At 45.2% G+C, this 120,462-nt stretch overlaps 4 protein-coding genes and 2 long non-coding RNA genes across 9 annotated transcripts; 4 read left to right on the forward strand and 2 right to left on the reverse strand.

Moving 5' to 3' along the window:
* The first annotated feature begins 12,159 nt into the window (after window positions 1-12,159).
* On the forward strand, window positions 12,160-66,251 carry DDR2 (discoidin domain receptor tyrosine kinase 2). The gene is made up of 17 exons (XM_083507104.1): window positions 12,160-12,807; window positions 30,847-30,942; window positions 36,982-37,084; window positions 38,724-38,955; window positions 40,021-40,168; window positions 43,081-43,177; window positions 45,234-45,417; window positions 47,152-47,395; window positions 49,637-49,699; window positions 51,036-51,166; window positions 51,734-51,944; window positions 53,627-53,850; window positions 57,809-57,939; window positions 59,028-59,219; window positions 61,639-61,873; window positions 62,874-63,023; window positions 64,389-66,251. Exons 2-17 carry the CDS (start codon window positions 30,861-30,863, stop codon window positions 64,524-64,526), a joined length of 2,565 nt encoding a protein of 854 aa, XP_083363230.1. The 5' UTR covers window positions 12,160-12,807; window positions 30,847-30,860; the 3' UTR covers window positions 64,527-66,251.
* A 354-nt stretch (window positions 66,252-66,605) lies between these two features.
* Window positions 66,606-73,651, reverse strand: LOC310708651. The gene is made up of 3 exons (XR_014527119.1): window positions 72,893-73,651; window positions 67,733-72,758; window positions 66,606-67,233 (listed from the first exon to the last, which is right to left on the reverse strand). It is a non-coding gene; the product is annotated as an uncharacterized lncRNA (long non-coding RNA).
* Window positions 73,652-76,559: 2,908 nt separating this feature from the next.
* HSD17B7 (hydroxysteroid 17-beta dehydrogenase 7) lies at window positions 76,560-94,871 on the forward strand. Of its 2 annotated transcripts, XM_083507189.1 has the most exons (10): window positions 76,560-76,695; window positions 79,597-79,800; window positions 80,454-80,546; window positions 83,226-83,357; window positions 85,318-85,432; window positions 87,513-87,707; window positions 91,061-91,165; window positions 92,085-92,141; window positions 93,436-93,534; window positions 94,410-94,871. In XM_083507189.1, exons 1-10 carry the CDS (start codon window positions 76,661-76,663, stop codon window positions 94,509-94,511), a joined length of 1,137 nt encoding a protein of 378 aa, XP_083363315.1. In that variant the 5' UTR covers window positions 76,560-76,660; the 3' UTR covers window positions 94,512-94,871. The 2 variants fall into 2 exon arrangements, with proteins under 2 accessions (XP_083363315.1, XP_083363316.1); XM_083507190.1 differs by lacking the exon at window positions 83,226-83,357.
* LOC310708678 lies at window positions 80,553-81,812 on the forward strand. The gene is made up of 2 exons (XR_014527151.1): window positions 80,553-81,305; window positions 81,336-81,812. It is a non-coding gene; the product is annotated as an uncharacterized lncRNA (long non-coding RNA).
* Window positions 94,872-96,553: 1,682 nt separating the features above from the next.
* Window positions 96,554-103,765, reverse strand: CCDC190 (coiled-coil domain containing 190). Of its 3 annotated transcripts, XM_083507221.1 has the most exons (6): window positions 103,384-103,765; window positions 102,461-102,527; window positions 101,747-102,025; window positions 100,658-100,883; window positions 99,246-99,363; window positions 96,554-98,120 (listed from the first exon to the last, which is right to left on the reverse strand). In XM_083507221.1, the coding sequence occupies exons 4-6, from the start codon at window positions 100,830-100,832 to the stop codon at window positions 97,541-97,543; spliced, it is 873 nt and encodes a 290-aa protein (XP_083363347.1). In that variant the 5' UTR covers window positions 100,833-100,883; window positions 101,747-102,025; window positions 102,461-102,527; window positions 103,384-103,765; the 3' UTR covers window positions 96,554-97,540. The 3 variants fall into 3 exon arrangements, with proteins under 3 accessions (XP_083363347.1, XP_083363346.1, XP_083363345.1); XM_083507220.1 differs by lacking the exon at window positions 101,747-102,025 and having other exon boundaries at window positions 102,242-102,527; XM_083507219.1 differs by lacking the exon at window positions 101,747-102,025 and having other exon boundaries at window positions 103,384-103,762.
* A 5,197-nt stretch (window positions 103,766-108,962) lies between these two features.
* On the forward strand, window positions 108,963-109,746 carry LOC310708639 (uncharacterized protein). Its single transcript, XM_083507275.1, has 3 exons — window positions 108,963-109,147; window positions 109,265-109,476; window positions 109,622-109,746. Exons 1-3 carry the CDS (start codon window positions 109,107-109,109, stop codon window positions 109,714-109,716), a joined length of 348 nt encoding a protein of 115 aa, XP_083363401.1. The 5' UTR covers window positions 108,963-109,106; the 3' UTR covers window positions 109,717-109,746.
* The last annotated feature ends 10,716 nt before the right edge of the window (window positions 109,747-120,462 follow it).

The following is a 120,462-nucleotide window of genomic DNA, read 5'->3' on the forward strand; positions in this document are numbered from 1 at the left end:
TCTCGGATTCTGCCAGTCATTTCAGCCAGTTCCATGTAGTCCATCAATTGCGTCTGCCACTCTTCCAGTGTGGGCAAATCTGGTGTCTTCCAATGTTTTGAAATGAGTATTCTTGCTGCTGTAGTTGCATACATAAAAAATGTTCTATCCTTCTTTAACACTTTCTGGCCAACAATGCCCAAGAGGAAGGCCTCTGGTTTCTTGGGAAAGGTATACTTAAATACCTTTTTTAACTCATTATAGATCATTTCCCAGAAGGCCTTCACTCTTGGACAAGTCCACCAGAGGTGAAAGAATGTCCCTTCAGCTTCCTTACATTTCCAACATTTATTATCAGACAGGTGATATATTTTTGCAAGCTTGACTGGGGTAATGTACCACCTATATATCATTTTCATAATATTTTCCTTCAGGGCATTACATGCCGTAAATTTCATTCCAGTGGTCCATAACCTTTCCCAGTCTTCAAACATAATGTTATACCCAATATCCTGAGCCCATTTTATCATGGCTGATTTGACTGTCTCGTCCTGGGTGTTCCATTTAAGCAGCAAGTTATACATTCTCGAAAGTACCTTAGTCTTTGGTTCAAGCAGTTCTGTCTCTAGTTTCGATTTTTCCACCTGGAATCCTATTTTTTTATCCAATTTAAAAACCTCTTGAATTTGAGCGTAATGTAACCAATCTCGCACCTTATTCTTTAATTTTTCGAAACTCTGCAGCCTCCAATTGTCTCCAATTTTTTCTATTATTTCCCAATATTTCGGCCATCCAGCTTCCATATTGAGTCTTTTTCTGGCCTTAGCCTCCATTGGTGATAACCATCTCGGGGTCTTGTTTTCTAGTAAATCTTTGTATTTTGTCCAGACAATAAATATTGCTTTTTGACAATATGGTTTTTGAACATTTTGTGAATCTTTACCTTGTCGTACCACAAATATGCATGCCATCCAAAAGCATTATTAAACCCTTCCAGATCTAGGACATCAGTGTTCTCTAAGAGTAACCAATCCTTCATCCAACAGAAAGCTGCAGCTTCATAATATAGCCTTAAGTCCGGCAGGGCAAATCCCCCTCTGTCCTTAGCATCAGTTAGAATTTTAAATTTTATCCTGGGCTTTTTGCCCTGCCAGACAAACTTAGAAATATCTTTCTGCCACTTTCCAAAACATTCCACTCTGTCCACAATCTGTAGGGTTTGAAACAAAAACAACATCTTTGGCAATACATTCATTTTTATAGCTGCAATTTGACCCAACAAGGAAAGTTTCAATCTTGACCAAGTTTCTAAATCCTTTTTGATTTCTGACCAGCATTTTTCATAATTGTCTTTAAATAAATTCAATTTTTTAGCAGACAAATTAACCCCTAGGTATTTCACTTTTTTAACCACATTTAACTCTGTCTCTTTCTGAAACCCCTCTGCTTCTAAAGGTGTCAATTTTTTTTCCAAAACCTTAGTTTTTTGCTTATTCAGCTTAAATCCCGCCACCCGACCAAACTCATGAATCAATTCTAAAACTCTTTTCGTACTAGATTCTGGCTCCTGTAATGTTAAAACCAGGTCATCTGCAAAAGCTTTCAGTTTATATTGTTTCTCTCCGACCTGTATTCCTTGCACCAACCGGTCCTCCTTACTGTCAGAAAGTTTTTATGAATGTTTAGTTGGAATCTCCTTTCTTATAACTTGAATCCATGGGTTTGAGTCCTACCGTCTAGAGCAGGAGAAAACAAGCTTGTTCCCTCTTCCATGTGACAGCCCTTAAGATATTTGAAGATGGCTGTCAGATCTCCTCTCAGTTTCCTCTTTTCCAGGCCAAACCTCCCCAGCTCCTTCAAGTGTTTCTCTTCAATCTTAGTTTCCAGACCCTTGGTTGTCTTGGTTGCCCTCCTCTGCACACATTCCAGCTTGTCAACACCCTTCTTAAATGATGGTGCCCAGAACTGGACACAGGACTCCAGGTGTGGCCTGACCAAGGTAGGAGAGAGTAGGACTTGGACTTCGTTTCATCAGGACCCTGGACTTCCATAGATGCAACCTAGAACAGCGTGACCATTTTCTGCTGCTTCACATTCCTTGTGGCTGAGGCTCAGGGTAACGCCCCCGGGACCTTTCAGTTCATGGTGTCCATGGAGGCGCAGGTCAATTCTGTGTCCAGGGCAGCTGTTGACCAGCTTCATCTAGTACGCAGCCTGAGACCCTACCTGCCCACAGACTGTCTCACCGGAGTGGTGCATGCTCTAGTTATCTCTTGCTTGGACTACTGCAATGCGCTCTAGGTGGGGCTACCTTTGAAGGTGACCCAGAAACTACAGCTAATCCAGAATGCAGCAGCTAGACTGGTACCTGGGAGTGGCCCCCGAGATCTACATGGGCTCCCAGTATGTTTCCGGGCACAATTCAAAGTGTGGGTGCTGACCTTTAAAGCCCCAAACGGTCTCGGCCCAGTATACCTGAAGGAGCGCCTCCACCCCCATTGTTCTGCCTGGACGCTGAGGTCCAGCGCTGAGGGCCTTCTGGCGGTTACCTCATTGCGAGAAGCAAAGCTACAGGGAACCAGGCAGAGGGCCTTCTTGGTAGTGGCACCCGCCCTGTGGAACCCCCTCCCACCAGATGTCAAAGAGATAAACAGCTACCTGACATTTAGAAGACATCTGAAGCAGTGGCGTAGCGTGGGTTGTCAGCACCCGGGGCAAGGCAAGTAATTTGTGCCCCCTAACCCGTGGATTTGCGCCCCCTAACCCGTGGATTTGCGCCCCCTAACCCCCAGATGTTGCGCCTGGTGCGGCCGGCCCCCCCTGCACCCCCCACGCTACGCCACTGATCTGAAGGCAGCCCTGTTCTGGGAGCTTTTAATGTTTGACAGACTATTTTATTTTAATATTTTGTTGGAAGCCGCCCAGAGTGGCTGGGTATAAATCATAAATTATTATTATTATATTATGATGATGACTGTGAGGTGTTACAAGTCATTAACTTCAAGCCACACTGCCATGCCTTTGAAGACACAAACCATCCCAGCTTTTCAGAGCCGGCTATCATGACTTCTTTAATCTTTGTTTATTGCTCCACCATGTGGCTGAATCATATAAAGCACTGACTTTTACATATCTCTTGACCTCTAATTGCAAGAGGATCTCGTTAACTTGGATTATAATCTTTATAAATTGGAGTTGTGGAGCAGGTCCTTGAGAGTGGGGGGGGGGGCTCCCACCATTCCTCATTTTGATGAAAGGGAAACTTCTGCCTTTGGAACAAAATTGGTTGTATTTGCCTATATGGCAGACACAACTCTCCCCATGTTTTGCAGTCTTTGCTGTCTGATTATCATTACCTATAGGCTTAGCCAGCTACCTGTGGTGTGGCTTCATCCTGTCTTAGAGAAAGCAAGAATTTGCTCTTAAGCAGGTGGAGCCATAGTAAAATCATGGCTGGCCTGTTTGACACCTCTGTCATGGAACTGGAAGAGAAGCTCATTCTTTGAGACAAGAGCAGATGAATCTGAATGATTCTTGAGTTCAGGATGTGACTCTCTGGGGATCTATCAGAGTTAGCATTTTTTCCAAGCTTGCTCCTCCTACTTTAACAAATCTTTTAATTTTCTGAAGCTCTTCAGTGTTGTTGATGTTTTTTTAAAATGCAATAATCAGACATAGCTCCCTCTGGTCCTCATGATAAATAGCAAGCCTGCATTAAAAACAAGCCATTTTCAATTATCCAAATAAACATTATAAAAACACAGTGTTAGAAACCAAATGGCACCTAAAACCTAGGTTATAGGCACCACAACTGAATGTTTGGTGCCTTTTTTAAAAAAGGAATTTATTATTATTATTTATTTCATTTCTATACTGCTTTATATTTTAAAGGGGAAAAATATCAAAGTGGTTTACAAATACATTAAAACATCAACTAAAACAATTTAGAATAAAACAATTTCAAGCTTCAAGGAAAATATTTCAGAAAAATATGAAATATAAATGCAGTAAATAAGCTCGTCTGCTTACCTGTTTAAAAAAGCTGGAGGGCCCAGCCAGGTAAAGACCTGGCAGCCACAGATCTCCACATGGTTGCAATTGGACCCACATCAGTTGCACAATGCGCCTGGCGAATTTCGAACACTGATGGCTGATATCTGAAGGACCACCAGGCCTCAGATGAACCAACTCTGACACTGCATGAACCACCTGAGGCCGTTCTCCGTGTGCCTCCTCCAAGGGGGGTGACAAGAGAACTGGCCTTTTCACTGCTGGCTCCCCACTTAGCAATACTTTCCCTGGGGCAGAACGCCTGGTGCCATCATTGTCTATTTAGGCATCAGGCAAAAACATTTTTTATTTACCCTTGGCAAATAAAAAAACCCCTTAAGGGTTGTGTTTGTGGCTTCTCTTTGTGCTGTTTGTGACCTCTTTTGTGCTCATTCTTAGGTTTCATCTTGCTGTTTTTGACTTGGGTTTAATGTTCCTTGTTTCTTTTATCTATTTTGTAAGTTGCTCTGAGACACTTTGGTGTAAAAAATGACAACAACAACAACAGCTGTTCCAACTTCATTGGGAGTAAATTGTCAGTGTAGTGGGAAAGCTGGCTCCTGATAGCCCTTTGGCTCTCCAGATGTTGTATGACAGCTCCTTTCATCCCTGACCACAGGCGACACTGGCTGGAGCTGATGGGAGCACCGGCGGAGCAAGCCAGTTGGGCACCTGGGGTGGTGCACGTGCCCTGTGCCCAGGGGTGGGGTGAGTCAGAGCAGGACGCTCCGCAGGGCCTCCGGAGTCTGGCTGCCTCCTCCCACTCAGCCGCCCTACAGCTGGGGGGGAGGCAACGGGAGGACTGTCTGGGCAGCGCGGAGCCTGCGGGCGCCCAAGCCACCCTGTCGCTCCCAGGAGAGATGTGTGGCTCAGGCGCGCTACAGGCCCTGCGGTGAGTGCCGTCCAGCATTTTGTCACCCCCCTCAGTGGTGACACCCAGCTCAGACCACCTCCACCGCACCCCCCTTCCTCTGCCCCTGGATGCGAGTAGGAGTTGGGCCTGATGTACTCACTTCCTACACTCTTGAATGGGTGCAGGCATCCCTTGTTTGAGAAAAAGCCCACTGTAGAATCTGACACATATGAACATGGGGGAAACTGTTGCTCTTTTGGTTTGAGCTGAGTTGGGGGTATGCATAATAAGTGGGAACTAACAAATTACCATTTGGCAGTAGAAAAAGGAACCAGCAAAGATTTCCTGGGGGAGCAAGGAGAGAACACTGCTACTTTTTAGCAATATGCTCCTTTGCTTGACATAATCGAAAACAACCTATATTCAAGGCACACAACATTAAAAAATATATAAAGTCCCATTCCTGCAAGTTGGAGTGATGGGATCTAGCCTGGGTGACTTTCTAAAAGGGTTAGACTGACATCAGTCACAAATTTATTTATAAAAATGATAGCTACATGGGAAAAAATTCAGAGAGGTAGCCATCTGTTGCAGGGGTTTGTGGCACCCTATATATGTTTGCAAAGAAGAGTCTTTTTTCGATGCCTCGAGTTACCCTCAGTTGACAGGTATAAGCACATGGCAGGGGAGAGGGGACTTGAAAGTGAAATGCAAAAAGATACAAAATGCAGCACTTGCAGTTAAGCATATGCAGTGGTACCTCGGGTTAAGTACTTAATTCGTTCCAGAGGTCTGTTCTTAACCTGAAACTGTTCTTAACCTAAGCACCACTTTAGCTAATGGGGCCTCCTGCTGCCGCCGCGCCACCAGAGCACGATTTCTGTTCTCATCCTGAAGCAAAGTTCTTAACCTGAAGCACTATTTCTGGGTTAGCGGAGTCTGTAACCGGAAGAGTATGTAACCCGAGGTATCACTGTATATGCAAAATAAGCACAGTGACTACACAACAACATTTAACTATATTGCTAGGTTAATCAACACCTTTAAGTGGGATAAAAAAGCATTTCCACAATTCAGGCTTAAGGTGGCAGAACACGTCTAAGTTCTTGGTACTTTGATGTGGTAAAATAGTTTATTCTTCCTGCACTGGACTGTGCTGTGTGAGTTGATCAGCAAAGCTTAAGGATGCTGCTTCTATAGCTAGGAATTTTATTCAGTAACTTTTGCTACTTCCCTCCCCCCTCTATAGATATCTATTCTGCTTCCCAAATTTAAGTGTATTGTTACCCCTTAAACCAGCGGAGAATAGCAAGGGTGGAAAAATGTTTGGTTTTTTAAATTAGTTTCTATTGAAGATTTTATTGTGTTACAAAATAAAGAAACAAGGGAAAGTGCATACAGCGTCTTCACTTTCAATTCAGAGTCTTTTTCACAGTTTGCTAATGTTCAGTACGAGACACTGTATGTGGCGAAATGTAAAAGAAAATCCCATACGGTAAGATATTAAAGAAGCTTTGTGCATAGGATCCCCAGCTAGAGACTGAGCTTGGAATGGCTCACTGGCTTCCATAAGGTAGTGAATATAGAAATCAGTTATGTGAAACCTGGCTGCCTCTTGTAAATTTGTCTTATTCTTAATAAAGACATCAGGAAAGTGCACCTAATTTGATGTTAAGATTTGACAGTATCCAATATATGGGAGTCCCTGCAACTAAAAATCTTTCAGAGTTATGCTACCACAATTTTTGCCACTTTCTAAAAAACATATTCATTTTTTTGGAAAATATACATCAGTCTGAAAAATACCAGGCTTTCATCACTGGGCAGAAATATATTATTTATTCATTCATAATATGTACATGTTTGGGGGAAATCAATAAAATAAAATAATTATTTTCAATGCTCATTTTTGTATGATTCCCTTCAGTGGTGTGTCCCCTGTATCCCCAATCTTTCTGTAATCTGAATTGAAATATAATCCTGTACTGAAATAAAGACACTTAGATCCTAAAACCTTTGTTTGTATACAGTGGTACCTCAGGTTACATACGCTTCAGGTTACAGACTCCGCTAACCCAGAAATAGTGCTTCAGGTTAAGAACTTTGCTTCAGGATGAGAACAGAAATTGTGCTCCGGTGGCAGCAGGAGGCCCCATTAGCTAAAGTGGTGCTTCAGGTTAAGAACAGTTTCAGGTTAAGAACGGAACTCCAGAACAAATTAAGTACCGTATTTTTTGCACCATAACACTCACTTTTTCCCTCCTAAAAAGTAAGGGAAAATGTCTGTGCGTGTTATGGAGGGAATGCCTACGGGTGGCATGCCTACGGATTTTCCTCCTCTAAAAACTATGTGCGTGTTATGGTCGGGTGCGTGTTATAGAGCGAAAAATACGGTACTTAACCCGAGGTACCACTGTAGTTGATTTATTATGCTGAATTTTTCAATAGAGAATGTTTATTAAAATACTATTTTTAAATAATATGAGTTATACTGGACAAAATATAAGAGAAAAGCTTGATGCCCCGGCTCTTTGGGGAAGAAGGGCAGAATATAAATTTAATTAATAATAATAATATTAATAACAACAATAACAAAGCTTCTGGTAATTACCAGACTTTCCTCCTTTTTATAGATAGGTGGGGGGCAGGCCGAAGGTTCTCTGACTGGAACTGGCTGGGCTGCTTTGCTCAACAAGAGCGGCAGCGATAGAGGTTTTCACTATCCATGTAATAAATAAGTAAAAATTATAACAACACAGAAGCACTCTGAGCGCATGTGGAGAGCATTTCCCTCATGATAGAGTAGCAAAAGCCTGCAACCTACATATCCTGACTCAAAGCGTGATGGCAATGCAGACCTCTGGGAGAAAGCCCCATTTAACGCAAGGAGATTTACCGTATTTTTCGCTCTATAACACGCACCCGACCATAACACGCACGTCGTTTTTAGAGGAGGAAAATCTGTAGGCATGCCATCCGTAGGCATTTCCTCCATAACACGCACAGACATTTCCCCTTACTTTCTAGGAGGAAAAAAGTGAGTGTTATGGTGCAAAAAATACGGTACTTCTGTATACTGTGTTAGTTTTAGGATGTCAGCTGCAGTGAGGTTGGCTCTGGCCGCGGAGGGCAGGGTACAAATAAAATTTGATGATGATGATGATGAAGAGTCATGTATAGTATTGCACTGTGTCAGAAAGCATGCTCTTTACTATCCTATTACTAAAACATATTGTTAATTTATTTTCATAGATACTGCTAACCAAATAAAACAATATAAGAGCACCAGAAAAGAAAAGAAAATCTCCAATCAACAACAGCTTAAAATAATTAGACACTTTGGACATTAGCAATGTTTAAAACCTTGGGAAAAGAAAAAGGTCTTTGTATGGTTGAGTAAATGCAGTATTTGACCACAGATCTGCATGTGGCTGAGAGGCCAGAGGGCTCCCGGTCTGCAGGGCTTCCCAGACACCCCTTTGCCTCCTTCCTTCTCGGAGGACTAAAAAGATTCCCAGGGCAACAGCTGCTTCACCTGGGTCCTTGCTTGGCAGCTGTCCAAAGCCCAGCCCTGACACTTGGGAACTGCACATGAGAAAATGTCAGATTTGACCGTTCGCATCTTCGGTATCTGACAATGGATGGTGGATGAAATTTGTTACTTAATGCCTGCAGATTCCACACAATCAAGAGATGCCAGCAAGTCTAAAAACACTGAGGTTATGAATCCTTAGGCAACATAATTTTAAGTTCAGAATTCTGCAAAGCTTCACATCTTGGAGCATTTTGAACATTTGCAAATATCTAGCTGAGCTCTCTGAGCAGCATGAGGTGTTCCCAGGATCCAGCTGATATTTCAGCATGAGAACGTTCTCCCTAGGTCAGTGGTTCTCAGCCTGTGGGGCTGTGGACCCCTAAGTTATCTCACAGGGTCTGTGAGCCAGCGCTGGATGGATTTCGCCTGCCTTCCCTCTCCTTCTTCACAGCAGAACCCCCAGGAGCGCCATACGATCTCTGAAGCTTGTGACTACTGGAAAGCGCAGGAAGACAGTCCGGTAGCTTTCACGTGTGCTTTCCCCACTAACCTCCATTGGTGTTTGGTGTGAGGTGTACTTAGAAGAGCTGGACATCAAGGCATGGGAGTGCAGTGGGTTTTGGCGTTGCAGCTTTGCATGAGGAGGCCTGCGGTCCTTTACACTGCACCTATTTTTATTTCCATGGGCTCTGCCCTGTGGGTCGTTGGTGGGTTTTCTGCCTCCTAATTAATGGTTACCTTCAGGATCCTTAGTTTTTGGCATTATTGGGGTTTACTTCTGGTGCTTTGTTGGGATAAATGATGTGAATGGAGGTTGCCTGATTCCTTGGGGGTTCTGGCTTTGGGGGCAGACCATTTGGGGCTGTCTGTTGTTCTGAGTAGCATTTGCTTCTCATGCCCATTGGCTTATTAAAGAAAAACCACAAAGACAAATAATAAATAGATTAATTATATACATAAATAGTTTTGCTTACAGGGATGAGGGATTTCATTCATTTTATTTTTATGCTGCTTTTTTTTACAAAAAACATCACACTCAAAGTGACTTACAATAAAGAAACGGGTGCATTTCATACAAACACTACAAAAATGATTCCATAATAACATAGCAAAACAAAAATATTGTTATGAGCTGGAGGGGTGTGTTGAACCAAATACGAAGTGTTCCAGAAGCTTCGCCATTTTGAAAGTCAATCTAACCTCACAATTAATTGGTGGTGGTTGTAGCAATCAGCTCATATATGTTTGTAGTCACTTGCTTTGATATACACTGATTGGCTGGCTATCCTTGTCTGTGGGTTTGGGGTGCTGGGCTCTGAGCCCAGAAAGGGGAGCTATCTGTAAGACTTGGGTATTTGCCGCTACGCCCTCACCTGGTCAGGTGGATAGTGAGGGGAAGTCCTGGCCAAAGGGATGTCTGCTGCTTTTGCTTGGGTGCGGAGAAGCCATCTCCTGGCTGCAGTGCCCGTCCCGCCCGTGTCTGCAAAGCCTGGAAGACCTGGCAGGCTGATCTACACCTTTAGTTAATAAAGCACTAGAACTGGTGTCTTTGGCAACCTTCTTTGGTATCCCTGCACCCAGCCACTCTCACAAGCCCTTCTTTGGGCCTGTGGTTCAGAAGAAGGGGCTACACTGTATGCAGAGACCCTTCAAATTCCTGCATCTAGCAAAGGATTTGTCTAAGCAAGGATTCAAATTCCTGGAGTAGCCAGGATAGCTTCCTGATGAGGTAATGGCCCTCTAAGCGTGGGTCATTACGGGAACAAAGGAAGTGACTCTGTGCCAGACAGAAAAGGAGTGGTAACTAGAAAGACAAAGGCAGAGTTGAGAGTTGTTTGGGGAGCTGGAAGCTGGACGCTGGCAGGCTGAGAGACAGAGCCATGCCTAATTTCTTCTGGAATCCAAGGCTGTGGCTATGGGAAAAGCAAGACCCTCTTAGGGTGTTAATGTTGTGAACCCCTCCATCATAGGCCCAGGTTGTATATATGTGTAAATACACCAGATATCCTGAAGACACCACAGTCTCTACTGCCCCTCATTCCAAAGGAAACACAAAAATTGTGTAAATGTCTGGAGCCCCTGGGATTTTGCACCTCTAGGAGACTGGGATGGTGTGCAACAACACTATAACATACAAAAAAATAATAAAAAAATAACTCCCAAAATTTAATACTATTAATATAACAAGATTACTTAAACAACATGCAGCATTCAAAAGCAGAAATAACAAGGGGACCTCACAGTTTCCCCTTAGACTCAGAAACAGCCCCTCTCCTGCAACAACTTCTTAAAAGGCTTCCAAGAGCCAAGGAGGGGGGGCAGCTAGAAAAACCCCTCCCATGATTTCACTGAAGTATACGATTGATATTCCTGAGTCTACACAAAGGAAATATGAGTGGCAATTAAAGTTTTAATTTTAATTCTTTTGGGGATTACTTCAGCTGAGTTCACTGGGAATAAATAAATACATTTTGTTTACATACAGGGAATTAAATGAATTCATAATTATAGGTAAATTTATCTTTCATATCTTTTTGAATTGATTAATTGAGTTGATCAGTGGGTATATTGGGGAAATAAATAAATGTATTTATATTTTTGAATAAATGTATTCTTTCAGGATTAATAGCTTGGGTTGTTAATTAGTGGGCTCAATGGGGTGGGCAGTGGATTTTGCTGCTTCTTTGATTTCAGTACATTTGAGACTTCATTTAACAGCATTACTGAGTTCACTACAGTTTTTTGTCGTCATTATTTTCTCGAGTTAATGTAGTCTGTTTATTCCTAAAGGTTGGGAACCATTGTCCTAGATATTGTTATGAATTTGGGGGGGGGGGTCAGTCTGTATGATGCCCAAGTCCCTTCTAATCCCTGGGGTTCTGGGTCCAGCAAGGGTTGAAATCTGATGGAGGACTCAACTGTTGAACTAGTTGGGTGTGTTTCTTTGTGAGTGAATGGTTCTAAGGACAGCCATTGGTATAACAAAAGACGTTGCCCTGTGCCAGAGGGCAAGTGGGTGGGACCCTCCCTCCCTCCCTCCCTCCCTCACCTGACTGGTGGTCCGACACCAGTAGGCTAGGAGAGAAGCAGGCAGAAGTCCGAGTGAGAGCCATGCTTGATTTCTGCGGGAATTCAAGACTGTGACTATGAGGGAAGCAAGACTGCTTGGGGTGTTAATACTGGGAGCCTTCTCCATGTTAGGTATCAGGTTGTATGTATTTTTTGCACCATAACACTCACTTTTTTCCTCCTAGAAAGTAAGGGGAAATGTCTGTGCGTGTTATGGAGCGAATGCCTGCGGGTGGCGGGGGGGGGGGATCTGCTGCAGTCGTGAGCAGAGAATCCATAGTTCCCTTTCCTTCCCTCCTCCGTGGTTACAAAGCATGGATCCACATGGATCCTCAGGATTTTTGCATTGGGCTACTCCAAACTCACTGTCAGATCACATGTCTGTGGCCACAGCATGAACCACAAAAATCATATATCCACTATTTCGTTTAGAATTTTTTTTCCTTGTTTTCCTCCTCTAAAAACTACGTGTGTGTTATGGTCTGGTGCGTGTTATAGAGCGAAAAATACGGTATATATATGTAAATAAGCCATATATCATAAGCACACCACATTCTCTGCTGACTCTCGTTCCAAGAAAACTGAACCCTGGGTAAAACCCTCGAACCCCTGGAATCTCTCACCGCTCAGAGACTGGGGTGGCCTGCAACAATATGTTCCTGACGGATGCCTAGTCTCTTGCTACTTGAACCATTATTATCACTCCACCATCTGCAATCCCACCGTGTAAAAATGGTGGGGGGGAAGTCATGTTGCTAATATTTATGTTAAAAACACCTTACAGCTCATCAGTCACCCATATTGATATTTTTCTCTCAGCTTATTCATTGACGCTTTGCAAGCCAGTAAAACATGCCAAATCCTGTCATTTGGGTCAAATAAAAAATAAAACACGAAGCATACTTTTAATATAAAAAAGCGGACTGCGTAGATCCCTGGAGCCTGTTTGCTACAGCGTCCCTCTGCTTGCAATGAATGAGTTTTGCCATAAATTATAGTTTAGCTCAAGTTTCCTTGAGTGAAAGAAAAAAGCCTGCAAAGAGCCAGCTCCAATTGGTGACTTTCTTCCCCCTTCTCGTTCCCTAATTGAAACCAAATGTGAAATATGTTGGATTGTGGGATTTCTGGCCAGGGCCCAGGAATCCTCAGAATGCTAAATCGCTTGCAAAGGCATCTTGCATCAGCCTGAAGAAGTTTCTTTCCAGCCCGGCCTCTCCATCTAGGGCGAGAAAGAGGAATCTGCCCGCTCCCCTTAACCCAGTGGATTAAACTTCTGAAAACCTCCCGTCTTCTTCCCCTAAAAGTTCATCTTAGCATCCAGGTATGGACTTTATGATGTTTTTGAAAAACAGAAGGGTCTCCCCCTTCTCGTCCATCTGAGCCAAGAAGTAGCAAGGCAGATCGCCTCCTTCCCTCAAACAAAGACTAGTCCAGTTTGGAATGGCGTAAAGCGGGGAAATAAGAGTACGAAGCGAGGGGATAGAAGGGTACGTTTTCCAGGCAGACCTTTCATACGTAGAATTAAGTATATATATATATTTAAAGATTGTTTGCATGCCAGGCCAAAGTGCTTGATTACAGATTCCCGTGACGGTTATGAAAAATGGGAGGCATTTTCAAAGAGGAGGCTTTGGAGCTAGAGGAAAATGGAGATGGCAGGCCCTTTTAGCTTCCGCGGCTTATAAATTAGAAGTTATTCAAGAGTTGAGGGTTGCAACTTGTGTAAAAGTGCTTCCGTTGGGAGGCTATAACATACACAGCCCTTTTTTTTTAATCGGACGCGTGTGTGTGTGCCTCGTGACAACCCTGTTTTTCATTACTGCTCCTCCTTTTGTTGGTGGCGCCGACAGCTCATCCGAGCAAAGGCAGCTGGTCCAACCTCTGAAAAGCCCCAAGGCCCAGAGGTCTTGCAACAGAACCGTGCTATTTCCCTTCTTCTGGAGCCGTGATTCAGGAAGGCCTGGCTGGGAGAGCGAAGGGAGACCTTTAATTCTGCTAGTTACAGAATCTGAATGTGATTTTTCGTTTTACATTTGCACGGGCACATGCATCTCCAAATGACAAAGGCCACTACACACGTGACTTGTTTTAGGTGTAGCTCTCAAATGATTTAAGAACGTGCCTCAAATTACACACATAAATATAAGCCATCTTTGTTTGCATTCTCATCAGGGATTGACTCCAATTCCTTGTTAAGTGTATATTCACATTTGCTGTTGTGTAGTGAGTGAAAAAGTCCCGGGGTACATAAAAAGTAACATAAAGTAGCATACATTACAATAATATCTTATACTTGGTGTAGAGAAAGTGGATAGAGAATGCTTTCTTCCTCTTGAGACTTGACCCTAAAACTTGTCCCCCCAGTAGAACTGATGGTCAGTAGTTTCAGGACAGACCAAAGAAGAACACAGGATAAAGCCATAAGAAATGGCCGTAGTTATCATGGCCATTGGTGTAGACAGGGGTGGAGGAAGGGGATGCGGGAGGTGTAGTCTGCCCCGGGTGTCACCACTGAGGGGGGTGACAAAATGCCGGGCGGCACTCATTGCGGGGCCTGCAGCACGCCTGAGCCACCCGTCTCTCCTGGGAGCGACACGGTGGCTTGGGTGCCCGCAGGCTCCGCGCTGCCCAGATGGTCCACCCTTAAGAAATGCTTTAGAAAACATTAATATTATGAGAAAATGCAGTTTTGGTAATAAGGCAGATTGTCGTGTTTTGATATACCATGAATAATAATAATAATTTATTATTTATACCCCACCCGTCTAGCTGGGTCCCCCCAGCCACTCTGGGCAGCTTCCAACAAAACACTAAAATACAATAACCTATTAAACATTAAAAGCTTCCCAGAACAGGGCTGCCTTCAGATGTCTTCTAAAAGTCTGGTAGTTATTTTTCTGTTCTGGTGGGAGGGCATTCCACAGGGCGGGCGCCACTACCAAGAAGGCCCTCTGCCTGGTTCCCTGTAGCTTTGCTTCTTGCAGTGAGGGAACCGCCAGAAGGCCCTCGGCGCTGGACCTCAGTTTCCGGGCAGAATGATGGAGGTGGATAAAAATACCATGAATAAAAATAATAATGATAATAGCAATAATAATAATCTCACCTTTGCAAATCAACAAATGCAGCCTCGCCCTTCCACTCGAGGAGAAGCACTAACAATGCTGCCAAAGGATGTTTTCCTTAGCATAGGTATTCTAAAATAGTTTTCATGATACTGCAGTCAATTTTCTGCAGTTTTGACTTGGAGAGACCCCTGGTTTTGTCAAGCTGCAAACTGAGCTCAGAGCAACTCAAATCCTTCCTGTTAGATTTGTTTAGAATGGAGCAGATTGCTGCCAAGTGCCTAATCCTTAGTATGGAAGTGCAACCAAGGGAGACTACAATTCCCAGCATTCTTTCCCCACCAAGCCTCTAAGGGGCATTCTGTCCAGGAGCAAAGAGCCCCTCGTGGCTTTTCAGCCAAATCCCCATTTTCAGTTACCGTATTTTTTGCTCTATAAGACTCACTTTTTCCCTCTTAAAAAGTAAGGGGAAATGTGTGTGCGTCTTATGGAGCGAATGCAGGCTGCACACCTATCCCAGAAGCCAGAACAGCAAGAGGGATTGCTGCTTTCACTGTGCAGTGATCCCTCTTGCTGTTCTGGTTTCTGAGATTCAGAATATTTTTTTTCTTGTTTTCCTTCTCCCAAAACTAGGTGCGTCTTGTGGTCTGGTGCGTCTTATAGAGCAAAAAATACGGTAACTGCTAATGTATGCAATGTAGGTGCGCTCTGGCTTCCGCCACGGGGTCCAGAGCGGTTGAGTCCTGCTGGCCACATGAACCGGAAAGCTGTCTGCAGACAAATGCCGGCTCCCTTGGCCTGAAAGGGAGATGAGCGCCGCAACCCCATCGCTAAATTCAACGGGACTTAACCTTCCAGGGTCCTTTACCTTACTTTTACTTAATGTATGTGCCTCTAAAAGGACGATGCCCCAGCTGATGTGGGCCCTAAAATAGGGGATAAGTAATTTGTGTGTGTGTGCTACAAAGGATTGAATCTTTTTAAAAAAACGGGGGGGTTCTGTTTTCTGAGTTTACATATTGCTGCCAAACACTCAACACTCAATAGCCAGATGATTTCTTCTGGAAATTTCTTACGTTCTGTACTTTTAGTATGTAATAGGGAAAGGGAGAAATTGTTCAGGAATTACAGAGTGACTGAATGTATAGCAATGCAGTCTTTAGTAAAATGTTATTCTATTCTCAGTGATGTTTTAGAATATGTGGAATACTTTTTAATGGAGTTTGACTGCTGCTTTAGACCTCAGCAGGGCTCTGTCCCTTCTAAACATTTCATTTAGGGTATTATTTTTTAATTGAGTATTTATTCTGATTTGCTTGCACAAAGTTTATGCAGAGGCTAGATCATATGCAGTCATTTACTGAGCATTTGTTCTTATTTGTTTGTGGGGTATTTAAATGTCTTCTCATTAATCATTTGTTCATCCAATACAGTCGTACCTTGCTTATCGAACTTAATCTGTTCTGGGAGTCCGTTCGACTCCTGAAACTGTTCAAAAACCAAGACACAGCTTCCAATTGGCTGCAGGAGCTTCCTGAACTCAAGTGGAAGCCATGTCAGAAGTTCAGCTTCCAAAAAATGGAACACTTACTTCTGGGTTTGTGGCGTTCAGCATCCAATTTGTTAGGCAACTAAGCTGCTCAATAAACAAGGTACAACTGTACTTTTCAGTGCATTTCCCTGTCGCTTTCTAAACTGAAAAAGGCCCAGTTCTTAAAAAATAAAAGTGGATTTCTTGTGTCAGGGCAACAGAGCACTTTAATCCCACTTAATTTTGCAAACTGGGACAGGGGGGAAACCAATTGTTTTGAAAATGTTTATGTTTATGCTTTTTCCCCCCTTGAAATTTAATAAAATATTTAATTGTATAAACCCAAAGTACCTCTAGAGTCTAGACTGTCAGTATATTTGGGGGGCTAGGGGATTTTCAAGCACATACCAAAACTTTGTTTGCACATTTAAAGTGTATTAAAGGTTCCTGCATAACCTTTGTGAAAACAAATCAGGATGAATTATGAATAAACAGGTTGTCCTTCCTACAAATAATGAGGGCTTGTCTACATTTGCACTTGTGCCATGCTTAGAAAGAACTGGTCTGAGCTGTTTACCTTTAGCCTGCTCCTTTCCAAGGGAAATCCTGCTCTTTAGTGATAGATCAGAACAAATGGCAATCCAGGGAAAACCCAAATTGCTGTTTGCTCCGATTGAGCATTAAAGAGCTATTTCCCCCAAGGGAAGGCGGCTTGACAAGAGGAAGTGTGGCATCCTTACCAAATGTAGCCTAGATGGCTCTAGGACTGCCAGAGCTAGATCCAAGATCCAGAGCAGTTTCTTCTTCTTTTTTATAGCACCTGGAAAGAAAGGTGTTGTTTACCCCACTTGAGTTCGCAATGTAGCCCTGTTCAGGTGGTCAAAGAAGGCACAGGAGAGCACAGACTGGTCTCTCACCCTTAACACTCCTGCTCCTATAATCCCCACTGTTGCGCATTCCAACCCCATGCAAGGTCCGAAAGGCAGCTTGTATGCACATTTAGCAGAACATCTTTAGGATGTCCCTTCGGACCTTCACACGAAACGCTTGAAGAACTGAAGAGGAGGGTGCAGCCTGCACAGAGATGTTGGGAGTGGGGCCAGCATGGGTGCCCTCCAGCTGCCCCCCCCCCCCAGTTTGTGCTCTCACACAGTCTCCTGGATGCCTGAATAGGGCTTAACTAAGACATAAGACAACCCAAACCAAATGAAGCCCTGGTCATGTTTAATGACCACTAGGAGCTCACTATGCCCACAGGTTGAATGAAGATTTTCTTGATTTACAAAAGTGTGCGCAATGTCTCTCTCGTATTCCCCCCCCCCCCCATGTAACATTTTTACATATCAGTTTCATTTGTTGAGACATTAGGAAGAAAAGGGGGAAAGAGGTGGAGGGGGGAGAGACGGGTGGGGGTGAGGTCGGGTGGCGATGTTTCTGTTTTACTTACTATATGTGGGGTTTTGTGTCAGCGTTGCTTGTGCAGGTTCTTTGCTGTTCACTTGTGTTCCTTTGGTGGTGAGAGAGGTTGGGGTTGGCCCAGGGTGTGGTTATTCATGTGTGGTTGGCTGTGGTGGTCTTTGTTTTCATGTGTGAGGGGGGTGGGTGGGTGTTTTGGATCAGGTTAGCCATATTGATTTGTATGCTGTTGGTGGATTTTTGTCATTGTCTTGTTGGGCTGTGTATGTGATAAAGGGGAGCCATACAGGGGTGAAGGTGTCTTCTTCTATTTGTCCCCCTGTCAGTTTCACTATAACCGTAGGTGATGGTTGGGGGGCTGCATTCAGCTTGATACATTAGGGAGGTTTACAAACCTGCCCTAATTACAGATAGGTAGCCGTGTTGGTCTGCCATAGTCAAAATAAAAAAATTCCTTCCAGTAGCACCTTAAAGACCAACTAAGTTAGTTCTTGGTATGAGCTTTCGTGTGCATGCACGGTATCTGAAGAAGTGTGCATGCACACGAAAGCTCATACCAAGAACTAACTTAGTTGGTCTTTAAGGTGCTACTGGAAGGAATTTTTTTATTTAAACCTGCCCTAAGTCTTTGCAAAGGATTGCTTTTAGTGTGTGTGCCCCCCCCCCTGCAGGACTTACTTCGTTATTACAGGGGATCCAGATGGAATTCTGTTCAGGCCAACTGCATTTTCCCAGTGCTTAAAAACACAACTCTTTGTTGTTGTCAGCATGTGATTGACTTCTTAGTTTGATCCAAAGAGCCATGTTAGTCTGTTGTATCAAAAACCAAAAAGTGCCACAATACTCTCTTGGTTAGTATTTCTGTTGCAACTGAGGGTATATCCACACTTCCATTTGCCCTGCCACTTTCTCTTGGGGAAAGCCACAGTTTACCGCTGAATCGGATCCAAATCAGCAGTAAAGAGGGTGTTTTCCCAGGGAAAGTGGTGGGACAAGCAGAAAACCTCTCGGATTTCTAGGTATAGAACAAGCAGGCATATGGGTGAGCTCTGAAAAGCCAGCAAGATTGGACTGCTTCTTCCTCCTCCCCTGCCATCTGGTTAGCAGCCATTCCGTCAGGCTCCCACAGTGGGAGAAATGAGAAGCAGGCCTCCTTCCATCAGGTGCCTCTACCCGTGATCTGTTTCCATTCCATCTTCTCATTTTAAGAACTGCTGTTCAACATTCAGGTCCTCTCTTTAAAGCTCCATGTCTGAGCACCCTCCCCTCCCACCTCATTTGCTCCAGAGCTTTCCTGTTCTTTAAAGCTTAATGAAAGCAAACAGCTATCCATGGAAAACTCAAATTGATGTTTGTTCTGATTGAGTTCTAAGGAGCAAGTTTTCGCAGGGAAAGCTTTGGGGCAAAAACACAAACACTCGGACAGGGAGCTTTAAAGGGTGGAGCAGTGCCTGGAAAAAGCAGGGCAAAAGGCAAGTGTGGATAAGCCCTACGTTTTGGCACCAAAGTGAGCTTTTCCTCGCTTCCCTCCCTGCCCCTTTCCTCATGAGCCATGCCTTTTAGATGGTAAGCCTACAGCCAGGCCTTGTCATTTAAAAACTGATGATACGTGAACCCCTCTGCAGAGGCATAGCATGGGGGGAGGCTGTGGGGGCCTTGGCCCCGGCACAATTTTGTGAGGGGCGCAAACAGGTTCCTTCATCGGAGCCTGGCTTTGCACAAGGAGGAGCTGCCCCTTGGCTGTGGCGTTCATGCCTGGCACAGCTCCGCCAGCAGGTCAGGCTGAGAACAGGAAGTGGGCGGCAGCGCTGCCACACCCTCCTCAGCCACAGCACACCTTGCACCCAGCCGCAGCAGCTCTGCCACCAGGTCACATCTGACCCAGCGGTGGAGAGCAGCCCACCTCAGTCGCAGCAAGGCACGCCTGGCCGCAGAGAGAAGGGGGAATGTGGGCAGCAAAGCTGCCTCCCACTCTCTTTGGCTTTGGCCTGGCTGTAGCAGCTCCACCACTGAGTCTGCCCTGACCCAGTGGTGGAGAGCAGGAGGAGAGTGGGCGGCAGCTTCCCTGCCCCTCTCCTACCCTGAACTGTGGTGCACGGAGGTCACCTTCTGCGCCCCACCCCCCTCGGGGGTGCGCCTCAGGCCAAGTGGGCATGCACTCCGCTGCTGCCACTCTGGGAGCTTTTCTGGCATAAGAGTAGGGCACAAATGCTCCAAATGAATAAACTGTGCTCTGTGGAGAGGAATGCACATCAAGTCAGTGTCATGGGTTCCAGGATTGCCAGACAACCAAGGGTGGGTGTGTAAACGGCCGGCCATTGTTTAGATTGGAGGTTTGTGTGTGTGTATTCCTTGCAAGGTCATTCCCATTTGTTTTTTTACTTCTGTATGTTAGACCAGCCTTCGCCAACCTGGTGCCCTCCAGATGTTGGGGTTTGAAGGTGTGGGGGCAGCAGCAATGATGGCAGGGGGATCTGTAAAGGATCCTGAAGCTGCTGAACACAAAGAGGTCTGACTAGCCAGCCTCCACCAGATTTTGGAGGGTTCAGCAGACCATGTCCATAAGTTTCCTTATGGAAGACTCACAACCATGAATGATAGAAACTTGAAAGAAGGTATCTAGGTGGAATGAGATCTGCACTGGTGTAGCAAGCTTCTGAACAAGTAGAATGAATATCCTCAGTTCTGGTGATGGCAAATTGTAAGTGGAAAGAAAGCTAAAGGGAGGTGAGTCAACTGTGCAGAAAATCTAAGTTGGCTAGTGATGCCCCTCCAGCAGAGGCGCAGCTGAGGAGGGAGTGTTGGGCCCAAGAAGAAGAGCTTGCAGCAGGAGTCATTTTGTGCATCTGCTGAACATAGAACCAGAGAGTTGGAAGGGACTCTGAGGACCATCGAGTGCAGTGGTAGCGAACCTATGGCACAGTGCCAGAGAGGGCACTTGGAGTCCTCTCTGGTCACCGTGCCATCGCCCCAGCAGGGCCCTAGCTTCCACTCCTCTTGCAGGCAAGTAGGCCTGGGGTCAGGCTGAGGACCGCCTGGCTGCCTTCAGGTGGTGCAGGGGCTCTCAGGTGCAGCTTCCGGGCTGCCTCCACCTCCCCCAACCCCAGCAACTATTCAGCCTGGCTGCCTTCACGGGGCTGCAGGGGCTCTGATGAGGAGGTGGGGGCTCCTTTAAACTTCTCCCTTGAGGGGAGTGCAGCCGCAAACCCCTCAATGGAAAGTGTGACGGAGCCTGCACCTCCCACTCCTACTTGCCTGCAACATCTCTTGCCTGCTCGCTTGCCAGTGGCCCAGCCTTGCCTCACTCAGCGCTGGGCCTGTCAGAGCTGGAGGAGGGGGTGTCAGCTGTTGTGGCAGCGGCAGAGGGACCCAGCGCTGGAGGGCGGCAGGTGCCCGCTTGCTTGCTGCCCAGCCTGCCTTCCCTCACTAGGAAAACAGAAGTGTGGCACTCAAAATGGAAGTTCTACTCAGAACAGAGCATGCTCAGCTGCCGAAAAAAAGTTCCAAAACCGGAACACACATTTCCGGGTTTGAAGTGTTCAGTTTCCAAGTAGTTCGAGAACTGAGGTACCACTATTTATTTTTCCCAGTTTGAACAGTATTTATTTTTCCCAATTTGAACTGTATTTATCCCCCCCCCCCCAGTGGTGATTTTCTTGAGTCAAAATGAGAGCACCCCTAAACATTTTTTTTAGAAAAAAAGCACTGAGTTATACCATAAAATTATATATCAATAGAAATATAATTTAATGAAGATCGTAATGCAATACCTTTTCTGAAGGATTATTTATTACAACAGCAGTCATAAAGAAGAAATGTGAAACACAGAGAAAAAAATGAGATATACAGTTAAATTGCTGTGTTGGCACTTTGTGATAAATAAGTGGGTTTTGGGTTGCAGTTTGGGCACTCGGCCTCTAAAGGTTCGCCATCACTGACCTAGTGCAATGCAGAAATATGCACTGTCTCATATTGGGATCCAACCTGCGAACTTGGCATTATCAGCACCACCCCGAGACTATAAGCCTACAAGGCGATGGGAGCCACCCTTTGAGAGCCACCTGCACCACGTGGCAGAGACTTCACTGGGATCCCAGCAAATGGAGCAGCAAAGAGGCGGCAGCAGGGCCCGGGCGCTTTTCACAGGCATCCCTGGGAGTAGCAGGACTGCTACACTGCTAGGTTTGCCAATCCTGCACAAGCCACACAACTTGGTAACACTGCAAAAAGCTGCAGCGCTGCCCAGGGGTTGTGGGGTGGAAAGCCATGGGGGCAATTTCCCGCAGGCCCACACAAAGCAAGGGCTCCCGTGCCTCAGTTCCTGGGTGGACCATTGGCTGCCAGTGGTGAGTGAATACCTCCTGAGATTTCCAGACAAGGTGCCACCGGAGGGTAATTTCCTGTGGCAAATTCCAGAGGAAGAGTCATAGGAATGCAATATGAGGCCAGGCTTTAAGGGAGGAATCCTTCCCTTCTGAGTGAGTGGGGAAGGCCACAACCAGAAGACCCGTGAGACTGAGCTCCGGGAAGCAGATAGAAGTTCCACTGAGAGGGGTTGATATCTGGAATAGGTCCTCAAGAGAAGGACAGCCCAATCCCTGTTCCTGTTTCCCCACGTAAAAAAGAATGTAGCGCTTCTATTGTTTTGCTTAATCCCAAGGCTAGGAGGAGTGGTAGGCACTAATGTGCGGTCTGTGTATGTGGTAGTTCTCACATGTGGTTCTTTTGATGCAGCTTAATTCATGGTTCTTCCTGAATCCTCCTTTTAGTATTGTCCCTGGGTACTTACCACGTTCTGTATTACTCAGTGCAACTACAGCGCTATGGTTTGTTGCATTTTCTTTTTCATACTTTGCTGGCTTTAATCTTTTTATGCCAAAAATTCCAATAAAGTTTTGATTAAAAATATATGTAATTGCCTGTGGCCCTCAGCTTTGTACACACACGAATGGGTCCTTGCGGGGAACAGCATGAGGGCCCATAACAGCCCACCTGTATCCAGAGGTGATTCGTTCTTGGTGCATTCCGGCACCTCTTTTTCTAGAAAAATAGCACAGGGGGGTGGGGCAAAGTTGTTGAACTAAAAAATATATATGAAGTTTTTGAGCTATTTTTAGGAAATTTGCCAAAAAATCAACACCCTAAGCTGAGTCATATGATTTAAGTGTGTGTCTTTGGATAAACACATGGAATGTTCCATTGTTCTAGGTTGAGGAGCTGATTTTATTTCATTCTCTCTATTCTTGCCTTTCAGTATTCACATTGTAAACTTTCTAATGAATTTTAAAATAATTCTTGGGGCTCTATCAAATATGCCAGAAATAGGTTTCAGCCATATGAGCAAATGAGGCTGCCAGCTTCTTTTTTAGGCATTACTCCTGTGCTTTTAACAGTAACTGGAAGCAGAAGCAAAAAACAATGGAGTAGGCAGAAAAATATTTATCGATCCCATGTGCTTCCAGCCCAACTAGTCCTTCAGGGTATTTTGGAGATGAGCGGTTCAAAACCGAGTTGTGCTTCCACTTCTATTTCTTACGCTATCAAAAGAAGTAGAAGAGGTGGCACCTCTGAATTTTGCGTATTGTACAACAGGCTAGTTGAGCAAGATACATCGTATTGTGTAAATGGGAGATCAGTATTTGAACATGTCTCATGTGCAAAGGAAGAGAGTAGGGCTGGGCAATAGTTTTCAACACTGTGATGTATAACCACCTAAATAGCACAATATTTTGAGATATCACGATGTCTCATAACATGCTTCAGCTCACATGCCAACTCTCCCTGTGGTGGTGGGGGGCCTCCCAGGGCCTTGCAGCCTCCTGACACGTGTGAAATCATGCGCACGCGACGATCTCCCCCCATGTCTCAGTACCCCTGCTTCAGCTAAACCATGGGTAGGCAAACTAAGGCCCAGGGGCCAGATCTGGCCCAATTGCCTTCTCAATCCAGCCTGCGGACGGTCCGGGAATCAGCGTGTTTTTACATGAGTAGAATGTGTGCTTTTATTTAAAATGCATCTCTGGGTTATTTGTGGGGCATAGGAATCCGTTCATCCCCTCCAAAAAAATAGTCCGGCCCCCCACAAGGTCTGAGGGACAGTGGACCGGCCCCCTGCTGAAAAAGTTTGCTGACCCCTGATACTAAATCATTAAAGATTTCTGGGGAATATATTACTGTTCTATGCAGTTTTGTGGGCATATTTAAAATTTAAGGAAGTAGTAGATTTAGTAAAAACATTAAATAAACTTCCATATGATATACTGAATATATTTTCACTTAATTTAAGAGTAGTTTAAGTGATTTCCTAGTCAAGTTGCATCTGCTTCCCCACTCAGAGGTCTGAGTGGAATTCTATGCATGCATAAGCCCCACTGAGTTCAACTAAATTTACTTCTACTTTCTTGGGAGTAAGCCCCATTGAACTGGGTGGGGCTTGTTTGTGAGTAGACACACATTTGTTTGCACTGCTTATGGACAAACACACTCCCCATCAATCTCACAGTACACAACCTCCAATTCAGCATGAGGCAGTCAGTTAAATTTCCCCTCCATTTCCCCCATCTCCTCAGTCTCTCCCTTTTTATCAAAGGGATAAAAGGGATAGCAAGCAAGGAGACAGACTCCTTAATTATTATTTTTTTAAAAACCTTCCTTTTTAATATGGAGGGATGCTGTTTAGGGGAAACCAACAATGTAAACACCACCAGAAAATAAAAATGAACCCCCCCTTTTTTTGAGGCGGCGGCGGGGGGACGTGAGGGAAGAAAAATGAAGAAGGCAAAGGCAGAAAAAGAATCTGTTGAGGAAATCGGCTGCCATGGGCTCTGCTTTCCAGATTTTTCCCTTTCTGCATCTCTTTCTTTGTTTATGTTCTTTGTTTACATTGCTTCTGGATTTTTAATTGTCGGGGGGGGGGGTTGCTCCTGGATTGGTAGCAAGTTTTGCATAATTAGCTGAGCTATGCTTAAAGGGGTGGTTTGTGTGCTTGCGAGGGGTTAGAGGGGTTATTGGGAAATTGGCCGCAGCCGAGGGCTTATTGCTTATTTCTCAGCTAGGGAAAGATGGTGCCTGCCTTCTTGCCAAGAAAAGTATCAAGAAAAGTTACTGGTTCAGTGAGAGCAAGAAGTTAAGCCAGGGGTCAGCAAACTTTTTCAGCAGGGGGCCGGTCCACTGTCCCTCAGACCTTGTGGGGGGCCGGACTAGATTTTGAGGGGGGGGGTGGATAAATTCCTATGCTCCACAAATAACCCAGAGGTGCATTCTAAATAAAAGCACACATTCTACTGGTGTAAAAACGTGCCGATTCCCAGGCCGTCCGCGGGCCGGATTTAGAAGGCGATTGGTCCGGATCCAGCCCCCGGGCCTTAGTTTGCCTACCCATGAGTTAAGCTTAAAGCATTTGCTGGTTTTTGTGAGCTTGCAGGGAGGACTTATTGTCAGAGTGAGGGGAGGGAGGAGTGAAAGCAAACAAAGCAGAGAGAGATGGTGAAGAGTATCAAGGGAGTTATTGGTTCAGCTGAGCTGAGACGACAGCCTGGGAAGCTGTCCCCTTTTGTTCACATTTCCCTCACTGGTATATTGCCTGGTTGAAACACTTTTTGCGATGTCATTTCAATACTCGTAACAGATGGTATAGCGATTTATTGCACAGCCCTAGAAGAGAGAGGGAAATGCTGGACATAAACTGCTAGGTTTGGCTTCTTGGACCATGGTCTCTGCTTCCATGAGGAAGGACTTCTGGCAAGAGATGGGTTGCACACCACAGTGGTTGGCAAGAATGAGAGCTTTAAACTAAATCTTGAGGGAGTTGGAGATAATATTACCAGGTATACCAGGTACTGGGGTGAATAGTTTCATTGATGCAAAGGAAACTGAGGTGGTGCTCCAGAAACCTGCTAAAGGGCAGGAAAGTATAAGAAGGAAGCGGCTAGAGTAGTTTCAGTTGTTTCTATACTAATGCCCAGAGAATTGGAAACAAGCAATACAAATTTGAGCTGAAATTTGGGATGAGACTCACATCTGGAACATAGAAATTGAGGGGTATAACCTTTTCAAGAGGAATAGACCAAATGGGAAAGGAGAAAGAGTAGTATTATATGTAAAGCATTTCTTTACAAAGGAAGAGACCCATGACCTGGAGCATGGAAGGCATATTCAGTAAAAATTGTAGGAGAGGGAAACAACAGTGACCTTACTGTGGGTGTCTGCTATAGCCAGACTGAAGACTTGGATGATGCCTTCCTACAGCAAATTACCAAACATTCAAAAATGAAAGCTATAGTAGTCATGGGAGACTTCAACTTCCCCAATATCTGTTGGAACTAAAACTCTACTAAGGTCCAACAAATTCCTCAATTGTTTTGCTGACAATTTCATTTCTGAGAAGTGGCAAGAAAAAGACCATCTCTCTTGGATCTGGTCCTCACCAACAGGGAGGAATTGATTGATTGAGAAAGTGGAAGTACTGGCCACCGTGGGAGAAAGTGATAATGTCCTCTTGGCTTGCATGATACAGAGGCAAGGGAAAGCTGAGTGTAGTCAGAAAGACACTCTGGATTTCAAAAAGCTTAAGGAACTACTGGGTGAGATGCCATGGTCAGAAATACTCAAAGAGAAGGGAGTCCAAGATGGATGGGAATTTCTTAAAAGTGAAAAAAGCACAAATGCAGACAATTCTAACAAGAAATAACAGTAGGAGGCATCTAAGGAAACTGATGTGGCTGCTAAAGCTCTTACAGATGAGCTGAGATTTAAGAAGGGCATGTATAAGGAATGGGCCCAAATTAACAAAATGAATCTCAATACGTACAAATGTCAGGTTCTGCATTTAGGCAGAAAGAACCAGATGCACAAATTTAAGATGTGGGATACCTGGATTGCCAGTAGTACATGTGAAAAGGATGAAGGGGTATTAGTAGACCGCAAGCTTAAGATGAGTCAACAGCGTGATTCAGAAGTAAAAACTGTGAATGATATTCTAGGCTGCATCAAAGTCTAGTGTCCAGATTGATAGAAATCATAGTACCACTCTATTATTATTTGGTTGGACCACACCTGGAGTACCGTGTCCAGTTCTGGGCACCACAATTTAAGAAAGATACTGACAAGTTGGAACGTGTGCAGAGGAGTGTGACCAAGATGATCAAGGGTGTGGAAACCAAGCCTTTTGAGGAAAGGTTGAGGGAGTTGAGTATGTTAGGCTGGATAAGAGGAGACTGAGAGGATATGACAGCCATCTTCAAATATATAAACGGTTGTCAAATGGAAGATGGAGCAAGTATGTTTTCTCCTGTTCTGTAGGGTAGGACCCAAACCAATGGCTTCAAGTTACAAGAAAGGAGATTATGGCTAAACATCAGGAAGAACTTTTTGATGGTAAGAGCAGTTCAACTGTGGAACGGACTCCCTGGGGAGCTTGTGGACTCTCCTTCCTTGGGGGTTTTTATAAGCAGAGGTTGGATGGCCATCTGTCATGGATGCTTTAGTTGAGACTTCTGCATTGCAGGGGGTTGGGCTAGATGACCCTCGGGGTCCCTTCCAACTCTACAATTCAATGATTCTGTGATACTATACAGCTCTAGTTCAGCTTTGATTGGGGGTGCATTTATTAGTTACTTCACTATAAGCATTGTTTACTGCCCTTCAACCAATGATTGCCGTTAAAAATAAAATAATACAATAAAATCTAAACACATTCAGACAAAAGAATCAAGAGCCCATGTGATTAAAAACAGCACGTGTTTATGCATGTCTACTCAAGCAGTTCTAGAAGACTTGCAGCATAAGAAAACAACGGCCCAAGTTTTTCTGGATGATCAAGCTGTGATGGTTGGGGCTGCTAGGAATTGTAGTCCAAAATGTCTGGAGGGCACCAAGTTGGTTAAGGTTGAGCGTGAGCAATTTCCATCCATCTTCAGGCCCTGAAAAATGACCTATGCCAAGAATGTAACAGGGAGAGGCATCCCTGCTGGTTTTGCCTGGACCCCTCAGTTACTGTCCCAAATACAATATGCTTCTAAATCATTTCATCTGGTCAGGGAAATTGCAGACAGGTTGAAATCTCAAGTCAAATTCTTAGTAGGATTTTTATCTCTTGCTTTCCTAATTCCCTCAAGAGCAAAAGTGGGAAGAAGGCATGTCTGATCCAAAACCCTTGTACATTCAGCCCTCCCTTTAAGGGGTCCATGGATTTCTAGACAATTTTCAAATGTGATTATGGGCCAGAAATTCCCACTTTGGGGAAGGCTCATAGCTCAGTGACAGAGCACCAGTTTTGCATGTGAAAGATCCAAGGTTCCATGTAGGGCTGGGGATGCTGTGTGCCAGAAACCCTTGACTGCCACTGCCAGCCAGTGTAGGCAGTACTGAGTTTGATGGATCCATGGTCTGACTTGGTATAAGGCAGCTTCCTGCATTCTTCCTGGGCCTGAACTAATTTCAACATAGAAATGGCTTATCTTTCATCTCAGTTCACATTAAAGCAGTGTAATAAGTAGGTGCTATATTCTAACAGATATATGGGATGCAGGTGGTGCTGTGGTCTAAACCACTAAGCCTCTTGGGCTTGCTTATTGGAAGGTCAACAGTTTGAATCCCCACGACGGGATGAGCTCCCGTTGCTCTGTCCCAGCCCCTGCCAACCGAGCAGTTTGAAAGCATACCAGCACGAGTAGATAAATAGGTACCTCTGAGGTGGCAAGGTAAGCAGCATTTCCATGCGCTCTGGCACTCGTCACAGTGTTCTGTGCACCAGAAAGTGGTTTAGTCATGCTGGCCACATGACCCAGTAAAGCTGTCTGCTTTCAAGCTCCCTCAGCTTGAAGATGCCGCACTCCTTAGTCAAATTTGACTGGACGTACCATAACAGAGATCAATAAAAAGCCAATCATGCAAACTTAATTCTTTCTTTAAAATAATACAAGTTTACTAAATTTGAGTTTTTGTGGCAAACACTCTGGGGCATGGAGCAGTAAAGCACGGACCTGTGCCTTGAAAAAGTGGGGCCCAGTGGCGTAGCGTGGGTTGTCAGCACCCGGGGCAAGGCAAGTAATTTGCCCCCCCTAACCCATGGATTTGCGCCCCCTAACCCTAACCCCCAGATGTTGCGCCCGGTGCGGCCGGCCCCCCCTGCACCCCCCACGCTACGCCACTGGTGGGGCCAAAGGGCAGCTAAGCCCTAAATCAAACAGAAATAAACTAATCCAAATTCCCCCAAGCTAGGGTTGCCATATTTTGAAGAGCAAAAGCCACACCATACCCCCCAACGTTTCTCTGATGAAAGTAGGGACATCCTATAATAATAATAAAACCCCACCCATCTGCCCCACTCCAACATATATCAAAGCATAATAAAACATTAAACATTTTAAAACGTCCTTATACAGGGCTGCCTTATACAGGCGTGGGGGAGAAGGGGAGACAGAGACCCCCCCCGGGAGTCTTTCCCACCTGCTCACGGGCAGCTTACTGGGCACTGGCATGGCCAACAGCTCAGAGAGGTCCAGGTAGCAGCCGTTTGATCTGCCATTGGACCGTGAGCCCAATCCCAACATCCATGCAGGTGCATCATAGAAATAGAAAAATGTTAAGAGTGATCCTCGCATGCACACTTCCTGGCTCTGTTTGCAAAAACCCGGACATTTTGGCAAATTCAAGAAATCTGCCCAGACTGAAATGTCACCCCTGAAAAAGAGGACCTGTCTGGGAGAAACCAGACATATGGCAACCCTACCTAAGCTATACTTGATGGATGGCTCAAGAAGTAGGCCTTTCACCGGAAAGTTGCAGTTAGTTCCTTTCTTTCTTTAGGGATGTCTTAGAGTGGAGACTGAAAAGGTCTGGCCAAACATCTTCATGGTCTACAAAGGTGTAAAGTGCAAAACAGAATTTCTAGGGTTGCCATATTTTGAAGAGCAAAAAAGGACACATTTGATGACTTCTGCTTTTAACTATGGATTGCTATGATGACTCTACTCATGAAAAAGAGGATGTGTCCTGTAAAAAGAGGACATATGGCAAGCCTAGGACACCTCACAGCCTATATATCATTTCTGCTGATTCCACTTTCTGTGTCTGAAAAATACCTTTATACCTGGAGTTTCAGAAAGTCCGCCCTTTCTTTAGTGTCCTCTGTCAGATAACCCTTGGAAAAAGCAATGCTCTGGCAAATTAAATTATTTGGGTATATGGAATTAGCAAAGATGACACAGAAAATCAGGCATCAAAAAAGCAGAAAGTTTATTAATGACTGGAACAAATTTGTAACATACATTGAAGCAAATCTAGGAAATATTAAAATCGCAGTAGGTGAAACATAAAACTTGCGACGTACAGATTTGGCCAAATAAAACTGCAGAGAGGTATGGTGTGTGTATAGCTCAAGCCGAGATGGAGGGAAGTCAATTAGTGTTTTAGAGTTGATCTGTTTGTTTATTTGCTACATGTGTTGTCTTCAGTTCTTTTTCTTTCTTTCTTTTTTGTTTGTATTCTTCTTTGTTTTGTTTCTTAATGCTTTTATGTTTTTTGCTGTAAAGAACTCAATAAAAAGAAATTTTTAAAAAAAGGAAAAAGCAATGCTCAAGACATTTGCATTTGAAAAGGCATTCTGGCTCTGCTCTGGCTACAGATAGGAAAATAGCATCTTGTTAAACATTTGAGCTGTGAACACACTCCGTTTACTCTGCATGCTGTGTGCTCCCACTGCTGGTTTGAGAAGTGGTATACACACATTAGCCACAACCCATATCTATGGGGTTGCATCTTACAACATACTGCATTTGAATGTGTTCCCCCCAAAACCAGCTTCAATCCGAACTGGTGGAGGGGGGAAGGAAAGAACCCAGGTGAGTTTGAATCTGGTAATGTATACACAGCATGTATAATTTAATGTGTTATTCTGCTGTGCAGCATACAGTAAGATACATGTGTGGCTGGACTTTTAACTCTTCGACCTCAGCTAGCCTTGAACGCAATCAAAGTCTTAAGGGGCAACTCTCTACATGTTTACTTTGAACTAAAACTCAGGGCTTATCTACACTTCTGCTTCTCACGTGCTTTCTAGGCATGAATTCGAGTGGTTTTCTGTTTATTTGGCCGCTTTCCCCAGGAAAACCTGTTCTTTAGCACTGAATCGGAGCAAACATAAATCCATGGAAAATGCAATTGTTGTTTGCTCCAATTCAGTGGCAGAGAGCGGATTCCCCTGGGGAAAAGCGGTGGGAGAAGTGAAAGTGTGGATGAGCCCCCACTGTGCACTGTTCAATGGGCTTTATTCCCAGGGAAGTCAGCATACGACTGCAGTCTTAATTATGCCTTCTGTGTGTCTCCTGATTTCTTATTTTGGCTGCCATAGGTACGAAACTGAAGATGCTTACGCCTCCCCAGACACTGATAGCTCTGCTGATCCTGCTGGCTGTTCCAAGTGCTGTGAAAACTCAGGTCAATCCAGGTAAGGGATGAAAATGCTGCTTCTCAGTATCAGGTCCACAAACTAAGAGATGTAGCCTACCTGGAAGTAAGTCCCATTGCATATAATACTTCTGAGCAGTATTGTAAATATAGTTCCTGGTGGTCATGAGTTGTACCTTTTGATGTTATTTAACACTAAATTGGGCTTATCACAGCTAACATGTTCCAAGTACCGTATTTTTCGCACCATAGGACGCACTTTTTCCCTCCTAAAAAGCAAGGAAAAAAGTGTGTGCGTCCTATGGAGCGAATGCAGGGGGGGAGGCAGGCGGGAAAAGCCCCCAAGAGCCGCACACAAGCTCCGTGCGCTCTTGCGGGCTTTTCCACAGGAGGGAGAAGGGACTGACTGGCCGCATCAGTCCCTTCTCCCAACTCCCAGGAAAGCCAGGAGAAGCCGCGCAGCCCCTTTAAAGTGCGCGCGGCTTCTGCCGGTTTTGCGGGAGGTGAGGGAATTCCCCCACCTCCCAGAAAAGCCAGAAGAAGCCGTGCAGCCCTGTTAAAGTGCGCGCGGCTTCTGCCGGTTTTGCGGGAGGTGGGGGAATTCCCCCACCTCCCAGAAAAGCCAGGAAAGCCCTGTGCAGCGTCTCCCGGAAAGGAGAGGCAGCGCGGGGCTAAAGGGGAAGGCAAAACAGCGAGTGGGATCCATCCCGCTCGCTGCCTTGCCTTCTTCCATAGCTGCGCGCAACCCCTCCGCAAGGAGACGCTGCGCGGGGCTGAAGGGGAAGGCAAAACAGCGAGCGGGATCCATCCCGCTCGCTGCCTTGCCTTCTTCCATAGCTGCGCGCAACCCCTCCGCAAGGAGACGCTGCGCGGGGCTGAAGGGGAAGGCAAAACAGCGAGTGGGATCCATCCCGCTCGCTGCCTTGCCTTCTTCCATAGCTGCGCGCAACCCCTCCGCAAGGAGACGCTGCACGGGGCTAAAGGGGAAGGCAAAACAGCGAGCGGGATCCATCCCGCTCGCTGCCTTGCCTTCTTCCATAGCTGCGCGCAACCCCTCCGCAAGGAGACGCTGCGCGGGGCTGAAGGGGAAGGCAAAACAGCGAGCGGGATCCATCCCGCTCGCTGCCTTGCCTTCTTCCATAGCTGCGCGCAACCCCTCCGCAAGGAGAGGCTGCACGGGGCTATGGCTTCTTTAGCCCTGCGCAGCGTCTCCCGGCAAGGAGAGGCTGCATGGGGCTAAAGGGGAAGCCAAAACTTGGCTTCCTCCATAGCTGCGCGCAACCCCTCCGGCAGGGAGAGGTTGTGCGCACCCTGTACGCTGCTCTTTGGGGCTGGGGGGGGGAAGATTTTTTTCTTGATTTCCCCCCCTAAAAACTGGGTGCGCCCTATGGTCCGGTGCGCCCAATGGTGCGAAAAATACGGTATGATTCTTTATTAAGCTGCTTGCCCTCAGACCTCCATAAAGATTAGCTCTCATGGCATACAAAATTAACAAGTTTGGGTCCCCTAAGAATCAAAAGAAGATTCCCTGCTGAATCCCTGCATCCTGTTTCTAATAGTGGCTGGGTTGATGGTTTTCATAACACTAGGAAGGCCAGAAGCAGGACATGAGGACAACAGCATCGGAAACTGGGAGGTGAGCTTCCTTCCTGGGAACACAGAACTTCCATTTAGCTGTCATAGCCAACCTGGTGGACCTGTCCACCATGCATTTGTGTAATTGCTCTTTAAACCCATTGAAGCCACTGGCCAACACCATGTCTTGTGGCAGCTAATTCCACCCTGTTAATTATTCACTGAGAGAAAAAGTAATGTTACAAAAGGCGGGTGCCTGTCCCTCTCTCTGCCAAGAGCCCATGGGGTCCCAGGCACACACATAGGTTCAGTGTCCATTTGAAGAATACAGTACATGGCGGAGACTGTCGTGGCTTTAAGAAATATGGTTTATTTACCTATTTACACCTTCAGTCTGCATGGAGGGAGTCCAGAACTTATAGCATAGTCCTTTCAAGAGGGGCTTGTCCCCCAGGGACAGGCTTTCAGCTCTTCTTCCTCCTCCTTTTCCCCAGCCACCCTTGCTCCCAGAGCAATTACCCTGGCAACCGTCCAAATCCCCAGTCCCTGTTCAAACCTCAAGGCAAGGGAGCAGGAGTTCTCTTGTATTGTTAATGTCCCTCAATTGCTTCCTGTTGTTCTTTGATGACCTTAGCTCAGCCACAGGAATTCCTCTGCAGCTTGGATTCTTCCAAATAAATACATAAATAAATATTATTTATAACCAGCCCACCAGGCTTGGTTGCCCCAGCCACTCTGGGTGGCTTCCAACACACATAAAAATAATAATAAAACATCAGACATTAACAATCAGTTCCTATATAAAAAGTCACAATAACTTTAAAATAAACAACTTATATCACATAAAGCAATATTCAATAATCCATTAGAATCCAATAGTAAACAGTAAAATTAAACATCAGCAAACAATAATTAAACAGTTTACACTTATCAATTACAAAAAGAATTACTAATCTATAATCAATGACAGCAAATCACAATGCATAAAATACCACAAAACACACAAAACCATGTAAAACGGTCAAACTCAGAAACAAGGACACACAACTTGTAAAATTATTATTAAAAACTACCCCTGAATTCCTCTCTTCCCAGATGCTTCTTCTGTTCTCAAAGTCATGGTCTGGGAAAGGCTCCAGGGGCTGGAGGGTGGAGCAAGGAAAAGCCATTGCCTGCAGAAAGTCTCTCTCCCCTCAGTCTCTCTCCCTTCGTTTCCCAAATACTGTACAGTAATCAGAAGGTTGGCGGTTTGAATCCCCGCAACGGGGTGAGCTCCCGTTGCTCAGTCCCTGCTCCTGCCAACCTAGCAGTTCGAAAGCACGTCAAACTGCAAGTAGATAAGTGCAAGTAGATACGCTGCTCTGGTTCGCCAGAAGCGGCTTAGTCGTGCTGGCCACATGACCTGGAAGCTGTACGCCGGCTCCCTTGGCCAATAAAGCGAGATGAGCGCCGCAACCCCAGAGTCGGTCACGACTGGACCTAATGGTCAGGGGTCCCTTTACCTTTACCTTTAAATCTAGAACAGCATTTTCTTTTTCCGTGTCCTGAATCTACTGCCAATCAGTTTCCTGGGCAACCCAAAAGTCTCTAGCACAGGGGACTGGGAACCTGCAAATCTCCATTTGTAGCTTGAGTACAACTCCCATCATCCCTACCCATTGGCCATGCTGGCCAGGGCTGATGAGAGCTTGAGTCTAACAACAACAGGAGGGCCACAGGCTCCCCATTTCTGGCCCAGTATTTTTTAACCACTGTTGGAAGATGTGTAGGCTGTACTGAATGTGTTGGAATGTGTTTGGCTGCATAAGTGATTAAAAAATGCTGCACCTTCCTCATCCCGTATAGTTGAGTTTGCTAAGAAGTAGTTTGCTGGCAGGTAATGGACAGAGCTTTGGGCTGAGGCCAGCGGTCAGACAGTAAACATTGTGGAACAAGCAGCCCTTTGAGAAGCTCTCTTGGCAGCTAAGCATGAAAAATAATGCTCAGGTAGCTGAAGGCCTGCTTGAAGCTTCTTGGCTAGTCTCTTGCAAATCAAAAGCAGCCACACATTGTAGGCACTGGTAGTTTTCCATTTCCAGACTGGGAAGAAGGTGTTGGGGAAGTGAGCTTGCAGAAGGGCTTTACTGAGCTGTCCCTCCAGTGCTCAGTCAGCTCAGTCTCTGTATCTTACCAATTAAAATGTATTTAATGTTTAACTATTCAGTTGCTGTAGGGTCTGCAAGTCAGGACATTCTCTAGTCCACATCTTGCCTCTGCTACGAAGGCATCACAATCTCACCATCTCCCTCTCCCACCTACAATTTGGGGGAATACTGGTGTATATTACAGAACTATTGAAAATAATGTATGAGAAGTTACTTGGATATTGCAAAGTGCTGTGTAAATGCCAAATATTATAATTCTAGATTGCAAACATATTGGTAGGGGTGCTTCCAGCAGGCAGTTCAGGAATGAATAACTGACTAAAAGTGTGTATGGGAATGCATTTCAAATGGTGTTTAGAGTACTCTGTCAACTCAAGTCTACCACTGGGAAACCCAGTGAGAACTAGTGGAAAGAATTTGACAGCACTTTAGAAACTAAAAAATGGTATAAATGACAAATGTGATTTTAAAAAATTCAAGAATTTAACTAAACAAGAGATTCAAATCAGGATTGAGATTGAAGTTAGGACATGGTATCAGTATTTGCAGAGATGTCTTTTTCAAAAGTGAGTAATTAACTCCTAATTAAGTGAGCCCTTACAGGATCTGAGACTCTCACAGTTAAACAGTCCACACATTTTAAACATATTCCTTCTCATCACTACAAAACTTTAGGATTTAATTCATGGGCTAGAGATATGCAGAAATGGATGGAAGATGCAGGGTCCACTTTAACTTCTACATATCTGATTTGATATGATTTATTATATTTCCATGCCACTTACACTTACAAACAATAAATAACAGTGACATGGCAGAACATTATAGAATATAACAAATACAGCATAGATCATATAGAAAATTAACAAATCATCAGTGAAACAATTACAATCTATAAAACACTGTTAACAAAGCTACAATTAAACAACATGCCAAACATCACAATTAAAGCAAAAGTCATATTATATGATTAACTAATCAATACAGCATTTATTACTTATAAAACAAAATAGGAACCAAAAGATAAACTATGCACTGTTAAGTTCATACACACATTCTCCGCACCCCAATAACTCATAATCTTTCACTCTGTTCAGCTCATTGCACATATAGAATCATAGAATCTTAGAATCATAGAGTTGGAAGAGACCACAAGGGCCATCGAGTCCAACAAGCAGGAAACACCATCAGAGCACTCCTGACATATGGTTGTCAAGCCTCTGCTTAAAGACCTCCAAAGAAGGAGACTCTACCACACTCCTTGGCAGCAAATTCCACTGTCAAACAGCTCTTACTGTCAGGAAGTTATATATACATAGTGCCCATAGCAGCAACTCCTTTCTGAAGGTTCCTTGGACTGGAAGTGGGGTACCACGGGTGAAACCCACCACCCCCTGATGGCAAACAGTCTTTCACCACTCACAGAAGGCTGGAAGGCTCCTAGGGCTTAAAGAGCTTCGAGGAAGATAGAGCTATATACAGCTTTTATCTGGCCATTATTGCTGCTTAGAATCATAGAATTGTAGATCTGAAGGGACCCTGAGGGTCATCTAGTCCAACCCCCTGCAGTGCAGGAATCTCAACTAAAGCATCCATAGTTCTTTCCTAATATTAAGGAACGCGCATTCAAAATCTCTGACAGAGGTAGCATTATGTGCCAGCTAAATTTCACGCTATATAAATTAGTACTCATAATTATAATGATAAATAGAATACTGTTTTTCTAATCTTTCTAATCTATTTTATGCTGGAGTCATTGTGGTAATAATGTGGGCTCATGGGGGGTGGAATGGATAGATAGTGTGCGGAAATTAGTAAAATAACTGGCTTGATCCTTAGATCCAAAGCACAAGCTAAACACCCTCTCCAGCAAGTGAGAGCTCCCAGCAGAGTTTGAAAACACAATCATGTAGCACAGTGAAGCTCTTTAAATATTCTGTTTAGTCCACTTACAGAGCATCCCTCTCTACTCCTCTCTATCCCTCTCGCAAAGAACAAACCACACTGTTAGTAAGTTTAAATGCTTTACTTACAAACTCCAAAGGTCAGACTCATGCATTATTCCATGCAGCAGCATGTCCAAAATATGCACATGTTTTTCATCCTTTTTATTTTCCATTCTATTTCTTGGTTTATTATCATGGAATATTGTCTTTGCAATCTTTATTGTTTGTTTTACCAAATCTTTTCCAGGTTTTTTTTAACCAACTCTTTTTAAATAAATTCTTCCAATACTTCTGTTTTGTTTGTTTTTTTGTTTGTTTTCTGGTGAATATTTTGTTGGATTAAAAAAAACCTGCCATTGCTGCTTTACTGACATCCCAAACCGACATCCCAAACTGCTCTCTCTCTCTCTGCAGCTGTCTGCCGCTACCCATTGGGCATGTCAGGCGGACACATCCCTGATGAGGACATTACTGCTTCTAGTCAATGGTCAGAATCCACAGCAGCTAAGTATGGAAGGTAAGAGAGAGATGAGCCTGGGTCTCTCGAAAACCCAAGACATTTGAGCCTGAGAGCCTCATTCACATCCCCCAGGCGTTCCCATGCCTCACTGGCTGTGCTTTTGCATCCTCCCCTACTCCAAAAGTGATTGGCTCCTCCTAGGCTAAGCAGTCTGAGGGCACCCAAAAAGGTGAAACTGCCTCTGCATGCATCCTCAGAAGAGCTCATGGTCTACTACTGGCACCCTTCTTGCACCAGGGCTCAGCCCCAGAACCTGATTCCAGTGCTAACGTTCAGGCATTGAACATTACCAGCAGCAATAGAGCAGAATGAATGGATTGTTCATGGTGTCCTTTGCTTAATGCTGATGTAACCAGCTGTGGCTCATGAGATGGTTTGCTGGATGCTGCCAACATCCACTGCTGAGCACCACTGAATGGGGCATGTAAGGTGGTGTAGAATGCATGAGGGCTTTTAATTCAACACTGTGTGGGTGCACAGCTACCGAAGGACTAGCCAATGCCAGCAGGGGCCATGATGTTAACAACCCCTGCTGGCCAGGCCGGCCAAGACATTTTGGCACCTGAGGCAAGCCACAAAATGGCACCTGCCCCATCAGAGATAAAGTGGGGAGTGAAGCTTTACATCAGGGAAAAGGAGGAGGTGAAGGTCTACATGTCATGGTGTTATGTACTGAGTGAATAGGATCCAAAATGCAGCAGTCTGATTGGTCCTAGAACAATAGGATCCAACATGCAGCAGTCTGATTGGTCCTAGAACAATGCAGCAGTATGATTGGTCTGCAGCAGCCACCCAATCCGGCTCCAGATGGAAGTGAATCCACAACCTCATTGGCCTGCAGGAGAATTCCTGAATTAGCCAATCACGTGCAGCCCATTGTGTAAATAATGTACTGTATATAAGCAGATACTTTGAGGGGACATTCATTCCTCCTCACCACTATGAGCTGAATAAAGAGCATGAAATCCACTTTCGACTCAGAGTATATTTCAGATATGTTCCTTGGAGGCCAGATCTGCTGCCTTTGTGGATCCTACCGCCCGAGGCATTCGCCTCAACTTGCCTCATTTAGTTACTATGGTCTATCACCACTGATACATCACCTCCATGAATACGCATAAGCCCCTTTTAAGCCATCCGAGCCTCGCCACATCTTGCAGCAGCTAACTCCATATGATCATTGAATGTGATGTGAAGAGTTCCTTGTTTTGCCTCCCCCAAGTTCTTTCATGTGAGAGGGAGTAAACCATTCTCACTATCCAAATTCTGTCCGTCTGTCATAGCCAGCTTCCAGCCTATCCCTTTGTCCCAGTCAGGGCTGCCATGCTCTTGTCCTCCATTCCATCCCTGAGGTCAGCCCAACCCAGCTTCCCCAGTCCTGGCTCTGCCCTGTTGCCACCCGCGTGGCACATCTATCGTGGCAAGTAGGGAAGGCACGGGTGCTGAGGTGGTGAAAGTAAGAAGCTGAATGGGAATGGAGAAACTGGACTAGTGGCCGAGAGGGCCAGAGCCAGATAAGGGAGTCACAGGAAGGGGACGAATGAAAGAACCACCATGGGAAGTGATAGGCCAAGATGGACATTGACCACAATTGAGTTGGTGACGCCAGTCAGGTCCACTTTCTGCTTTTCTCTAGGCTAGGCTCAGAAGAAGGGGATGGTGCCTGGTGCCCTGAGATCCCTGTGGAACCAGATGACCTCAAGGAGTTCCTGGAGATCGATTTACATGCCCTGCACTTCATCACCCTGGTCGGGACCCAGGGCCGTCATGCAGGAGGCCACGGCAATGAATTTGCACCAATGTACAAAATTAATTACAGCCGGGATGGCACCCGCTGGATATCTTGGCGGAACAGGCATGGAAAGCAGGTAAAGCAGTAGGGAGGGGGTGAAATAATAATAATAATAATAATAATAATAATAATAATAATAATAATAATAATAATAGTTGTTGACTATAGAGTGTCTGTGGCAAATAAAAAACAACAGCACAGCCAGGGCTTAGCCACACTCATCTTTTGCCCCACTCTTCCAGGTCTGTGCTTCAAAGCTCTGCCTTTGGAGCAAACAGCAATTCAGGCTTTCCACATATTGCTGTTTGCTCTGACTGAGCTTTAAAGAGCGGGTTTTTGCAGGAAAAGCTCTGGGGGGGGGGGAGTGCTCAGACACGGACTTTTGAAGTGTGGAGATGCCCTCAGTGATGCTGTAGTAAGTTCTGAAGTCCAGGAGCTCATGAAGACGACCCCATAAAGATTCCAAAAATGCAGGCAACTTTGTTGAATTATACACATACAGACAGACGTGTGTATGCATGCCTCAAAGTGCACCACACACAAAAAAGGTAAAGGTGAAGGACCCCTGGACAGTTAAGTCCAGTCAAAGACAACTATGGGGTTGCGGCGCTCATCTTGATTTCAGGTTGAGGGAGCCAGTGTTTGTCCACAGACAGCTTTCTGGGTCATGGGGCCAGTAGGACTCAACTGCTACTGGTGCAATGGAACACTGTGACAGAAACCAGAGTGCATGGAAATGCTGTTTACCTTCTCGCCACATTTTGGTCCTCACAACTAAGTCAAGAACCAAAGAATTCCCTGAACTTGACAAGATTTCAGCTGAATTTTTATGTTACCAAGAATCCATGTTTTAGGTGAAGGTGCAGAACGTACATAAATTGCCAATGTTCTCTAGGAGAGGCCATGCTACTAAAGAGCAAATATTGCAACCAGTTTAAACACCTGATTAAACTTATAGCAGAACTGAGTTGACCTAAATAGAAAAATCTTATATATTCAGTTGCTAGAGGGCACCATCAGAATAATAACTACGGAAATTTCAAGGAGAACTGTGGTACAATTACTGTAGCTGCAACACTTCCCTGTCTACCTGCCACCCAACAGCCTTGTTCTAGGTTATTTTATGTCCTTTCCCCCTCAGGTGCTTGATGGAAACACCAATCCATACGATATTGTCCTCAAGGACTTGGAGCCACCCATCATTGGTCGATTCATCCGCTTTATTCCTGTGACTGACCATTCCACGAATGTCTGTCTCAGGGTGGAGCTGTATGGTTGTGTCTGGCTAGGTAAGTACAGCAATTCATTGGAACCTATGACCTATCAGGGTGACTTACACTGCAGGCAAATATAATTTTTGTAGAGCAGTGAGGCTATTCTGGAAGCTTCATCACTGTGTTCCATCCAAATGTACCTTTTTGGTCCAAAGTTGAGCTCTTGTGGGAAACGGGGGCAGTAGTTCTGCAAGGTAGGAGCAGACGCTAACTGTGCATAGTGTCGATTGGCTAGCCTCTGTTATGTCACCAAGGATTCTTCTCCCCCCCCCCCTTTGAAAATAAAACTACTAATGAACAGGTAAATCAATGTGGTGCTTTAAAAGAAAAATAACATATTTGGCTGAGCCACCATACAATGGCAGTGATCTAGACAAATGTGTTCATAATTAGTGTCTGCACCCAGCTGTTCTGGGGGTTTTCCCTTTGCAACAGATGTATCCCATCCACAACATGGACAAATGGCTTGCCAGAGTCTTAAAAAGAAAAGAAAAAGTTTTCAAATTATTATGGAACCACAGAGGCAAGTGAACAATAACAAAAAAGATCAATAATATATTGAACTCAATGCAGGGCATACAAAATCTAAAAACATTAAATAATAACACCCAACCATACTTCACTCGATGGCATGGGGAGAGATACCTGTACATCTGAAACAAAACTGTATGAAATAAAATCCTACCATACTGAATAGGAATGAGCAGGATCTTCCTGTCCATTAGAGACCCATGACTTAGGTTTTATTTTTTATGCAGTAACTAAATTCCAGAGATTATTTTTACCATGAGGATATAGACATATATTTAAATGATTGTCACTGCTGTGCTATAGAGATGCTGGCAGCTGCCAGAACCAGTTTCTTAGATTAAAAAATAGTTTCGAAACTGAGCTGCTGAGATGCAAACTTGCAGAAAAACTCTCATTCACGGCTGTACTTAGCTGGATTGTGGCTGTTCTTGGTCACAGATTGTGGCCATTTTTGTTCGCATTACTCTGAAATGAGAGCAGCAAAGAGGAAACTAGAGAGGGAAAGTGGGGGCAAGTGTGGAACTGGTCAGGGAAAAATGTCTCAACTGGCAGCATATTCCTTTGCACAGTGATACGTCTAATTTACTTATGTGTATCACTTTCAAATGTATAATGTTTCCTGGAACTTTAAAAATTCATAGAAATCCAGTGGTTTAGAAAAGTGTCCAGTGAAGTGCAGAAATAAGTCACAGGAAGAGGACAATTTAAGTGACAGAAAGCAAAATCTGCTGTTCCCAAACTGATTGAAGATTTAATGCTTGAAGGAAAAAAGCATTCAGTTTAATTTAAAGGGCTAGAATGGGTAACTTTATGTATTTATTTTTTGTTCTTAATTTCATTTACTACTTTTTAATTGTATCATAATATTTGATTAGAACTACTTATTAATAATGTTATAGTTATAAAATAGGAAAGCAAAGATAGAATTGTCTTTAAAATGATAAATACAGTACAGCATTTCTAACGCTCATTTGAGCGTTTGAAGTGCTTGGTATCCATTATTTTGCAATCTGAAAGCAACCCTGTTTCCCCCCCCCCTGTATATTCCCTGTACAGTATTTTTCCCTGTACATGTTGGGGGGGGTGGAATTACAGAGAGAGAATACACAATCACCCCTTAATAGTACGCAGAAACATGCCCCCCAATCTCTGAGCAGTGAGAGATTCCAGGGGTTCCAGGTGTTTACTCAGAGTTCATGTTTCCTTTTGGAAATGAGGAACAGTGGAGACTATGGGGTCTTCAGGATATATGGTTTATTTACACACAAACAACCTGAGCCTAAGATGGAGGGGCTCACAGCTTTAAAACTCCAAAAGGATCTTGTTTCTTGCATAGTTGCAGCATTGGATTCAAACAGAAATTGAACATTGCTCTGACTCTCCCTGACATTTGCTCCAATTCAACGGTAAAACACGGGGTTTCCCAGGGAAAGTGCTGGAGCAAAACAACAAACAAACAAAAACAAACAACTCTGTTCAGACATTGCGCTTTAAAGCCTGGACCTGCGCCTAGAAAGCACAGCATAAAAGGAAGTCTGGATGAGGCCTTAGTTGCCAGCTCCCAGTTCCTTATTTGCACAAAGGTTTGGAACAGAGATTTATTGTGAATTTTGAAGGGGACACTCTGGACTAGATATTTATAACTTATTTTGAGGTGCAGGGGTATATTAACTGTAGTTCCTGATCAGGCTTACTGATTGAGATCTGTTTCAAACTTTTGTGCAAATAAGGAGCTAGGAACTTTATCAGGGGTAAAGAAATATGTGTCAAGTTTTGTGCCGTGAGGTCCTATTTTCAACCCCTTTCCCAGACTAGTTTACACTGTTAGAAACACTGCCCTTTTTGCAGCTTAAAGGCACCACAGAGGAGCAATTAATTAGGATCACAGGAAGTACTTTCTTTAAATTAATTAATCACTGCAGTATTATCTTCAAAGAGGTCGGAGTCCTCTTTGTACCTGAGTACAAGAGTACCTGAACTGCAGGAAGGCGTGGTTCAGAGGGCTTCTGATTTAGTCTGATTTGTTTGAAGGAAAGTGTTATCCCACACTTTCAAGGGCATTTCCCCATCATTTTCCTTCCCACAAAAATTCATTTTTAAAAAATCTCTACGCCACTTAGAGATTTTTGAAATATCACATGGTGAGTAAGTGCTTTTTTAAAAAAGCAATTTTGTTGCTCAAGCGTGCCAAATCCACTACCTGCGCAACCTAAATTTGCAGGTGTGCGAATGATTCCACTTGGAAGCAGCCTAGGCCTCAGCCAGTCTTTCTTCCCATTTAGCTTATCTGTTCCCAGCCTCCAGGCTCTGTGTTTGTGGACTTCTTTCCAGACCGATGTTCTGACTAGCAGCAGCAGCAGCCGTGCAAGAGTAACCTCTGTTCCATCTCTTTACAGATGGGCTGGTTTCATACAGTGCTCCTGCAGGACAGCAGTTGGCGCTACCTGGTGGCACCGTGATTTACCTGAACGATTCAATCTATGACGGGTACAGGTGGGTTCCTGAGTATCACGCAACTGGGAAAGGTGCCTGATGGGTGGAAGGGAGAGAGGAAAGACTTCAGCCAAGTTAATATTTCAGAGTGAAGGGAGCAGGCAGTCTCATTGATTTAAGAAACATAACAATAGTTTCAAATTTAAAGATAAATTGTGAAGAGTAACCAGTGCCTTTTTTCTAGAAAAATAGGTGCTGGTACTCACCATAAAGTTTTTACAGTAAGTGTCACATTTTTAAACAACAAAAAAGAGGTTCCGGTACTGCGTTCCCTTGAGCAACCCCTGGCAAAAAAGCACAGAGTGTAACTCTTTTTAAAAATAATTTTTGATGCTCCATAATGCTTCTTCCTTGTCATGTACTTTATAGTTTAAAGGGCATGTGTGCATCCAGGGCAACAAGCTGCCCCCAAGTTTTGTATCCAACCTAAACCAGTGGCAAAAACTAAGTCAAAGGTGATTATTTTTCATAAATCTGCTCTATTTTCCTGCTATTTGGGGAATTTGAACATAAGAACATGAGAACAACTCTGCTGCATCAGACCAGTGGCCCATTTAGTCCACCACCCCTTTCTCACAGTGCTCAGCCATTCAAATAGGCCTCAGAAGGTTGTCAGTAATAAAATGAGATAATATCTATAAAATTTCTGCCAGCCATCTCTTTCTGTACCTTTATACTTTCTCATGGTCACACAACAACCCAGCCAGATGGGCAGGGTATATATGTATGTATGTATGTATGTATGTATGTATGTATGTATGTATGCATGTATGCATGTATGTATGTATAAACAAACAAACAAACAAACAAACTTATAATTATCCTCATCCTCTAAGTTCAACCAGAGACAGAATTAATGCTCATTTTTCATGTGATAAATTTCTTGTGCGATGTCTACCCATCACATTTTTGTGGAGCAAATGACCTTTCTGCAAAATTAATTGTTTCACTAGCTTTTACTATGGTATTTGAACAGGTAAACAGCAAAGCCTTCGTGGCATGCAGGCCACTTTGTCTCATGGGATTTGCCTGAATGAGTTTGGGATTCCCATGTGGACAAATTCACAAGTGACTGCATTAAAGACCACAAGCACTTTCTAGAACTGAAGGAACTTTTCCAGTAACTTCCTTTTCTTTTTCCTGTATGGGGGACTATTTCACAAAGCAAGTTATCACATGGGAATGACCCAGCAAAGACACCATAGCTCAGGGGGAGCCAACATGGGGCCCCCCAGCATGGCCAGCATGACCAGGGATGATGGAAGTTCTAGTAGTCCATGAGAGCTGGAGAGCACCAGGTTAGCTACCCCTGCTGTAACGAGATTTCTAGAGAACTACAAGATTCCTTCCTTGTGTAACCTGGGTCTTTTGGAACTTCTTGGAAGCCCCCTGTGCCTCACAAAAACTCTCATGATGATTTGGGGATAATCAGGGCATGTACAAAAATGCTTTACAGTGGTGCCTCGCAAGACGAAAATAATCCGTTCCGCAAGTCTCTTCGTCTAGCGGTTTTTTCGTCTTGCGAAGCAACCCTATTAGCGGCTTAGCGGATTAGCGTTATTAGCGGTTTAGCGGCTATTAAAGGCTTAGCCGCTTAGCGGCTAAAAGGCTATTAGCGGCTTAGAAAAAGGGGGGGGGGAGCGAAAAAAATCGCAAGACTCGCAAGACGTTTTCGTCTTGCGAAGCAAGCCCATAGGGAAATTCGTCTTGCGAAGCGCATCGAAAAACAGAAAACCCTTTCGTCTAGCGGGTTTTTCGTCTTGCGAGGCATTCGTCTTGCGGGGCACCACTGTACATTGCGTCACATGAGAGGAATTTACTGTATCAAAAACTAACATGAGAATTTGTCTATCCCTGTGCTAAATTGGACTTCCAACTTAGTTCCCAGCTGCCAATTCCACAATTTATCCATCCATTAAATGGTACAGGAGGCCACCATCTGTCTCCTTTTCCCTCCTGTTTGAGCTGGGACAATCTTGCTGATATTTAGAAGAAAAAGGTTGGGATTAACTGTGTTCTACCCCCCCTCCCCCTCTTTTAACCTGCCACTCACTAGCATGACGGAAGGACTAGGCCAGCTGACAGACGGGGTTTCAGGCCTGGATGATTTTAGCCAAACCCACGAATACCATGTATGGCCTGGTTATGACTATGTTGGCTGGCGCAATGAGAGCACCACCAACGGCTATGTGGAAATTGTCTTCGAATTTGACCGGATCAGAAACTTCACCACCATGAAGGTTAGTTGCTAAATTCAATGCGGGCTCCCATGTTTTCTTTAGACTGGCAGCAGAGTGCAATTTATAGAAGATGTGTAGGGATCCTTTTCCTGCTGCCCAACCCCACATTTCAAACCTCAGGTCTGAAGGCTCCAGCTGGTGCAAAAAGGTTCAGCTTGACTGTTGACTGGGGCAGACCAGTGCTAACAAATAACTTGGATGCTCAAAAGCTTGAACTGGCTTCCTATGTGCTGCAGGACCAAGTTCAAGATTCTCATATTAATTTACAAGCCCCTTATCTGCTTGGGTCCAGATGCCTAATCCCTTATATCCCAATCACTGAGGTCTTGAGGGACCCAATTTTATGGGACTCACTTCCAGCTGAGGTCAGAGGTGTTGAGCTTCCAACACCTTCCAAAACCATTTTTATTCCAGTTGAAGTCTGATTTTATAGCTTTAACCTATTTTTATCTTTTCTGTATTGTATTTCTGAGACTATGGTAGTTAAGTATATATAAATGGTTTAAATAAATAAATAAACTTTTGGCCTACACACTTGAGTAACTATTATGATAAACAATTACACATGGGCCTTTGTGCTAAATATGTGTGCCAAAGTCCAAATCTCTTTCCTTTAAAAAGGGGTCTGTGTATTCATTTGACCTGTGCTGATGACAGCCATTTTGAAATCTGACATGGCACATCTGGTTGGCAGGGAAGAGTGCAGACCCTGCGATACAAAGGGATCCAAAACTCAGACGCCATCTTCTGGGGCTGCAATCCTGTGCAAGTCATGTTACCCGTACAAGTTCTCAGGCCCCCAAGCACTTGTTGGGGGCATGGTGCCCCAAAACTTGTGTTTTGGGGCGCCACACAATATTCTGCCCTGAAAAAAACACTTTTTCAGGGTGAAAGTGTACTGAAATTGTGTGAGCTCACGGTGGCCATTTGGGCTGCTGTTCTCTCATGAGAAAAATCAGGATGCCCTGTTTTTTTTTCTGGGACAGTTGATGTGTTTAAGAGTGGCACTGGCAAAGGATAAACAGGTGTTATATTTTGTGCCTTGTGCAGGAAATTCAAATGTTATCTTTCCCTTCCACTAACTGATATGGGACACAATCCACTGATACCTTATTCTACTGAAATTGATGGGAGCGTGGGTCGATTAAGAGCAAGGGTTTCAAGCTGCACCCCATTCATTCCCGAGGGGCCTGTGCAGGAGAAATCAGGAGAGAAGAGCCTGGCTTTGCCTAGCACCTCAAGGGTGCAACCTGATGGATAGAATGGGTGGAACAAGTGGCAAAACAGTCAAGAAGAAAATAGTATGTGCACACACTGTGATTCTGGACCTCAGTCCTGAAACTGAGACCCTAGAGAGCCTAAGAAGGCTAAAATTCTGAAATTTTGTCATACACTAAGATCTGGCAACCAATTAATTGCTGAAGGAGGCATCTTATAGCTTGATTACTCAAAGGGAATCTGCACTGAGTTCAGTGAAGCTTACTCCCAAATATATGTGCAAAAGGTTAATGTGGCTGCCTTGCATGCAGTTACAGTGGGAGAGTATTATTACTTATTTATTTCATAACATTTATATAACACTTGATTGCTTCTCCTGTTAATTTTCTATGTTTCGCTCTACTGTTTAATGTAGCAGGGCTTTCAAAAAATGTGGCAACCTTAGTTGGAGCATCTCATAGTCTCTGGGTGGGATCACGTCACCTCCTGCTCACCCATCTCATGTCTCCATTACAGGTTCACTGCAACAATATGTTTGCCAAGGGAGTGAAGATTTTCAAGGAGGTGCAGTGCCACTTCCGCTCTGATGCAAATGAGTGGGAGCCTAACGCCATCTCCTCAGTGCTGGTGTTAGATGATGTGAACCCCAGTGCCCGCTTTGTCACAGTGCCCCTTCTCCATCACATGGCCAGTGCCATCAAATGCCAGTTCTACTTTGCGGACACCTGGATGATGTTCAGTGAGATCACCTTCCAGTCAGGTATGACACAGGGATGGGTGATGGAGCTGTGTGTGTTTATATGTATCCTAGTAAGTGAGAGATATTTTGGGAGGGAGCCAGGAATCCTTGTTCATTACTAGAATGCCTGATGTGCTAGGAAAGTAGGTTTCATTTTCTCATATGTCTGGACACAGCATAGGCTGATGACCTGTATTTGTCATAATGATATACAAGATATGTGGACCTGTACAACACAGAAGACCTGTTCTGTACATGCAGCAAAATTGGCTCAGTGAACAGGATTGTGCCCTAGCCACTCCTGCCTCATAAGCCATGTAGGCATTCGCTCTAGTGTCTAAAGTGTGCATAGGTGCATACACTTCATTGCACATAAATGTGACTAAGGCCAGGTCTATTTTTCCCAGGGAAGGATGCAGTTGATGGACCAGAAAGTCAGTTAGGAGTTCCTTTTACTAATTTGTAAACAGTGGCCTTTCCTGGAGAAGTCAGACTTAGACATGCTTGTTCCTGTTCTTGTTACTGCCAGGTTGGACTACTTTAATTCACTTTATATGGGATTGCCCTTGGAGTCCAGAAACTGCTGCTGCCAGGTTGTTATCAGGAGCTGGGCAGACACAGCTGATTGTACCATGGGTTGCCAGCTAGTTTCTAGATTCAGTTCAAACTGTGTGAGAGCCTCCAGGTATCACTGCCCGTCCCTTGGGCATCTTCCTAGGCTACAGCCTTTATTGGCCTTGCTCTGTCCCACCTCACCTGGTGTGTTTTTGCATGGCCAGAATGTGTCCGTCCCTGAATTGTGATAATCTCTTCCTTGCCTTTGTGTGGTAAGTTGGGTTCAAGCCATACAAAATTTGGAGCTTTCTACACCCACCCACACCCCTCTCCAGCCAAGCGAAAGTCACATCTCTGCTCACGTTGTTGCCTTTGGCTGTGCCTGCCACTGATATGCCGCTCCCGGTATGCAACTGAGGGAATATGGCTGCTGGGCTGAAAAGGGCCCCCTGTGGTTTAGACCTTTAAAAAGCCTTAAGCAGCCTGGGACCGCAGGGTATCTACCTTCTTCCCATAGGAGGCTGGTCACAGAGCGAACTCCTAGAGGCTGAGGTCCCTTCAGACCCCCCACATTTGAGGGGACTGCCCACCAAGTTGATGGGCTTTGCCATTCAAATGGTGCGCATGTGCCGCATATTGTGATCATTTATATGGGGCAGGGCTTACTTTCCCCCTCCCCCATATTTTATTCAAGTTGGCACCCCTGAGCCTGGTCTAAACTTTGCTTAGTCTCTGAGGCCTGTCCTCTTGTCCCTCTCACACTTTCCCTCCCATGTCTTCTTGCCCTGTTTTCAATTTGGTCCAGGGCTGGGTGTTCCCACTTGTGATTCTTGCCTCAGATTTTATCCCTGAAACCCCATGTTTTCCTGTTCAATAGTCTGCTTCTTGTGTTCTCCCCAACTTCAGCTCTGCCCACCTACGGCAGTCAGTTAATCAGAAAACCAGATAATCAGGGAAGCAGATGCTCAGAAGCTGGATAATCAGACAGTCATTTGACATACAAAAGAAGTGGGGACCCTTCCAATAAATATCATTTTATCACGTTTCACATGAGCAGTAAACAGGGGAAAGTAAAATAAACAAATAAAACATTCTGAGAAAACTGGAAGTGCTTCTCAAAGCTGAAGAGGCAACTGGGAAAATTACCCTGCAGGGCTAGGTGGGGAAAGAAGGAGGGGGGCGGGGAGCAGACTCTCCCCAACACATGAAGCACATGAAATCCGATTCAGGAGCTATGTTAGGACTGGTTCAGAAGAGGGACAAATTTTTATTCAGGTTTTCTGCAGACTAGCATTTGCTCCAGTTCAACAGTAACCAGTAGGTTTTCCTGGGGAAAGTGGTGGGACAAAAACCCTATTGGACCCGTGATACTAGATCAGTAGGAATCACAGGTCAAACAAAAGTGTGGATGGGCCACTGACAGGAGTTTAGCTGGTTGGCCAAGGGAAACCGCCTTTTCCATAACCAAACCTAATGTTTTAATCACTGTTTGTGTGACTAGAGGAGCAAAGAGGCTGTGTGCACGGCCATCAGGGGCTTTCACATCTTTCTTCATTAAGCCAAGGTACGATAAGTGAAACCAGCTCAGTGTCTTGAGAAGCACCTATAATCTGATTTTCCACATTTAAAAATGAAAGTTTCAAACAACCACTGTGTCTGCTGGTGCTGTTGTTTAAGTCTGGATTCCCCCCCCCCTTTCTTTATTAGATGCAGCCATGTACAATAATTCTGGAGCCCTTCCTGATTCTTCAGTGACTCCTACTACTTATGGTATGTGAGAAGCTAGTTTAGAATGTGGACCATAAAGTGATCTACCTGGAATATTGTGGATGAGCTAGCTGTGGAACAATGCTAACTTGGCACCAGGGAGGTGCAGAGTACCGGGTTTGCACTGTGGTGGAGGGGTGGGGGTGAGGCCCGTACTTTCATTTTGCTACTCCTGCTCCAAGATGTCATAGCTGAGGGACCCAAAGATAGGACCACTTGGGAGACCCTTCACCATTAGATGATGACAACGATGATTTATTCGTACCCTGCCAATCTGACTGGGTGGCACCAGTTACTCTGGGCAGCTTCCAATATATATAAAAACATTTTAAAAAACCCATTAAAAAGCTTCCCTATACAGGGCTGCCTTCAAGTGTTTTCTAAAGTTTATATAGCTACTTGTCTCCTTGACATCTGATGGGAGGGAGTTCTACAGGGTGGGCGCCACTACCGAGAAGGCTTTCTGGACACGGCCCAGGAGAAAGGAGCAGAACCGCTGTATAGCAGTGCCCCCAGCTCCCAACCTCTTCCCAGCCAAGAGGATACCATGGTCAATGGTATCAAAAGCTGCTGCAAGATCCAGCAGAACCAGGAAACAGCTTTCACCTCTGTCCCTAGCCCGCCAGAGCTAGGGACCACGAGACCGAGGCAGTTTCAGGCTTATGAAGGGGCCTGAATTCCAACTGGAAAGGGACCAAATGGCCCGCATCCTCCAGATATGCCTGGAATTGTTCAGCGACCACCTGCTCAATCACCTTGTCCAAGAATGGAAGATTGGATAGATCCAAGACCACTGGCAGCCTTCCCTGAAATACCTTATTTCAGGCCTTTTTCCTTCTACCAGAAGGGACAGCCGTAGCTCTCCACCCTCTTGATCGCAGCTGGACCTCCCATCATAATGAAGACCAGTGGCATTCTTCAGCAGAGGGGAACCTATGTGCCGTCTTGAGCCCACTCACTCAATACTGTGTGAGTGTGGTGGAGTCTCCTTCTTTGGAGGTCTTTAAGCAGAGGCTTGACAACCATATGTCAGGAGTGCTCTGATGGTGTTTCCTGCTTGGCAGGGGGTTGGACTCGATGGCCCTTGTGGTCTCTTCCAACTCTATGATTCTATGATTCTAATACTGGAAGGGGGTAGAACTGCATTCTTAGTTATTCAGGCTTCTGTTCTCAGTGTGAATAGAGGCGGTATTTGAAAAGACACCAGGAATAATTCTGATGGAGTGGGGAGGTATGAAACCTAGGGCAAAAGATGGCAGCTTGCAATATGCCATATGAAAGTCTTTTTAATTTTCATAAATTCACCTAAAGCTCACATTTTATGGTTGTATTCTGACAGATCCAACCCTCAAAGTGGATGATAGTAATACACGCATCTTGATTGGCTGCCTAGTGGCCATCATTTTCATCCTGGTGGCCATCATTGTAATCATACTCTGGAGACAGTTTTGGCAGAAGATGTTGGAAAAGGTAAGCCTGCAGACAGATACAGTGCACGTCTGCATTAGAGACTTAACTGCCAAAGTGAGTAAGTTGCTTCCTCAGGATTAAGCATGGCACATGCAAATAAGCATAGAAATGTGTAGGAAATGTGAGTTTAGTATCAAGATTTGAAGCAGCCCATTCAAGATCCTTTCATAACTGAATATCTGTCTAAATAAAAAAATTCCTTCCAATAGCACCTTAAAGACCAACTAAGTTAGTTCTTGGTATGAGCTTTCGTGTGCATGCACACTTCTGTCTGTTATCTGTCTGTTGAGGAATATCTGTCTGTTGAGGAAACCTACTTGTGCCCTTAAGCTGTTTCCTACTTACAGGGGGTAAAATCCCCATCTCTTTCTCCCTCCCTTGTTCTACGCTTCTTAACTTAAAAGAATGTTAGTCTGGCCCAAGGAAAAGCTCTGTACGTCTTAAAACCTTGCTTGCGCTTGCACCAATGAATATGATTGAACAGGGATGTTCATATCAGTTCATAAAGCCAGTCTCTCCCTGTTCTGCCTGTTGTACAGTAAAGATGAAACCTTGACTTGCTTCCAGGCCTCTCGCCGGATGCTGGATGACGAAATGACCGTCAGCCTCTCTCTGCCCAGTGAGTCCAGCATGTTCAACCATAACCGCTCCACATCATCCAGTGAGCGAGAATCAAACTCCACTTACGACCGCATATTCCCACTGGCTGCAGACTACCAGGAGCCTTCTCGACTCATCCGCAAGTTACCCGAATTCACCCCAGGGGAGCAGGAGGCAGGTCAGAGCATCCAGGCACTCTGTTGATCTTGTTCCCATATTTGCTCTGTTACCCTGGGCTATAAACCCCTGTCCCACCTTCAACATTTCTTTATGGGGGTGAATGAGATTGAATTCTTTACTTAGGTACTTTTATACATACTGCCTTTCAGTCCCAAAAAAGCCATCATAAGGTAGTTTTGTTATGCTTCTAAATGCACAAATTTATTTTAAAACATAAAATAGCAGCCATCTCACAGAATATATAGATAAAAGAGTTATTAAATTATAAATCAACAGCCTCATTCAGTTAAAATGAATTGTATGGATTCTCTGAATTTTGCAATGTAGGTCTTCTGCCACGTAATGCGTACAAAAACACATGTACGGTGGTAAACTGTGTCTAAAAACACATATTTCAAAAAAAATAAAAAATAAAACCACATTATATTGGGAAGCCCTACCCTGCAAAAATGTGTAAATAATGCAGAATTGCGTACAAAAGTTTATTAGGAGAAATTCACATACGGGTGAATTTTCATAAGCACTTAATAAACAACAACTGATGTGCAAATGTGGAGAACTGAACTTAAGACTGGCAAAATGAGAAACTGAGAAAAACTGAGGTCTGCCCATCCTTAATTTGGCATTCAAAGATAACTTGATGGCAGCAGGCAGTCTTCCTGTTGGCAAACTCCAAATACACAATCGGGCCAGGTCTTGGGTCACCCCTGCCAACAACTTGCAGCCAGGCCCAGTCCCCTCAATATTTCTCACCCTGACCGCCTGCCTTCCCGCCTTCCTCTCTCACTCCCTTGGTCGGCATGAGGTCACGCTGGCCTGTGTAGCGTCTCCCTAGAGGAAGGCTGCCCTGCCCTGCACAGCATTGCGAGGTGCATGTGCGCGCCAGTGCCCTTCAGTTTTGGGGGCAACCTGGAGCCTGTGGTGCCTGCACAAATCTCCTTACTGTATGAATAACAGAAACAGAAGAACTTACATAAAATAAAGAATAAAGTTCTTAGTATCCATAAGTTGCAGCATTCAACTTTTTATATACAGTATGTATAAATATTTTTATTTATGTGAAGAGTAAGCAACAGAATACAAACAGAAGAAAAAGAAAGAAAAAAACTTCCCCAACATAGGAGCTATGGCATAATAAACATATACAGAAAGCACTGCATAAATTACTGGTATCTTGCTATAATAATAAAAAAGTCTAATGTTGTCCAAAGTTCATTTTATTGATTCAGCACTTTATATACCACCCTTCAACTGAAGACCCGAGGGTGGCTTACAGCACAAATATACAAAGTGAAAACGCAAAATACTTAACAGCCACAAAAACCAATAACCCCCCTCCCACAAAGTCATTTAAAAGACCATTAAATTGTTTCGTCAGTCAAAGGTCTGGTTATAGAGGAACCTTTTTTCTTGGCACCTAAAGATATGTAGTGAAGGCGCCAGGTGAGTCTCTCTGGAGAGAGCCATTCACAAATGGGGAACCACCACAGAAAAGGCCCCGTTCTTGTGCTGCCACCTTCTGGGCTTCTCATGGAGCGTGGCACATGAAGAAGGGCCTCGGGTGATGATAGCAGGGTTCAGGCCAGTTCATGTGCACAGAGGTGGCCCTTGAGGATTGCTGCCAAAGACCCCAAAGTATATTTGGCTGAGACCCTCTCCTCTGCTTTCCTCCCTTCCCAGGTTGCAGTGCGTCTGCCAAGCCAGCCCAGCCCGGTGCAGCTGAAGGGGTTCCCCACTATGCAGAGGCAGACATTGTGAACCTGCAGGGGGTGACAGGCAGCAACACCTACTCTGTCCCGGCAATCACCATGGACTTGCTGTCCGGCAAAGATGTGGCTGTGGCCGAGTTTCCTCGAAAGCTGCTGACTTTCAAGGAGAAGCTGGGAGAAGGCCAGTTTGGAGAGGTGAGTTCACGGCTTGCTCCTTACAATAGGTGTACCTTCCAGCAAGGATAGCAGGAGACAGATGATAAAAGCATGGCATGGTCTGGTCATGGAGATAAGAGAAAGACTCAGCTGGACTGAGCACTAAGGCAAGAAGGCCATGAGCAGAAAAGAAAAAGGAGTTGGATAAACTATGGACTGGGATAGGAATGCCAAGATGTTCTGATCAGGGGTGCCAGCTATAGGGGACAGAAGGTGCTTCAGCCCCCTCAATATTTTGAAACAGGGGGCTGAGCCCCCCCCAGTATTGAGGGGAGGGGGCTGCCACCCCCCACTGCTCCTGGGTGATCACCGGTGTGCTGGTTGGGGGTGGGAGGTACAGAGGGCGCTTTCTACCCTCTGTGCCCCCCCGATGGGTAAGTGTCTGCCCACCATTCATGGCAATTGCCAGAGTGCCTTCCACACAACAGGTGCCCCCCCCCCCCAATGTTGGGCCCAACTTGCCGTGGAGCACTTGTCCTTGCTGATATATTTTTCTGTGACTTTCCATTGTGCTACTATGTCAATGTCTGTTGAAGTACCACTGTACTTTGGCAACGCTCTCCTTGTCTGTCACTGCTGACCTTCTGGAAATGAATGGAGGGTGTTAATTTGGAGGAGAATTATGCCTAATAGTAGAAACTGATAACTGCTTCACTGCATATGCTGCCCTGTCAGGTGTCCACTATGATCAACTGCCCAATAAAATAAAATACAAAATCACAGGCTCATGTGACCCACCTTATTTTTGTGATTGTGAAGTTTTTAAACTGCTTTTAATATTGTATTTTACTTATTGTAGCCTGACATGGAAGCTGCCAATAATAATAATAATAATAATAATAATAATAATTATTATTATTATTACAGCTTTTATTTTAATAGCCACAGCTTCCAGCAAAGAATTCCCAGGATTCTCTAAGGGAAGACATGCACTTTATATTTATCTTATGGATCTGAACATAAATACCAGTGCAAATTAAACTCTTCTTTTCACCACAGCAGTGACAATACATGGACACGGTGACAGTATCACCATCAATGATGGCTTTCAATTTTTACTGAAAGTTCAGATTTTATTTATTTACTGATTTTTTTAAAAAATGTACCCTGCCTATCAAGGAAAAGTTTATTACCAGGGTGTATAATAATAAACTAATTTAAACTACAATGCATAGGAATAACAATATAGAAGCAATTAGATAAAACAAAAGTGAGTACAGTATCACTCTTTAAAAGACCTGAACAAATGAAGTTACTCTAGCGTTTTTTCTGTCATTGTTCATATGGCAAGGCATTGTTTATTATACTGTGCAGGCTCATCTCACTATCCTTTCTGATAAACAATTGGTTTTGCATTTTTGTTGTGTCTCCAAAACCTATTTGAGCAGAGGTGACCATGGGACAGAAGCAATATGTGTGTTCATCAAGTTCCAAAAATGCCACTATCATATCACTTTCAGCTCTCTTAAAAGATAAGTGGTACGACAGAACTACTGCTGCCCTTTGTGTTCAAACATTTACTTTGCTCCAGTGTTATCTCAGGTCAAACAATTTTGCAGATTTTTGAAATGCTATAAAATTATACCTCTATCTGTCATGCCAGTTACAAAATCATAGAATTGTAGAGTTGGAAGGGATCACAAGGGCCATCTAGTCCAGCCACTGCAATGCAGAAATCTTTTGCCCAGCGTGGGGCTTGAACCCAGGACCCTGAGATTAAGAGTTTCATGCTCTACCAACTGAGCTATGTAGCATGCTGGACAAGCTCTGTTGGTCCTTAACTTTGATCTTGTGCAGATACTTTTGGGTAGGGGGTGAGGGGAGAGACGCAACATATGTGTTCAGAAATCTCTTTGCATTTCTGAAAATCTCTGTGTATTTCTGCTGCATGTTTCTAGGAGTGCTGTTACATTGCTTGATTAACTAACTTAACTGATTGGTTATAAAAACTGGTCCAATAAAAAGTGGTTCCTTGTCCCTACCTCCCCACTGGAAACATAGGGATATGTTAAAGTTTAATGTGTGCATTATCAATTAGATAACGTGGCGTGTGAACCCTTAACGGGAAACAGCGCTGACCCAGCAGCTCAGTCCTGGAGAGCCGGCTCAGGTCTCATCTCCACTTAGCTTTTGCCCTGCCCTTTCTAGGCACAGGTCTGCAGTTTAAAGCCCCGTATCTGAGTGCTTTCCCCCTGCCTTGACACTTTTGTCAGGAAAATGCGCTCTTTAATGCTGAATCGGAAGAAACAGCAATTTGGGTTTTCTGCAGATTGCTGTTTGCTCCAATTCAGCGGTAAGGAGAGGGTTTTCGCGGGGAGAGCGCCAGGGTGAGAAAAGAAAAGTGTGCTTAAACGTGGTGCTTTAAAGCACGGACCTATGACTAGAAACGCAGCACAAAAGGAGGTCTGGATGAGCCCTCAGAGGTGTGGCCTGGCTCTAGGAATTGGTTATTGCTCTGTCCGACTCCCAGGCCTTGAGAAAAAAGTTTTACCATATGTTTATGGCAAGTTTCTGCGCAAACGACAAAGGACAAAAAGTAGTCTTTAGGCCACCACCGTTTGAGGTAATTGCCACTGGCCTTCTTAGGACTCATACACTTAGCTTTTGCCTCGTTCTTTCAAGACACACCTCCATACTTAAAAGCTCTGTGTCTGAGCGTGGGGGGGGGGTTTGCCCCCCAAACCTCACAGAAACCCGCTCTTTAAAACTCAGTCATTGCAAATGCCAATTTAGGTTTTCTGCTGATTGCCTTTGCTCTGATTGAGCTTTGAAGTTCACGTTTCACAGGGAACGATCCAGAACAAAAATGATGCTCCTCAGAGATGGAGGTTTTAAGAGCAGAGGAAAAGTAAGTGTGGATAAACCCTTACATTTCATTTCCCCTGAACTCATTCTTCTGTTTCCCCCTCCATGTCTACATGTGCTTCCCAATGCAGAATTGCAATTCATTCATCTGATGAGGTTGATCGTGGGCCACCAAAAGCTCATGCTATAATATCGATTCGGTATTTCTATTCTGCTTTTCAACAACAAATGCTGAGCTCCACGTGGCTCACAATAATCACAGTAGCATTAAAACAACAAGCATTGCACTCATTGTACTATCAAATACAATAATAAAAATAGTATAAAATAAAGCAAACAACAAATTTATAAAAATGATTAGTACAATTCCATAAAGTCATAATAATTCAAAATATCAGAAAACGTCAGAAATCATTCATCAAAATGATTAATACTGTTCAATAAATACGGTATGTTAGTTTTTTAGGTACCACAAGGTTTGGGAAGCTACAACAAACCAACAAGACTACAAGTTCTGGAAAACGACTCAAAGTAAAAACCTCTCTACTGCCTCACACTAATTGGAGGCTATCTAAACCCTGATGGGTATTACATGCCAATACTAGAGAACTATAAAGCAAAACATCAGTATTCATCTGTTAAATTCCTGATCCTCAGAAAATTTAGGCAAAACTAGTCATAGATCCATTTATGGTCATCCAGGCACCCAAATTCACACCACCAGATTGTTTTATTTCATACAAAATATGAAGAAGCTCATCTGATGGGTCACTCAGCCCTGGGGCTGATATCAGTCTGGTCATGTTGCCTCTCTCTAAGATCCTTGGCAGCAACTATGTTGTGTCTGGGGAGCTTTCCATTATGGATAAGGGGACTTCAGTGGAGTGATAACACAACCAGAAGATAACAACCATCTGTCTGTACAGGAAATTCACAAGCAAACGGACTCTCAAATTGGCTGCACAGCACTTTGAACTCATTTCTACTCCAGAAGCAGAGGAGGAAGGGGGGGGGGGAGTTGAGTGGGGAGGGGGAGGCCATTCTCATGATCTTGCTTTTTTTTTTAAGTCCAGCCCTTCTCTCTGTGAGAGCTATTTGCCAGACTATTTCTGCTTTGCTGCCTTCCTTCTAGGTCCACCTGTGTGAAGTGGAAGGAGGGATGGAGCAGTTTGTGGAGAAGGATTTTGTTCCGGACGGCAACACCAGCCAACCTGTCCTCCTGGCTGTGAAGATGCTGAGAGCTGATGCCAACAAGAATGCCAGGTGCTTGGGAGGCGGAAGGCAGCTGTAGCAGTCCTAAGATCAGTTACAGCAGCTCCTTTACCCACAACCAGACCAAAAATAAACAGAATAACGTAAACAGAGCCCTGCTGGACTAGAACAAAGGCCCATTCTGTCCTCATGGTGCCCCACCAGATGCCTATGGGAAGCCCGGGTGCAAGCAGGTTTCCTGCCCTGCTTGAGAAAGGAATCTTGAGTAAAACGCACCAAAAGGCTCTTAACCATTTATAATTACAGTTCAAAAGCATTAGGTGAAATACAAAGTATGTTAAAAATACTTCAGATACATTTTATTGCTGTAATCCTTAAAATAACACTGTGAGGTAGACTGGTATTAGTATCTGCATATTATAGAGAGTGCACGAAGTGAGGTCCAAGAGTGTGACTTGCCCAAGGCTAACGAGAAGGTTCATGCTAGACTTGAGGCATGATTTGAACCAGGGCCTTTCGGATTTTCAGCTCAAGGCTTTCAGGCCCTGGGCCACATCCATTCCCCATGCTGGATTTAATTTCACTTTTAATATGTATACTGCCTTTCTATATTACTATACACAAGGCAGTTTACAAGCTGAAAAACAACAAAATATACAACAAAGATGACTGATGTTTTAATGTATTCTTAATCTCTTGTTGGAAGCTGCCCAGAGTGGCTGGGGAAGCCCAACCAGATGGACAGGGTATAGGTATAAATAATAATAATAATAATAATAATAATAATAATAATAATAATAATAATAATTACACACCTTATAACAATCTGATAGGATACAAAGGATTCATAATAAAAACATAGTAACTTTAAAACAAACTTTTACCAAATAAAGCTGTATTCAATAATCCATTAGACTATAACAGTACAAAATAAAATTAATTCTCAAACTATCAGCAAATAATAATCAGAAACTCACTCTTAACAATTATAATAAATGATTATTAAACTATAATCAAGTAAAATAACAGCAAGTGACAAGGCATAAAATACCACAATACATACAAAACCATGGAAACTGAAAAACTGAAAAACAAAGACACACAATTTTACAAAATTATAATAATTTTGTTTCTGAAAGGAACGACTTCCTCAAGGAGATAAAGATTATGTCCAGGTTGAAGGACCCCAACATCATCAGGCTGCTGGCCGTGTGCATCACTGACGACCCTCTCTGCATGATCACGGAGTACATGGAGAATGGCGACCTCAACCAATTCCTGTCTCGCCAGGAGCCCCAGGACTTGTCGGAGTGCTCCACCCCTTCTGTCAGGTAGCTCATGAAGGCGGTGTGAGTGCTGGGTTGTGCACTGCCTCCTCTGTGTGCAGGCCTCATTTAGGTGGCAGCTGTTCCACATTCTGACTCCACAAGCCGCTGAGCTTGTGTGTGTGCATGTTGTACTGTGCTGCACAAAAGGGCTCAAGGTGCAGTCCTTGGGCATTTCCCCCCGAGCCTTTACTGGAGCAAAGGGGGTCCTCATTATCCCTCTTCTGCCCCCCAGCAAGTATTTGATTCCCACCCATTTCATCCCACCACCTCCTGCAGCCTTGTCTGTTCAAAGAACTATGATTGCTCTCCAGATGCTTCCTGTATAAATAATATTACAAGCTTGTTTTTTGCTCTGGGGAGACAACAAAATCAACGGCAGAGTGGAAGGGCTTGGTAAAAGTACTTTTTCACATTTCACATTTCTGTCCAGGCTTTTGTCCACGATGGAACTCAGAGCAGCATATCTGAGTCTTCTAGTCAGTGTCCTCTCCAGGCACTGGTCAGAACCAGACCTGCTTCGCTTCGGGAAGGTTGCTGCACCCTGCAGGTTCAGAGTGTGGCATCCTGGGATGGATCCATAGGATTTGCTAGTTGGGGATGAAGACAGAGGTTGCTAAGGCAAGAGCTTGAAGAAGGGGGGGGCACCCAGCATGTTATGGGAGGACATACTGTCTGCATTAGGCAGAGTTATTCTGGAGAGCAGGAGACCTTCAGGCAGATGAGGATGATAAAGTGGGAAGCTGAGATATCGGGAAAAGAGCAGGAAAGGTGTAGCAGAGACACGGAAAAACTAAGGGTAGGAAGAGAGATACTGTACTATCTCGGGGACTTTGAATTATAGGGATCAGTGTAAAAGAAAAGCATCATCTAGTTTTTCTTCTTGCAAGGCCAACTCAGCCATGTATTAAGTAGCCTTCACAACTTCATGTTAGGGCTCGCCAGCACTTGCATTTGTCCTGCCCCTTTCTCCTGGGGAGACCCTCTATTTGCGGCTGAATCGGAACAAGCAATAATCGATTTTGCTACAGATTGATGCTTGTTCCAATTCAGCGGTAAATAGAGGGTTTTCCTGGGGAAAACAGTGGAACAAGCAGAAAACCTCTCCGTCCCGTGCTGTATCTCCCTCTAGATTTACCCACCTAATTAGGGCTTTGCTTTTGCTGCTCCAGCTGATGCTCAAACTACATGTGACTTCTAGGTGTTTTTAAATGGCGTGTTTAAGACTGCCCACATCTTTTTCTCTTATAAAAAGCAGCTGTGGGAGGCCTCAGTCAAGAGAGGCTGTAACAGCTGGATTAGTAGTTTGACCCATGCATTCCCCACCCCCACTCCCCCCCTAGCCCAAAGCTGCTATTTGCCCCATTTAAATAAGCTCAAAATCAAAACCACCAGAATGCCTATATTATGCAAATCCAATTGAAAAAACACGTAAACATAATAGGCTGTATGATATCAATTGCAAAGTTATTTACTAGAAACTACTTCCTAAAAAATTAAATACAGCTTCTCATAAGTGTCAAAATCAACATCATGACATAATATATTAAAATGTAGCTTATTCAGTTGACAACCAAGTCCAGTACGTACAAAATACAAAGCCTATTTTGTCAGTGCTGTAATTCATTCATTTCCAATTTCTTCATCTTCTCTTGTATTTTTCTGTCTGACGTATTCCTTAGAAGAGGGACATGAAATAATCTTCTAAGTGTCTAATGATGATGATAAAGTTGGTAGACAAAAGAAACTGGCACTGGCAGATGCTGGCACAGGCAGACAAGACAAGGATTTTTAATTGGTGTACCTATTATATTACAAAGTGTCTGTGTTTGTATGATTTAGAACTACGCACAGCTGACGAAGCCCCTTCGGGCAAAACGGGAATATCCAGGATAAATACAAGAGAAGACAAAGAAATTAGAAATGAATGAATTACAGCACTGACAAAATAGGATTTGTATTTTGTACATATTGGACTTGGTTGTCAACAGAATAAGCTACATTTTAATATATTATGTCATGATGTTGATTTTGTTACTATGAGAAACTGTATTTAATTTTTTAGGTAGTAGTTTCTAGTAAATAACTTTGCAATTGCTATCATACAGCCTATTACTTTTACGTGTTTTTTCCATTTAAAAAAACAACATATTTTGGGTGGAAGCAGTTTGACAGGAAAGTAGAAAGGGTGAAAGGGTTAAAAAAATGGCACCATAGTCCCATCTGGGTCACCTCCCCCAGCTGCTTCTTTGAAAGATTGAAATGCAACCCTTCTCAAGCCTGCAATTTAAAAACTCCCTCAGTGCAGTCTGACCCTCTGGGTGGCTGTTCCCCTGCCTAGACAGGAAGGAAGCATGCTTTCTGCAGTTTGGACACTAGGCTGGCCACAAGCCATTCCTTCTCTGGTGCTTCTTATTTCCTTCAGCTATGCCAACCTGAAATTAATTGCCACACAGATTGCTTCTGGCATGAAGTATCTGTCCTCCCTGAATTTTGTCCACCGTGATCTGGCTACACGCAACTGCCTGGTAGGGAAGAATTACACAATCAAGATCGCTGACTTTGGCATGAGTCGGAACCTCTACAGTGGAGACTACTACCGGATCCAGGGCCGGGCCGTGCTCCCCATTCGCTGGATGTCCTGGGAGAGCATCCTTTTGGTAAGCCTCATCTTGCACTTCCTCTTAGAGCTGGTGACCACACGGAGCCTGGATTCATCCTTTCTGTACCGAAAAGCCAAAGACTTGCATAGGCGCCGACTCCATGGGGCCTGAGGGGGCCCGAGCCCCCTCAAAAATTCGTTTGGGGGGGCTCCGCCCCCCCCAATAATCTTGGGCGCCCCTCCAGCAGAGCGCCACCGCCGCCCCTCCCCCAGCCCAAAATGCACAGGGTCGGGCTGCATGCCTCCTGCCCTCCCTCCCGAGCAAAAGCCTTCGGAGCTGTTTAATAGGCGCAGCACGCTCTCCCCTATTCGCTCACGAGGAGGCGGCGCCACTTTATCTGCATATTCATGAGCTTATTTATTATTCATGAGCTTTCCCGGGCCCCCCCAATATTTTTTATAAGTCCGCGCCCCTGAAGACTTGTATATATGGGAAGGAAAGGAGGAGAATGGGTCATGGGCTAGGTGAATATTGAAGGTACACATTCTTAAGGTTTTTAAAAATTATACTTTTAATCAAGTTTGTAGAATCCAGTTTAATACCATGGTTGGCTTTGTTAGCATCCTGCAGGAATACAAATTGGAATCGCCACTCTATTTTTAAAACATTCCTTTGCCCCATCATACTTTTATTTCTCTGATTGAACACAGGCAATTGACCTTTCAAGGGTTCCTTCTGATAGCAAACTCCCTGATGGTGACCACAGAAAGGAGAGCTAAATTTGGCAAAGGCCTGAAAATAACAGCTTCTTTCAACATGCCCTGCAATTCCAGCTGTGCTTCTCTACCAATGAGGGACTGAGAACTAGACTACCAAACTAGACTGCCCCAAAGACTGAAAAAGTGTCTTCTGCTGTTGCCACATATTTTTCTCCTGGAAGTCTCTTTGGGCTCTTGGGAGATGTACATCCCTGGATGTTTGTAAGTGCATGTTCCTAAATGGTGTGCTTTCTTTCTCCCTCTCTCCCTCTCTCCCACCCACCCATTTATCCATCCAGGGCAAGTTCACCACAGCAAGTGACGTGTGGGCGTTTGGTGTTACACTCTGGGAGACTTTCACCTTTTGCCGCGAGCAGCCATATTCTCAGCTCTCAGATGAACAAGTCATTGAGAACACAGGAGAGTTCTTTAGGGATCAGGGACGGCAGGTATGGAAACAACAGGAAATAGGAAAAAACGAAATCTACCAGGTCATCTGCTCCATTATGGGACACTTGCATGTGCTTTAGGTGAAAAAGAGGACAGGACTACTGAACTTTTAAGAGTGTTGCATGCAAGATCCCAGGGACTTACCCAGGGTTCTGTTTCCTTGAAATTAGGGACAGTGGATGCTATGACATCTTTATGATACAGTGGTACCTCGGGTTAAGTACTTAATTTGTTCCGGAGGTCCGTTCTTAACCTGAAACTGTTCTTAACCTGAAGCACCACTTTAGCTAATGGGGCCTCCTGCTGCCGCCGCACCGCCGGAGCCCGATTTCTGTTCTTATCCTGAAGCAAAGTTCTTAACCTGAAGCACTATTTCTGGGTTAGCAGAGTGTGTAACCTGAAGTGTATTTAACCTGAAGTGTATATAACCCGAGGTACCACTGTATATAGTTTATTTACACATATATGCAACCTGAGCCTAAGATGAAGAAGTTTACAGCATCAACACCCCAGAAGGTCACATCTTTGGATTCCCACAGAAGTCAAGCATGGCTTCTTCCATGACCCTGCTTCCAGCCCAGCTCACACCCACACACCCCAATAATTACAAGGGACTCAGACATCATGCAGGCTGAACCCCCAAATGCACAACAATACTTTAGTTGGTTTATAAGCTGCTTTCCCACAGTGAATTTTATCCGAAGCAGCTCACCACAAACACCAGCTTATCAAAGTACCAAACACCCCCCTCGCAAAAAATGTTTACAAAATGTATCAATAAATTTGAGTGTCAAAAATATTTACAAGCACAATATTACAAAGAAATAATATAATCTTAATACAGAAAATGGAAGGTAATTCCCATGGCTTCCTTTCCTACCAGGACGGCCTGATTTCCCATTTGCACTACGGCATGTTGACAATTTTTCACCCCTGTCTGGAAGCACTCAAAGCCTTGAGTAGTCTGGATTGCCCCACTAGCAGGACCTTCCTTGCCTTGCAGATCATGCCATCTTCTTCTTAGAACAAGGAAAACGAGAGTTCTTGTGTGGTCTACTGGGTAGAGTGATTGGCCCTGAGTTCAAATTCCCCCAGAGCCATAAAATTATGTCAGCCTCTGATTAATCCTTCTCTCAGCCTCAACTTGTAAGCCATCCTGGATTCTTTGGAGGAAATGGGGCTACAGATCTGATTAATAAGTAATCATTAATAAATGAAGTAGATTACTTTCAGCTACATTCCAGCTCTGCTGTTACATGCTACAAATGAAATCTGAAGTCTCCGGCTTCTAGTGTCTTTTTGAGAGGGGTTTTATCTGCCTTTATTCAGTATCTGTTCTCTCTCTCTCTTTTTCCTATTTAAAGACCTACCTTCCGCAGCCTGCCTGCTGTCCTGATCCTGTATATAAGCTAATGCTCAGCTGCTGGAGACGAGACACCAAAAACCGACCCTCCTTCCAGGAAATCCATTGCCTTCTAAAAGAAGCAACCACTTTGTTGTGATGCCTTTCCTTCATGCCCTAAATACTCTGGACCGTCCCAGCCCATCTGCCCTCAAAAACTTACACATAGAACTGAAGCCACTTCACCTGGACTCACAATTTCTTTCAGTAGCGGAGTTGGGACTTTCATTATCGGCCACCAAAGGAAAGGAAAGGAAAAAGATGGGAACTGACCAGGTCTACCACACAACCTCATTCAAGGTGCTATACTTTGGATTGGCAAAGACTGGGGGAAGGGATGCTATTTATCTTGTAATGTCATAGGTTCCGGTTTATGAATGGGTTTAGTCTGCGATGGGAAGAGGAAAAGACAACTCTTATTTTCTTATTTTCCTCTGAAGGAGGAACTTGAGATGTAGTCTGACTACACAGACTTGAGGTGGGAATAGGCAACACACACACACAGCTAGGAAGAGCGCCAGCACTTTATGCCCGGGGCTGTGTGGTGTGTGTGTGTGATGCAGTTCTGCCTGAGTGTAGAAAAAGAGTAGAATGTGATACCGGATGTAGAATTTGGCTTCTTTAACTCAGCTTTCATTTTAAATAGGAATAAGTTTTATGGTCTTTATTACTGTGTCTATACACTTGAAAGTGTACGAACAATGCTTGCTGAAATCTCAGAAGCCAGAAAAATTGCTGAGGTAGGTTTCCAGTGGTTTGTGAGACAGTCCTAATGCACACCCCCCAAAAAAATTAACCAGATATGAAAAATTATGCAGATTTGCCCAGCTTGCACATTTTACACAATAATCAGAATTTGGATCACTTTGTGCTGGTTAAATCTTCTTTTTTAGTGTGGAGTACAGACTGCCTCAATTTAGTTTTTTTTGTATGCTATATCAAATATAGAAATGTCTCCTCCTATACACTCCAGATCTAGAGCTTCTGAGACTCTATCGATTTATCTATTTTAGAGCGCATGAAGATTTTTAATACTGTGTACAGTCCTGGTTTCTCCCATCTCAAAAGGGTTAACATAGAGCTGGAAAAAGTGCAGCAGAGGGCAACTAAAATGAACTGGCCAAAGTGGCCATTTGAGGCACTTTAGATTAGAAAATGGCAAGTAATGGAGGGCATGATAAAGGCTTAGAAAATTATTCACAGTGTGGAGAACGATAATTTTTTCTCACTATCCCTCATAAGGCTAGGACTCACAAGTATGCAATGAAATCTATGGCACATCCGTTCAAGAGAGTCAAAAGAGAGCGTTATTTCCTACTATGGATAATTATCATATGGAATTCAGTGCCACATGCTTTGGTGATGGCCACTGGCTTAGACGACTTCGAAAGGGGATTAGATAAATTCATCAAGGGTGCAGTCCACAAGTGGCCTTTAGCCATGACAGCTTCAGGGGCAGCTTATCTCCTAATTCCGGTTACTGGGGCCAAACAGTGAGGTTCCTGTTTCTGGGTTTCCCAGAAGCCTCTGGCTGGCTTTGGTCTGATGCTCCAAGTTTCTACTTATGAGGATACTTCACTTATTGCCCAGGCTTCACCTCTCTGTAGCATCCCATTCTTTCATCTTTTTTCTCCAGAGCCTCAAAAGCTCATGCTCCAAGCTGCTTTGAGAACGGGAAAGGCCTATCATTTTGCTCCTATGAAATAGCTGCCTTCTGCAGAATAGATTCCTGGAATTGCTTAGTAGTAGGGCATGGTAGCTACCAAAGAAAAAGGTATAAGATTTTAGGAATTGTTAACTAAACTGAGTAAACCTTGTCACCAAAGTTCCCTGTCAAAATCTTTGCATTTTGTACCTTCAGAATTTGTAGGCTAGCCCATAATAACAATGGAAGATGTGTAGAGTTGGGATGTTCAGCTACAGCTAGTAAGCGGCTAGATTTAGCCTTCAACTGTCAGGGCAGCACAAAGCTGCAAAATCTGCCTTTTGGAATTGGGCTGTATCTGGAATCTAGGGAACAGGAGAGCTCTGAAATAAAGAAGGCTGTCACCATACAAGGGTCTCTGCAGACAAGTCCCATTTTGAGCGGGTCACAGGCTGATAGTGAGGCAGCAGAGGGGTGGCAGGTGGCTTGCTTGCTGAAAACCAGTGATAGTATGAAACCTCTTGAGGTGGCTCCTACTCATTTCAGTGAGGTGAATGGTGAAGGGCTAGCAAACTGGAGGCAGTTGGGTACCAACCAGGGAGCTAGTCTGAAAGCAGCTGAGAACCAAACTAGGCATGAAGCAGGCAGCGGCATCTGTACTTACATACCTCTGCCCCCTTCCCATATAAAGTGGGAGGTTGGGTGAGGTCTGATGAAAGAGCTGGATTCTTGGTCTTTCCTCCCCTGTATTATCTTCCCGTGTTTCATCTCCCCAGCCAAGTTCACTTTTGGCATCGGACCAAAGCCAGGAGAAAAGTGTCTGAAGCAGCAGAGTAAAGGGAGGTGAACCTGAAGAGTGAAGGAGAGAGCCATCTTCTCTCAGATGCATGTACCTTTTGTTGTAGAAAAAACCATCCTCACACGCCCCACACTTTAAACATGAAAGGGGCAGATGGGTGAACAAATGCGACTATTTCCATCATGTCTGCTTTGGCCCTTGGCCTGCACAAGCTGCTCAGACTAAAGTGCCAAGCAAAATGAGTAAGTTTTATAGGCTCAAGCACTAATCTATTGGCTGTTTGTGTCACCTCAGCCACAGGCCGATTGCAGGTCTTTTCAGCAAAGTGGCACAAAAAGCAACGTGCTTCAAGACCTCCAGTGCCTTATGGCAGTGTTTCCCAAACGTTTTTGGGCAACGGCACACCTGTTTACTGAAAAAAAATCTCGCGGCACACCACCATTAAAGCCCCGCCCCGTGACGTCAGCGCGCAGCGTCACGCCGGGAGGGACGCACAAAAGTGAAAGTTTTTTCCCTCGGCAGCTCCTCTCAGCTGCGCTCAATCCGCCTCGGAGCGCAGGAGCGATGCCTCTCTCTGGCTCTCCCTCCGCGCAGGCTGAGGGAGGGAGGGAGGGGCGCGTGTGACCCGTCTCTGCTGGGAGACCAAACCCAGCGAGGCAGAGTCGCGCGGAGGCGCCCAGGCAGCGCTGCCGGCTGCGAGGAGGAGCGCCAGGCAGCAGCAGGAGGCGCGTCCTCTCCTCGCCGCCGCCGCCCCGCCTCTCGCCGCCCGACTCGCCCGCCTCCCTCCAGGCATCTCGCGGCACACCAGCCGATGTCTCACGGCACACTCGTGTGCCGCGGAACACCGGTTGGGAAACACTGCCTTATGGGATGTTCCAGTCGATTATGTCCCATAGTCATCAACAGGAGGGGGCGGGCATCCTGCTTCTAGCACCAAAATGTGTTGGGCTAGCCTTTTGTGAACGGCAAGTATGGTGCTTCTTTCTTCTTGCAAGGCTTAGTGAGGTGAACCTGTGAGACTTTGTGATTTCAGATCTGAAAATCTTTGACTTCTTGCTCTTCTGGGTGTGGAGCATGGAGTTGCGACCACAGTCCTATGGCCTCCAATGTGGCAATTCACACAGGTGGGGTGGGAGCCATCAACAAGCAGATGAAGCATAATAAGGGATGAATAGATGACTTCCTTCTGCAGCAGGACTTGGCACCAACACGTGGGTTCTGAACAAAGTCAAAATTGTCTCTATGGATCTGGAAACCATCTGGAAACCACAGCTCTAAAAGCATAGTTCTCAAGGTGTGAGGTAGGCTTCTTGGACAGTTCAGATAACAGAAAAGAGAGAGACAGATTGTTCCTTGAAACTGCAAGGCCAGTTTGGGGTATGTTTTGACTGGGCTGAGAGATGGATTGCATCCTTTCACTCCCAGTCAGTCATGGGTGGCTCGGTGCCTAATTTCAACATGTACTAATCGTTTGCCAAATGTGTCTGTTTTGCTCTTTCTCTCATTTGGCACTGCTCTTCCCTTTCTTGGGATCCATCATGCAAGGAACCTTAAATCATGCTGTGTCAGTCTTCCTTCCTTTCCCTTTGATCGCTAGCCAAGGACAGGGGGAACGAGCTCTTGCCAGGCTTCCTTTCGGTCTTTGTATCTTGGGAGGCTCAAGCATTCCAGTTCTTCTTTTCGGATTATCGCCATCGTCAGCATCATGTTCTTTGTATGCTGCCTTTCCTTAGTTAAAGCAATTCTCAAGGCAGCTTACAACATGAAAATATTTACATAATTACGAACACAACTGAAACAATTATAAACAGTGATTAAACACATCAAAATGTACAAATCTGAACAATTTCCACATTAATCATAATAAGATCTAAAAATCAAGATAAAAATAATAATATCTATAACAGCAACAAAAGCCTTTCGGCACTTTTAGTGGTTGCTTCATTTAAATATAACTTTGTCAGACTTGACGCAAGTCACAGTCTGCGGGGAGAGACTGGCAGAAGTGAGCTGAGGCAGACCTGGGCAGAGTGAAATAATCAGGATAACTGAGGAGTCTTCTTCCTGTGGTGTCAAACTCTCCACATAGCCCTCTGTCCAGCATCCTGAAAGGCACCACGCTATTTTCCCTGCTAGAGGATACATTCTTGCAATTGCCATTTTACAATTACTTACTAAGATCTAAATATCTCACTTCGATGTCTGCACAAACAGCCTGGCTTCCTTCTATGGGCTTTGCTGCTTCTGATTCAGTAGCATTCAGCTATTTTGCATCTTAGTGACTGCTCATTTACTCATACCACAAAACTAAACTAGGGGTGAGGGAATTTTGGACCATGAAATGTGGGGAGGTAAGATGTGCGTCCATAGCTCATTGCCTTCCAATGTGCTCCTCACTTTTTAAGGATTTTTGAGGATTATTGCACTTTTGTTGGTAGCATTGGTACGTGCAATTAAGCACATGCTTGTTTTATTTTGTCGCCAAGGGAGTCTTGTAACTAGATTTTTGAAGTATGAAATCGCAGATATAACAAAGAAAAACAAACACCAGAAACCCCACCTTTCACGTAAAGAGAAGAATCTACTTTTTCTCCCAACTGTAAAGTTGATTTTTTAATTTTTTTACCATAGTAACACCACATTATATGCTACAGCTTCCCACCCTTGGTGGTTTAAATGGAGGTGAAAAACTCATGTTTGTAAATAGCTTGCTACCTGATTGTTTATGGGAACTAAAAATTCCATCCAGGCTCCAGATCACCAGGTTGGGAAGGTTCTGTAATCCCCCCCCCCCCCCCGCCTTCCATTCTCTCCCTCCCTGCCTTTCTCTCCTATAAAAGGCTCAGGTGTATGTATTTAAGCAGACATTTTATGAAATTATTCACAATATAGGTCATATTTGCACTACATAACAAATGAATTACCGAGACATCAAATAACACAGAACTGCAGTATGTCACAAGTGAAGATGCTGTCTTAACAACAACAATTTTTTAAAATAAATAATGCTATTGTATATAGGTCAACTCTTCATAAAGCACCTTGGTAGAAGCCTGGTTTAAAAACCAGGCTCAGGGCGGCTAACAGCAAATATAAAACATTGATTAGAATGCAACTTAAAAACAGCATAAAGCAGCATAAAATGCAGCATCAATATCAATAAAATTCAAAAATTCAGGGGTCATTTTTTGGGGGGGAAGAACAAAACCCAGTCAGGAGACATCAAATGATCACCAGGGTTAACTGGCCCAGTTGGTCCTACAAGGGCCAGCAAGGAGACCAGGGAAGAATTTAAATGTGGGGTCCCAGAAAGGGTTTCTTCATAGAAGAGGACAGGGAAAAGGGAATAGAGGATCAGGCTAATTCAAACTGAAGGCCAGGCGGAATAGCTCTTCTTACAGGCCCTGTGGAAGGAGATCACGTCCTGCAGGGCCCTAGTTTCGTGGGACAGAGAATTCCACCAGGTCGGAGAGGTCCCTGAAAAAGCCCTGGCCCTGGTAGAGAATAGTCTGGCTTCCTTAGGGCTCGGGACCTTTAAGCTATTATTACCTTAGGGTGCTCTGTGGGACATACCAGGAGAGGCGGTCCCGTAAGTACGATCTAAAAAGTTTGGGAAAATAAAAAGAAACAGTTTATTTTAGAGCAGGTTGTGCATTGCATCCATCACATTGCAAGTCGTCACCTACAAGTGGAAGTGGGCCTAGCAAGGAACAACGGATGTTTCAGGGTGCAGGGCTCCTGTTTGGAGTGTGGGCCAGCTCAGCCACCTACGCCTTTGTTCAGGATACTCCGTTCCATTAACCCCCTCCTAGTTTTCTGACACACACACAACTTTCCCCCAACAGATGCTCAGCTTTCTGTGGCCACTGAAAAGGGGTTGATAAAGGGGCTGCCTTCCTGTCAGATCCAAAATTTGTTGTTGTTAGGGTCTGCTCAGTAGGTGCGGTGAGCCTGAAGCACCGCCCCCCCCCCCAGGCACAGAGGCAAGTGTGCCCTTTCTCTGAGTGCCAGCAAATGCCATTAAGTGTCATGACCACTGCTGAATATAGAGGTCACCTATTGCTGCCATAGCTAATAACCACTCACAGATTTTCCCTGCATGAATTTGTGTAATACCCTTCTGAAGCCAGCAGCCATCACTACAGCATCTGACCGCTAATTAACTATTATTGTTTGTTAACTAAAAGGTAAAGGTACCCCTGACCGTTAGGTCCAATTGTGGACGACTCTGGGGTTGCGCTCTCATCTCGCTCTATTGGCCGAGGGAGCTGGTGTTTGTCCGCAGACAGCTTCTGGGTCATGTGGCCAGCATGAATAAGCCGCTTCTGGTGAACCAGAGCAGCGCACGGAAACTCCGTTTACCTTCCCGCTGGAGCGATACCTATTTATCTACTTGCACTTTGATGTGCTTTTGAACTGCTAGCTGGGCAGGAGCTGGGACTGAACAATGGGAGCTCACCCTGTTGCGGGGATTCGAACCGCCAACCTTCTGATTGGCAAGTCCTAGGCTCTGTGGTTTAGACCACAGCGCCACCCGCGTCCCTTGTTCATTAACTATGTACCATATAAAGAAGCAATGTCCTGGAACTCCTGTCAACCAGTTTCATTAGATAAGCGCAAGTTATGCTATTATTAGCAAGAAAAACTTCTCTTTGTCTCCTTCTTCACACAGTGTATAATTTTATAAACCTCCCACCATATACCGCATTGCCAGTGACAAAATGACTATCATGGAGGGCATGTCATAACACAAAATTTGAGTGCAGCCACTGTGAAGCTTTTCCCACAATTGTATGGGAAAAGGCTTTGGGAAAATGTTCCTTGGCTTCTTAGCGTAAGACTAAAGGTAAACATTATATTAATCCTTTTTAGCATTTTCCTCCAAAAATAATGTCAATAGCAAGCATAGCCACACTGTATCAAAAAAACTAAACTCTGTCTTCACACATTTACAGCAATTGTATCAAATAGAAAACTGGTCTTCAGAGTGCACTTCCATGTGTGGTTGTGCATACACACATTGATTTTGGTCGTTTTGTAAATCTGAAAAATGATGTCCAGAGTGTTACAATGGGTATGCCTGAGTGGTATTATGCTTATGAAAGTTCCCTCAGATTCAAAGGTGATCGGGGTGCAAAACTAGTTGTACAGTTCTTTGGAACCTGGTCTGTTTATAATACGTTGTATGTTAAGCTTCTTGCTTGTAACGATAGTACAGTATTTGTCTTTTGGTTGTACTCCATTCTTCTCAATGCAGAGCACATTTTTCTGAGATGTTCTGAGCTATCACTGCAAGTAATTGGCCCCTCTGCTTTATAGTGAACACTGGTAGCTGTGTTCCCTTCATCTCTAGTAAATATTAATGTCAGGCTGCTTAGTATTAGTTTATGACTATAGTACTCATTCAAAAACAGCCCTGTATTTTGAAATGGAGACTTAAAGACCAATGTATAGTTTTTTCTTTATTTATTCTCTGTAAGGCCACATTGAACTGTATTCCTGTAAAATGATCCATTTGTAAATAAGATTCTTTAAAACAAAACAATTCCTCGTGCTTCTGATGTGAAAGTGGAGGGTGGTCAGTCCTGAGTTCATTGATCAGTCTTCATGGTTTAATGGCCTTGCAGATCTCAGTTTAGCTTCTTCCCAGCACAGTAATAATGGGGGGGGGGGGCGACGACACTACATTAATGGTGAGAAGTACAGTCTAACAGCAAAGTTCATGTTAATAAAGGAGGTTATTTGAGCAGCTGGAATGAAGACTGGAATGAAGAATGACTTCTGCCTCACCAACACAATGTATGGAGACATTCAAGGAATGTAGGGGCAGTAGTTGTGGTCTGCAATCCACTGCCTAATGCTTGCCAAAGACACTGTTCTACCAGCCACTGCCAAAAAAGAGGAAATGCAATGTCAAAAAGGGAGAGCAGATTTACAGATGCTAATTTCTATGAATAAAAGCAAATTTAGAAATAATTACTGCCAGTGCTATTTTTCTAGAAAAAGAGGTGCTGGAACTCACCATTAAAGCCTCCTTTATTTTCTTATAATGGCAATGGTGCCCACCTGAGAGGTGCCGGGACTGAGTTCCAGTGAGTTCTGGCTGGGAAAAAGCCCTGATTACGGCAATTTAAATAGAAATTCAGTACATCTCACCACAGTGCAGAAGAGTGTGACCATGACATATGTGCCAGTCAGCTGTCCTGGTAATAACCACTGAGTGGGCAACCTTGAGAACCCTGCTCTCTCTTCTTTGACAACACTACCCTTCACATGGAGAACTGTCCTTCATCAAGTAAGACACACAGCCACCCTACAACTGAGCCAGAGCAAGGAGCAGTCATGACACTGTATGGACACCATGACCGCTGGAAAAGCACCTCATCCCAAAAAACCACTACTTCTCCACAGCCTAGTAGAGCAAATGTCAGAATTGCAGGAGGGCCCAGCGCCAATGCTGCCTTATTGCCATTGCAACTAATGTGGCTCAGCTGGATGTTGAGCCGAGTTTTGAATCTGTTCAGCGAACGAAGTGGCTGGCACTGCCCCTAACATATACATGTCAGAGCATCATTCATGAAGTGATGCTAGCCAGTGTCTCAAATGGGACCAGAGCAATTCTTGTTTCCAGGGCCAGCCCAAGACCACTTGGCACAAAATGGTGCCCTCCTCCCTGGCAGGAAAGAAGTGGTGAGTGCACATCTATGTCAGGAACAAGGGGGTAATAAAGATCTGCATTCGGACCCGCTACCCCTGTGGATCCAGCTGCCCAAGTTGGTCGCCTCACCTTGCCTCATGGCTGGGCTGCCCCTTCTGGGTTCAGGCGGCTGCGCCTCCATCCCTGCTGGGCAGTTGGCCAGCCCACACGCACAGAGCAGCTCCAGAATTCCACTCGATTCCTCAGCCACCATCACTAACAAGCCACATGTCACTTGGCCGGGACTGAGGCGTTCTCAAAGTAAAGGAAGGATTGAACTCTGATTAATAAGAATACACACAGAGGCTTGAACCAGCAAGAATCTGGGAAGGGTGCGTATAATAATCTCTCTCTCTCCACCCCAAGGCTATCCCAAGGCTTGCGGATAGCTTCCTGAAGCCTGGAGAGCGAGAGGGGTCGGTGCACACCGACCCCTCTCGCTCTCCAGGCTTCATCGAAAGCCTGCATTCGCCCCATAGGACGCACACACATTTCCCCTTCATTTTTGGAGGGGGAAAAGTACATCCTATAGGGCGAAAAATACGGTAATTCCTCATAGCAATCCCACCTGATCACTACATGGGACCATCCCACAGCAGGAGCCAGGCTGACTCCCAAGACCTTACGCTTGTTGAGCTGTTGAAGAAGAGACACAGCTCCCTGCCCCCCACCAGCAACCAATCCATTCAGTTGCTACTCTTTTGTTTAAGGGGAGGAAGATGGTGTTTGAAAATTTAATTGGGGGAGATAAAGGAGTTTGGAAGGGGAGAGAAGACAGTTATTCATAGGACTTTTCTACCTGTCATTTCTATTAAAGTGCATTGCAGCTTTTGCGGTAATGATGTGTTCAGAGCATCCAGCTTGAGGGCGAATACGACTTAACCAAACATGCTGTGGTGGTGTACTCCTTCACTTACATCTCCACGAAACCACCTATCTCAGGGGTTGTCCACCTGGTCCCTCCCGGCCACCAGTGGGCGTTTCAGGATTCTAGGTGGGTGGTAGGGGGTTCTATGGCACAAGCTGAATCCTCCTTCCATCAAGCCCTGGGGGGCGGCAAGGAAATTTTACCATCAAGAAAGATGCATTAGTGGGCGGTAGGTATAAAGAGGTTAACTACCCCTGGCCTTTATGCTGAATGTGCATAAAGTGAGCAACAAGTGTAGATTAACTGAGATTATCCAACAATGTTTTAAAATATTCTTAAATAAGTAGTTATAGTCAGTTTGCAAATAAAGCCTACTGTAGTTCCAGGTGGAATGGAGCAGAATGTTGTAAAGTAAAACTATAGAGAAATTGGGGAAATTACCTTCAGTGTGTACTGTTATTTATTTGTTTGTTTGTTTATATCCCACCTTTCTCACAGTGCAGGGCTCACAGCACACAATAAACAAAAATAATTAAATAAGTAACCCTATTAAAAACATCACTGAAAACCTTTCCTATTTATTTATTTATTTATTCCTTATTAAATCTATTTGTATCTTACTTTTCCAACCAAATGTATGGACCTAAGGCTATAATCCTAAACATGCTTACTAAGGAGTAGATCTCATTAAGATCAATTGGACTTCTGAGTAAATATGCTTAAACATACAGTAAAAACTGCAAGTTGTCAAAACAAAGATATGTGCCATTAAAAGAACACTAGTATTTAAAACATTCTTTTTAAAACACATATAGAAAACAGCAAAAAGCCAAATCCTTGATCCCCAAAGGCTTGAAGGTGGCCTAAGCACTGCTTATGACCGAGCAGGCCTGCTTCTTGTGGCTACTAGCTTCATCACAGCCAGAGAAGCAGGCATGAGTTTTATTTATTATTATTTATATATTTTTATACACCATCCTTCATTTGAGGATCACAGGGCGGCTTACAATATAAAAACACAAAAATACATACCGTGGTAACAAACAAAAACAATTCCCTGTCACACACAGCTTAAAAGGCCATAGTTTGCTTAATTAGCCAAATGCCTCAGCAAAACTAAGAAAAGTTCAAAATAAAAAAAATCCTTCCAGTAGCACCTTAAAGACCAACTAAGTTAGTTCTTGGTATGAGCTTTCGTGTGCATGCACACTTCTTCAGATACACTGAAACAGAAGTTGCCAGATCCTTCTATATAGTGAGAAGGTGGGGAGGGGTATTACTCAGAAGGGTGGTGGGAATGGGAGATTGGCAGATAGCTGAGATGAGCCTGTTGACGACTCTTAACGACTGCAATAGGTCTTACAGGAAAAGGCAAGGGGTGAGAAGGTGAAAAATGACTTAGTCATGTATAATGAGATCAGTCATGTATAATGAGTAATACCGCTCCCCACCTTAATGAGATAAGAGATGAGATATTAGTCATGTATAATGAGATAAGTCATGTATAATGAGTAATACCCCTCCCCACCTTCTCACTATATAGAAGGATCTGGCAACTTCTGTTTCAGTGTATCTGAACAAGTGTGCATGCACACAAAAGCTCATACCAAGAACTAACTTAGTTGGTCTTTAAGGTGCTACTGGAAGGAATTTCTTATTTTGACTATGGCAGACCAACACGGCTACCTATCTGTAAGGAAAGTTCGACACCTTTGGCCCCAAAGAAGAATAATTTCCCTTTTTGAAAGACGGGAGTCGTGTTTTCCGGGGAGCCCTTCTCTCAGTCCCAGGAGCCTGAGCCTCTCGCTCAGCGCGGCCCCTCGGGCTCTCCTGGGGGGGACGAAGACGCCACCGGAGTCCGAAAGCTCCCTCCTCCGCGCCTCCTTTGCACTGACTGGGGCTCCCCCCTCACGCGTCTCTTCTTCCTGACCCGCCTCGAGCCCCCGACTTCCTGGCGCAGCCAACCAATGAGGAGCCCGAGGGGCGGTGATGGACAGGCTTGGCGCCCTCTCTCAGGCCCTGCCCGGCCTCCCTTGGCCGCCTGCCCCGCCATCGGGCTACCGTCACGCCACTCGGCCGCTCGGCCCCGAGCGAGGCCTCTGATTGGGCCAGGGAGGCGGGGTTTGGAGTCGGGGGCGGGGCCTGGGCGGGGCCAAGCCCGGCTTCTGGCGGCTCGTCCCGCGGCGCTCGCCTCCAGCCTCCAGTCGCCGCCGCCGCCGCTCGCCATGCAGAAGGTGGCCGTTGTCACCGGCGCCAGCAGGTAAGGAGGGAGGGGCGGCCCGGGGACCCGCCCGGCAGCGGCGCGGAGGAGCCGGGCTCGGAAGGGGAGGCTCGGCGGCGCCGAGAAGGAAGGAGCGGCCGGAGTGCGGGGAGCTCGGCGGAGCGCGGCGCTGGGACGGGGCGGGCGCGGGAGCCTGGCGGGGACGCCGGGCGAGGGGTCCGGCGGGCGTCAAAGCCACCCGAGGCGCAGAACTGCAGAGCTGTCTGCTGGAAGGGACCACGAGGGTCATCTAGTCCTGCCCGGCAGGAATCCTTCCCCGCGCGGGACTCGAAGGGCGAAGAGTCTCGTGCTCTCCTAACTGAGCTCCTCGGGGGCAGAGGCTGCAGCCCATTTCGAAGCCCCCTCCAAGCTCGCTCTTTCCCTGGGAACTGTTAGCTCTGCAAGGGGCAAAGAGCAGCGCCCAGAATGATGTGCTTTAAATGTTGTGTGTGAACAGTTGTGACAACAGCAGTGAAGAGGGTGGATTTCATACCTTGGCTTTCTAGGAAAGTGTCAAATCTGTCTTGCAACATGTAGGGAAATATGTTTAATCTTACAGTACTGGTTGCTTTGTAGATTTGATAAAACATTGAGAGGCACTAATAGTGTCTGGAATCAAAGTTTATCACTGGATTTTAACACTATTGTAATGTGCTTTATATCTTGCTTCTTAGAGAACTTTTTTGTTTTGTTTTGAAGTCTCTGTACATTATTGAAAAGACAACAGCCAATATTTGTAAATCCATGGTGTGGCCATATTTGGAATGCCCAGTGCACTGCTGGTTATCCCACCTCAAAAGGTATTGTAGAGATAGCAAAGGTATGGGGAAACAACAACCAAGGGTGCAATCCTGTACATAGCCACCCAAAAGGAATAAGCTTCACTGAGTTCAGTGGGGTGTACTTTCAGGTAAGTGTGCACAGGATTGCAGCCTAAAACTAGAGTCCCAACTTCACTTCGCTGAGAGTGGAAGCCCCATTGAATTCAGTGGGGCATATGCTGGTGAAGGGGCTGAAGCGCCTGCGTTATGAGCATATGTAAAAGTGTTCTGGGGTTTTTAGTTTAGAATAAAGGGGGGGGGTGTCAGGATTTTAGAGATGCTTAGGTGGGTGCATGGCCAAAAAATGCTGGGAACCACTGCTCTAAAGAAAGCTTGAGCGGAAACTGAGTTGTTCTCAGTTTGCTGCTGGTTAACACAAAATGCCAAGCCAAAGCTCTGGTTTATTTCTTCCTGGCTGGGGATAAGAAGGGGGTGGGGGGTGGGGAGTGCACTTCAGCAGCATGCACCAGGATGCTGCTCATTCAAGATGAGCCACAGTTGGCTGTCTGGGTGGTGAATGATTAGAGTAAGAAGTAGTCCTCCAAGTGGAGCACTTGACTTGCCACTAGCCAAGCCACTGCAGCCTTGATTTGCAGTCCCCTCCAAGCCAGTCTGCTCTGCTGCCTTCTGCTCTTCACTTCAGCCACTGCCTCCGTTCCTTTCTTCACATTGAAGCAAGCGGTTACTTTATTATAAGTCTGGGTTTGTATCAGCTAGACCAATATATTGCCCTGAGAAGATTTTGCATACTATTCCTATGGACATTTTCCTTCTCCTGGAAAACTAGCCCCCAAAATGGTTCATCCCTGGAAGTTCAGTACAGCTGCTTTCGGATCACTGAAACTGTGTATTGTGAAACTGTGAGTTCCTGGGGTTCCTGCTCAGAGGGCTGCATAATCAATATCCAGGGCTCCCATTTGGCCTCTGCAAGGCTTCCCAAGTGTCCTTTGAATGCATGGCTTTCGTAGTTGTGTATCTCCATTTGAAAGCTTTCCAGGTTTCCCTTATGTACCTAGATAACTGATTCCTAGTTGATATCTTCTTGAGTGCAGTGCTAGATTTTTATTTTTGCCCCAGGTTATTCCCCCTCCCCCCAAAAAAGGCTAGTTTCGCCCTTGCTTGAGTGAACCATCCTCCTCCTTCAGTCCTTGCTTCTATGTCCTATGCCTTCCTCTCAGGTTTGAAATCACAGTCTTGGGGTCAAGTCCTTGTTCTTGCTTGAGGTGTTTCCTATTGGGGCTCCATCAGGGCAAACTTGTGTCTTCCTAGCGGATCTCCAGATAGCTTTAAATACTTATGAACTGAGTTTATATAGCCATTCCATGGTTTCTGTGACAAATTGTCACACTTACTTTCGGTAGGCTTTTGAGACTAGTTAGGGATTCTTTCACTCTTTAGATCATGGTTTCTGTGTAGGGCAGGATTTGCTGCCTGCTTAAATTGTAATTTTGCTGTCTGAAGCAGAATATATACATTATGTCATGTTCATTTCATGTAATAAACTAAACTTTATTCCCTCTGTGTGAAAACTGCTTGTGGGCATCAAATTAAGGATTAACACATATTCATAGCAAATGCGGTCACAATTGTTGGCAGTGTGTGTATGAGTGCTTGTGAATGGTGAACTCAAATGTGGGTTCAGACACGTGTCATTGTCACAGTTCTACTCTCCCTCTTTCAGGGAGGGATTTGCAACCTTCTAGACTCAGATGGACCTCTGCTCCCTGCTAGTTTTAATAAGCCAAGAAGGGCAATCGTCAGAGACTTCTCAAATGTCCTGCTCGCTAATTGTGAAGGCACGTTATTTCATGTGGGGCTGTGCAAAATACCCAGAAGGAAGAGGAGAGACCCTTGAAACTGCAAAGTTCTTGGTTTTGTTCCGAAGGGAGTGTTTTCAGTTTGGATCTTGGAAAGTAGCATCATATTGGGCCACATGGCAGGCTGGTCATGTTGCACTTAACCGATCTGGGAGGTGTTGCTCTTTTGGTCGTCAAGGGAAGGGCTCCCTGAGACCGGGAGAAGCCTTCAGTTGTATGGAGTTGTGATGTCTGGCCCTGATCCTGTGCTCTTACTGTTGCAGTGGAATTGGATCTGCGCTGTGTGAGCGTCTCCTCCAGGAAGATGCCAGCCTCCACGTGTGTTTGGCCTGCAGGAACCTGGAGAAGGCAAACGCCACCCGTAACCACCTGTTGTCCTGCTTCCCCAGTGCAGATGTCAGCATAGTTCAAATAGATGTTAGCAAGATGGCCTCTGTCTTACACGCAGCGGAAGAGATCAAGGCAAGGTATGTGGGGGGAGCAGGAATGGTTTGGTTAGGCTGCCTGTGCTGTGGCTGTTCTCCAGGGAGCTGCTTCCTTAACTCATCACCTTTCCAGGACTTGCTTTTCTTACTTGAACTGGACCTGTTCTGAGATGTGATTGCGTGATGTGTGATGGCCAAGAGAAGCGGTTTGCACAACTGGCAGAATCAAGTCTTCATTAAGCTATAGATGGGATGAAATTATATGCTGAAATGTTCTACTGTACTCTATGAAGAAACTCCTTGCTGGTAGAAAGTAAGTATCTCAGGGGAAATGTTTCATCATAATCCCCTGGCATACTAGCTTTCTGTATGTAGGGAGGTTTCTGCCCCTCCTCCCCCAAATGGAAGAGCGTTCCAGCCTGCAGCCTAAAACAGTTTAGGGCAAGCTTGACCTCTTGATTATGAGAATTCGCCCCTAGTGTGCTTCCCCAGAAAGATTTGGTGTTGGACCAGACATTAGGGGGAGAAATTACTAACTTTTATATAAACTACTTAGAGGTTTGGGATGATTGGTGTATGAATCCTATTAAAAAATAAATATATTTTAAATTCTGGGGTACTCCAGTTCTGCTTAATTGCTATTTAATGCTTCTTTCCCATCCTTTCAATAACCACCTTTTTTTGTTTTGGTGTAGATTTCATCGTTTGGATTATCTCTTTCTGAATGCTGGGATCATGGTAAATCCACGTATCAGTTTATGGGCATTTATACGTGGCATCTTCTCCAGGTATGTTAGATATCTAACTGTTCCGTCGCTCGTCTTCATTTTCTGCCTGGCTTTGTGGATAGGAGGGGAGGACACGGAGTTACTTAGGCAGGGTTGTCCAGGGAAACAAACTGGACCTCACTCTTTATCCGGCCTCCACCCCACATGTTACAAACCTAAAATTATGGAATGTGAACATTTCTCTTCTGAGACAGAATGCTGCAGTTTGTCAGTGAGCAAAATCTGACACAAGGCTGCCCTCTTAGCATTGCAATTCCTTTCCTGCGTATAATACAGGAAGAAAATTAATAGGCTCTTATTAGAGGTTAAAAAAAGTGAAGCTTCCTCAGAGTGTGTGTATTTGTTTGTTTAGTTGCTTGTTACCCTTCACTGTTGCAGAGGTACATTGGATTATGTGACAGCACTGAGGAGTAAGCAAGGAATAAAACCAAACAAAGCCCTATTCTATCTGATTCTGCCTCTCAACCCTCCACCTCAAGGCCTCCACCTCCAATGTTCCTAATGTGAAACATATTAGAAGCCAAGTGCATCAGAAGCCATTTTGGCGTATAAGTGGTGTGTAAATTAATAATAAGAAAATTGCATAGTGAGTTCACACTGGTATTTAAGTTCGCTTATATATGTGTGTGTGTGTTCAGAAGTGTTGCCTTGTCAGCCTGCTGCTGCAAAAACAACAGACTCTTGTGACGTGTAAAGTCTAACAATCTCTCTTTCAAGGATTTGCATCCACTTTGTCAGATGTGTGAAGTTTTATATTCTGTTCAGGGAGAGGGAGAGAGAGAGAGAGAGAGAGAGAGAGAGAGAGAGAGAGAGAGCGAGCGCGCTAATGTGAAGAAGGAGGGGGAATTACACCATTAAGACATAATTGGTGTCAGTCTGCCTGAGCCCACTTAAACATGCACAGAGGAGCCTGCAGAGGGACGGGGACTCGAGTTGGGATCTGCCTAAATGCAAAATATATGGGCTGGATCCTGTGTCCAGTCATACTTTGACTCACAGGGAGGAATTCAGCATTGTGCCCTTCCAGTGGTCCTGTTAGTGTAAGCATTTCCTGCGGGTTCTCCAGCCCCACCCCCCAAAAAAGAACCTTCTCTTTTTGGCAGAGGACTAGTGAGATTCATTGTGTGTCTCCCATAGTGCACCTGTGTAGTAGAATTCATCCCATGGAACTCAATGAAACTTTAGTTACCTGACTGACTTATGTCCCATTAATATCTATGGGTCTGCACTAAGTAGTAATGCTAATATTTGTTAGTCTTCCCCCCCCCCAAATGAAACAAATTGACTGAATCCAGCTACACACACTCATACTTACCTACCCCTGTGTGACAGGAACAGTGCTTTTATGTTGAACAGGTGGCTAGACCAGTAAGACAGCAACAAACCTCCCCTGGAACATGTGTGACGTTTGCAGTTCACTTGCCCTTGTCAGTGTAGTTGGAAACACAGGAAGACTGTCTAGCAGTCCTGTTACAATATCTGTATCTGGAATAAGTTGAGGATCCTATTTCCTCTCTCCTTTTCGCTGTCTCCCTTTTCCGTGTCCCATTTGCCGTAAACTCTTGCTGCTTGCTTTCAAGATCTTGCCTTCATCTCTCGTCTCTTGTTCTTTGACCTTTGTCCTTCAAAATTCTCACCATTCTGTTGGCCTCATCCTGTCTGCCAAACCTAAGAGTGCTGCTTCTGTCTCTTCATCTCTGTTGCCTCGCACTGTTCCTTGTTCTGTCCTTTGGATGGCACTTTCATTTGACTTTATTTTGAAATAGAATTATATATTGAAATAGTGGCTGAGACTTCCCTGCTTTCAACCTTTACCTCCTCGTTCTTTTTCCTCATTGTGTTTCTGCTTTTTTCTATCGTGTTCTTTTCCCAGCCTCCATCTTTTTAGTCTGTGAGCTTACTAGAAGGGTAAGTCCAAAAAAGGACTGTGAGAATAAAAATTAAAACGTTTGCATCAAAAACACGGGCTGGACCTTGAGAAATGTTTTGATGTATGAACCTAAACATATGAGAGTTGGGAATACTTTCATTTGGGCATTGGTACTTGACGCCTTGACTGAGACCCCCCACATTTTCAAATGCATCTCTGAACCATGTAGACTAGAGAGTTTCTTGTTTGTTTCCTAATTTCTGGATTCTATCAAGTTCTTGTGAGCCACAGATTGTGCCCTCAGATGCAAGGGGAGGGAAGGTTCCAGTCTCTCTTTAATTACTGAATAGAAGAAGGCATTTCAGCAGGTGCAGCCCCTCGTTCACCCCTTTGACACGATAAGCTGCATCTGCCAAAATTCCTCCTCATACACAACTGTCAAAGGCTCAGGAGCTCTGGGCGGCAAGTTACCCTGTGTGCTTTCTCAGTTATCCAAGCTGCAATGTCTTAATATTTACCTGTTTTCCTTTCTGTGCCTGCACTCATTCCTTTTTCTTTTTTCCCAATTTTTGAGTTCATCCTTTTTAGAAATGGGGAAGACGCACACAAATTCGAACCGTGAGAACACCATTGACGTGTATTTTCTGTAATCTGCATTTTGTCAAACCGAGTGTGATCTCCTTGTTAGACCACTGAAACACATTGAGCTAGTGTTCCCAGAGAAGAATCCTGAAACGGCTTACAATATCTAACCTGTAACCTAACAACTGCCTGTTCTATTTACACTTGTATCCTGCTCTTCCTCTAAGGAGTTCAAAGCAAGACACATGGGTTTCCCATGCAGTCTCCCATCCAAATACTGACCAGCCCCAAACCTGTCTAGCTTCAGTGATGGAACATCCTCAAGTGGAACAAAATGAAGCAAAGTCCTCTTTTGCCCAGTATGTGCTACTTCCTTTGTGACACGGGAACTACATTTCTGTCTTGGTTTTATGTAGCAGTCCTTATTTGCATAAAGTTGTTTGCTATCTTCATCTTGTGTGTTCTGATGATGAGCCTCCAAGGTAGGTTATACTGCTGAGGAATCAACAACCAGGTATTGTTACTTTTCTAAGGTAGCTGTAGCTGTTGGCTATCTCTGGCAACAGGATGGATCCCTGCTACCTCACACTGCTGTGCATTCTGCCAATCAAAAATAACATCAAATCTGCCTTCTGTTTTAGGTTTCCTGCCAACTGCAATATGCTTTCTGCTAGCTTTGTTCCTGTTGTAGAAGTGGACAGCTCCACTTTTCCTCTGACCCATTGCTAATTATTTCCAGACACACACCTGGCTTTCTACCACAAGAATCCCGAAGTATCAGGCACCTCATAGGCTTTGTTCACACATAACACAAAGCCATGGTTCAGTTAGCCCAACTGTGGGTTGTTGTTTTTTAAGTGTCTGATTCCACCCCACACTAACCATGGTTTATTTCCAGACAGCAAAGCATGATTTGAAACCATGGCTCATTCTTGGCTTTTTTTTGGTTTTTCCTGACGCCTGAGCCAGCATCCTGGTTTTGTAACCTTTGTCTGGGTGTCCTGTCACAGACAGATACTCGTGAAGTTCCAGAAGTGTGAGGCAAGACCTGTGGGAGAACAAAGCTACTCCCCAGGCTAAGCAGCTCTTGGTGTTACTTTTCCAGAAGTAAGTCTCAGGTTGTGATGCCAATGGAAATAAAATTGAAAGAGGTTTGACCTGCTTTGCTACTTTGCTGTCTATACAGGACTGTTGTGTTGAAAACACAACAACTTTTTAAAGTTGGCTATCCTGATCATTACACTTACCCACAAATTATATCACTTCAGCCAGCAAATTGGTACTTAAACCCCCCCAAAAAAACCAAACTAATGGGGATGTTGTCAGGAGCCCTGCAGGGCAAAAGTCTCCCCTGTCACTTAATGGATTCTGAATTTCTGATCTTAAGGCAGCATGGTGTGTGTCTGTGCTGGGCAGCTGGTTTGGCTTGGGGCATGTGGAGAGCAGTTGAAAATCTGTGAAAATTTCTCTCTTTGATTGCGCAACTGTCCAATTGTAAGGAAGCTGGTGATGGAGAAGCAATGCCAGTTACAGGAGCAATGTGATGGTTTTGGGATAACAGACAGGAGGGAGAAATACACAAAATTGAGCAAGCCAAGCTGTGATTTCTTTCCTCTGAGACTCATCATAGCTTGTTCAACAATCCGTGTGAATGTGGCCACTGTTTCTGAAATCTTTGTTCTAGAGTAGCCGCTCTTGGTTGAACTGCAGGCTGCCATTTTGGTTTGCTTCTTAACAGCCACAACCTGGGAGGCTGCTTGAAGAATCTCTCAAATTCAAACACAGCTATTATATTTGTCCTTTGTGGATGTGATCCAGAGGAAAGCTGTGCACACAGCTAAGGGGGTTCATAGAAATTTCCTGCAACTGCTTGCAGTGCTGAAAAGAACACAAGGGCACAGCTGGATCCGGCCAAGAGTTCATCTCATCCAACATCCTGTTTCCACCAGTGGCCAACCGGGCAACTAACATAAAGACTTTTCAGTTTAGCATTTAAAAAACCAACCGCCTCTTCAGCATGTAATTAAAACATCCAATAACTTTCTGGCTCTTTTATTTATTTTACTTGTTCTTCTGTTCCTTTCATTGTAATCATGGGGACTGGGATTAGTGGTAGTCCTTGGATCACAGTTTAACAACGTTCCAAATAAAAACCAGCTACAGTTTCTGTCATTTCCCAAAGATTGCTTCCTTTTTGCCGGCATAAGCCATCTCCACCCACCCTCACATTTAGTTGAAAGGACCATAATATTGGTTGGCGGTTTCTCTTAAGGGCAGCAGTCCTCTCTTCTACGCTCTAACCTCTTCCCCTGTTTTCAGGAGGGCATACCAGATGCTGACTACAGCAGAGGGTCTGATGAGCCAAGAGGACAGGGTCACTGCAGACAACCTCCAGGAGGTCTTTGAAACAAATCTCTTCGGACATTTTGTTCTGGTAGGGAAGCTTTTACCTAGTTTTTGTCACACATCCTGGTGTTGTGCAGATGTTATCTGGGTGTTTATACATGTATTGCAAGACATTATTCTAGGTGATCTATGTATTGTGCAACGTTGCCCTACATTCCAGACTTAAAGATGGTTGTGAATAAGCTCTCACCTCTTTAGTTAATACATTGGTATATCTGCTGAGCTTCCACAGATAAGAATAAGGATGCCTATTTGCATAGGTAAGTTTGCCAGTCCTTTGTTAGTCATTGTAGTGTAATATCTCTAGCTCTCATCTTTGGTGGCTGTTGCTGGTCTCAGAATATTAAATTGAGTGTGCTAATTCTCAAAAACTGAAGAAGTCCCAGTAGATTTGTTTTGGTGTGGTTGCTTTTTTAGCACGAGGGCTTAATTCTGCACCAGCAGCATCTGTTTTGACTTTCTGGATGTGATCTGCCGATTTCACAACGGGTTGGTAGCTGACAGAAAAGCTGACCAAAATTTCTGCCTCAATGACTTCAGGACTGAACTCACTGCTGGTCCTTTCAGTGGACTTCCAGCAAACAACGTTTAAAGGCAATCTTGTAAGCTGTAATTTGGCCGCACAGGGCAAAAAAATATTAACAATAGAATCCCAGTATAGTAGCTTTATCTCCATAATTGTATCCTGTCATTTCCTTTAGTGTCCACTGCATGGAGCTAGTGTATTTGACTCCTCTTTACTCTTGCAGAATAGATAATCAAAGTTTGTGGCATCTTGCAATCAGCAGGGTGGTGAGCACACTAACTGGTCCTACCTGTGTCTGATTCTATGTCTGTGGGCTCCTATTGCAGTGCATAATTGTAATGTGTGCCTGGTGGCAGGAGAGGCAGGGGTGAGTTGGGGCAACACAATCGTGATGGTGTAGGTTTTACTTGCAAAGCAGGTGGGACCTTAACTGTCAAGAAGGGCAGAACCTCTTGTCCATGGACAGTGGCGACGCTGCCGGGCATCTATAACGCATGAGTGAAGATGCAAAGTGCTGTGTTACAATTTCACGCCTGTGCTGTGAAATTGGAAACCAAAGACCCGTTCCAAAGGTTTATGCTGACTTGTGGCTCACTTAAGAAGAATATGTTTATCCAGTGTATACTGTTATAAGTCATGTTGTATGGACAGGAAAGTAAATACATTTGTAAAGTATTTTAGGGATCTTTGGGGAAATCCTGTTGGTTCTGTTGAGTATGGGTCAGCTTTGTTTTAGAATGTGTACAGTGGAACCTCGGGTTATGTACCGTCCTCCGTACGGATGCTTCGGGTAATGAGCTCTGCTAACCCTAGTTGCGAAATTTGCCCCGGGATGCAAGCGGAAGTCGCATGGTGGCAGCGGGAGGCCCCATTAGCAAAAGCGCGCCTCATGTTAAGAACAGTTTCAGCTTAAGACCGGACCTCCGGAACAAATTAAGTTCATAACCGGAGGTAACACTGTATTCTGAAAATAATCTTTTTTTCTTTCATAGATGAAAATGCAGAACATACTTCTTGCAAGTAGAACTTGTGAGGAAGGATCTGTATCGGGGGTTACCAAACATTTTCCTCCATTGGCCACTTGAAAATTGCAGAGGGGCTTAGTGGACAATGATTTTTCGCCCTTTGTAGTAATTGTAGTGCACTATGATAGGTGCTGTATGATTTTTAATTATATTTTTATTGCTCCTTTTGTTTTTTATATATTATATTACAGTTTGAATTCTGATATTAAATATATTAAATATTTTTAATTATTTTAACTGTGTTTTTATTGCTGCTTTTATTTCACATTGTACAGTATTACAATTTAAATTTCTTCAAATCCAAAATTTAAATACAATATAAGAAATAAAAGAAGCAATTAAAACAGTTAAAAATCAATATAAATATTTAATGCGATGGATGTGCTGTCTCCTGTCTTCAAACACAAATCCACAGGCATACTGTGGACCACCTGAAAGACCCTGGTGGACCACTAGTGGTCTGTGGACCACAGTTTGGGAACCTCTGTTCTAGATTGTATGCCTCTTAAGGCAGGAACCTGGAGCCTTGTTAAAGTCTGGTTTCTTCATTTTTGCAGATCCGGAACCTGGAGCCTCTGCTCTGCTGCGTTGAAAAGCCCAGCAAGCTTGTCTGGACCTCTTCAGTCAATGCCTGCAAATCTAACTTCAGCCTTGAGGACTTTCAGCACAGGCAAGGCAAGGAGGCCTACAGCTCTTCTAAATATGCTACTGACCTTACAAGTGTGGCTCTGAACAACCGCTTCAACAAGCAGGTGAGAGCACCCTATCCTAGTCCTTCCAAAAGGCCCTTCCGACCGAAAGCAAAAGAAGGTGGCATTCTTTTCAGGAAAGTTGGCAAAGTGTGCCAAGATAAGCGGGTGTGAGTCCCATCAGTGGAAGGCTGTGCAAGGACTTACACATCTGCAATGGGGTCCCCCTCTACACACCTCATGCCTCCCAAATTGGCTCTGAGGTGTGTGGGTTGTGGGGACCCCCAGAATGTGGTGAGAAGAGTGAGGGGGCCGCTCCGTCTGGCAAGCGGAAACGCTTGTGGTGGTGGAACACTTGATGTTGTGTGACTCTCAATTCCTCCCATTGTGTTGCGACTTTTCTGAACCGCTGCTTACCGTATTTTTCACCCTATAGGACGCACTTTTTTCCCTCCAAAAATGAAGGGGAAATGTGTGTGCGTCCTATGGGGCGAATGCAGGCTTTCACTGAAGCCTGGAGAACGAGAGGGGTCGGTGCGCACCGACCCCTCTCGCTCTCCAGGCTTCAGGAAGCTATCCGCAAGCCTTGCGAGCCTGGCGGGAGTTCCCGCCGGGCTCACAAGGCTTACGGGCAGCAGCCTGCAGCCCGAAGCACGGGGCGTGCTCCGGAGCGCGCCCCGGGCTTCAGGCAGATGTCTGCAAGCCTTGCAAGCCCGGCAGGAGTTCCCGCTGGACTCCCAAGGTTTGTGAATAGCAGCCTGTTCTGGGGGCTGGGGTGGGGGAAATATTTTTTTTAAAAAATATTTCCCCCCCAAAAAACTAGGTGCGCCCTATGGGCCAGCGCGCCCTATAGGGCGAAAAATACAGTAATCCCTGGAGCATTTGTACTCAAATGTCTTGAGAGTTCAGCACAAACTCAAGACAAGCCACAGAATTTGATACTGGCTACAGAATTCAGTCTCCTGAGAATCTGTCTTCTCCTTTTTTTAAAGTAGGTTTCTAATCCACAGGGCTGCAAAAACAAGCTTTCAAGTTAACAGACAATGCCTGGTCATATGCCTAGATTTTGAGGGTGGAGAAGGGGGGGCTTTTATCAGATTGACTATTCTTCTATTTCTCCTTTTTGTGAATAGTGAAAGCAAAATAAATCATGCAGACTAAGGGATCTTGAGCAAATTACGGTAGTTTAATTTGCATAATTTATACAGGACATAGAATTTTAGCTGTTTTGTGCTGTGTGGGTGACAAAATGAGACAGCATTCTCAGTGGTGGCCCCCAAATTATGGAACTCCTTCCCAAATTACATTTGGTTGTTCCCCCACATTGGGCTCATTGAGATGCAAGGTAAAAGCATTGTTATTTACCAAGATCTTTGTATATGTGATGTTGCTGCTAATGTCATTGTTGCTCTCTGCTCCTATTATGATGAAGGGTAGGATATAAGTACAAGGAAATGAATAAATACAAACTTTGGTTACTTTGGTTCAGATTTTGCCATTGTTTGGGACCGCATTATACACTGTCACCCATGGAGTGTTTTAAAAATATGCAAGATGTATCACAATCTTGTCTTATTTATGTTTGCAACACCCCCTGTAAAATGTTCTTTCCATATTGGGGTGAAATAAAATTGACCATGGCCAATAGCAATTTCATGATAAAAGAGTTCTTTTTCTAAAATGCCTAAAAGAGCTGAGAGCAATTTGGCAAGGTGTATTGCTGTTCCTCCGGGTCCTATTTTAATAGTCCCAATGACCCTGGAAAGTCGCTTAGGCTGTCCAAGGCTTCCCAGTCAGGAGTTGAACCCTGATCTCCCTTCTCTGGGCCAGACTGCTGCACTGTGGCTTCTCACATCTGTTCCTCCCCACCAAGCCCTTTCCATTCTGTCTGCCCTCCTTCCCCACATGAGTCAGAGGCCTAGTCCACACCATAATTTAATATGGACTAGAAGCTTTTGTTTTGTGATGTCCACACAGTACCTCACCCAACTGGCAGCCCACAAGGCCCACCTTCACTGTTTTATTCAGATTCTCCCAATCTATGAATAATTTGTTAAGAGGACATAAAAATCCAACATAAAATCGCTTTCCACTGGCGTGTGGGTGTTAGGATATTTCCGTTCCACCTTAAAAGGGAGAGGCTTTGTGAGTCACAGAGTCTGCGTATTTCCTGTTCACAGGAAGTTTATGCTTTTGTATATGCTTTCGTTTTCTCTCTGTGCCTGAGACATCGTAGCAGGCAGTCATGTTTTCTCTTTGTTCTGACCAACGCTGAATAAACTTGTAAATATGCTCTCCTGAGTGCACCTTTCGCTGTACGTATCTGCTGACAGAGCCTGCACGAGCTCTGGAATGTGGCAAGCTATTTCTGGGGCTCCTGTCGCTAATTGACTGATACAGTGGTGCCCCGCAAGACGAATGCCTCGCAAGACGGAAAACCCGCTAGACGAAAGGGTTTTCCGTTTTGGAGGTGCTTCGCAAAACGAATTTCCTATGGGCTTGCTTCGCAAGACGAAAATGTCTTGTGAGTTCCTGCGGGTTTTTTCCCCTCCCCCCCTTTCCCCCAAGCCGCTAAACCGCTTATCAGCTGATCCGCTAAGCCACTAATAGCGCTAAGCCGCTAAGCCGCTAATGGGCTTGCTTCGCAAGACGAAAAAACCGCAAGACAAAGAGACTCGCGGAACGGATTCTTTTCGTCTTGCGAGGCACCACTGTATCTACAGGAGGTCGATGGATCGCAACGGAGACGGCTTGGGGGCAGGATGGCCTTTGTCTCCCTGGCAGTATCCCAACAGTGGGTGCCCTGCAGTGCATTTTGCGACTGGGCTCCCCCCTCCACAATGTGTGTGGTGATGTTTCACTGGGTGCTTTGGAGGGGAGGAAGAAAAAGAAAAGTGCTGTCTCCACATCTCCACCCTGTTGCTCTCCTTGTCGTGCCTTGGCTGTTTATGTCCTTTTGGAAATTGCACAGTGGCTTTATGTTTTTTTGGGGGGTGAGGGATTTCTGGAGACCAGCTTCCTTCACACTGACATGCAATCACACGTAAAGCAGTGACTTGGGGATGCCGTTCTTTCCACTCCATCCTTCCACAATAGCAGAGAAAGTGGTTTCTAATGAATGGGCAGGGGAAACCTCTCAGGTTTCACAGCTCTGAAGTCAGCCAAATGCAGGATTTCCGCCTCCCATTCAGAAGTAATTCTTGTCCTAGTTTATGCCATTCACATGTAGAAAGGGCAGAATAGTAAGTTAACAAAACCAGGAGGGAAGATTTTTAAAGCTTGCACCTCTTTCTGTTACAAACTTGGCACAAGCCCTGTCTACGTGGTGTGAGTGTGGGTGTCTGCCAGCAGTTGTGTGTGTCACAGTGTGGCCCCATGGAGCCATCTCTTTCTCTCTCCCCCCACTCTCTCAACAGGGCCTGTATTCTAGCGTTGTGTGTCCAGGTGTTGTGATGACCAACATGACGTTTGAGATTTTGCCTCCTTTCGTGTGGAAGTTATTTTTCCCCATTCTGTGGCTGGTGAGTGTGATGGTCTTCAGAAACTGCAGCAAACCCTTAAGTTCTAGGAACTAGAGGCCGATTCAGATTCCCTTATAAGCAGAGAGAAAAGCTGAAGTGGTCAGCGGAACAAATACAAGCATATGGCGCGATCAGACTTTACAGTATACAGTGGTACCTCGGGTTACAGACGCTTCAGGTTACAGACTCCGCTAACCCAGAAATAGTACTGGGTTAAGAACTTTGCTTCAGGATGAGAACAGAAATTGTGCAGCGGCGGCACGGCGGCAGCAGGAGGCCCCATTAGCTAAAGTGGTGCTTCAGGTTAAGAACAGTTTCAGGATGAGAACGGACCTCCGGAACGAATTAAGTTCTTAACCTGAGGTACCACTGTATTTTACTATAGAGGAAGCCCTTTTTGTCTGTTTCTTGTTTGGGGTCAGACCATCAGAAGAGCCTCTCAGGTCAGGCCAGGGCCCCTCTACTCCAGCACCCTGTTCTCGGAGTAGCCCACCAAGTGCCCACGGGAGCCCCATAGTGGGACCTGAGCACCAGAGCCCTCTCCCACTTGGGATGGACAGCAACCAGCATTCAGAAGCATCCTTCCTCTGACAGTGGAAGCAGAACATGGCCATTGTGGCTTCTCCTCCAGGAATTGGTCTCCCCTTTAAAAGCCATCCAAATTGGTGGCCATCGCTGCCTCTTGTGGGAGCAGCCTCCTTCGTTTATCTGGTGCTGGGTCTGCCCTGAAACCTGCAACCTTCAGCTTTGCTGGGTGTCTTCGAATTCTAGTGGGATGAGAGAGGGATATGGCTGCTATTTGGGGGCAGAGGATGGTGGGGTTTTCCTTGCCCTCCTGGAGCTGCTTCCTCAGCTTCAGTGCCATGGAGTAGAAAGAAGAGAGAACTGACTTCTTGCTTTTCTCTCCCCGCAACTCCAGTTCCGCCTTTTCACCAACACGTATACACTGACGCCGTACAATGGAGCAGAAGCACTGGTAAGATGCTTTGGCACTGACATGTTGTGCATTGTGCCTGCCTGATCCATCGCGTTTGCCTTGCGATAGCCGGTGTGCCAAGAGGTTCACAGCCACTTTCTTTCCTCTTCTGGGGAACCTGTTGGCTGCTCCCACCCTCACCCACCCTGTGATGTGAGTAGGGCCAACTCTGGTCTGCACTCCCAGCCAGCAACTGTGTGTGTGCATGCGCGTTTGCTGCATCCGTTTGTTTGTTTGATCTGATTGATACCTGCCTGCAGGTGGGAGTGTGTTTGTGCCGATCATAGTGTGGGATGTTGCTTGATGGCTGGCTGAGTGAGTGCCGCTTGGGTGGGGGTGGGGGGAGTGGTCCAGGGCCTGTCTCACTATATAACAACAGGCCCTAGGGGACTTCAATATCCACCCAGAGGCTGCTGGCTCAAGACTTCGTGACTACCATGGGTCTTTCTCGGTTGGTCATGGTTCCAACACACCGGGCAGAGCAAAGTCTTGATGTAGTCTTTGCCCCAAGTGATATGAAGGACGGAATGAGGATGGGGCAATGCCACGCCCTCCCTTGTCATGGTCAGATCATTATCTGCTTCAGTTTGGACTGACGACTAGTGGTGGACACATTCAGATGTCTCACCCTTGCAGACTGAGGGAACTCGATGTGTTCCTGAATGCTCTGGGGAATTTTCCAGAGGAGAAAGCTAGTGGAGTCCTTATCTGACAATGGAACAGCAAGATGAAACAGGCAGTTGCCCTGATCACTCTGGACCCTTCAGATTGGAACAGCTCTCCTCCAGTTGCCAGTACCTCCTTTGGGGGGAAGGTGGTGGAGAGGGCTGTGGTGGGGCAGATACAGGCATTCTTGGAGGACACAGATTATTTAGATCCATTTGAATCTGTGTTCAGGCCTAGCCATGGAACTGAGTTGGCCTTGATCACCCTGATGGATGACCTCTGCAGAGAGTGGGGACTGCTGGCGGGGGGGGGGGGAGTGAGTCATTGCTCTACCTTCTTGATCTCTTGTTGACATTTGATACCATTGACTATGGTATCCTCCTGGACTGGGAATTGGGGGCGCTGTATTGCAGTGGTTCTAATTCTACCTTCTGCACCAAGTCCAGAGAGGAGGCATTGGGAGAGTGCCTGCTGGCTCCCTGGCAGCTTACATTATGGGGTTATCTCGTTTGAGCCCCTTTAGATCCAAATCCAGCCCCACAGGGGTTTTCAGCACTGGCAGCGGTTGTCTTGAGTCAAACGCACTTGCAAGGAAAGAACTGCTCACTTGTTTGCATCCCTTTTCTAGGTTTGGCTCTTCAAGCAGAAGCCCGAGTTGCTGGACCCCCTGGTGAAATTTCACAGCTGCACCACATTCTTTGGGAAGAACTACGTTGAGATCCGCAAGGTAAGTAGACCCCTTCGTGTGCATTGTGTTGTCACGAGTACAGTGGTACCTCAGGTTACATACGCTTCAGGTTACACACTCCACTAACCCAGAAATAGTGCTTCAGGTTAAGAACTTTGCTTCAGGATGAGAACAGAAATTGTGCTCCAGCGGTGCAGCGGCAGCAGGAGGCCCCATTAGCTAAAGTGGTGCTTCAGGTTAAGAACAGTTTCAGGTTAAGAACAGACTTCCGGAAAGAATTAAGTACTTAACCCGAGGTACCACTGTATTGCTTTCATGCTTTTGGTGCACACTACGCCGTGGGAAATCATGGAGGACCTACGTCATGAGGCAAGGCAAGGCAGCTGTCTCGGAGGGTGGATTCCGAGTTCCATTAAGAGGCAGCAGAATCTTCCAGAAAGTTCCACTGCAGAAAGCCCCATAGAAATGAATGTTACTCGCCTGGAGCTTTGGAGATAGGAAGGGCTAAAACTTACATTTATTTTTAAATGTTATTTCCCTGCGAAAGATGTGTCTTGCTGGACTAGATCAAAGGCCCATCCAAGCCAGCGTTGTCTCCCACTGCAGGGCCACAACACTCCCCACTTGCAGTGACCAGGCAAAGGCTGACTATGGATGCGCAGAGTGTTTTATGGCTCCTGCCATTTTGCAACCCAGGGGCTTTGCAGTGAGAAGTGCCAGCCGCCTGCCACCTTCATGTCCCCAAGAAAGCAGCTGGGCCCGCCTACTTCGCACCTCTGCAGTTGGGTCAGAGCTGATGGAAGGGAGGGATGGCTCTGGGGTCTCCTCTGGGGGTGGGGGGTGGGCTTGTGGTAAAGGAAAGAAAACACTGCTGGTTCTGTGGAATCTGTCCTGATCACAGCTGTGTCTTTCAGATGGATCTCAGTGAAGATACCGCAGAGAAGCTTTACGAGAAGCTCTTGGAACTAGAGAAGCAACTTCTTGCAAGGTCCAACAGCCCACAGCATAAAAAATAGCAAAGCCAGGCCAGTCTTTAGCCACCATTCCTCATGGCAACGAGTTTCTTCCACTTGGGACAGTTAAGAACCTCGGCTCCTCACCACCACCCCACCCTGGCTTTTGCCTTTTGCAATGCAAACCTCTCTAGAGATGTATCTTTTGGCTGTCATGAAGCTGAAATGCTGAAAGAGACCAAAAAGTCTTACAGTTCAGTCCCTGCCCACCCCAGCGTGGATTTTATAACGCCTTTGCTCTCCTTTTAGTTGCCGTGTCTTTACATCACTGCAGCATTTGTCTTTTCCCCGTTACGTGTTTCCTGAAGCCTTTGTACTCCTCAGAGCAGGATGTTTTTCAAATAATAAATGAAATGAAGGGTCGCTGTGTCCTTGCTTCAGAAGTGGGCATTCGGGGGGGAGGGGTAGTCCTGCCATTAGGTTGTGTGGCATTGCCTACTAAAGAGCAAAGTAGAGCTGGTTTGTGCCCTGGCTCCACTTTTGACCCAAACATGCATTTGGGGACCCCTTTCTTAACCCTTTCCATGTGTTTGCATGGTGGAGGTGCTCCTCTTGTGACCCACCTTGAATGCCAATCTGGAAAATCCAGTTCACCTTTGCTAGGACTCAGTGCTAAAGAGTGGGCTTTCCCTGGGGAAAGTGGCAGGACAAGCGGAAGTCTGGATGAGCCCTAAGATTGCTTAACATCCCCTCCCACCGTAGCTTCTTTCCAAGAACTCAAAGTCGTTTGTATTTTAAGCAGAGTGAGAGATGGATGCATGGGAGTAGGAAAACAGAAATGCTGTCCTACGCAGACAGTACTACTCTGCCATTCAAACATCAGTGGGAAGCTGTTTTAAATGCTTTAGATGAACATTGGGCATTTCCCTTCTATCAGTACTATCAGTAGCATCACCTGGCATGAAGGGGTTCACTCAATAGTTTGATTTCCCATGGGTGAAGTACCCCCCCCCCCCGGTTGCAGCTGCGCAACTGCCCTTGTGATCCCAGGACATGATCTGAGTGCACCTGATGCAGCCACCTTGCAGAAACACAACAGGACTAGACTGCTCTGGACGCCCCACGAGATTCATCCGCTATAACAGCAGAGTCAAGGTCTTGGTGGATGCAGGCAATTTTATCCTCAAAATGTTTTGCAAGCAAGTGACATCAGCTACTGTTGGTCCCGCCACCTCCTCTGGGCCAGCCTGTAAAAGGCCCTGTCCAGTCTGAAAAAGTTCTGCCGGACGACATGATGAGGATGCCATGGAGGCTATTTTGCTGTCTTCCCTGCCACTAGGGAGGCTCCATAATGAGCTCTTACCAGTGTTTGGTTGCATTCATTTGGATCTTTTCTCCACTTGCATTCAATATAGAGGAATGATTTTTGAAGTTATTTGAGGTAAAATTGATATGTTTGATTAGAGAAAAACCATTGCTGACATTTATTAATAATAATAATTAGAGAACCCCGTTTGGATTTTGAGTGTGAAAAGAAAATGAACAAATTTGAGACATTTGAGTTTGATGATTGTGAAAATATTGCTTAACAGGAAGTAGAATAGTTGGATGTCATCCTAGAGTGAATGTTTTGAGTAATTTCTTTTATGTAAAGGCAGCAATCATTTTGTGTGTTTCCCCTTGAAACACAACTGCTGTTGTGAGGGTCCTTTTGGACCTGGAAGAGGGCAGAACCCACATGCAAAATGGTTGCTGCCTGTAACTGACAAATGGAAAATCAGAAGTCCTTTTTATTTTTATTTCTCTCCCCCCCCTTTAATTTCCCGTTTCCCTCCCTCCCCCTTTTCCTTTGGGTGTCCTCTGCTCCGGGTCGTCATTGGGCTGCAAGGATGACACACACATGAAGGTGATGGACACTGAGTGAAGGACGCAGGGAGGGGAAGATCTCCCAGGGTGGGAAGCTGGGAGAAAAAAGGAAAGCTGTAGGGTTAAGAGCTACCTTTGAGGGACACTCTGCATTTTCTTTTCTCTTTCTCTGTTTTCTTTCTCTCTTTTTGTTTTGTTTAGAATAATAATAATAATAATAATAATAATAATAATAATAATAATAATAATAGTATTTTTATTATTTATTCCCTGCCCATCTGACTAGGTTCCCCTAGCCACTCTGGGTGGCTTACAGCATGTATAAAACATAATAAAATATTAAACATTAAAACTTCCTGATACAGGACTCTTTCATCTTACTGTATTATGAAAAGGCTTCAGTAAAATCTGAAAGTAAAACCTTGAGCCGCCTGGTCCAGTAGCATATAGGCATCCAGTGCAGTTCCTTCCACAGTAGTGACATGTTGACGATGGGTCACACCCTGCAAAGCAATTACCTGCTGCACTTTGCACTAGCTGCAGCTTCTGAACTGGCCTTAAGGGCAGCCCAACCGAGAGTGCCATGGCAGTAGTCTAGTCTTGGAAGTTACCAAGGCATGCACCTCTGTGGCCAAGTTGTCCCAGTCCTGGAAAGAACGAGCCACTGCAGGCATGTGGGCCTCCAACACTCCCAGACTACAAACCTGCCCTCCATCTGTAGCTCTCAGGGGATTCGCAGCATAAAAATGCAAGATAAAAACACAAAGTACACAATAAAAAAGAGCAAAACAAAACAAAGCCCCTTCCCCACCGCCAGAAACATATTTAAGAGGATATAGGATGTTGTAAGCCAAAGGCCAGCTTGAAGAGGAATGTTTTCGCCTTGCGCCTAAAGGTGTATAAAGAAGGTGCTGGGCTCCTCCTGAGCACATGAACCTGCAAAACAGATCAGAATGCAGTTTCAAGAAACTTTCCACTTTCACCCAACCAAACTGACCAAGAACTTGCGCAGCTGATTCATATGTTGCAGAAAAACAGAGTTATGTGCCATCAGCATGCTGAGAACACCCTACCAAGTCCAAAGCCCATGGTTTCATATGGAAGAGTCCTGGGAACAACTGGCTTGGTGTGCTATTTCAGGGTGTGCAAGCCTGCTTTGAGCTGATGGTGATCTTGAGTGCCATGATTTTGGAGGGTCATGGCATCCTTTCCCCGTGCACTCAGGGCTATGGTTTCATCATAGCCTGCCCCTGTGGTGAACGCTGCATGGTCTTTTTGTGTCCAAATATCTCCTGGAGACTCAGTTCCTTTTCCCAGGCAGGAGCGTTCTTGTGGCGAATGTAGCGGGCTTTCCTAGCTTCCGCATAAGACTTTAGGAAATCTGGCCTGGCATACATGGTCCTGAGGCGTCCATCTGCTGCATAGGCCTCTGGATCCATGATCAGCCTCTCAGGCCCAAGGGAAGGCCTTCGTTGCCCTGGGAGAGTCACGAGCTTAGTGCCCTTGGCTCCACCAGCAGCTCTGCTCTCCTTCTCTGCAGGCCCTTCCCCTTGGCCCTCGGTTCCATCTGCTTCCTCTCCCTCCCCAGCCTCTGAGGAGATGCACAGCTGCTTGGCGATGGAGTCCTGTAGGGTGGCGATGTCCCTGTCAGCAGTGGTGTTTGGGTCTGTGACATTCAAGGGGGGCAAGTGCCCTTTTCTGCCCTCTTCATTTCTTGCGACATCACCATCAGGCTTCTGTAGATACAAGGAAGGCTGGCTTGTCCCTGGAAAGCCTCCTGCCTTGGCCAGTGTTTTCCTCTTGGATCTAGAAGAAAAGAGGGAGAGTCACACAGCCCTGGCCTAAGAGGGTGGTTTCAGTTCCCCACTGAACGGAGTATAAAGAAACTGCAACCACCTCAGTGGCCTGGAAGTCCATGTGCTTCTGAGGGCAAAGTGCAGCCTCTAATTGGCAGGGTCTAACCCTAAATTGGAGCGTTTCCTCATATCTTTTTTGAAGTGGAAAGAGTGAATGTGTTTGCGAACATGTTATCAGGCAAGTACCCTCACGAGAGTGCCAAGATTTGGCTCCTGCTTCTTGTTCATAGTTTGCTGTGACAATGTGGAATAGGGAGTAGGCTGCTGCTACTTTGCGTGAGGCAAAGCTGACGCAGTGGCTCTGCCTCCATCCTCCATTTACACTTCCAGTCGAGGTTTTGAAGGCTTTGTTCTGTCTCCACAGTCAGAGACAGTTCAGGTGGTAGTCAGTTAACTAATTGTGCTCACACAAGGATTATTGCTGGCACAACAGGACTTTCCCCACTCTGCACATATCCTGCACGGTTACCAAATCTGTTCCAGAGATTTAGAACAGATTCAGGGGGTGGAGATCCACATGGGAGGAGAGGAGGAGAACCAGAGCCAGCCCAATACATTCTCCTGCCTGAGGCAAACCAGAAAATGGCAACCCGTGGGAATCCTGGGAACTGTAGTTTGTTCAGTGTGCATGGATAGCAAATATCAGGCTCAGGGACCAGATGCAGCCCTCCAGGTCGCTCTGCTGGGACTCAAGCCACCCCCTTCTCCAGTCCTTCTTTGCACCCTTCATAAGCGTTTTTGACTGATGCACCCCTCCAAAAACATGCCTCCTCTCTCTCACCTCTGCACCATGGCTAACTGGCTGGAGGCTGAAGCTGCTCTCTAGCAAAGCTGGGAGGGAGCTTGTCTGTCAGGAGGCGGGCATTTGATAGAGATATGGAAAGGAAGGGCTAGTATGATGCCGTGAAATGGGGAGACATTCTGTGGTAAAACAAGGCTGCTGAAATGGAAGAGGAAAATGGGCGGCAGATGCAATGCTCATGAAATGAGAATAAAACTTGGATTTCCATTCCTTAGACACATGCATGGCATTTTAGGAGCCCAGATGTGAAGTTCTCCTGACAGACACCCTTACCGCTGTGCCGCATCTTGGAATCTGCTGTAATCCTGTCCTGCCTGTGGCGACAGGAGTGGAAGAGCCAGTTTTATGCTTCTGCGTCCAGGGCCCACTGAAAGCTTCTGCTTGGAGCGACCTTGGGAGAAAAGGAGCAGGCTGGTTATCAGGATCCCCCCTGCATTAAAAGCCCCCAAACAGGGACTTTGGAGTCAATCTAGATCAAGCATTGTCAACATGGTACCATCCAGATTCTGTGGGCTGCTGGATAGGGTTCATAAGGGTTGTAACTCAAAACATGTGGGGTGCCCCACATTGGCTGCTGCTGCTCTACACAGGAGATGTGTGAATGATTTGTGACTGTTTTAACTGAAGAACAGCTGGGAGGAGGCTGTCAATTTCAACAAAGGAACAGAATGGGACGGCTTAATCCTGTCTTGCTGTTTGTCCACTCAAAATGGCTTCCCCAAATTGCTTTTCACCCTGAAAGGAAGATTCTTTCATCAACTGGGCTACATTTGAGTCAAAGAAGGGTGGGGAAAGGCTGTTTACCAATGAGGATGGGGGTCATTTTCTGGCACTGAACTGCAACCAGTGTGCCCTATGACTAGGGTCTGATTAGGTCATTAGGACCATATTGATTGATGTTCTAATCTTAAACTAGCCCTAGTCATGGGGAACAACTTGCATAGAATGGGCAGTCTCAGATGGGCAGAGATGCCTCTCCATTCTACATCCAAAAGATGCACCCAGCCAATTCAGGGGAAGAATATGCAACCCCATTGACACACATGGAAGCCTGCTTCTTCCCTTCCTGGATCAGGATCAGGGCATCTGTGGCCTTCCAAGGGTAATCTTGGTGGCAGGGGTCAAATTCTGCACCAAATTAATTCCAACTGCAGAATCCCTGCTTTCAAAAAGTGGCTTTGCCGTTGCATTGGGTGAAAGAAGAAGGAAACAGCTCCTCATTATTGGAGTATTACAATATATCCAAAACAATGGAAGAAATTGGAAGGATTTCAAAAGAAAAGAACGATAGGGACTGGAAGGTGTTTAAAAGATACGTGCAAAATCATATCGAAAAATCAGAACTCCTATTAGAATAAACAAGTTCTGTTTCAAATACTGAAATATCAAATAAGATGGAAAACAATGTGTAATAGAAAAATAAGTATGAAATTAGGGTAAAGGTGTGTGAAAGAAAGTAATAGAAGTGGAAAGAAATTGTAATTGAGTAGACTGGAAGTCAAACACAAAGGTGGGGTGAAGGGTTGGTGGATGGTGATGGGGAAAGGAACTATTTGTGGGATTGAGTGTAAGTATGTTTGAACATTTTTAAGGATTGTATGAAATGTATGTTTGTATGCTTGTATATGTGTATTAATGATGAATTCAAATTTCTAAAAAAAAAGAAAAAGGAAACAGCTCCTCACTCTTCTGCATTCTCATGAGCTCCTGCTGGAGTCTCCGCTGCTCCTTCATCATTGAATTCAAATAGGAGAGGCGGGCGTCTTCTAAATGCTGCAGTCCGCGGATGAGCCTGGCCTCTGCCCTCTTGCCATCCTGCCTCTCGGCCTCCCAGCGTCTGGAGGTCTCCCCACCTGCCATGTCTGTCTTTAGTCCCAGAGAGAGAAAGGCTTCCTGGCACCCCTGGAGAATCTGAAAAAGATTTAGCAAGGTCAGCCCCACATCCTCTTTCCCTCAAGATAGCTGCATATCTCCCAGCTGTCCAATTAACAGCCCAGCATTTGCATAGAATTTCTGAATGTTGTGATTAAACATGTCATGCAAATTTATCCTCCACTACTGAGACATTATTTATGTACAAGCATACCCCACTTATGTGCATTCTACTTGCACATGACTGCATATATTTGTGGTGCCGGGAAATAATTAAATAAATTGAATCGTACCAGGAATTTGTGAGAGAAAGCTGTTGTAGTGATCAGGTGGGATTGCTATGAGGAATTATAACAAATATAGAGTAAGCCATCTGTGTCAGCAATGAAAGCATTGCGTTGACTGGGTTTAAACTATTTTGATATGATTCTTGATCAATCTACACCTCTGCATCCCTGTTCCATTTCTCTTTCTTGACCAGTCACGTACACTGCCAGTTGCTTCACCAGGCAGGCATCCTGGGTCATCAAAGACAGTGGCCAGTTTCTTTGATGTAGCTTTTCTGGTATGTTAATCTTAGGATGTTAATATTAGGGCCAGGAAACAGATCTCACCTGAAGGTGATAATGATCGCTGTACCGCCTGGCCATCATTCTTATCATCTATATTGCTTGTTTATCACCTCCGGGGTTGCCAGACAGCACTCCTTTTGTAGTTCTGTTTTGTTTACCCCAGAAATAGGCGTGCTTAATTAGTTTTGGTAGTTTAATTTTCCCCACGTGGGGTTTGTTGAAATGCTCAGAAGAAATCTGATTGGTTCTTATGAACACCCTGTAAAAAGTTCTTTTGTGAATAAAACGACCTGGACCGAGGGGTAGAGGGAGAGAGATTATTATACGCACCCTTCCCAGAGTCTTGCTGGTTCAAGCCTCTGTGTGTATTCTTATTAATCAGAGTTCAATCCTTCCTTTACTTTGAGAACGCCTCAAGCTGGAGAGTCTCCGTCAGTGAGGGCAGAGGAAGTCCCAAAGAGACCAGAGGCACAGTGGGGCTTTGTTAGGCTCCTCAGCCTCCCCACCTAGGAGCTGATGAGCAGGGTAGTGCAGCAGCAGCCGCCACTTTTCTGCAGCCAGCCCCGAAACTTCAACTCTAGTTAAAGAGAGCGTTGTGGAGAGAGAGCACTGGAGAACAGGAGAAAACAGGCATTTAAAGAGGGTGCTCCCCACTTTACACAATTTCACTTATGTGTGCAGAGGCTCAGAACGTAACCCCGACATAAGTGGGGAGATGCCTCTATTTGTGGGGTGCCCAAATCTTGTTTAGAAATTTGGATCCCATCAGAAGTTGCCTCATTACAGCAGAACAAGCAACATTAATCTGAACAGGTCTAGGCTCACATTCGGAGTGGTCTCAGGGATCTCCTGTGATTCTGTCCACACTCGGGGCTCATCCAGACTTCCTCTTGGGCTGTATTTCTATGGAAAGGTGAGGGCTGGGCTTTAAAGCTCTGTGTCCAAGTGCGTGTTTATTTGGAGCTGGCGCTCTCCCTGGGAAAATCTAGGTGGTACTGCTGAAGCTGGGCAGACGGCAACCGGGTTTTCCTCAGTGGGACTTACTTCTGAAAAAACATGCAGAGAATCAGGCTGTGAACTGGGCCGCGTGGGGTCAGGCGCTCCCAAAGATCTGAAAGAGAAAGGGAACAATCCTGGAATTGCCAAACCCTTAACAGGGGGCCTGCGTTTGTTGTGTTACGCAGATGGTGTTGCTATGAGAAGGGCTGTTACCTAAGCCATAGTTAACACATTAGCTGAACTCTGTTCTGGAAGGCTAAAAAGTAAATCTTGCTGTTTACATACCCCTTTTAATGCGTGAGTAAACAGTGCAGAACTTGCTACACCTATAACTTCCTTAAGTTATTCACTCCTATGCCTCCAGTGTAAAGGAGCAGAGTCCTGAAGCTTTTCATGGGTTGTGAACGCTAGAAAGAGATCCAGCTGTGGATGCTAGACTATGCCTTGACTCTTGGCTACGTTATTCCTTCAGCTGCCCAGGGGCATTGCTGTACAGAATTTCAAAAATGCCACTAATCCGTCCCAGAAGATGTGCAATGTCTGTTGTGTGAGTCGCATAGGAACAGGGGAGGGTTGAGATGAAGAACTCTGGGATTGGTTAAGGAAGAGGCGAGTGGCCTGGCTGCAGTGGAGCAGGGAAAGTGGATCAGGCCAGCTGACCTGTGCCAGTGTAAAACTAATCCACCCAAAGTCCTCTTTGCATCCAAAGAAAGATGGTGCAACATTAGGTTTCTTGGGTTTCTCTCAGGTGGCCACGTGGAAGGAGAACAGTGTTTCTTCCTGTTCCTTTAACGCTCGTATCAAAGAGGAAAATTTCTAATCCCTGCAATGGCAAGCTGCAAATGCCGAAATGGCCCACACAGCTATGAAGCCCTGTCCTCCTTGGCACCTGGCCTTGGCACACACCCTGCAAGGGCCCCTGCCAACACACGAGAGAAGAAATGCTGGAGAGCAGCAGCAGCACTTACAGTTGAAGGATTCGTCCTGTGATTCTCTTTTGTTCAGGATGACAGGGACCCTGAGGCTATTGGGGAATTCCAGGCACAATCCGCAGAGCAAAGAAAGGCTGATCATGTTAAAAGCCAGCAATAATTTTCTCTTTCTGTCTTTTGCTTGCCCTTCCCCAAGGAACGCGTGGCGGTGGGGAATCCAGAAAGCTCCTGAAATCCTGAACACTAGACCCAAATCTTCCCACAACGGAGGCTGCTTGCAGGGCAAGTGAGAGCCGCATGCTCCCAGTGCTGCGTGAAAACTCCGCTGCGCCTGCTGCCGGCTCTACTACATGGATTTGGCTTGTTGCCTAGTAGGCGGAGGCAAAGAACAGGGCAGCTCCTTGACTCAGGGGAGCAGCCCCCATGAAACTGCTCTGCAAATAAGAAACAGACATGTGGTGTGGAATCATCACTCAGGAAGGGTCTTTGCAGTCGATACAAAGCAGCACACATTTATTTCCTTAGAGGAAAACATAATACATAAAGTAAAGCACTAAAGTAGCGATACGTCAGCCTGGGCTGTTCTGACAATATCTTCTCCCCATACAATGGAGGGGAGATTTTCCTTGTTGTGGGGCCTCGGGGGAGAGAGAACCGTGTTGCAGGGAGATAACTGATTACCCTTTCAAAGATATTCCTCCCTTGGAATTCTCTCACCTAGCCCTCTTCCTTTACAAAGCAGCATGCACAGGTGAATTCCCTTCTGGGCTCTCTTCCCATTACAGGTGTCTGTTTTGATGCTCCAGGCGAGAACAAAAAACTAAAAAGAAAAAAGGTTTGCCAGACTGAGCAAAATCTGCAAGAATGAGAGGAGCTCTGCCATTGCCTGCTATTTTTCAGCTTTGTAAAAGGCTAAAAATAGCATGCTTTGGTAAGTGTGCCACCTGCCCCCAACACTAATTATTATCTCATTTTATTTTGAAGCTGTGAAAAAGCCAGAAATCTTGATACCTGGAGGCTTTTGCAAGCGACTCTATAGCTTTTTCTCCTACAAAAATTCCCACCCCACAATCCATTGCATGCAAATGTAATAGTACAGTGACTACTGGCAACTAAATTGACACAGCAATCTGTGCAAACGCAGGCAAACATGCAAGTATACATACATACAAAACATCATGCACACAAGGTAATCTTACTCAAAGGATTAACCCCACTCCCCTGCCAAAATCACATTACTTGAAAACTTTCCCCACCATCAGAGACTCCAAGAGGGGGGTCCAAGGAACCCTTAGGGACTTGATTTATTCTGTAGAATTCATTTGGAGCCTAGTTAGCAAGCAAATCTTCCGTCTAAGCCCACAAGCAAGCCAAAGGTAATTAAGAACGTCAGCCCAAAGATAGCTATTGTGTTAGGAAAGCCTAGCAACTAGAAACCAAGAGACTTGTTGGCTCCCAGACCTGTTTTCCCTAGTTCCCTCCAGAGATTAAGAGAAATCTCAGAGTGCTGCAAGGACGCGGTTCCACAGCCAGCTCTGAAGTGAACGGCTTCATGCAGCACAATAAAGTGTGCGTGTGTAACAAATGAAAACAGGAATTGATGTCTGAGGTGGTGTGAAGGGGGGGCATCATTTGGGCTGGCACTGGAAGGTCTCTGACATTACGGGAGGAAATGGTAGCAGGTTCCAATTGGCAAATTACTGCTAACATACAGAGACATTTACTGGGGCATTATCTTCCTCAGCAATAGTTGGATGACGTGCTGGGAGTGCTGGGCATACATCCCTCCATGATGCTGTGGGGCCAGACCAGGGCCTGAACCCAAATCCAGTCTTAGAGACCTAATGTATTTCAGGTGATTTTGTGAGCGCATAGAGGGAGGAGGGGCAGGCAGGCAGGCAAGGGCTGCTGTGGTGCCGTCTACTATGTTCCATGCATGAAGATGCAGAGCTACAGAAAGACAAGCCCCACAAGTTTCTGATATCAGTAGGCTTTCCCCATCTCACTGAGCAAACATGAGAGACCTGTCCATAGAAATTAATGGGGAAATCAAAGACTTTACTGCATGTGCGACTGGGAAATGTCTCCCCCACTGCTGGCAAAAAGCAAAACAAAAACAGCAGCAGAGACAAGGTCCCTACACTTTCTAAATGCGGTCTTGCTGTTGGGGGAGGGATATTTTCACAAGTTCTTTCTTGCACATTTAAAACTGCAACCCATCTGCATGCGACTGAACAAAGCACAAGGCTCCTGCCTGCATGGGCACAGCCTTAAATCAATAAAAATCAATATAAATCTTAGGTTCTGCCCCCCCCCCCGAAGTCTGTCCTCCGCAACAAAAACCCTGACTATGCCCATGTCTGTATGTGATGAAAAGCAATGTTTTTATGTGAAATATGAGCTGACTTAGAAAGAGCAGGACTTCCTCTGTTTACTGCTTCCATTTGTTTGTGGGGCGTCCAGACACGCAGCTACACCGAAATCTTTGGCTAGGCCACTGCTTTCTATGGATAGCTCTCAGTTCCACCCCAGGAGGCATTTAAAAATGGTTTCCCAGAGTGAACCAGGAAATGGTGGATCTAGATAAGGGCTAGCCCTTGTGGTGCTCTCCAGTTGTTGATGGACTACAGCTCGCAGCATCCTTGATCATTGGCCAAGCTGGCTGGGGCTGATGGGAGTTGTAGTTCGGTAGCACCTGGAGGGCAGTCCGCTATCCCTGACCATGAGATCACTCTTTCTCTGATTTCTGACTGCCTCTGTGTCTGGAGGGGATGATGAGCACCCACCACCCACAGAAGCTTCGCCAACCAGGTCCCAGTGCCAAACCTTGAGGTCTCACAGGCTCTGGAGTGCTGAGACAGGCTGGGTGGGCTGGGCTGGGCTGCTTCTTCCCACAGGGGATGCCCTTCTGGCTGAGGTAACTACTATTCCCCTTCAGATAAACATAACATACTGGGCATGGGAGGCCAAGTAGCTACCATGCTAAGTTCAAGGGTTTGGATTTGGTGTATAAAGCCCCATGTGCAGCTTGGGACCAGGCGACCCGAAAGATTGTCTCACCCCTCCGTAGCATCTTCTCAGGTAGTCCCATTCTGGACAATACAGTGGTACCTCGGGTTACAAACTTACCGTATTTTTCGCTCTATAACACGCACCTGACCATAACACGCACGTAGTTTTTAGAGGAGGAAAATCCGTAGGCATGCCACCCGTAGGCATTCCCTCCATAACACGCACAGACATTTCCCCTTACTTTCTAGGAGGAAAAAAGTGAGTGTTATGGTGCAAAAAATACGGTAATTTGTTCTGGAGCTCCGTTCTTAACCTGAAACCGTTCTTAATCTGAGGTACCACTTTAGCTAATGTGGCCTCTCGCTGCCACGCACTTTCTGTTCTCATCCTGAAGCAAAGTTCTTAACCCGAGGTACTACTTCCGGGTTAGCGGAGTTTTTAACCCAAAGTGTTTGTAATTTGAGGTACCACTGTATAGGAACCAGTCCCCTAGCATCATGGCTGGTGCCCTTTGGAATCCCGTCCCCTTGAATATTAGTCAGGTGCCCTCTCTGTTGCCTTCGGGGCGCCCAGTGAAGCCCAAGCCTTTTAAGTGGAGAACTTTCCCAGTTTGCCTCTGTACTGGAACTGGTTCTAAAATGTTTTTAAACTGTTTCTAATGGTCTTACTAGGGACGCTGGTGGCGCTGTGGGTTAAACCACAGAGCCTAGGACTTGCTGATCAGAAGGTTGGCAGTTCGAATCCCTGCGACAGGGTGAGCTCCCGTTGTTCAGTCCCTGCTCCTGCCCACCTAGCAGTTCAAAAGCACATCAAGTGCAAGTAGATAAATAGGTACCACTCTGGCAGGAAGGTAAATGGCGTTTCCATGTGCTGCTCTGGTTCGCCAGAAGCGGCTTAGTCCTGCTGGCAACATGACCCGGAAGCTGTACGCGGGCTCCCTCGGCCAATAAAGCGAAATGAGAGCTGCAACCCAAGTCGGTCACGACTGGACCTAACAGTCAGGGGTCCCTTTACCTTTACCTTTAATGGTCTTACTGTTTTATCTCTTGTTGTTTGCCACCCTGGACTCATTTGGGTGGAAAAGCAGTATATACATTTAATAAATAACAATAATGCTGGTGCCTCCATGTTGGGGTCTTTTGTCTGGCATATTTTCAAATAATTCTTCACATCCATGAGGGCTAGAAACCTTCCTTTAAACAGAAAGAAATCTACAGCTCTTAGGAATTATGGTTTGGAGACGCCTTGCTAGAAAAGTATTAAAGCGACAAAGTAAAAAAGTGTCGGCTTCTATGGAGCACGCTTCTCTCTGGGGGCAGGGCAGCATCACTGTATAGGCAACAACCCATTCCAATTTAAACTGGAAGTGGCAACCAAGGGCTCTGAATGTGTTCTGTCCCTTTGGTGCAAATATAGTTTATAAATAAAACAGTGCCATGTGCCCACCACAAGGTGGCACTGTGTTCTCACCTAATCTTTAAAGCACGAAGGATGTCAGTTTGCAGAAGGGCCGCCGGGAGGCGCCTGGAACCCACGACTGCCCTGTCCTTTTCAGGCCAGCTTTGTATTGTTCTTATTAAAGGTAAAGCTTCATCTCTCTTTTTTGCCAGCAAAGCATTTCTCCTTCCCGGGGCTGGACTGCCCAACTGGCAGGCTGGGCACATGACTGGGGCATCAGCAAAGCAGGAGACCAAAAAACGGAGAGATTTTTAATAAGGTAAACTAAAACAGGAGGTCTATGCCATGCTGTTAAAGGCACAGGAAGAAGATAAAGGAAGAAGAGGAGACTTAGACATACGACTTGGCAGGACTGTTCCAAGTGTGGAGACAGGAGAGGTTGCGGCTCCAAGATGCCATCACAAGACGGAGTCAGAAGGGGAAAGGACAACACGGAAAAGCTCATTTTGTGAAGCTCAGGGAACACCAGCCTTTCCCGGCCTGGTCTCCTCCAGGTCTTCTGAGCTACAACTGCCATTTTTTCTGCCCACTCAACTAGTCAGGGCAGGCTAAGGGGGGCTGATGGGTGAGGTAGTCCCCAAAAATCCGGAGGGCACAGGTTTGGGGAGGTTGGGCTGGAATTAGACCTTCAGGCTGATCAGTATACAGTGGTACCTCGGGTTAAGTACTTAATTCATTCTGAAGCAAAGTTCTTAACCTGAAACTGTTCTTAACCTGAAGCACCACTTTGGCTAATGGGGCCTCCTGCTGCTGCCGCGCCGCCGGAGCTAAATTTCTGTTCTCATCCTGAAGCAAAGTTCTTAACCTGAAGCACTATTTCTGGTTCCAGTAGTAGATAGGTAGCCGTGTTGGTCTGCCATAGTCAAAATAAAAAAATTCCTTCCAGTAGCACCTTAAAGACCAACTAAGTTAGTTCTTGGTATGAGCTTTCGTGTGCATGCACACTTCTTCAGGTATCTGAAGAAGTGTGCATGCACACGAAAGCTCATACCAAGAACTAACTTAGTTGGTCTTTAAGGTGCTACTGGAAGGAATTTTTTTATTTTCACTATTTCTGGGTTAGCGGAGTCTGTAACCTGAAGCGTATGTAACTTGAAGCATATGTAACCTGAGGTACCACTGTATTTGAAAAGTGACTGTGAAGGGGAGCAATGCCCCTTATTATTAAGCAAGATAGCTAAAGTAAGGGGGTCACGTCCTCCATTGTGACACGTCCCCCTGCTGAGTGACTTGGCTGAGCACTTTGGGAAGAGCAACCATTTGAGGATAGCCAGTGAGGGAGATCAGAGATGTTGTGGGAGAGATTGCAGAGACTCTCTTTGTCTCAAGTGTAAGTAGGATTTCTCCTCCTTTCTGAAACGTAGGGGAGGTTTAGCTGCCAGGTGCCCCAAATCCAGCACAGAGATCTCTAGAACCCATTTCCTCATTGTTTCCTCTTCTTCCCTAGGTTCCGAAGTCTGAGGCGGCTCCGCAGGCTGCTGGTCTCCTGCTGCCGGTTGCCCAAGATACATCCCCTGGTCTGTCAGGAGGAGGAAGGAGATGAGTGGAAGGAGGAGGTCAACATCATGAAGGACGGGAAGGAGGAGAAGGTGAAGATAAGATCGATTTTTGTGAGACCATGCGACCAGGGGATGGAGTCCACTGATAACAACGTGGATGGTGAGTGTTGATTTTTCTTCCTCAGGAACAGGGAGACCAGAGAAAATCTGGCAGTGGGGCGAGGGTGGAGGGAGCAGAAAGATGGGTTATCAGCATAAGAATCAATTAAAATATTAAGAATCATTTCTCTTCTTTTCTCTTCCAGGCAACGGCAGCAGTGAGACCAGCAGCTCAAGCGGAGCTCTTACCCCCCTCCCACACCCAGTTCCCCCCTCCCCACAATTCCAAATTTATAAATAAAGAAATATAGAAATCATTTTTGTATGGATTCTGTTAAGTTGTGGGTGAACATATCCAGGGGCGCCGACTTATAAAAAATATTGGGGGGGCCCATACCGCTGGTTCGCTCGGGTAGCCGGGAGAACGCAGTTCAAGGTGGCGGTGTTGGGGAGAGACCCTCGCTCAGGGCGCCACTAGACTTGGCGGCCGGCGGCCTATCTGGGGGGTTCTGGAGCGTATTTCGGCGGAGCGATTGGGGAGGAGGGGGCTTGTTGCCGGATTCTTCAGCTGAGCCGGAGATCCGCTGCTGGGGGTCCCTGGGCCGAGTTGTGAGCACGGCCTGCTGAAGGGAGATCCAGCCGATTGCGCGACGGGGACGGCCGGGGCTCTCCGGCTAGGGCGCGCGGCTGGCTGGCTGGCGAGGGAGCAGGTGGGGAGGAGGCGGGGGTCCTCACTCTCTTAGGAAACGCACCCGCGCGCCCGATTGCCACGAAGTCCGAAGGGTGCGTGTGTGGAATTAAAAAGCAAAAACGAGATATGGGCAGGGCAGGCAAAGAGTTTTCTGCAAGAGGATGGAGGGCAGGTAGAAGAGAAAATCACTCAGGATGAGACAGTCAAATCAGCCATGATAAAATGGGCTCAGGATATTGGGTATAACATCATGTTTGAGGACTGGGAAAGGTTATGGACCACCGGAATGAAATTCACGGCATGTAATGCCTTGAAGGAAAATATTATGAAAATGATTTATAGGTGGTACATGACCCCAGTCAAGCTTGCAAAAATATATCACCTGTCTGATAATAAATGTTGGAAATGTAAGGAGGCTGAAGGGACATTCTTTCACCTCTGGTGGACTTGTCCAAAAGTGAAGGCCTTCTGGGAAATGATCTATAATGAGTTAAAAAAGGTATTTAAGTATACCTTTCCCAAGAAACCAGAGGCCTTCCTCTTGGGCATTGTTGGCCAGAAAGTGTTAAAGAAGGATAGAACTTTCTTTATGTATGCAACTACAGCAGCAAGAATACTTATCGCAAAATATTGGAAGACACAAGATTTGCCCACACTGGAAGAGTGGCAGACGCAATTGATGGACTACATGGAACTTGCTGAAATGACGGGCAGAATCCGAGATTTGGGAGAAGAAACAACGGAAGAGGACTGGAAAAAATTTAAGGACTATTTACAAAAACAATATAAGTTATATGAATGTTAAAAATTTACACGATTCGGAAACTATAGCTTCAGCAATTAGATTTGGGAAACAGGAAATTATATTTTAAGTAAGAAAAGGTCAAAATCTAAGGTAATACTATGTTTAATTTAAGATATAAGTAACTGATGAAAAGTATGTTAAATTTAGAGGTATAGTATTTGAAAAGTACAAAATAAGGTACGAAACAAGGTAATAATTTGCTGATATCTTTATTATAAAGAATGCAGGGTAAGGGAGATGCGAGGAAGTCCAGTTAGTTATATAAAAAATGTGTTGAATGGTTGGTTTTCTTTTCTTCTTTTTCTTCTTTTCTTTTTCTTGTTCTTTTACTTTTTTCTTCAGTGTATGTTTCTAACTTTGTATTTGAAAACTTAATAAAATATTTATAAAAAAAAAGAAGAGAAAATCCTTTCGCTTTTCTGGGGCGCAGGGAAGTCTCAGAGCCGGAGGTTGGGGAAGGGACCCCCTTTGCTCTGCCCTCTTCTCCCGTCTTAGATTTGCATGGGGGTCCCCGCCCGAGCTTGCCTGGCCACCGGGCCACACAAGGGCCACGCTCTACGCGGCGCACCTTGCTAGCTGCGCAGCTGTCCTCCGTGGCTGCGGAGCGGCCCTGCGCCGGTGCCCAGCCCCTCTGGGCACCCGCTGCGCTGCCAATGACAAGCGGGCGACGTCGCGGGCGGGGAAGGCGTCGCTTTCTTTCCCGATCCTTCATCCTCCCAGTCTTCCAGCCCTTTTTGGGGTTGGAAGCTCGTCTCGTTCGCCCTTCTCCTTTCTTCACCCTGCGCGCAATTTTCCTCCCTCGTCTCCCTCTCCATTTCTCCTTCCTTCCTTCCTTCCTTCCTGACTGACTGACTGACTGACGGGCTTGGGCTTGGGCTTGGGCTCGGGCAGCCACAGCGTCGGCGGTGTTGGCGATCGGCGGCGCGGGGGGATGGCCCTCCCGGGGGAGCCGGCGCTGCTCAATGGGGTTGCCAAGGAGACAGGCCGGCCGCCCCCCTCCCCCGGCCCAGCGCCCCCCGCCGCGCCGGTGCCCGTTATCGAGCTGGTGCGCGCCGGGCGCCCTATAAAAGCCGCGGACGCGCCCACCGCCGCCCGAGATTATTGGGGGGGCTGAGCCCCCCCAAACAAATTTTTGAGGGGGCTCGAGCCCCCTCAGGCCCCATGGAGTCGGCGCCTATGAACATATCAGATGACACAGCGATTCTTCAAACAGCGCTTGTTTATTCAGAGGCCAGAACAGAACAGAACTGAACTGAAGGGTTCAGCCAGCCTGCTTATATAGAGCTCCACTACAACGCAACAGTAACCATTTTCTGTAACTATCCAATCACTGAACGTCACTTTTGATCCCTTATTTGCATATGTGGACCTGAGTGAAAACTATCTACAGTATCCCCCTGCTGGCCCAGGGTGAGAACTTCAGTACATAACAGATTCAAATAAAGTTTGTAATATAAATATGCTAGTCTTTGATCATGCTTTTATCCCTGGGGGTTCTTTTTCCCAACAGTTGTGAGGATGGGCAAGAAAGTTACTTGCCCAAAAATGGAAAGAAGAAGAATACGTCCCAGAGAAAGAAGAATGGATACAAAAACTTATGAAATATGCCAAAATGGCGAAACTTACCATAAAAAAGAAAGCAAGATAACCAACTGTTTATAAAAGAATGGAAATGGTTTATTGGATATGAATGGCCATGAATGTCCGCTCATCCTCCTGGGGAAAAGTGACTAGAGGGGTGCTGCCAGGTTCTGTCCTGGGCCCCTTGTTGTTCAATGGCTTTATCAATGACTTGGATGATGGAATTGAGGGGATGCTCATCCAATTGGCAGATGACACCAAACTGGGAGGGGTAGCTAATGCTGCAGAAGACAGAATCTGAATTCAAAATGACATGAACAGATTGGAGCACTGGGCGCAAGCGAACAAAATGAATTTCAATAGGGAGTCATGTCAGATTCTGCAAGAACCAGATTCACTAAGATGGGATGGGGGACACCAGGCTTTCTAGCAGTACAGGTGGAAAAGATCTTGGTGGACCAAAAGCTTAACAGGAGTCAACAGCGTGATGCAGCAGCAAAAGAAAGCTAACACTATTCTAGGCTGCCTCAGCAGAAGTCTAGTGTCCAGATCAAGGGAGGTAATAGTACCACTCGATTCTGCCTTGGTCAGACCACACTTGGAATACTGTGTCCAGTTCTGGGCACCACAGTTTAAGAAGGATGCTGACAAGCTGGACCATGTGGAGAGGAGGGTGACCAAGATGATTGAGGGTCTGGAAACGAAGCCTTACGATGAATGCTTGAAGGAGCTGGGTATGTTCAGCCTGGAAAAGAGGAGACTGAGAGGAGATCTTCAGCTATTTTAAGGCCTGTCACATGGAAGAGGGAGGATGCTTGTTTTATCCTGCTCTGGACGGGAGGACTCGAACAGATGGCTTCAAGTTCAAAGAAAGGAGATTCCGACTAAACATTAATGAAAACCTTTCTGACACTAAGAGTGGTTTGGCAGTCGAACAGACTCCCTTGGAAGGTGGTGGACTCTCCTTCCTTGGAGGCTTCTAACCAGAGGCTGGATGGCCATCTGTCATGGATGCTGTCGCTGAAATTCCTGCGTTGCAGGGGGTTGGACTAGATGACCCTTGGCTCCCTTCCAACTCTAAGATTCCATGATTCTATGAAATGGATCGGAACTCATGACAGCCACTCACCAGTTTCATATTCAAAACTGCTTCCCACCCCAACCTCTTCTTGATTACCGTTCCAGAGCCCCGTTCGCATCCTGAGCAGAACGCAACCCACGTCTGCAGGTGACGATTTGCCGCTTCTGAAGATGCGCATGATGTCATTTTGAGCATCTGCGCATGTGTGAGCGGCGAAACCCAGATGTAACCCGTTCCGTTACTTCTGGGTCGCCGTGGAACGGAACCTGAAAACGCTCAACCTGAAGCATATTTAACCCGAGGTATGACTGTATATATAAATAATACACTAAAGTAGACAAATAATAACTTACAAAAAGAATCAATAAATGTCTCACCCATTGTCTATAAACCTTGATCAGAATCCCATGTCAGGTTTTCTTTTGTGAATGAAATAAAATGGTTTCAACCAGTTTTTAATACAGTAGCCAAGAATCAAATGTAGAGCTTGGGGTACATTTTAACGTAATACTGGACAGATTACTACAGGGTCTGGAGAGGGGTTATTTTGAACTATGTAGTGAGAAACAGCAGCCGTAGTCGAGGCCAGAAGTGCTTTCCCTTGGTGACCCCGCCGTGCTGAAAAGGGGGGGGGGGTTGCAAGGGGATCTTTTCGAGATCTTTTCTAAATAAATGGAATAAAACCGCTTAACCCACTGAACAATATGCAGTGGTACCTCGGGTTAAGTACTTAATTCATTCTGGAGGTCCATTCTTAACCTGAAACTGTTCTTACCCTGAAGCACCACTTTAGCTAATGGGGCCTCTCACTGCTGCTGGAGCACGATTTCTGTTCTCATCGTGAAGCAAAGTTCTTAACCTGAAGCACTATTTCTGGGTTAGCAGAGTCTGTAAACTGAAGCGTATGTAACCTGAAGCGTATGTAACCCAAGGTACCACTGTACTTATACAGAGACTCAGAAGTTGAATGCTTTATATTGTGGTGGCAGCACCAGCTCCTTGAATGGATGCTTGCAGACACTCACTGACTTCCTAATAAAGACAGCAATTCTTATTTAACTTAGCACATTAAAACCCCAAGCTTTCTCCAAATCTCGTTCAGGCTGCCAACACACCTTACATTTAAAGCGCATGACTTCTCCCAAATAACCCTCCACAAAGCTGCCATTGCCAGCACCCAGAGGAAACTACTGTTGCCAGGATTCTTCAGGTGAAGTCATGCCCTTTGAGAGGAAGAACTTGTTTTAGTTCTTGTTAAGATTTTGCTAAAAGGTACTTTGCTAATCTGGTACTGTGCTGAGATAAAACCCAGTGAAATTATAGTATGAAAAATCAGATTTAATTGGTGAAAACTCCAGTTTAAGGGAGGGAGAATTAAATTGTTTTAAAGACAAAAGAGATCTAACTGTAAATAGGAATCGTATCTAGTGTCTGTAATTTCCCTATGTTAATTCCTATGGGACTGCACAAACTCCTGATATCTGGTTCATTTATTTCTTCATACAAACATAGCCTGCTGAAGCTACTAATAATCAGTGGTTTAACATCCCCTTATCCTCAACTGCTGCGTGAACATAAGGTAGTTATTATGCTGTCAAAGGATAGTTTTCACCACATTAGGAACAGTGGGCCCCACCAGACTGGTGTTTTATTGAGGGTGTGTTCTGCAGCATGCAATTAACACGATAATAGTGCATAAGTGGTAGATTTATTCTGATTTATTAGTTGTTCTGCATTGCTTTCCCAATGTTACCACATTATTGCTTTCTTGAGGGGCTGTACTGCAAGAAAAGCAGGGCAACCCCACCCATCTTAAACCTTTGTGGTATGAAAGGTTATGGGATATGCACTGATTGGAAATGAAGTACTGTGACTTTCCCAATTTTTTGCAGGCACCAACATTGTTGAAAATGGGATCGCGTAAACAGTGCTATTTTTCTAGAAAAAGAGTTTCTGAAACTTACCATGAACACCTCCCTTGTTCTCTTAAAATGGCAATGGCGCCAACCTGAGAGGTGCCGGAACTGAGTTCTGGTGAGTTACAGCCCTGCTAAAAAGACTGCCCCAGTGGTGCTGTGAGTGCAAATCCTCATGGGCACAGACTGTCCAGAGGGGCCCAGTTCCATTCTCCTGCCCCCATGCTCTTCCACAAAACCCTAAAACTAAAGCAAAACTAAAACACCAACTTTTTAACGAAGGAATATGAGATGGCATAGGTTGGGTGGGATGGAGAATTTTGCATACTTCTCTGATTCTGGAGGCATAATTGCTGGTTGACCTGATTCTGTGCAAGAGCCCAGGTTCCATGTGGAACTGCTGGAGAAAGGCTCCTAGTCTTGGATAATACCAGTCAATCAGAGAATTGCTGAAATTCATACAAGCAAAACAAGGACATGGATTGCAGGGGGTGAGAACAATACCTTGTGATGCTGGCAAACATCTGCTAAGTTGGAAGCAGCAACCTGGAGATCACACAGGACTCTCAATTTTTTCATGGGCACAAGAGTCTAAGAGGTGCTAAGCCCGTAACCTTAAAACACCTCGTTCCTTGGCTGTGCACCAGCAAGTAAGCAGAGGCCCTCAGCCAGAGTCTCCTACAGAGTTCTGAGCCACAATAACAAGCTGTTGCTGAAAAGAGGTCTGATGTGTTGGTGAAGTTGAAGTCCTAGTTCAGTTCTCTGTCTGCTAAAGCCACAGGTGACCACTTGGCTCATGAATCTAGTTTGCTGCTAAGCTTTTATCTGATTAAGGTGACCACCTATGATAGATGTTCCAGCACAGTAAGGCTCTTTGTATTGTAATTATTGAATTTTCCATTATATATTATTTTTTCACCTTGTTATTTGTTCAAAAGAGCTATTGACTTCCCTCCCTCCCACCTCATGGTTACCTTACTTACAGTCATACCTCGGGTTACAGACAGTTCAGGTTGCACGTTTTTGGGTTACGGACGCGCCAAAACCTGGAAGTACCGGAATGGGTTACTTCCGGGTTTCGGCGCTCGCGCATGAGCAGAAACACTGAATCACAACCCGCGCGTGCGCAGACGCAGTGCTGCGGGTTCTGGACGCTGCGGGATGCGAACGTGCCTCCTTCACGGATCACATTTGCAACCTGAGCATCCACTGTATTTCTATTTCACAGCGTTTCTATTTTTTCCTGTTTATATCCAACTATCAAATTTTAAATATATATGTAAAAAGTACCTAACCTCAACATTACAACATTACAAGTTTCTTAAGTTTCTTAAATTATCCTTCAAATATTGTATAAATTTACTGCAGTCTTTTTGAAACGCCTGATCCCGCTGGTTTCGGATTTTCCTGGTCAACTTTGCCAACTGTGCATACAGTGGTACCTCAGGTTAAGTACTTAATTCGTTCCGGAGGTACGTTCTTAACCTGAAACTGTTCTTAACCTGAAGCACCACTTTAGCAAATGGGGCCTCCTACTGCTGCTGCACCGCCGGAACACGATTTCTGTTCTCATCCTGAAGCAAAGTTCTTAACCCGAGGTAATATTTATGGGTTAGTGGAGTCTGTAACCTGAAGCGTATGTAACCTGAAGCGTCTGTAACCCGAGGTACCACTGTATTCAATCATCTTCACTTGCCACTCTGGAATCGTTGGTGTCTCCTGTGGCTTCCATTTTTGAGCTAATAAAGTCCTTGCTGCCACTGTTGCACACCTGAATAGTCTTTGGTCTTTCTTTAGAATTTCCTCACCTATTATCCCCAATAAAAACGCTTCTGGTTTTTTAACAAATGTACTTTTGTACATTTTCTTTAACTCATTATATATCATGTCCCAGTAAACTTTTACCTAACTGCTTGTCCACCACATGTGATAAAAATTCCCCTCCTTGTTAGAGTGATAAAAATTCCCCTCCATGTTAGAGTGTTCTAGCTTAGTGGTGTCTTATAGTTTTTCCTTTTAAACTATTTTCAGTGAAACTAATTTTTAGAAATACAAGCCACTCCATGCGCTGTCCCTTAATAGCAAGGGAAGCCAAGTAGTGATGCTAGAAACCAACCTGGATGTAGAAAGTTCAGTGGAATAAGGTTTGGATCCTAACCAGTGAGCTCACAAAAGTTCAGTAACATGACCTGTGGCCACGATTATATTTAGATCTTAAGCAACATCTTAGGCCACTTCTTATTACCGTAATATCTTGCTCTGCTTCCTCATGCAGTCAGGCTGATGGTCTGGTCCTCTGCTAATGTCATCAGTGGCACATCACATCAGCACATGTTCATCCCCCTGATCTGCTGGAGAAGACCTTTTGCCACATTGCGTGTGTACTAAGAGTGCTGGAGTAGCAGTTTTCAAACTTTTCTTCCATTGACTAATATTACTTTGCAGACCACTTAATACGCTTCATTTTTCAAAGAGCAGACCACTTAATACGCTTCATTTTTCAAAGAGCATCTGTAACTCATATTCAAATTTCTAAAAATAAATACAAGAGCTAAATACAACTCTTGCAGTCAGACCCCCTCCCCATTTCTGTGGCGCTCTAAGGCCTTCACATGGCTGTCGGCCCTGACAAGAACTGCGGACAAGTTCTTTGTCTGAATCTATCTAATCCATCTTAATTGTTTTCAATCCATATCTATACACCCCAAAGTCCAGCAAATGTAGAGTTTATGCAAATTCTGTCTGAATTGTAATACAAAAGCTCAAAACCCCTTTCACTTAAAGGTTGAAGACCTTCAAACATACTTGCCTGTTGGCATACGAGCTTGGATTTGATATCTTTACGAGTACATTACTCCAGATATTTCGAGAATCTTCTCATGACGCCTTTGACAAATCACAATTAGCATAATCTACCTAACAGAGTTATTGTGAACATAAAAAGGGATAAAATTTTGTTCTTAGACTTTTACTACCTTGTCTTATACAATAAAAGGGAAAAATGCAGTTGTGGTTTTTAACCCCCATTCTGTACTTCATTCTTTCCTTGCTTACAAGCAAGAGCTTTTCATTGCAAAAGGAAGAGCCTTTGGGTTGTTTTTTTTCCTCTCCCTGCTGATATTTTTACTGGCTTGTAGGTGCTTTTCTTTGGAATAGTTTGCAAAAGATAGTGAATGCCTAATGAACAAACCCCTGGGGCTTTAGTCAGACTTATCATGACAAGCTAAAAATTAATTTAGATTGTCTACCTTTTAGGTACAGGGGGAACCTTTTTTTGAAAGCTAAATTAATTCACCAGCCTATGGTGAGGGAGTGGAATGATTAATAATATCTCAATAAGAAACTGCTGAGAAGGAATTTTCTGTTTTACTGTTCATGGGAACTAAAACCTGCAATTTACTACCCAGTCAAAAGGCTGTATTTAGCCATGGGCAAAATATCTGATGCAGTTTCCACTATCTCAGCAAATCACCTACCTCAAATCTACCAGTGATTGCAAAGTTTAATGGCCATTTCCAAAAATGGAACTTAAAAGAAAACGAAAGTCTGGACAATGTGGGCAAATGAATGAAGTTTCCAGAGGAGTTTAGACAACCCATGGAAGGAAGACTGAGAAAATGAGGTGCTGTGCACTGGAAATCTGTCTGCAGAAAACAGACACATCGGAGTTGCAATGAACTGGAGATCACTATCCAGTTAGGGAGGGAAGAAGCTATATTGGCAAGTAATGTGTGAAGTAGGTTAGCTCCCTCTGGTTACAGGAAAGGCTTCAGGAAAGGATACACACATACACACAACAAGAAATGTTGCTGACATGAGGGGAGCCCCCGGATTAATTTATTCATTTTATTTGTATGCCGCTTTCCCACACACCAAAAAATCATGCTCAAAGTGGCTTACAACAAAGAAAATAGGAAAACACTTCGAACAATTCCCTATGTGATCCCAAGTGCTTCTTCTGAAGGACCTTCCCCTTCATAGTGTTCTTACATATAGCAAGGGTCTGATCTTTAAAGAGCAATAAACCTCTCCCAGCAGCCTGTCCTTCAACCTCTTGTCTCCGCTGGACTCCAATACTGAGAGAAAAACCGCCTGTCAGGGAGGAGTTTGAGAGCTGAAGCCCCAGGGGCAGAAGCAACACAGGCTTTCGCTGTATCCTGAGTCACTTGAAAACACACAAAGAGGTCTTTAACATCACCATGCTATTATAGTGTGGACAATCACACTCTCAGAATGTTTCCTTCATGTACTTCACAAAACCTCAAACTTTGTGATGAATTCTACAAGTGTAACAAATATGCAAGCTGGACAGATTTACATACATTTACCTACTTTGCTTGTTCCAGCAATTTAGACATAATTTTGTGCGAGTTGTCGTTTAAAGTAACTGCATTAATCGATGATTGAAAAAGATACAGGGCCAAGAGGCAGATGTTAGCGAAATGGGAGGTGCAATGGCCTGGTTCTTGCAAACAGAGGGTGAGATGGTAAACCTGTGTCAGGACTGTACCCGGTTTATTTCTGGGCACAATTCAAAGTGCTGCTTATAATCTATAAAGCTCTACACGGCTCAGATCCAGGCTATCAGAAAGACCATCTTCCCTCAGACAAACCTGCCCAGCCTCTGAGACCTCCAGGGGAGGCCCGTCTCTCGGTCCCACCACCCTCACCACCCCCATCCTGGTTGGGGACACAAGAAAGGGCCTTCTTGGTGGCTGCTCCCAGACTCTGGAACTCCCTCTCTGGGGTAGCTGTCCTGGCTCCCTCCTTGTTGTCCTTCCGCCAGCAGGGAACTGACTGCTTTTAAGGTTCTGTGCTATGTTTTCAATGGATCTTTTTAAAGTATTTTAATTCTATTAGTGTTTAATGAGTGTCTTTTCTATGCTTTGACCTTGTTCTATTTTAGCTGCGTAAGCTGCCATAAGTTCCAAACTGGGGGAAAGGCAGGGACGCGGACTTATAAAAAATATTGG

This window comes from Podarcis liolepis, assembly GCF_965112155.1.
Source record: "Podarcis liolepis genome assembly, chromosome: 6".
NCBI lineage: Eukaryota > Metazoa > Chordata > Lepidosauria > Squamata > Lacertidae > Podarcis > Podarcis liolepis.

Coding starts and splice junctions, on each gene's coding strand:
- LOC310708639 (XM_083507275.1), top strand. CDS start 109,107: ATGTTGTGGGAGAGATTGCAGAGACTCTCTTTGTCTCAAGT. Junction 109,148..109,264: donor AGACTCTCTTTGTCTCAAGT/GTAAGTAGGATT, acceptor CTTCTTCCCTAG/GTTCCGAAGTCTGAGGCGGC. Junction 109,477..109,621: donor CACTGATAACAACGTGGATG/GTGAGTGTTGAT, acceptor TTTCTCTTCCAG/GCAACGGCAGCAGTGAGACC.
- HSD17B7 (XM_083507189.1), top strand. CDS start 76,661: ATGCAGAAGGTGGCCGTTGTCACCGGCGCCAGCAG. Junction 83,358..85,317: donor GCAAAGTCCTCTTTTGCCCA/GTATGTGCTACT, acceptor CCCTGTTTTCAG/GAGGGCATACCAGATGCTGA. Junction 91,166..92,084: donor TTTTCCCCATTCTGTGGCTG/GTGAGTGTGATG, acceptor CCGCAACTCCAG/TTCCGCCTTTTCACCAACAC.
- DDR2 (XM_083507104.1), top strand. CDS start 30,861: ATGCTTACGCCTCCCCAGACACTGATAGCTCTGCTGATCCTGCTGGCT. Junction 38,956..40,020: donor GGAACAGGCATGGAAAGCAG/GTAAAGCAGTAG, acceptor TTTCCCCCTCAG/GTGCTTGATGGAAACACCAA. Junction 45,418..47,151: donor GAAACTTCACCACCATGAAG/GTTAGTTGCTAA, acceptor TCTCCATTACAG/GTTCACTGCAACAATATGTT.
- CCDC190 (XM_083507221.1), bottom strand. CDS start 100,832: ATGGCAGGTGGGGAGACCTCCAGACGCTGGGAGGCCGAGAGGCAGGAT. Junction 99,364..100,657: donor GCTCATGAGAATGCAGAAGA/GTGAGGAGCTGT, acceptor TTTTCTCCCAAG/GTCGCTCCAAGCAGAAGCTT. Junction 98,121..99,245: donor TTCCAAGATGCGGCACAGCG/GTAAGGGTGTCT, acceptor CTTTTCTTCTAG/ATCCAAGAGGAAAACACTGG.